The 144179-nt window shown below is 44.0% G+C and overlaps 3 protein-coding genes across 3 annotated transcripts in view; 1 reads left to right on the forward strand and 2 right to left on the reverse strand.

Moving 5' to 3' along the window:
• Positions 1-4777: 4777 nt before the first annotated feature.
• LMAN1L (lectin, mannose binding 1 like) lies at positions 4778-78434 on the reverse strand. The gene is made up of 13 exons (XM_083180187.1): positions 78389-78434; positions 58253-58407; positions 55775-55882; positions 54390-54451; positions 53073-53172; positions 47566-47689; positions 44743-44798; positions 41146-41263; positions 39888-40075; positions 36679-36746; positions 30081-30222; positions 28416-28537; positions 4778-5063 (listed from the first exon to the last, which is right to left on the reverse strand). Exons 1-13 carry the CDS (start codon positions 78432-78434, stop codon positions 5024-5026), a joined length of 1329 nt encoding a protein of 442 aa, XP_083036313.1. The 3' UTR covers positions 4778-5023.
• A 13798-nt stretch (positions 78435-92232) lies between these two features.
• The window catches only part of CSK (C-terminal Src kinase), an 81605-nt gene continuing 29658 nt past the window's right edge, over positions 92233-144179 (reverse strand). The window contains exons 2-13 of the mRNA XM_083183668.1: positions 118032-118108; positions 117380-117493; positions 116419-116531; positions 107487-107706; positions 101453-101546; positions 100925-100990; positions 100048-100147; positions 98635-98725; positions 98302-98375; positions 97610-97805; positions 96111-96197; positions 92233-94911 (exon numbers count right to left, since the gene is read on the reverse strand). Coding sequence (XP_083039794.1) covers positions 94729-94911; positions 96111-96197; positions 97610-97805; positions 98302-98375; positions 98635-98725; positions 100048-100147; positions 100925-100990; positions 101453-101546; positions 107487-107706; positions 116419-116531; positions 117380-117493; positions 118032-118046 — 1353 coding nt within the window. The 5' untranslated portion in view covers positions 118047-118108 and the 3' untranslated portion in view covers positions 92233-94728. The remainder of the gene's footprint in view (positions 94912-96110; positions 96198-97609; positions 97806-98301; positions 98376-98634; positions 98726-100047; positions 100148-100924; positions 100991-101452; positions 101547-107486; positions 107707-116418; positions 116532-117379; positions 117494-118031; positions 118109-144179) is intronic.
• Positions 133836-137560, forward strand: LOC146074935 (uncharacterized). The gene is made up of 2 exons (XM_083183666.1): positions 133836-134689; positions 135037-137560. Exons 1-2 carry the CDS (start codon positions 134137-134139, stop codon positions 135645-135647), a joined length of 1164 nt encoding a protein of 387 aa, XP_083039792.1. The 5' UTR covers positions 133836-134136; the 3' UTR covers positions 135648-137560.

Genomic DNA, 144179 nt, shown 5'->3' on the forward strand with positions numbered 1-144179 from the left:
AAATTATTGCAGCCAGATATAGTGTGACGGCCCAATCAGGATCAAGCCCAGCCCACTAATCAAAATGCACGAGGCAAAACTGGAAAATATCCGTAAATGCTCCCACTGACAAAAAACATTATAAGATAGAATATAGGGTATCTGTCAAAAAGAATACAATTGCTAAAAAAGCAGGAAATGTGACAGATATACTTGTAAGATAGACAAAGAATAACCCACTTCTAGTGTCTGCTAAAACTTCTGCAGAAGGAAACCTTTCCTATGACCTTACCAAAGATCAATAGCTAAAGGGCAGACTTAATTAACCAGAAGCTGCCACCCCACTAGATTTCGCGGACCCGCAGGATGTGTCATGTAGCAGATTGCAGCAGGTAGACTTATCAGGTACAAGCAGAAATCAGTCGCTATGGCATCTGCCTCCATGTACTGTATGTGAAATGAAACAGAAATAGCATAGAGAAAACTGCTGTGAACCACAAAAGGCTGGAGAAATACAGTATGTAAAGAACAGAACCCCTTGATGTCGCTAACCACAAGGAGAATAGGAGAAGGTGTTGGTAGGGCTCAGGTTATGATAAAGCTATTCTCTGTAAAAGTATTGCAAAAACTCTATTATATATAGCAATTTCACATCTCTTATCTATGTACCATATATGTAACATCTGTCAGATCAGCCTGTAAGTCACCAATTGCAGGTTCCCCTGGCATGTGTGCCATGTCAATGAGCTGAACATTATACCCATCGTCAGTGCATGACCTTTGTCTACAATATCATTTCTCCTGTAGGTAGTGCTTGAGTGTTATCAGCATTAATGACTGTCACTTTCTATTGTATTAACAGTATAACCCTTTTATCCTCAGGCCAAATAAATATACTCCAGAGTTTTAAAAACGATCTTTCCCAATGATGGAATATGTAATGCAACCCAAGGCTAAGATTTAATTTCATTTAAGAACTGTGTCTTATTAGCATATTCCTAATGCCAAGTCTCTCCCTATTATCACAAGGCATAACCAGTATTCCAAGAGAATATTAATGTGGTTAGCTTACAACACCCCTTTTAATGAACAATTAATAGAGCTGTGAGCCTGAAGAAACTACAACATGGAGTGAATCACTTTAGTTTGGTTTGCAGGTATTGGAAGTGTGATAATGCTACTGAGACGCTGCCAAGACGTGGAGGTCGTCCTACTGGAAAAGGTGCGACATTGCAGGCTGATGGAAATGAATGAGCTAATCTGCACTGAAGGTCTAATGGGGCAATTACAGCCCCATTTCTAATTACAATTACAGCCCATCTGACTAGATGACAAATGACAGCCTCTGCAATATACTTTGACCTGCAACAGTTTTTATTTTCACTTTGAACTGTGACAGGTTTTAGCCCACAAACTCTCCACCCCACCCCACCCCAGTCCCTATCTGCTCCTAGCTTAATGAGCCCGGGGCTGGTTATGCGGCGGGGGGTGGGTGGGACCCCCACACCATTTTGTTTAAACAATTTTAACAGAAATCCGCACACTCCCATTTGTTAAAAATCGCACATCCCCCCCCAAAAAAACGCACTTGTCTAAAAATATGCACATTTCCGTTACTAAAAATCACCAGAAATCGCAAGCAAATTCTGATTTAAAAATCGCACCCTATCACATTTGTGAATTTTGAATGAAAATTGCAAATGTGGCACTTGGTGCGATTATTTTAGACACATTAAAAAAATCACACATTACTACATTTGGCCCTTGGAGTCATTTGATCCATTGAGTGGCATCTAGTGGTCAGTAGTGGTATTTTAACTCATAGAGGTTAGAAATAGTTAGACAGGTATATAGATATACTGTATGTAAAAATGACATTTGTAGGAGGCTGGCGATCCAGAGGATTCCTAATAGTGGAGTGGTCCTCACTCATAGTCTGAATTAATTTAAAATTTTAAATCAAAGCACTCTAGGTATTGGGGAGGAACAGACTATAATAGTGATTTACTAGGTTAGTACTGGGCAGATGCTTTTTATGTACCCAATACTAAATTGAATACTACCCACCCCATAGTACAGATGTTCTGTATGTCAATAGATCAACTTTTTTTTTTTTTAAATCATCAGTAAAATGTCAATAAAATCCTACTGTTACCCTAAAGGTAAGCGACCATGAAATACAGTCACCAACCTGCTTTTGTGATAAATGGCAACACTGCACAACACAGTGTCTAGTTGGGAACCTGAAGTAAGTGCATTGGGGGCGGGGATAGGTGGAGGCCGTTATCACCTTAACTTGATCCTTACACCAACCTGAAAACATTCTGGTGCCCATGTGTTGTGTACATGGGCCCCTACATCCAGAAGGGCACCTACCACATACCCTGCAGCCCTTTCCTTAATACTCCCCATTCAGGAGTCCAATGTCAGCTCTGATATATCAGTACACATCTTCCTGGCATTTTACACATACACAGTAGGGAAATCGCTGAGAAAATGAAACTGTTCTATTTACCTGGAGACCTGCACTGCACGTGTGAAGTAGTATCTGGCACAACCAGGGCCGCTGAGAGGTATGCCAGCCGGCCATGGCAAAATTTTGGGGGTGTGGCCTAATTGCAGGAGGCCATTACCACTTCCCATGATTAAGCCACACCCCAAATTTTCTGGTCCATGATTAGGCCACTCCCCCAAAGTGGAGTGAAAAACTCCTTTAAAGTTGAGTTATTGTCCTCGTTCTCCCCCTCAGCAGAAGCACATATGTATAGCATGTACTGTGCTGACAGGAGGCTCAGCATGAGCTCTCACACTGTCAGTAAGATGCTCATGCTGAGCCTGCTGTCAGCACAGCACATGCTGTACATGTGTGTTGCTGCTGCTGCCAGGGAGGGACGGAGGGGGAGGGTGTCGGACCATGGACCAAGGCCCCCGCCGCTTCCCTCCAACAAGCCCGGGACCAGGCAATTAGTACCAGCTCCCTCTCAGTGGCCCTGGGCACAACACCAGAATCTACTAGCATTCTGTGCAGCACTGCCAACTACTGTAGTGAGGAGAGGGCAAACTGCACAAAAGGCCCCGTCTCCTCTCTTGATATGCCCTTGGGTATTAGCGTACACATCAGGCTCTGAATCCTTTTAATGGGGCAACATGAGGGAAGTAGTGGAAACAAAACTATTAAAAGCCTGTATACATTTAAAATGCTTTTTAATAAAAAATATTTTCATTTACTAACAGAAAGAGATTTGTGGCAATACAAGTATTGCTAGACTTGGCAGTTCATGTGGGAAAGCCTCCATGTCACTTCTGATTGTCAGCCAGCAGGACTCCATCCCCTCCACCAGAAGAGTAGGAAGAAGGTAAGAGGTGAATAGAGTAAAGTGAAAGAGAGGTGGCAACAAGAGGAGTTCAAGAGGAAAAGTGCTTTGTGAAGGGCACATGGGAAAGGCAGGGTGTGGTGGCACATAGAAAAAGTGGTGGTGAAAAAGTGGTGCTAGTTGTGGTGCTGCTATGGCCAATATAACTCCTAACCAGTACTGCTGGATTCACATTTTGTTTGCAGCTCCATTGTGAAGGAGGCGAGATAGGACTGGGAGGGAAGTGAGTTTTACTTTCGATGCCGTTGATGGTGTTTATATACTGTTGCAATGGCAAATCGCCCCCTCACATGTGTGGGCAAATTAATTGAATTGAGCCTATAATATTAAAGTGTATGGCCAGCTTTACATCCTTCAACTCATTTCTCTTCACATTTACAATCCTCACTCTTCCTCCATCTCAATCCACTTACTTTAAAGCCACTTTGTCACCAGATGATATTTTCTGATGTCTATTCCCATATATGCAAATCACATTCTCCCCAATCCGCTGTCAGTTCTTACTAGTAATAGAAGACAAATTGTCTGCACTCATCTGATCATCTCATGCTGTACCCTGCCCCCATCATGCCTACTCCATATCTCCCTGTAATCCTGCATCCTCATTCTAACAAATGTTTATCGCACCAATCCTAAAGAAACCGTCTCTAGATAGTTTTCTCTACAGAGTCTGTGACCGTTTGTTTCGTCCCCTTTGTCACCAGATCACATTACTGGCTTGTGTACATGCTCCTACTGTAGCTCACTTTCTTCCTCTCACTCCCATCCTGCATTCCACTGACACTGCTCACATAGGTGATACATTAAATACTCAAAGCAAAGTTACCAGACCCATGACACTACTTCTGTAACTGACCTAGACGTTTGCAGTAAAATGGCCCCAGTAATCATCAGACAGTGGTCTACTGACATGTGCCACAGTGGGAGAAATGTACCTAAGATGCCCCTGAAGTAGTGCTGTCAGCATTATAGATATGTGGGAAGGGAAGACCATATTTTTGCAGCCACATGTGCAGCCTGCGTGGGTGAGAATTCAGAACATTTGGGGTCTTGTGGATTTTATTACATACTATGCACTCTGGTGTGGTCCCTTGTACAAAGTTTCAATTGCTTTGATGGGTGGCCCATGATGCCATGATCCGTCTGATCTGGTGGGTATGCCAGCTATTGTGGTGGTTCTCACTTCTGCCAGCAGTGCTGTGTGTGTGTGAAAATGATGTGGGATGTATGAAGTAAATAGCCTGTCTTGGAGACATCCTGCCAACAAGAGCAATGGTGCAGAAGTTGAGTTAGCCTTTAAAGTGAGCTCCAAAATTATTATAAAATGTATTGGATACATAATACACATGCATAGGCATTTGTGACATAGAGAAAAGGAACACAGAAATGTTACACAATTTATTTATAGATTTTGATCAGCTTGAAATGACTTCATATACACGTATTCCTGTAAATCCACTTAACTAAGGCTAAATCTATTGTTCGATATAGTGGAACTCTTGACCATCACATGTAATCCCCTGTAACTCCATTATTCTCTTTATTGCACAACTTAAATTCTGGAAAATACTAGTTGCTCCATTTAATCTAGTCTCAGTCTCTGATTCCAGAAGATCTTCTCTTCGGGCACGGAGCACAAACCAGACTACACATATATTTCCTCTCCGTCTTCAGAAGAACTTCTTAGAGCCTGAAGGTCTTTGTGTTCTACTGGGCAGGAAAAAAAAAACTATTAAGTGATTTGTTTTTTACAGCAAACAAGCATAATAACAAATAATCAATAAATCAGGTAACATATCAATGGGAGGACCAGGCTGTACACAGCTGTGCTCAAATAAATGAAGACAAACACACCAGTCCCCAGTGTGTAATGGGCAGACATATGCATATCCATACAAACAGTTAAGACGTGGTCCCAAACTTCTACAGAACTCTGTTTAAATTAATATGTAAGAGGAATGAGATCTGATGTCTTGTGGTGCAAATACGTATATTTACTAAAGCTTCTAAAAATGTGTGTTGTTGCCATTAGCAACCGATCCGATTCTGTCTATTATATTCTAGGATGCAATACAGAAATTATAGACAGGATCTGATTGTTTGTTATGGACAACAGCACCACTTTTCTTTATTTTTTTTTCAAATGGTTCCATGTAAGTGGCAAGGATAACTTTGTTTGAAAATGCATGTAGCCATAAGCATCGTTATGCCTTATACCAATGCAGGTACAGTAAATTACACCAATGATCATGCTGGAAATATGCATATATCTCTGAATTATTTTTCTCCCTAAAGGGACATACACACGTAGAGATGTGTGCTAAGCCATTTTACTAAGCTTTTTAGATAGCTTAGGGCTGGGGTAGCCAACCCTAGTCCTCGAGAGCTACCAACAGTGCATGTTTTGCAGGTCTCCTCACAGAATCACAAGTGAGCTAATTAGCTCCATCTGTGTATCTTTTAAAATGTGACAGTGATTAATGAGTGCAGCTGTGCAGCAGCTAGGTTGTCTGGAAAATGTGAACTGTTGGTAGCTCTCGAGGGTTAGGGTTGGCTACCACTGGCTTAGGGTATTTATCTGTGTACAGATCGCCCAAGGAGAGCACATACACATGCAGTGATTTGTGCTAAGCGATTTTGCTAAGCAATTTTGCTTAAGCAAAAACAAGGCAGGGTAGTGGTTTCAAATGACAGATCTCACTATCGCTCATTGGCCCTTATTCAGATCTGATCACAGTACAAATATGTTCTCTAAATGGGCAAAACCATGCGCACTGCAGGTGGGGCAGATGTAGAGGTCTAGGTCTTCAGAACACAGCCCTGGGTACTTGTTTCCTAGCACGGCCACAATCGCGGCCATCGGGGGTAATTTTTAGTGGCCTGCGACGCGACCGACGCAATGCCCCCGATTTTTCCATTGAAATGCATTGAAAATAGTGAAAAATCGGGTCGGTCGCGTCGTGTGCACCTAAAAATGCTTAAATGGTCCAGACGCGATGCCCCCGATTTCCCCATAGGGAACAATGTTAAATGCCTCAATTTACCCGCGATGACCACGATTTCCCATAGGAAACAATGTTAAATGGATCAATTTACCCAAATCAGCATAGGGAAGAATGGTAAATGGGCCAGAAACCCCAAAAAAACCCACAAAGCAGTGGAATGTCCCCCCCAAAAGTAGTTGACGCCACCCCGCCATCAACGTGAACCCGAAGCGTGGCGAGCGCAGCGAGCCCGCGAGGGGCGGCGGTACGCGTCCTCCGACCTTTTCATGCCCTACTATCCACTAGGGCGTGGAGTGAGAATAGAATAGTGTGGCGAGCGCAGCGAGCCACCGAGCCCGAATTGTGGCGAGCGCAGCGAGCCCCCGCGAGGGGACGCGGATACCTTCACAGGTAAACGCGTCCCTTCGCGGGCTTCCCAGGTGTCCGCGTCGCCATGGACACCTGGGAAGCCCGCGAGGGGACGCGTATAACTGTGAAGGTATCCGCGTCCCCTCGCCACGCTTCGGGCTCGGTGGCTCGCTGCGCTCGCCACACTATTCTATTCTCACTCCACGCCCTAGTGGATAGTAGGGCATGAAAAGGTCGGAGGACGCGTACCGCCGCCCCTCGCGGGCTCGCTGCGCTCGCCACGCTTCGGGTTCACGTTGATGGCGGGGTGGCGTCAACTATTTTTGGGGGGACATTTCAATGTTCAGGGGTGTTTTTGGGCCATTTACTATTGTTCCTATGATAATTTGGCTAAATTGAGCCTTTTCACATTGTTTCCTATGGGAAATCGTGGTCATCGCGGGTAAATTGAGGCATTTAACATTATTCTCTATGGGGAAATCGCGGGCATCGCATCTGGCACATCGCGCCCGATTTTTTAACGGCCGCGATGCCTGCGATGGCCCCGACTTTACCCCCGATGACCGCGATTAAGATCGTTGTGGCCGTGCTAGGAAACAAGTACCCAGCCCTGTCTTGGTTCTCATCCTACCTATCTAATCGCTCTTTCAGTGTTCACTTCACTGATTCTACCTCCTCCTATTGTCAGTCGGAGTACCACAAGGCTCAGTCTTAGGTCCTCTTCTTTTCTCAATCTATACCTCCTCACTTGGGAAACTAATCTGCTCTTTTGGATTCCAGTATCATCTGTACGCTGATGATACTCAACTCTATCTTTCCTCCCCGGAATTATCACCTTCAGTATTGCTACATTGCTCTAAATGTCTTTCTGCCATTTCATCTTGGATGTCACCTCGCCAACTCAAACTCAACATTTCCAAAACAGAATTAATTATATTCCTACCAGCCAAGAGTAGCTACCAACCTGATATCTCTATCACTGTTGAGAACACTACAATTAAACCTATTCCACAAGCTCGCTGCCTAGGGGTCATCCTCTACTCTGAACTGTCCTTCATTCCTCACATTCAATCTGTCTCTAAATCATGTTGTATGTATCTAAAAAAGATATCCAAAATTCGTCCGTACTTTACACAAGACACTGCAAAAACTCTAATCCATGCACTTATTATATCATGCATCATAGGTGCCGATTCTGTGGGTGGCTCAAGGGCCCGAGCACCCACAGAAATTGATGAGCACCCACGGGCCCGAGTCTCGCTGCTGGGCCGCCATATTAACTTGCTAATTTGCGGCTGCAGCACCCACATTGCCAGACCTGCCACCTGGGAAACAGTATGCCGGGAAGAGTGTATTCTGTCCGCGGAGTACCTGCACTGTGGGGGCATTTATGTACCTGCACTGCGGGGGGCATTTATGTACCTGCACTGTGAGGGCATTTATGTATGTGGAACTCTGTTGCCGTAATTTGAATATTGGAGACAACTGTGCTCCGTAATATAAATTGGTATTATTTTGTGGCCACACCCGTTCCCCATGAAGCCACTCCTCTATATTTTTAGCTTGAGCACCCACCAGCAAAAACATAAATCAGCACCTATGTCACGCATTGATTATTGCAATGGCCTCCTTCCTAAGAAAATAATCTCACCGCTACAATCTTTTGAATGCAGCTGCGAGGCCGATCTTCCTGGCTAGACGTTCATTGTCTGCTGATCCGCTCTGTCAGTCCCTCCATTGGTTGCCTGTATATTACTGCATTCAATATAAAATACTTCTATTTTCATACAAAGCCATTACTCTGACTTATATCTCTTCACTTATCTCAAAATATATCCCAACCCAACCTCTCCGGATCTGCGTCTCTTATCCACACTCATTACTTGCTCCCACTCACTTGCAGGATTTTTGTCGGGCAGCACCCACCTTATGGAATGCCCGCACATTAAGACTCTCCTCTAGCCTCCAAACTTTCAAGCGTTCCCTGAAAACTCACCTCTTCAGGCAAGCCTATCATATTCAGGACGCCCACACATCCTCCAGTACCATTCATATCTAATTGCATCCCATCAGGACTGTCCTGTAATCTGGTGGGACTGCCAAGCTATGGAATTCTATCCTTATGTATCCTTCCTATTATACCTATAGATTGTAAGCTTGCGAGCAGGGCCCTCCTACCTCTATGTCGGTTTGTATCTACCCAGTTTGTTTAATCACTGTTGTTTCCAATTGTAAAGCGCAACGGAATATGCTGTGCTATATAAGAAACTGTAAATAAATAAATAAATAATAATAGCTGAAGCTTTGCTTTCAGCGTGTCATCAAAATTGCTATGGCTACTGCTGCTACAAAATTTCACTCTGCTGATAGAATTTGGTTTCTGATCTATTATTCTGGGCCAGGTGGTCTCCTACCTCCATTGTGGGTTGGAGGACAGTGGGTGATCAGGCTGTACAGTATGCTGTTATTGTGCCATAGCCTCTGCTCAATAATATAACTTTGTTTTCTATGGGAAGTACATGACATAAATCATTATTAGCAGCTTGCTATTAATGAGGAGAATGTGCAGCTAACAATGTCTAGGTTCTTATAACCACATTATAATGGGTCTCTTGGCTTTACACACTAACATAAGGTCATATTCACCAGATGCAACAAGACCGTGTATTCATTGCATATGTAGTAATCTGGCACATTAGTATAAATTATATGTACAGTTATTATTTTCCTGATCTTATACTGCTTGGATACATTAATGAAACCACATATAACATACTGTGTGTGCTTTAGGGCACATTTCAAGCTTGGAGATGAGGCACGCTGTGTTGCCTGGGCTGTGTATGACTATTGTTGAGCAAAAGAGAACCGAGGGCTGATTAAGCTAGAGGTGCCATAAACTGCTGAAGGAATCCCAGATGCCTGCACTTTAAGTTGTGTGTTAAGGGGGCTATGATGCTGCAGCAAATAGCCAATTAGGGAGCAGGGGAGGAGTTACTGCAGTTAGGAATAGCCAGAGGGTCAGGTGATCTGCCTCTCTGGTCCGAATTTCCTGGCTGTAAGGTGTGTTCAGAACCCCCTCCTGTACAACTACTTTGATTCTGCTTAAATTCCTTATATCCCTCATAATCCTCACATCTCCTCTTTCTTTATATATCTCTCTCCTCTCTCTCCCCTATCTCGCTCTTTTCCGGGGTTCTGACAGCCTTCTCTGTCCCTGCAGCGTGCTCCTCAGCAGTACGGCCTAGTTATGCCGCGCCCACGTAGATCGCGCAACCCACCCGCCCGTTACCTGGATCAGGGCTCCCCCTCTGATCCTGCCCCGGCTGGCGGCGAGCCGGCTGGGCGGGGAGGCAGAGCGGCGGCGAGACCGAGTGCGCGGCGGGACGCAAGGGGGGCCGCGTCGTCGGCTGATGACGCGGTCACCCGCGGCGTTAGGCCGCGACCGCGCAGGGTGGTTAGTGCGCCCGCCGGGGGTAGCGGAGGCTCCCCTGGGGGCAGCGCAGGTCCCAGGAGAGGCACCAGGTCGAGGGGGAGTTCAGCGGGGCACGCGATAGGCGCTCCCACAGTGCGGCAAGATGGCCGCCGGGCTACAGCAGCGCGCAGCGTTCCCCAGCATGCCCAGAGTGCTCGCACTCCCCCAGCATCCAGGAGACCGGCGGGGAGGGGGGCGCAGGGAGCTCCTGCCATTACCAGGGTAGCGCTTGATGGAGCTACAGCTCCACTGCCAGCAACCCCACGGCGCCTGCCGGCGGGGCCCCCCATGACTCCCCTGCAGAGAGCTAGAAGAAGGTGGCTCAGCAGGGCCCGCCTGTTGCCACAGGGCCATAGGCCATCACAGGGTGTGGAGTCTAACATCGCTGCTCCAGCCCCCCCCCCCCCCCCCTGCGCAGACGTCTTCACCGGCTGTTGACATGGCTGTGGTGCGACAGCTAGTGGCTATGCTGACACCGCAGGCGGGTCAGCAGCCTGCACCACCCACCGGGACAGGACCGGGGTCCCTTCCCCCCGCTATCCCTTCTGCTGGTATTATGGCTGACGGAGGGCCTGCTGCTCACGTGATGGCTGCCCTTGGTCTTTCACCCGCGGCAACGGGTTCCATTCCTTCCGCGGTCCCAGGCCCAGCAGTGACACCGCAACGGCTGGCGGGTGTCGAGGCGGCAGGGCCGACAGAGGTGGCTGGTCCTTCGGGGTCCACAGGAGCGTCCACAGCAGGAGCTGTTCCAGGTGGGTCCTCTAGCACACACAAAAAGCGCAGGCGTAGACGTTCCCATAACTCCTCGTCATCGGGGTCCGAATCAGTGACGTCCGGTGAGGAAGGGGGTCATAGGTCCAGACGCAGGCACCGCCGTTCTGGGAGACGCCGCAGGCGATCCCAGTCCTCTAGCGGTGACTCAGGCTCCCCGCTGTTCCCCAGGGGACAGGTAGTACATTGCGAAAACACCGCGGTGCTGAGAGGCCTGCGGCGTAGCGTCAGGGACCGCATCAGGGAGGGCAAGTACGTGAGCTTTTTCACCATGACTGCCCAAGATGAGAAAGATTATCGCGCAGCGAAGCGCAGAGGGGGCATAGGGGAGGCTGCTTATTGCACGTACCAGAGGTGGCAAGTGGGACTATTCATGTTCGCGGCTTGCTATTTGGAAACCAGGCCCCAGGAACATATGAATGTGATAAGGTACATTCACATGATGCATGCCATGTACATGGATGATGGCGAGAGCGTATGGCGGGCCTATGATGAGCAATTCCGGCGAAAGCAGTCGGGTTGCGAGATCATGGCTCTCGGGGCCAAGGATGTCGAGGTCTGGATGGGTAAGAAGCCATCGGCTTCGACCACCACGGCTGCTGCATCCGCGGCCCCGGCAGCGCCGGCGGTCCCGCGCAGGGGCCCTTCGTCCTTTCGCGGGGGCGCTGGTGGAGGGCAGGCAGCTGGGAGATGCTTTGCTTTTAATGGGGCGGGATGCGCGGCGGGTGCTCGCTGCAGATTTAAACATCAATGCTCCAAGTGCTGGGGAGGGCACTCGGTCAAAGACTGCCCGCGCTCCAAGCAAGCAGGCGGGGCTGCCAGGAATAATGCCGGAACAGCCCCGGCTCCAGCCCCTCCACAGTAAGGCTCCTTCTCCGGTGAGGGGTGACCGCCTGGCCGTTTGGCTGGAGCGGTACCCCCTCAGGGAGGAAGCACAGTTTCTGGCCACAGGTTTCTCGCAAGGATTCCGTCTCCCCATCCGTGGAGAGGTGGCATCTGGGTGTCCTAGAAACCTGAAATCTGCCATCGATATGCCCCACGTAGTCCTAGAGAAGGTGGCAAAGGAGGTAAGCCTGGGTAGGATGGTGGGCCCATTTCCTGAACCCCCGGTTCAGAATTTGGTCCTGTCCCCGGTGGGGGTGGTGCCCAAGAAAGAACAGGGCAAGTTCCGTCTGATACAACACCTATCCCACTCCCCGGGGCTATCAGTGAATGACGCAATTCCGGCGGAGTTGTGTCATGTACGATACCAATCCTTTGAAGAGGCTTTGACGATAGTGCGCAGCTTTGGGAAGCGGGCGCTGCTGGCCAAGGTGGACGTGGAGTCAGCATTTAGATTACTCCCCCTGCACCCCGACTCCTTTCGGTTCATGGGGTTCAAGCTGCCTTCCGGGTTTTACGTGGATCGTTGCTTGCCCATGGGCTGTTCAGTGTCCTGCGCCTACTTCGAATGCTTTAGCAGCTTCCTGCATTGGTGTGTCACGGAGAGCTCGGGCGAGGCAGGGGTCGCCCATTACCTGGACGACTTCCTGTGCGTTGGCCCGGCTGATTCCCCACGTTGCGGGGCTCTCCTGAACGCAATGCAACAGCTGTTTGGCTACTTCGGAGTCCCCATCGCGGCAGACAAGACAGAGGGGCCGACTACGTGCCTGTCTTTCCTGGGTATTTAGATTGACACGCAGGCCGGGTGCTGCAGGTTGCCCTCCGATAAGCTTGTACGGCTGCGGGGGGCGATCTCCCAGTCCCTGGCCTCTGGCAAGCTCAGGGTGCGCCAGCTCCAGTCCCTACTGGGACTGTTCCACTTCGCGTGCCGGGTTATCCCCATGGGCCGGGTCTTCTGCCGAAAACTAGAACTCGCCATGTCCGGCCCCAATAGGCCCCAGTTCTTTGTACGCCTGAACGCAGAGCTCAAGAGAGACCTTAGAGTGTGGGAGGTTTTCCTGCGCGAATTCAACGGGGTACTGTTGTGGCCTAGCCCTGCAAGTAACAGTAGGGATTTGCAGCTATACACCGATGCCGCGGGGGGTATTGGTTTCGGCGCGTTCCTGCATGGATCCTGGTGCGCTGCGACATGGCCGGACGAATGGGCGGAGGAAGGGCTCACCAGGAACATGCTACTGCTGGAACTGTTCCCAATAGTGGTGGCCTTAGAACTTTGGGGCGACCGCTTGCGCGATGCCTGCATCACTTTCTGGTGTGATAACCTGGGGGTGGTGCAGGCCATCAATAAGCAGAGCTCGTCTTCGCTGCCGGTAGTACGTTTGTTGGCCCGCCTTGTTTTGAAATGTTTGCAGATTAACTTGCATTTTGTTGCCAGGCACGTGCCAGGGGTGGACAACTCGATTGCCGATGCCCTGTCCAGACGTGACTGGGCTAGGTTTTGGTCCCTGGCGCCAGGGGCCGAATTGATTGGTGAGCTCTGTCCTCCTTATGTTTGGCAGGTCATCAGGCAGGCATGGAGGAACTAGCCATGCGGGCTATTGCCCCCAGGACGCTGCGTTGTTACCAAGCTGGCTGGCTGGAATGGGAACAATTCAGACTGTCCGCATCACAAGCAGGTAAGGCCCCGAGTGATGCCATGACGGCTTTTGTGTGGAGTTTGTACTCCAGGGGGCAGACTGTGTCGGCCGTGAGACGGCTGTTGGCCGGTGTGTCGTTCTTCTCATCGCTGTATGGAAGATCGGACCCCGGCCGGTCTTTCGCGGTGTCTAGAGCCTTGAGGGGCTGGCGCCGCGCTTGCCCTGTGGCTCCGGATAGCAGGCGGCCCATAGACGTGTCCCTGCTGCCTCCTTTATTGGGGGCGGTGAGGGATATCTGTCATTCCGATTATGAGGTCCAGCTGTTTCGCCTAGCATATGCTATGGCTTTCCACGGAGCTTTCAGGGTTGGCGAGCTGGTAGCCCCGTCAAGGCAGCGGCCTTCGCCTCTGTCGATAGAGGACGTGGTGATTCAGGTCGACTTGGTTTGGTGCCGGGTCCGGCGTTCCAAGACGGACCAGGCTGGGAGAGGTCAATGGCTGTCATTGCAGCCGTGCCCGGTGGAAGGGATATGCCCAGTGGCGATGGCAAGCTCCTACGCCCTGTTGCGGCCCGACTGCCCGGGGGCGTGGCTAATGCACTTGGATGGTTCCTCATTGACCAAATACCAGTTCTGCCACGTTTTGGGGCGTGCCCTGGTCTCGCTTGGCCTTGATCCGAGGGAGTTTGGAACACACTCTTTTCGGATTGGGGCGGCCACATCTGCCGCTGCTGGGGGTCAATCCGACGCAGAGATACAGTCTCTGGGTCGATGGCGTTCGGCAGCATTCCGCAGATACATTCGGCCTGGTCTATCTGTCCAACTGCCTGACTGTAGCCGACTGGACGCATAAGTACTCGTCTCACTTTAGCGGGAGTCTTGAGGTGGTCCACTTTCCCCCGGGGGCACAATTCGGCTGAATTACAATTTGACATGGCGTCCTGGATAGTTTACTCCGGGGGTTTTCTGTGCAGTGTGCCTCAAGGTCTGGTCGGCTACGGTTCCTTTCTCTTCTCTCCCTCTCCAGTGTGTTTGAATTGTTGAGAGCGGCGAGATGTGATGGCATGCGTTCTAACCTGTGTACATCTTGCAGGTCGCAGGGACGTCAAGACGGTGTGGGTGATGGGACACTCGTTTGTCCACTGGGCATCAAAAGCGTGTGAAAGTTTGAGTGGGGGTATGCGTGCAAAAGCTCGAATGGTTCGATGGTTGGGAGTGCATGGCATGCTTTGGGGAGCGTTGCAGGGCTTATTGCTACGGTCAGTGCGGGACTTTGGAGTCCCTGAGGTGCTAATTTTGCACCTGGGCGGAAACGATCTAGGCCGATGCACTGCCTTAGAGTTGCGGTCAATTATTATCAGGGACCTGCATATTATAGCCCAGACGCTCCCCTGCTGCCGCCTGGTCTGGTCCTCCATGATCCCCAGGCGGGTCTGGAGGACAGCCAGGTCAGGGCCCCGCTTGGATGGCGCACGGAGAAAGGTCAATGCTGCGGTGCAGCGATACCTGTTGGCGAATAGCGGTGGTGTCATCAGGCATGACTCCATCGTCTATAAGCGGGGTTCCCTGTATAGGCCGGACGGTGTCCATTTAAGTCCCGAAGGAATGGAGATATTCCTGGACGACCTGTTTAGAGGTTTTTAGTTGAAGTTATGGTTGTTAGGTAGAAGTGCTGAGCGTTAGGGTGGCGGTGCTGCAGCCTAAGGCTTGGCTTGTGGCGGTAAAGAACGGTCCTTGTTCAAATGCTGATATGAGGATAGTGGGGTGCGCTCTCCCCTCAATGATACGCCACGAGCCCATGCCCCTTGGACAGGGGATGGGCTGCACCATCCGCACGGGTGGGTTGCGTGGGAGAGTTGAACACCAACGCTGTGTGAATGGTGTGATGTCATCTTACCCTTCTTTTCTCTATGACCGTTCTTTAGGGCCGCCACCCTCTTTTATAAGATCAATATATATAAATAGTTGTCAATAATAAATTTGACATTCATATTGAAACGCCAGCACTTGTGTCTGTCTCTTTATTTTAGTATAAGTTAGTTAAGTTTAGATAAGTTATTAAAGTGGCGGGGCATAAGGATTACCGATGGCAAGTTTAAGAGAACCGAGGGCTGATTAAGCTAGAGGTGCCATAAACTGCTGAAGGAATCCCAGATGCCTGCACTTTAAGTTGTGTGTTAAGGGGGCTATGATGCTGCAGCAAATAGCCAATTAGGGAGCAGGGGAGGAGTTACTGCAGTTAGGAATAGCCAGAGGGTCAGGTGATCTGCCTCTCTGGTCCGAATTTCCCCACCCTCCCTCCCTATTTTTCTATCCTTCTTGGCGGCGGTAAAGAACGGTCCTTGTTCAAATGCTGATATGAGGATAGTGGGGTGCGCTCTCCCCTCAATGATACGCCACGAGCCCATGCCCCTTGGACAGGGGATGGGCTGCACCATCCGCACGGGTGGGTTGCGTGGGAGAGTTGAACACCAACGCTGTGTGAATGGTGTGATGTCATCTTACCCTTCTTTTCTCTATGACCGTTCTTTAGGGCCGCCACCCTCTTTTATAAGATCAATATATATAAATAGTTGTCAATAATAAATTTGACATTCATATTGAAACGCCAGCACTTGTGTCTGTCTCTTTATTTTAGTATAAGTTAGTTAAGTTTAGATAAGTTATTAAAGTGGCGGGGCATAAGGATTACCGATGGCAAGTTTAATCCCTAAGGAATATTTTTCAGCAACATATCTTCTAACGGGTAATCAGAGATACACGCCATACTTGCAAATAATCAGAGTAATGCATGTCATACTTGCAGGTAATCATCAGAGGTATACATATCATACTTGCAGGTAATCAGAGGTATACATATCATACTTGTAAATAATCAAAGGAAAACACGTCATACAGTACTTGCAGGTAATCATCAGAGAAATACACATCATACTTATTTATTTATTTATTAACAGTTTCTTATATAGCGCAGCATATTCCGTTGCGCTTTACAAAGGGGACAGTGATACAACATAACAGGGTATTTACAGACAGTCAAAATGTAGGAGGGCCCTGCTCGCAAGCTTACAATATACTTGCAGGCAATCAGGGGAACACATGTCATACTTGCAGGCAATCAGGGGAACTCATGTCATACGTGCAGGCAATCAGGGGAACTCATGTCATACTTGCAGGCAATCAGGGAACCCATGTCATACTTGCAGGCAATCAGGGGAATACGTGTCATACTTGCAGGTAATCATCAGAGGAATACACGTCATACTTGCAGGTAATCAAAGAAATACACATGATACTTACAGGTAATCATTAGAGAATACACAACACACTTGCAGGTAATCAGAGGAATACACGTCATACAGTACTTGCAGGTAATCATCAAAGAATACATGTCATACTTGTAAATAATCAGGGGAACATACTTGCAGGGCAGGGCCGGATTAACAATGGGCCTGATGGAGCTACAGCTCCAGGCCCACTCTCGAAATAGGCCCATCTTGTAACTGAGGGCCAGGGCTTTCCAACGAGTCTGGCCCCGCATCTCTAGCCCCCCCGGGAACCGGAGATACCGCCAGGCAAACTGGAACGTTTTCCCCATAGGATAACATGGAACCCGCCAATTCACACCCCCACTCAGTTGAACCCAAATCGATGGGCCTTCGATCTGATACCAGGCTGGTCCATATGGGTTCATTGGTTCTAGAGATATTGTAGGTAAACCGATTTTTTCATGTCTGAAATGTAATTTCATGGCTGTTCATGTTGTTTAAGGACAGATTTCTCTGGAACCAAACAGCCCAGTATCACAGGACCAAAATCATTTGAATCCCACATGTAAATGAGTCAGTTGGTTCCAAAGATATAGGTGGTTGTTTAAAGTGTGTGTGGCATAATACGTAATGAACATTACGGTGTGTGGCTTAACATGTAATGGGCATTATAGTGTAGATTTTTATTGCGTGCCAAAGGCCCCCTGTATATGAAGCATATTGTTCATTATTGCTCAATCTGTTTGGTATAGTGTGTATTTTGCTCAATCAATGTGGCAAAATGAATTTTGCCATAATCTATGGCAATTTTGACTCAATCCGTGTGCCATGGTGTGAATTTTGGCTCTGTCGGTGTGAATTTTGGCTCATTCCATGTGGCATAATGTGTAAGAGGCAAGTACAGTATAAGGGGGTTTCTATTGTGTTGCATGATTTGTATAAAGGGTATACAATGTGGTAAACTTAGGTGACCACATAAAAGGTGCTCAAATGTTGTCTACCAAGTTTCAGCTTTCAGTATTTTGTTTAATGACTGGAGTGCCGCCTCACCCCGCAAGTATCTTAGGACATTGGCATCCTGCGGGTGCACCTTTGGAGGGCACCCACCAATATATATCTCTGCATTTTTCCTATGCCAGCCCCCTACCTTTTCCAGGCATATATAATTATTTGAAAGTATTTACACAAATAGAGACACACCGATGAGCAGACCACCCAAAAAGAACACTGGTCATGCCTCCCACATTATTAGATGCTGACAGGGGCGTAACTAGAACTTTGGGGGTCCCATAGCAAAATTTTAAATGGGGCCCCCCAACCTTTATCACTACAAAAGTGAAAGAGGAGCAGGCAAGAGAGATAAAGAGTAAAATACAGAATGTTTTCGTGGAAAAAGAGGGAATGAGAGAAAGTGTTAGGGAGAGAGAAATAGAGGTACAAGAGCAAGCAGGGGGTAGAGGCATAGACGGACAGATAGACGAGGGGGGTATGGAAGGATATACAGATGGACAGAGTACCATATGGGGCATAGATGAACAGACTGGAGGGGCATATACAGACGCATGGAAGGAGCATAGACAGATGAACGGAAGGGTCATAGATGGGTGGGTGGGGACATATTTCAGGTGGAAGGGCAGGAGGGGGCACAGTCTGACAGAGCACTATAGTTTAAACAGCAACTTACCAGGCAGTTTCCGCTGAGGGTCCAGACTGTAGCAGGGCTTTGGCCATGATGTGTGGATAAAGCTGCTGGAGGAGTAGGACTCAGCAGATACATATCATTACTGCAGCCTCACCACTGCACCAGCAGCCCTCAGCACTCCTACAGGCCGGATGGCCCCCTCCCTTGCAGCAGCCTCTCTTCCGCTGCAGCAGCTTCTCCCCTTCTTCGGCTTCTCCTGCAGCAGCCTCCGCAGTCTCCACGCCTTCGGCGCTGCCTTTCTCCTGCAGCGCAGCCTCTCTCCCCCCGCAGGAGCTTCTCTCCCTGCTCCTGTGGTTTTCCCGTGCAACAGACTCTATACCTCCCGATTCAGCAGTAGCCTTGCCCGCTGTCAGGCGCCTGCTGTAGCGGCGCTGGAGGTGTGCGGCTGACAGACTGTATATTTACAATAAGTCAGCTGCGCACCTCCAGTAACGCTTCCGGATTCTGAATCCATCGGCTTTGCTTCCACCTCCACCCACTGTCATTACCCGGGCTGCAGTAGCAGGTATAAGTATATAAATGTCAAATGAATGTTTAGAGGGTGCAGGGAATTGCCCTGGGGCCCCCCGACAACTGGGCCCCATAGCAGCTGCATCCCCTGCACCTTCTATAGTTACGCCACTGGATGCTGGGAACAACCCCTACTATTGCGTATAATAGGCCCTTGATAATTTTTAGCTCCAAGCCCATTTAGACCTTAATCTGGCACTGTTGCAGGGGATGACACCTTTAATAGCTACATATGAACAGCAAGAAATAATAGTCCTGTCCTTAATTTGATGAAAAGTTTGTTAAGCCTGAATCAGTTTATGTTAATCTTTGGCCTAAAATATCAAAGCACATTTGTGATTTACATTTCCCTTGCATTCAGAAAGTCTTGTGCCTAATCGACTTGTTATTCCAAGGCCATCTGTCACATATTATCAGATGCAGCTCCATGAATGTATTACATGTGTCAAGCATTTCCTCTCAGCCTTGCTCGTCTTTTTAACAGTAACTCTGCTACTTAGTTAAAAAAAAAAAAAAGTGCTTCTGTCACTTAACCTTTATATACCATAATCTCTGTAACACATAGAAACAGAGATCCACACCTGTTTATTCATTCCAGGTCCATATTTCAGATCCCCCATCACTGGAATATGTGACACCTTTTTTTTTTTTTTTACACTTCAGCTATTACACGTACTTGTACTTCTGACACCTAGAATTCTTAGCTCCTGCTAAACTGACATTTTCTCACCAATCTATTTCCTACACTATTTATCCCCACCTTCATCATCACCTTCAGTGATTAAATATAATACGTGCCAATGAAAATTACTCAACCCACTGCAGTGATAACAAACCATTCATAGTCGGTATTGCTTATTGCACAATGTGGTTCTGTTATAGCCACCTCAGACATTCAGCCAGATTTCAGTGCACTTGTTCAAGCCCAAAACAGACTGGATTTTTCTCACTGAACATTGCTTTTTGTTTTTGTGTAAAGTTGATCAGTTGCTTTTCTTTAACATACCAAAAAAACCCTGTTAATTATTTGTGAAGATTAACAAGTTAAAAATAAAATGAAACAGTGATGTAACGTTTGTTTTTGAAGTAAACTGTTTACTTTATTACTTTTCGACTCTTTTACTTATTTTCCACTTTGACCTGTCCTACACCACAATTCATAAATTTAAAAAAATATTTACAGAATATTCTTAAACTTCTGATTACCAGAAGCATCTTATCAAAATATATAATTTTCTGTTTTTTTATAATGGTAGACATATAATATTAAGTATAATTAAGTTCAAGTTATCATTGGTTCGGCCCTCCGACACACTTCAGATTTTTCATACGGCCCCCGACAGAAATTAATTGCCCACCCCTGTGTTAGTATATCATCCATACTACCATATATTGTATATTTGTCTGTAAAAATGTGCTGGAAATACTGTATATAATAAACTCAACATGACATCGTGTATAAAGAATCACCAGGTGAAAATACAATGACCGTAATACATTTTTGTAGAACATCAGAAGAGTCCTATAGTTTCTATTCAGGGAGCGGGCCGCCATGATTAGCAGACGTGTCCACTTAGAACCTCTTCAATATCTCTAGCTAATGGCAGCATACATGCTTCAGCCAACAAGATTTACATTCTGGCCATATGATGTCAGCTTAATGTAGTCAAACTCAATCAAGTCAGCCAACATCATCTGTGTACATGGCTAGCTTAACGCACAAGTTATAGTATAAACACATCTAGGTAGTTAGGCTCCAATCATACGTGGCTCTTACAGAAACAGGGGGGTGGACTAACATCCGCCACCCCACATCACCAAGGTACTGCATTCTTAATAATCGCCTATGCACTAACATGCGATTATTTATGCAAAGGACAGCTCTTGCGATAAAAGCTGTCCTTTGCGTTGCTGCTCCGTGGCTGGACTTCTGAGTGCGAGACCCGGGAGTCCCTCTGTGAATGTGGAGAGTGACACATGTCATCGGCCATGAGGCATGCTGGAAGGAATCTGTAATGAATCCTTCAAACAGCACTGCAGAGAGAAGCCTATTGCTTTTGCTGGAGATACTCCCCAAAGCAGTACCCCGGTGTGCTGGCTGGGCAGGATTTACCAGTGCGCGATCTGGGCAGGAATTACAGCTCAGGATTGCAATATGCGATTTGTTTGGTGGGATGTCTGATCCTGTATGTGTAGGGACAAGAGTTCCGAAAGGAGCACGTCCCTGTGCTCTGCTGCGCCGGGTGCCGGGGGTGCACATGTGTGGTTAGCGCTGACCGCCCCATCGCCAACTGCACTGCCTCGCCAGCAGTGCAGTCTGTAGCCCATAGGTATCACATCCCCTTCAGTAACCTATGGGGGCAGTGGCTGCATTTTGGACAGACGGGATCACAACAGGGATCGGAGATTCCTGCTGCGGCCCCCCCTACATACATTTGGGGGATACTTAATATTTGCTGCTAACCCCTGGAAATGGGTGTATTTGGGGAATTAGCCGCAAATATTACATGGTGAATTGGCACCTTTTGAAAATGCGGTAAAACCCCCCAAAATCGTTGTTTTACCGCATTTTCAATTTTGTGCATCCCACCCACAATCTTAAATTCTGACAAATTAAGCAAATTTGCAACTGTAATTTAATGTATGTAAAATTGCTTACCCTCTGCTCCTAAATATGAACCAAGGAATTCCTTTCATTCTTGTAATACATATAGCAATGATAAATCCTCTATAACTACAGCCATTGCTGGACTATAGATTTCAGAATGTATGGAAGCGATTTGTGATCCTATTTATCAGTCCTGGTATTAGATTATTATTATTATTATAATTTTATTTATAAGGCGCCACAAGTGTTTCGCAGCGCCGTACAAAGGAACAATACAGGGAAACAAAACTTGGCATAACATTGAATAAATAACAAAAATACAGTACAAATAAAGAGCGCCACAGATCAATACACATTACAGCTTGGATATAAGTAGTGAGGACTCAATCAACATACAACTAGAGGCTTGATGCCAATGATGGAGAGGAGTATGCGGACAAAGATGGTCACTGAGTGTTGGAGTATAGGAGAGCTGTGAGTGAAATGTGAAGAGAAGAGGGCTTTGACAACAGGAGGGATGAGGGCCCTACTCGGAGGAGCTTACAATCTAGTAGGAAGGGGAGACAGACAGATTACAAGAGGGCACGTTAGGACAACTTTCATTGAGGCAAAACTTAACATGGGGACTCTGATTCTATTAGTTTCGGTGTGGACATTTCCATCAGAACACTCTTGAAACCATTCATGTTATATCACTTTAATAGACTATACAAAACTAGTAAGCCAGCTCAAAGCAAATGCTTCGAAAGCTAGTAGATGTAGTTTCACTCGCTGCCAAGAGATTGCAGTGCAGCCCTCTCAAAGTAAATGCTTCGAAAGCTTGCGATAAGAGCTGTCCTTTGCGATGCAGCATTGTCCCTGGATTTTTGGGTCTGAGACCCAGGAGACCCTCTACGCAAGTGAAGAGTGATGGCGCCTGCGGCGGGGCATGCTGGGAGGGATCATAGGCTTCTATAGGTTATCACCCATAGGCTTCTATATTGTATTGCCAGCACATTTTCACTTTAGTGCATACCGTCCTCTTTCAAATTGATGTACAAGATTTACCTCATACACTCTGCCAATGAAATGAGGTACAATTAGAAATGTCCAGGCATCCCACTATACACTTTTAAATTCGGGGCAGTATACATTACGAAGTGGTTAATCTCAAACAGAATGCAAGGGATGGGAGGGGAGGGAGAAAGCAGGAAATTTTCTTTTCTCCAGATGGAACCCCTAAATAAAGCACCATCTGCAACCAGAATATATTAATGACAGTTCTGGCAGGTGTCTATGCTAAGCAGTCATTCACTTATCACTCTGTACAGGCTGTTTTAGGGATCCGGAAAGGTGTATGTTATTAAAAGGACTCTACCAGGAACATTCTGCTTAATAACCAGGGCAATATCTTATAATATAGGGGATCACAGTATAACAAGTAAACAGCTGTGATCCTCAGAGCTTAAACAGCATGATAAATCAGAGCATTGTCCGAACTCCTTATATTAGAATGTACTGTATACTTTTGTTATTAGCAAGGGAGGTTATTGTGCCAACCTTCCAGTTCCAAGCACCCTTGGAGATCATGACCATTCAGAGATTATTTTTCTTGATTTTTTTTTTAAACTAGATCCACCCACGCCCCACTATCAGCCTGAACTGTGCCCAAATTTCTTAATTGTGTTTCTATAAGTATGCTTCTATGTGGGACAAAGGCATATGTATCTCCACTAATAAATCTCTCATTGCCAAATGTAACAAAAAATATTGTTATCAAAATTGAAATTAGACATTTTTATATTTATTATACATTTAGGTTTTTTTTATATTTCTATAATTGTTTATGATACTATGGGGGGAAATTACTAACATGGGAATTAGGGTCAGAAAGTGATAAAATGGAGAGTGATAAACAGCCAGCCAATCAGCTCCTGCCTGCCATGTCACAGGCTGTGTTTGAAAAATGTCAGGCAGGAGCTGATTGGTTGGTTGTTTATCACTCTCCATTTTATCACTTTTGAAGCTTAGTACATCTGGCCCTGAGACTTCACATGTGATGTAGCTATGGGCAAACAATCAAATCCTGTCTACTATCTTCTAGAGCAGTGGTTCCCAACCTGGGGTACTAGTACCCCTGGGGGTACTCTGCAGACCAGTTGGGGGTACTTGGAAATAATATTGGTAATGGCGGAAGAAGAAAAAGTCTCCCAATGGCAAAAGAAGTCTACCATTGACATGGAGACGAACCACCTTGTGTCATTTCCGGTTCCATCTGCAGCACATCAGCGTCTCCTCGTGCTTTTTCCCATCAGCAATCCACTGAGAGCTACCTGCAAATATCTGCCTCGCACTGACATGGGTGGAAGAAGTATTAATCCTACAGGCGTTAGCGGGAACTCTGGAGACAATACACAGCCAGCGGCCAGACAAAGACGGACCTGATTCCTGACCATATACTAGTCCACGGCTACTGCTTAATATTAGGACACGCACACTGCTCACTTCCACTCATAAGTACTGTGGAAATTTAAAATTGAGAGGAGGGGTACTTATAAATGAAAAGCCTAATCAAGGGGTACGTGAGAGAAAAGAGGTTGGGAACCACTGTTCTAGAGGGTGCTAAATAAATAAGTAGATTCTGATTGGCTGCCCATAGCAACATCACATGTGAAGTCTAATTCCCATCTTAGTAAATTCCCCCCTATGTGAACTTAGTAAAATATACTGTCAGAATGGCAACTTTTTCTGTTATTGGTATATTCACATTGCAAGACATAAGCATTTTAAGGTTTTCTGTGTTGGAGATACATACACAGAATATTTAGTGCAATATTGTAGAATTGAGTAAATTATAGCCTAAACTTTAAAAACAGCAGATGGGTCGTATGCGGAAATGCACCAATGGTCATGTGCCCAAGTACAGAGAGATAATCTGATTGAACCCTCAGGACTATATAACTAACACGCTGCATATAGGAATCTCACTTGGTAACCCAATTGGATTAGTTAAATTAGCAGCCACAAAAAAAAAACTATTCTAGCAGAATGGATTTCTCCTCATCCGGTAGCTATTACTTTATTAAACGCCCAGATTTCCTTTTTGTTTTTCATGGACTGGACAGAGGTGTCAGTAAGGAAAGAAAACAGGGCTGAACATTTGGCTCCCTTATGTTCATATGCTCTCTACCCCTATTAAATTAGCTTTAAGAAATTGTTTTCACCTCACATCCTGGCACAATTTAGAAGTGCTTAATTCAGGGGCTCCCTTCTGAGATTCTGTTTCTGTAAATATTTGCTGGTTCACTGACGATTATGTGTGCTATAGCTTTTATTTTATATACTGTATGTACTCTCTTCTTTGATCTGATATTCAAATGTTTGGCTCAAGGTTCTTTTCATATTTGACACAATGTTTTGTACTCAAGAATGTACACACTTTGTTTTCAGTGTTCTGTTTCTTTGTTTGATTGTAAATAAAGACTTTTGAGGTAAAAAAACAAACCAAAAAAAAAAACAGCACGAAAAAAAACAGCAGATGGACATTGTTATATATTATCTAACTTATTATATTGAGTAAAGATTTCACCCTTCTCTCTATTCAGGTTTGCGCAAAGCCTGCCCTAGGCATAGGCAAACACCAGGGGCATCCCAAGCCTAGGGCTGGCTGAACTTGACAGCAGGCAGTGGCGGTTTGTTGAGCAAGGTAGCAAGGGGAACGGGAGGTGCAGGCGGGCAGCCTCAGATGAAATGGTCACATAGGTCACTTATAGGTCTCTGTCTGTATATGGGCCCTCATTCAGCTTCAGCCACAGTTTTGTTTAAATGGCAAAACTGCAATATAATTGCAATCGCATTGCAGAAATTTAAATTCATCACAGAAATGTGATTGCTTTTCTATGGTAACCCCCTGCATGCACATACTAGATGCGAAGGCAGGCACAGGACTGCCATTTTCCAGCTCATGACGTCACATAGCCTCCACAAACTGACAGCAGTATGGACACACCTGCATTGTCCCTCCTTATGTCGTGTCACCACCTTCCCCTGCTGTCATTATCGTTCCAGGATACAACTGCAGTTTGAGACTTCACAAAACGTGCTCAAATCTGCAAATACCGACTTTTGCACTTCAACATGGCCTGTTGAATCAGGCCCTTGATCTGTTACCTGCACTGCAATACTCTATGGGCCTTATTTTGATTGATTCGCTCTCTTGCGCGTTCGCACAGGGAGCAATGTTTTCTGTCTACGTATGCACATTTCTGCGCATGTGCATATGCTGGGTGCGAGCAGACATGGCGAACAGCTAGTTCACTGTCCCGTTTGCACCTAGCAGCGCGGGCAGGGGGGCATGGGGCAGCGGTGAGGGGCTGTGCACATGGGAACACACAGTCCTCAGGGGCCCCGGTGCACTGCACCTGCTGCACCAATGGTAGTTCCGCCTCTGACACATACACCCTGCCAGCATTCATTAACTCCCCTGTACACACTCAGCAGTCATTTACACATATGCACACACACACACTAGCCCTCTCAGCACTCATTTGCACATACTGTACACACACAAAAAGGCATCACAGACAGAAATTACCCAACTCCATTCAGCAGCAGCTTACTACGTGAGTGACAGGCTGACAGACCAGTAAGAGTGCAGTGCCAGGGGCTGGGGGGGAGACGTCCTTCTTTATCTTTTTTCTGTCTGTGGAATCAGTGGCACCCTCCAGTGGCTGGTGCCCTTAGGGAGCTGCCTAATGCTAGGGATGGCTGTAATTTATCTTTGGAATAATTATTTTATTTTTTCCCCTCTCTAATAGACTGCAAAAAAATACAAAATTTTGGGCCCAGCATTATCAAAGCATGTATGTTTGAGGGAGATGTTAAGACTATGAACATTTGTTTGGCTGAGCTTTGAGATCACATAATTAAAATACAGATTTGTATGTTGAGATCATTCTGTTTTACCGTCTGTTGTTTCTGAAATCATTGTGGCGTTTATTTTCAGCAGATAAAAAAAAAAACAAAAAAACAGCTTCATCAGAGATCTAGAAAATGACACAACTACAAACACAGTGAATGACCCAGAAAGGGAAATGTACAAAACACACAATTGTCTGTGTATCTCCCGTGACAGATGTTATAAGGCAATCTGCACCCCTGCTTAAAAGAAGCTTTTCTATTAAAGGGCCAAGATTTCAAAATATAAAAAAAAAATTATAATTCTGCAAAATAAACTTTGTCAAGGAATCCAGAAAATTGTAGCTCTGTATCTGCTTAACCCCGAAGCATAATTGGCTATAGGTGTACTAGCAGTAGACATCTGTCCATCTGGTTTAACAACAGTTAGTCCAGGCGGTTGCTCAGGGACCTCCACACACTGTGGATCAATGGGGGGGGGGTCTAGGATGGGAATGATTCTCACCGCCCTGAATTCAGGGGGGTGGGGCACCCGGGCACGTGCCCCCCCCCCCTGTCATTTCATTTTGTAGCTGAGGACCAGGGCTTTCCAACAACCCCAGCCCTGTGTCTCTAGCCCCCCGGGAACTGGAGATATCACCTGGCAAAGCTGTAACGTTTTCCCCATAGGATAATATGGGACCCATTAATTCTGACCCCCACCCGGTTCTGACGGCTGCCAGTTCCCCCCTGGCATCACAGAAGCTTGGGGTTGATCTCATTCAATATGATACCAGGCTGGTCCATATCGGTCAATCGGTTCCAGAGATATTGCAGGTAAACCAATTTTTTTATTTTTGAAATGTAATTTCATGGCTGTTCATGTTCTTTGAGGGCAGATTACTCTGGAACCAAACGGTTTTCTCTCCCCCTCACACCAGAAAATGCAGGGACTAGGCTGGTGTTAAAGGAGCAAACTTGGGAATGCATTTTCTGGTGTGAAAGGAGTTTTATTTCAAATAGCCGGGACCTGCAGTGCTCTGAATACAGCCAGGCTCTGCCACTGTCAGTGGCTGTCACTTCTGCCTGGTGGCCGCTGTCCCCCATTTACCGCTAGCATGTATTCCCCCTTGGCAATGAGCATGGAATCCCACATGGCAACAAGCATGGAACCTCTGTCAATGAGCATGGAACCCTTGTCAATGAGCATGTAGATAAGCAGCACTTATGTAGCATCGTTTTTAGTAGGCATTATTACCTTGTAGCATAATGTGAAATGGGACCCACTGCAACATAATGTGAAGGGAGAGTGCAACTGCATAATGTGATCTGAGAGCACTGCAGAATAATGTGAACTGAAGGTACTGTGTGGCAATGTGTAGGTTCATGTGAACTGGAGGCACTGTGTGACATAAGATGAACTGTGGAACAATAGATTGCAGGGCCAGTTCTATAAAAAGGGACCCATTGGGAAATGGAAAAGGGAATTTCCATTGATGCTTCCCCAATCCTCACTCACACACACTGCGCGCATAAACTCACATGCACACTGCCCCCTCAACCTCACACACCCCCTGCCCCCCATAATAACTTCCAATTCTCTGTGAAGTAGACTGGGTGCTCACCGGTACTCAGTACATAAATTAATACCCATAAAAGTGCTCTCTCTTCCCTCTTTAGCCATATCAATAGTCATGCTCTGAAAACGCAATTCCCATGTTTGCACTGCTCCACAAAATCATGTACACTGTATCAATCTAATCACCCTTTACTTAGGGAGGAATGAGCCTAGAAATCGTCTGTTCCTCCACCAGCCTATTGCTCCACCAATCTAATGGAAATCTAGGTGACCGCCAAACTGAGGCATACAAAACCAACCAAGAGAATTCTGACTGCTCTTCTGCCCATTTGTGCTTTGAAAATGAAAACCAGTGGAACAAAGGACAAAGCAGATACATAAGGCATTTACCAGTGAAAGCACTCACCTGAACAACATGTACGCCACTGTGCACACACTCTGGACTAGCAGGAATGTCAGGAAAATTCCACTGGACAAACAGGAAGGATGATCTAGGCTTGAGGGACATGGTGGTGCTTGTGTGCTAGCCTGAAATAAATCATGATACACTGCTAAACATAGAACCAAAACAGTGGGACCTGTGTATATACTGTAAAGTTACCATATCACTCCTACAGTATGTAGGTGCAATAACAGGAAGTATTGCTCACTGCCAATCATCGCAAGATAGGCGTGCTCTATATTGCTATTGACTTAAGCTATGACTTATTCCCCCTGGCTCAATATATGCTGAACAACTACAACTCCCAGCTTGTAAAGTATGGTTTACAGGAGGGGATAGATCAGGCATGTCCAAAGTCCGGCCCGGGGGCCAATTGCGGCTAGTGCCATCATTTCAAGTGGCCCGCAGCCTCCAGCCAGAAGAGGGCGGAGCATCAGATGCAGGATGCACAGGACACTAAAGATGGGGTCCCGGCGAGCGCGCCTTTACCTAGGTGTCTGCAGCAGTGAGGAGGTGCCGGCAGCCACAATGAGATGTGTTTGGCGGCTTTCGGGTGAGTGTGCGTCAAACCCCTGGACATTCAGAGAAGGAAGGGGGGGGGGGGAGAGTGAATGGGTGCAGAGTGGGGAACATACAGTGAATGGGGGGCATACAGTGAAGGAGGGGCAGGCTGGGGGACATACAGAGAAGGATGGTCAGGCAGGGGAATATAATGTGTAGGGGGTAGAGTGGAGGACATACAGTGAATGGGGGCAGGCAGGGGAATATACAGTGAAGGGGCAGGCTGGGGGACATACAGTGAATGGGGGCACACTGGGGGGCATACAGTGAATGGGGGCACGCTGGGGGACATACAGTGAATGGGGGCATGCTGGGGGACAAAGTAAATGGGGGCAGAGTGGGGGACCATTCTGATGTGATTAATGACTCAAAGAATGTCAGGCTGACTGGTCGGCCCCCACACATTTTCACCTCACCAAATCTGTCCCTCGTCGCAAAAAGTTTGGACACCCCTGGGATAGATAGTTTAAAATAAATAGGAAAGCTTCAATGTGTCTGATCTAGAGAATACTACATCACAGGTTCTTAAAGTCTGTGGTCAGGACCCACAGTGCATGTTTTGCAGGTCTCCTCACAGAATCAAGTGAAATAATTAGCTCCACCTGTGGATCTTTTAAAATGTGTCAGTCACTAATGAGGGCACCTGTCGGGTGGCCTGAAAAATGTGAACTGTGTGGGGTCCTGAGGACCAAGTTTGAGAACCACTGCACTGCATAATTTATACAATTTCTTGTTTTTAATTTAAAGCAAGATTAACAATTGCCTCGATAAATGACAGCTCTGACTGGTGTTCATTATAGTTGGTGCAAAGTGATGGGAAGGTGCAGCTTAATGAAACAGATATTAAACATACCTCCCCAGCTTCTGTGGACAACACCCCAACGTGTCCAGCAGTTGGGAGGTATGACCCATTCACCCCTGCTCTGCATGGTATAAGTATGAGTTCTGCACGTGCCTGGCACTAGTACATACAGCTATGAGAATGTGATTGTGAGGGACAGGAGGGTGAGAAGAGGCAGGCTATTGATTTTTCTATCAGTAGTTCCTATTCTGCTTTTTCAGTCTCACCGAACTTTTGACCAGACTCTGAAGACTCCTTCTAATTTTACTGAAATCTTCTTTGACATCACTGGAGCTGCTTGGAGCAGACGATGCATTGGCTCCTCCCTTGGATGAAGACAGGTTTTTCGCTATACTTAGAATATCCTTTCTGTGAATATAACAAGAAGTCATTTATTATTATTATTGCTACTACTAATCTTTGCTTATATACTGTAGCAGCAACGTATTATGCAGCACTGTACAATTTTTCTAATTCAGTGACATAAATCCCTTCCCTGGTGGAGCTTACAAGCTAATTTCCTTTCCCCACCACAGACATGCAAACCCACTCACTAAGACCAATTTGTTTAGAAGCCAATTAACGTACACTTAACCAAGCCAATTAGCCTGGAGTAGACTGACTGCTAGAAAAATGTGCTTGAAAAAAATCCAGAAGCTTCAATTGAAAAAAAAAAAGGTGAAAGTTAATAGCTGTATTAGTCAAATAATGACTGTCACGTATACGAATACATAAATGGAAAACAAAAAAAGACAAAATACCACACTGCTGAAAAAAACACAATTTTTTATATACATCTCAATGCTACAAATAGGCAACTAACCTATACATCTCAGAATAATGTTGTGGAATGAACGGACACAATTTGTCTAGTGCAGACCCAACTGGTGACATAAAAAAGCTTTTAGGAGCATTATGTGGGTTCAAGTACAGCAAGATAAGTACATATCTCCCAACATTGGTGGCAGTGGAAGAGGGACACAGGTGCGTGTCGATAGAGTGCGCTCAAAATTAGGGGACATGGCCTCCCTGTCAGGGAACGTGGCCTATGCCAACGGCGCTCCCACAAGGCCTCGCCACACATTTTCACTGATGTTGGGGGCATGGCCAGCACTGTGGAAATCCAGTGGTACTGCCATTGCAGTCCAGTCATACTGCATTTAAAGTCCAGTCCAGTGATACTGCTGCCATTAATGTCCAGTTAAGCCCAGTGATCCTGCTGTATATAACTCCACTCCAGAGATACTGCCTTTAAAGTCCAGTGATACAGCTGCAGTTCCAGTACAGTGATACTGCTGCCATAAATGTCCAGTCCAGTGATACTGCTACATATGTCCAGTCCATTGGTACTGCCGTTAAAGTCCAGTGGTACTGCCATTAAAGTCCAGTAGTACTGCTATTAAAGTCTAGTGGTACTGCCGTTAAAGACCAGTGATACTGCTGCAGTTCCAGTCCAGTGATAGTGATCTGTCCAGTCCAGTGATAGTACTCTGTCCAGGCCAGTGATACTGCTTCAGTTCCAGTCCATTGATAGAGTCCAGTCCATTGGTCATGCATTAAAGTCCAGTCCAGTGATACTGCTGCATAAGTCCAGTCCATTGATACTGCCAATATAGTCCAATGGTGTTGCCATTAAAGTGATACTGCTGCAATTCCAGTCCAGTGATAGTGATAGTGCTATATCCAGTCCAGTGATAGTGCTAAGCAGTGGCTGTTCTTACCTCATCGGAGGAGAGGGGCTCCCGAGATGCTGCCACCCCCTCTAATGCTGCCGCTGCTGGTCTCCACAGGTCCCCGCCTCTCTGTCCATCTTCTTGTCCCTGCCGTCGTCGCCTCCATCTTCTTTACCTGGTCATTGTCGTGGGACCGGCGCATGTGCAGTAGTCTCTTCAGTACTGCGCATGCAATGGCCCCAGCCTCTGTGGGGCTGCTTCGGGAGCAAACCCGTATACAGCCACCTACAACATAGACAAATGATGGGGATGCACCTGACCCAAGCACAGTGGAGACTGATATCCATTTTGTGCAAGGTTCTCCAGCCGTTTCAACTTGCCACACGTGAAATCTGTTCTGACACTGCATTCTCCTAATCAGGCTGTTGTTGAAGCAGCTGAAGAAAGTGAAAGATGAGCTAAAGCATGGCGATTCTACAAAGCATGTGGTCTTGTGGATGAAGTTTGCCAGGATACGAGGGTGGTCAGTCTATTAAAGTCAGAGGAATACATTTTGGTCTCTGTGCTCAATCCTCGGTTTAAAGCATATGTTTTGTCTCTGTTTCCGGTGGACACAAGTCTACAGTGGTGCAAAGACCTGGTGGTCAGGAGTCATTTGAAGCGGACCGCGTGAACGGCAACAGCTAATCCTTAATTTTCTCCCACTCCTGTGGCTGTGAGGAAACAACTAAGATTTCCTACCCAACCCGCTGGCGGTGATGCAGGGCAGGCAGGAGTGAGTTTGGAAATCTGGTCTGCCCTGAAGGATGTCTAATGTCGCTGCAAACAATGCTGTCACCATTGAAAATGGCGGAGGATTACAGCATCTAAGTAGGCATGTCAGACAGACCAAACCTGTGCTGGTAGGAAAAAGAGGCAATTTGGAAGCCCCTGTACAAACTGTTCTATTTTACCTGAGTTTTCCCCCCTCCATTGTGTACTCCAAAAGTTTTTAGTGCAGCCGGGATCAGCAAGCGGCATAGGAGGTTGTTTCCACAAAATGAGGAGAAGATAATGTTTATCAAAATTAATGATCAATTCTACAACGAAGATCAGTCTCCAGAGACTACAGAGGGACCTGTGATTGTAAAGTCCAGCGGGACGAATTGATAATCTGTGAGGATGAGGATGTACACACTGAAGGCGGTGAGGAATCCTAGGATGAGGACGACATGTGGGGGCCCAACAGTTTGTGGGGGCCCAAATTATTTCAGCCACAGTCGTGTGACAGACCCTGTCGTTGAAATTATTGGTTTATTAAAGACAGTGTGTGCCCTATTTACACAACATAAGGGTGGGTGGGAGGACCCACGGACAATTCTATCTTGTACCTCTTTTTGGCATTATGTGCTCTTTGGGGCCTAGTTTTCAAACTGCCATCCTGTCACTCCTAGATGGGCCACGTGTTTTGTGCCACCCACTTGTGTCGCTTAAGATAGTCACCCAGCTACCTTGGTACAACATTTTGGCCTAAAAACAGCAGGTGTGAGGTGTTCAGGATAGACTAGAAATAAGTGGAAATTAATGTTATCGAGGTTAATAAAAGCATAGGAGCAAAAAAAATAAAAATAAAAATTCAGCGATTTTAGCGTTTTGTTTTTTAAAATACAGATCCAAAACATGAAACTCAGAAGGGTGGTGTTTTGGAACAGATCCAGACCCAAAACACGGCTAGAGATACAGACCCAAAACATGAAAAGTGCCCAGTGCACACCCCTACACCCAACTGCTCACCCACCATGGGACATTGCTGTCTGCACGTGGCAAAGCAGGATACTCCAAAAAAAATGGGACTGTCCTACATAAATTGAGACAGGTGGGAGTTATGAGACAGTAATCTTATTGTTGCGTGTTTTGAAAACTAGTTTCAGGGAGATTATAGTTGGTAATAGAATTTTGCACAGTGCCCCATTGAGGGGGCGTGTCATGCTCCTCACAAAGGTCGTGTCTAGTTCCATATATGGAGAGATTGTGAAAAGACATTGTGAACGTGGCACCTAGAATCGTGGGTGTGTACTGCTACATCTGAGAGGAATCTTTTAAAATGACTTATATACAAATACAGATGAGCTCCAAAGCAGTTAGTAAGAGGTACTATACTTGGTAAAGTGATGGGAAATGGTGCTGATGATTCAATGTAAATGTATCTATCTCTCATTCCTTTTTCCCCCAAAAAATGTAACAGTGTAATATGGGCTAGGTCATGCATGTCCAAACTGTGGCCCTCCAGCTGTTGTGAAACTACACATCCCAGCATGCCTTGCCAAAGTTTTAGCATCCCCTAGTAGCAAAGCTGTGGCAAGGCATTATGGGACTTGTAGTTTCACAGCAGCTGGAAGGCCATAGTTTGGACATGCCTGGGCTAGGTGAAATGAGGGAGATTGCTAGATTAATCAGGGAGAGAGGGAGATTGCTGCTATTTCAGGGAGTCTCCTGCAGAATGCAGGAGGGTAGGTAACTATGTTGTATGTACTCAGTATACAGAATATATGACAGGCAGATATATATATAGAATCAATATACTGTAGTTATCATCATATGGGTTATGTAGTTTTATTTATAAAATCTGCGTGTGCATTTACAGGTGGAAGGAGAAGCTGCTATTGTGCTAAGGTGTAATGATATTTCTCAGTGTCGTGCTTAGGGAAAAATCCATATTAACAAACTGTAGATAAGTAAGGTTGCTAGTAGCAATGAGAGGAAAAATGCACATAAAAGCATTTCAAAATTCTAATGTTTTACAAGGTCAACACTGAATGTCATTGGCAAATTAAACGTTGATGCTCCCCCAAGCCCTGCCATGCAGATTCATTAGCAAGAAACAGTACTGGAAAATAAGTAATAGATCTGACTGCACACAGCTAAGTGGCACTGAGGCATTTGGGTCAAATAACGCCCAGATACATGGAGAGAGAAAGCGTGTTATAATTTGCTTGTGCTTTAAAAGGACCATAACATATTACTCTATACACAACTTTAGCAGGGAACAATACTACACTTTTATACAGTATTAAATTCTACTTTTGAATAGAATTGCTTCTAACACACAGAACAGATGCAGTTGGACAGCAGTGACAAACAGAACACAGGCTTCTCCAATTCCCATGGCAGAATGGAAATTAAATAATAAGTGTATATTTTATATTTGCTGTATGTAGGATTGTCTTCCCTTCATTAACCATGCTGACCAATGGTTTTACTGTGTTCAAAGGGCAAGTGCTAACAGTGGCGTAACGAAAACTTTTGCTCCCCCCCCGCCGGGACAATTTCGCCGCCGCCCCCCCCCCCCGGGACAATTTTGACGCTGCCCCCCATTAAAAGACCCCCCCCCGGGGAGCTGGCAGGGGGGTCCGTGCGGCGCGGAGGTACCTGTATTCAGGGAGAGCCTGGAGGTCCCTGCGCCTGCGGCGCTGAGTATGATGTTGCCGGCCGGGGTCCCTGCAGTGAAATGGAAATAACGCATTATCTCCGCCGGAGATAGCGCGTTATTTCCACTGCACTGCAGGGACCCCGGCCGGCAACATCATACTCAGCGCCGCAGGCGCAGGGACATCCAGGCTCTCCCTGAATACAGGTACCTCCGCGCCGCACGGACCCCCCTGCCAGCTCCCCGCTGCACCCACAAGCAGTGGGGAGCTGGCGGAGAAAAAATAGCGCCCGCAGACCCCCGGCGCCTTCCCGCCACCGCGGGGGCTGCGGCCTTATAGTTACGCCACTGCGTGCTAAATATTCACAGGGCTAATGTATTCCTAATGCTTACAGTCGCATGAACCTATTCTTACACAATATAATGTAATGATGATGTAATATACAGTTGTGCTCATAAGTTTACATACCCTAGCATGATTTGTGATTTTCTGGCCATTTGTCAGAGAATATGAATGATAACTCACAAACTTTTCTTGCACTCATGGTTAGTGGCTGGGTGAAGCCATTTATTGTCAAACAACTGTGTTTACTCTTTTTAAATCATAAACTCACGAACCATGAGTGAAAGAAAAGTTTGTGAGTTATCATATATATTCTTTAACAAATGGCCAGAAAATCACAAATTCTGCTAGGGTAGGTAAACTTATGAGCACAACTGTATGTAAGGATAGCATTTTAAAAGTATTATTAGTAACATTTCCTTTAGCCATCTAAAATTAAACCCAAATACCCCACCATTGGAGAATAACCATATAAAGCCAGTAGGATTCTTCTTGCCTGCAATATTCCAAATGCAATAGACAAAATCCTCAAACAGAATCATAATAATGTAACTGCAGTGCTAATGAATGATGTCATTCAAGTTGGAGGAGTCAGTTTGCAAGCAGCTAATCAGAATTGACCAGACAGTGATGTAGGGGCCATCATTACCACCACCACATAATGGGGAAAAAATACTTTTTTACACACCTAAAGCCCCATACACACTGGGCCTGATTCTGGTTCACTCATAAAAGCAAACTCCTTATTTAATGGACAAAACCCTGTGCACTGCAGCTGAGACTGTGCATAGAGAGTTAGATTTGGGTGGGATTTGTACTTCAAACATAAATCTATATTACAGTGTAAAAATAAAGCAGCCAGTATTTGCCCTGCACAGAATAAAATAACTCACCTAAATCTAACTCTCTCTGCACATGTTACATCAGCCCCATCTACAGTGCACATGGTTTTGCCCATTAAAGAAGGAGTTTGCTTTTTTACGATTGAACGAGAATCAGGCCCACTAGGTGATTTCCGCCTATGAGGATATTGGCGGCAGCGGGGATCCGGCAGGGGGTGTCAGCATCGGCAAGTGCATACACACCTTCAGATGCAGGCAGGGAGAGAGCGACTGCGGGGGATTCAAAATCTATAGGTAGTGCTCATTCTAGCATCCTGGGATTTTCACAATCCATTTAGTCTCTCCTTCCTGCCTGGGGTGTCGATCTTTACTTTGGTGGCAATAGTACAGTGTGGTCTTCTGTATGTCAATGCTGGTATATAGAACAGAGCTAGAAGCACCACAACAGAGAGCAATCCCTCCTGGCAAGATAAAGGAACTGCATGGATTTTGAACGGTGCAGGGTGACCACTATATAGGGTTATATCTGCTGTCATTTAGAAAATACCTCAATGTACTCACTTGAGCTCCTTCGTCATAGCGAGAAGATCTGGCATCCCATTCATCACGGTTTCTAGGGTACTGTGTGCCTGTAAATCAGAATATAAATTATACAGCACATGACAGAGGACACCATCAAAATAAATTCCCAAATTCTTTTGTCATATACTGCATTATGAAGCATACATAGGTTTGCAAGGAAGCACTAGGTCATGTCAAACTTTTGCTTGTGTCAACCTTTTGACCATATGGTGTCGACCTATTGGCTGTCGACCTAGACATTGTTGAACTACCATCCCAGTTCCAAAATACTGTATATACTGTATGATGCTAGATACTTAATTATGCCTTGCACATTGAAATATAAGCTGCTAGATACATCTAAGAGCATCTGCTACCTCTTGCCTACATATTTTTGTGCCTTCACACGCCCACACACCCCATGACATCATATACCCCTAATAATGGCACTCCAATCGTATGCCGCTAGGTCATTCCCCTAAGCTATATTGTCAGAGGCATACCTAGATATTCATGGGCCCCATAGCAAAAGTTTGAAAGGGCCCAGTTTTAGAAACTGATGGTGATAAATGTATGTAAAACATATTACTTAGACAGCAAAGATGGGCCCCGTTCAGATCTGGGCCCCATAGCAGCTGCACCCCTTGCACCCATGGTAGTTACACCCTTGTATATTGTATTATTAGACAGGATAACTTGGAGGAGAGAAGTGGATTCTGGGCAGAGATGTCAAATACGCAATTCTGCTAAATAGTGACCTCTACAAAGCCATTTAAAAGCATCCAATAACAATGATATTTTATACATGTAACCACTGGGATACGGTCATTGGGTAACCAGCATGTTGGTTGACAGTCAATAGGTCGACATGCATGTAGGTTGACATACGAGTCTAGATCAACATGCAGGAAGGTCGACAGGGTCATTAGTTCTACATACTAAAAAACTTAGGGTACTTGTGTATTATCTGGGCTCCCGATTTTTTCATTGCATGCCACTACTTAAGGCATGCAATGCAATGCAATTCGATTTCTCATTTTAAAGACCTGATTTTTAATTGTATAGTCAACCATGGGTGATTTCATACCCCCACTATCCAACTACGCATGGAGTTGATTTTATATAGTGTGGCGAGCGTAGCGAGGCACCGTGCCCGAAGCGTGGCGAGCGCAGCGAGCCCCGCGAGGGGACATGGATAACTTTACATGTATTCTGCGTCCCCTCGCCACACTTCGGGCTCGGTGGCTCGCTGCGCTCGCCACACTATATATTGTCAACTCCATGCGTAGTTGGATAGTGGGGGTATGAAATCACCCATGGTTGACTATACAATAAAAAATTGGGTCTTTACAATGAAAAATCACATTGCATTGCATTGCATTGTATGCCACTATATTGCATGCGATGCGATGCGATGCAATAATCGGACGCCCAGATAATACATAAGTACCAAAATTAGTATCAGCTTGATATGTGGATGGTTGTGCCGCAAAGTTTGGCACATACTGCCCTATGTACTAAGCCTTGCAGAGAGAAAAAAGTGGATGGAGATAAAGTACAGTACCAGCCAATCAGACCCTAACTAGAATGTTACAGGCTGTATTTGAAAAATGTCATAAAGATAGTTGGTTGGTGCTCTATCTTCATCCAATTTATCTCTCGGCTGGGCTTAGGCGGTTATTCACACCTGATTGCTGCAGTGTTATTTAGCAGCATCCTGTGATTAGATAGCCGCTGCTCAGAGTGAGATCCCACCCCATACAAGCCTGCAAATGATCAGATGCAAATCTATTTACAAATGACTCACATCTAATGATTATCCCACTGTGTGCAGTCCATGCGCAGCCGAGGACTTACTCAGCCAGGGCAATAGTACCATGAGGCCGGTGCTGACGTCGCTCACCCTCCCTGCAAACGCCTAGGCACGCCTGCATTTTCTCTGACACTCCCAGAAAATGCCCGGGTGACAACCATAAACGCCGGCTTCCTGTCAGTCACTGTGTGAGTGACCAGCGATGAAAGTAGTATGATTTTATAGCAGGATGGCTGCACGCATGCGAGCTATGATCTGTATGCATGTGGAGTTGTTCGATAATCGCTCAAATTAACAGCCGTGCAATCAGGTCTGGATAACCTCCTTAGTACATAGACCCCATAAGCCATATGAACATCTTGAGTGGACATCATGTACTCCATGCAAAGATGTTTCTATGATCTAAAACTTAAAAACTTTCTGGAAAAATAGGGACAGTTGCCAACAATGCATGTCTGTTTATCCTGGCTCTTTGTGCTGCGCCTCTTTGTGCTAATAGCTAGATATTGAACACATTTATTCCTGTTTATGTATACATCTGACAGATAGTTATCATTTATTTTACATTTTTGTGACAGGTGCTAGGGAATTGTTACACAACAAAACATTTTTTTTATCTGTGCTGAGAAATAAAAACAGGAAACACCAGAAAAAAACTTTAATCTTTTAATCCTTGAAATCATAAGCGGTTTAAGACCACAGCAGTCTAAGTAATAAATGAATGAAGTGAGTGTAAGGGAGGGGGAGTTTATAAGCCGGAAATAGTAGCAAAGAGTTTTCCTTTCCAAACGGCTGTATACTTTATAAGCGAAACACTTTATGTATTTACAATAATCCAACATTTAGTTATGTATTTTACATAAAACTTATATCATAAATACACTGAAAACTCACCTATTCATCAAAGCATACCCGTCCACTGCATAAACCAGATGGTTCTCCAACCCCTTGCCTGTTTACATCCTGCTATCTAACCACCACCCACTTGCTTGCACCTCTTGTAATCTGTCTGTCTCCCCTTCCTACTAGATTGTAAGCTCCTCCGAGTAGGGCCCTCTTCCCTCCTGTCGTCTAAGCCCACTTCTCTTCACATGTCACTCACAGCTCTCCCATACTCCAACACTCAGTGACCATCTTCGTCTGCATACTCATCTCCATCATTGGCATCAAGCCTCTAGTTGTATGTTGATTGAGTCCTCACTACTTATATCCAAGCTGTAATGTGTATTGAACTGTGGCACTCTTTATTTGTACTGTATTTTTGTTATTTATTCAATGTTATGCCAAGCTTTGTCTCCCTGTATTGTTCCTTTGTACGGCGCTGCGAAACACTTGTGGCGCCTTATAAATAAAATTATAATAATAATAAATACAACGACCATACTCTGACACTCACATGTTCCTTGTTCACAGTGGTGGTCTCGTTGACTCCATTGCGAATTAAAATGTCTCGGTGCCTGGTCTGTTCCTCAATTGTCATGTTTATCCTGTATTTCAGCACTCTTAACTCCTCTAGTAATCGGGCCTGTCCAAACATAACCATCTCCAACTCTCGCTGATTGTCTGACTCAAACGCATCTTCATCTAACCAGGAATGATAGACATAAAACCGATGTTTGTAACAGAAATACATGTAACAGTCACATTCTATTTGATGAAATGTCTGTGTCTCTGCCTGTGTAATGCAGTGTGTAGGCGATGAGGTCTTTCTCAGGTAAATAGATGTTCTGTTTGTGTATAATCATAGTGTGCTGCGTACATTTGCTGATGCTTCCTGTTGATTGACTACAGTTTATCTCTCAGACAAGTAAAGCTGGAGGTGTGTATTTCCCTATACAAATAGCTACTACTGCACAGAATTTCATGTTGCCCAAGTAACCAGCACACATTGCAGCAGAGTTGAATGTAACATTGTTTTTGCTCGGTACATTCTCTGGAACTTTGGAGTGTCTTCTAGTTTTTCCTCTCGTCCACAGGTTCTCAAACTTGGTCCTCGGGACTCCACACAGTGCATGATTTGCAGGTCTCCTAACAGAATCGCAGGTGAAATAATCAGCTCCACCTGTGGATCTTTTAAAATGTGTCAATGAGTAATGAATTCATCTGTGCACCTGCCGGGTGACCTGTAAAATGTGAACTGTGTGGGGACCGAGTTTGAGAACCCCTGTACTAGTCCAGAACATTCACCCCATACCCCCTTCAGGACCGGAGGTGCCATGGCTAGGGTACAGGCACAGGAGTTAAATCACCCCTTGTGGCTGTGGCGGTGCAATGGGGTGTGGTATGTGACTCCGACAGTCGGGATCCCGACTGCCCGGAGTCAGACAGCATGGCGAGCGCAAAAAAGCCCCTTGCGGGCTCGCTGCGCTCGCTGCGCTCGCCACGCTGCACCTATTCTATTCTCCCTCTATGGGGGTCGTGGACCCCCACGAGGGAAAATAGCGGGTGGCCATCGGGCACCCGGCTGTCTGCGTTTTGACAGTCGGGATCCTGACGTCTGGTAAATGCCTGTCGGGATCCCGTCCGGCACCCGTGCAATGTTTATACCTCTATTTGCTGCCACTCTTAATGATACTAGCTAACTTTGCTACATCCGTGACTGGATTTAACACTTCTACAACATGTGTAAAGCAATGCAGGAGAATGAACTGAACCTTGTGCACTATTTTTCTTCTGGAAATCCTGCACGTGCTTTTCTAATTCTTTTTGAAACTCTTCATACTCTTTCTCAAACATTTCCCGCTCATCCTTTGGGATCTGTGCTGCTGGGGACTAGGAACAAAATTAAATTTAAGGCACAAAGACTAAATATGCAAAACTGCAGTAGAAATATCGGGTGACATTTAATAGAATGAGAGTTTTTCGCACTTTTTAAAATCGCACCATATCGCCGCAAATCGCATTTTTTCCCCGCATTTTTCATCTGTAAATCGCATATTTAATGAAATGCGAATATGCGGCTAAAAAGTGCGATATGGTGCGATTAGTGGCGATTTGAAGTCATGGAAATGTGCGTATTTTCAGTCATGAAAATGTGCACATTTCAAAACTTGCGATTTCTGGTAAAAAAAAAAGTGAAAAAAAAAAACGGCGTGGGGTCCCCCCTCCTGAGCATAACCAGCCACGGGCTCAAAGAGCCGGTCCTGGTTTCATAAAATCACGTGGCAAAACAAATAAGGTTCCCCTGGATTTTATAAAACCAGCACCAGGCTCAAGGGCTGGTCCTGGTTCCCAAAATACGGGGGACAAAATGAGTAGGGGTCCCCCGTATTTCAAGAACCAGCACCGGGCCCAACCAGCCAGCAGGGTAATGCCACAGCCGGGGGGAGACTTATACAAGTCCCCCCGGCCAAAGCATTCATCCCCCTGACCGGTCAGCATGGGCAGGGGTCCTGGGCGAGTGGGGCTGTCCTCGATGCCCCTGGCCGGTGGGCATGGAGCTAATATTTGGTGTAAAAAATAGATGATAAACTATTGTCTTATACCGTGTGAGTACCGTTATACTATGAGTCCCAGCAAGCCTCCCCCACATGCTGGGACTTGGAGAACCACAAGTCCCAGCATGAGGGGCATTAAAGGGCCCGCTGGCACTTGTAGTTCCACAGTAAAATAAATAGTTAAATAAACACACACTGACGCCCATTAAAAATAAAACTTTAATACATCCAATGCCCATACATACTCATACTTACCTATCTTGAGCCCGTCGGTGGGTCCCAGGGTCCGGTTCCGGTGCCTTGGTTCCGGGCTGGTCCAGGGCTCCAGGGCTGAAGAGTCAGGGGTCCTGGATCCGAAGAAATCCATGGGGGACCTGTGGAAGGAAATCCTACTCACCCAGGTCCTCTGATCCCCTCATCTTCTCCGTCTTCTCCATCTCCGCCGTCTCTGCCGTAGTCAGCCGCCGGTACCCATTGGACTTTGAGAGGCTCAGAGATGTTTCATCTTCCACGCTTCTCATCCGAATGATTCTATTGGCCGCCTAGCGGCCAATCAGGAGCCGAGAAAGTCGTCTGACTACGGCGGAGACGGCGGAGATGGAGAAGACGGAGAAGATCTTCATCAGAGGACCTGGGTGAGTAGGATTTCCTTCCACAGGTCCCCCATGGATTTCTTCGGATCCAGGACCCCGGACTCTTCAGCCCTGGAGCAGCCCCGGAACCAAGGCACCGGAACCGGACCCTGGGACCTACCGACGGGCTCAAGATAGGTAAGTATCGGTATGTATGGGCTTTGGATGTATTAAAGTTTTATTTTTAATGGGCATCGAGGACAGCCCCAGGCTTCAGCATGGGCAGGTAAGTTCTGGAGGGGGGGGGGACCCCTTCTTTACGGGGGTCCCCACTCCCCCAGGACCCCTGCCCATGCTGACCAGTCAGGGGGATGAATGCTTTGGCTGGGGGGACTTGTATAAAAAATCTCCCCCCGGCTGTGGCATTACCCTGTTGTCTGGTTGGGCCCGGTGCTGGTTCTTGAAATACGGGGGGCCCCTACTCATTTTGTCCCCTGTATTTTGGGAACCAGGACCGGCCCTATAAAATCCAAGGAACCCTATTTGTTTTGCCCCGTGATTTTATGAAACCAGGACCAGCTCTTTGAGGGGGACCTCACGCCGTTTTTTTTTTACTCTATTTTTACACCAGAAACATGCACAGATCACAATGATCTGTGCATTTCTCTGACCAATTCGCACATCAGACCCTGGTCTGAAAAAAGTGCAATTTATATCGACCAAAAAAATGCGAATTCCGTTTGCTCATGCCATTAAATAAGCGATTTGTATACTTTTCTGTGCGAAAACATCTGGATGCGAATTAAGTGCGATTTTTTTACGCACATTTAGAAAGTGCGATTTATCGCCAAAAAAATGCAAAAAACGGGCCTTTGCGCACCCTATTAAATGTGCGATTTGGCTAAAAAATGCAAAAAATGCGAAATCACCGTTTTTATGCGAAAATATTGCAAAAAAACAGAAATAGACTCCTATTAAATGTCACCCATCATGTCCATGCATGAGTAGTTTGTTCCACAGAATCAGATACATGCTTACAACCCAGAGATAGACATCAGAATTCAGTATAATATGTAAATAATTGACACATAAATAATGAGCAAGAGAAAAGTAGACACCAGGATAATGTTCTGTGACTGGAAACACAAATTGCAGAGTTTCTCAATCTCCACCACTACACACAATGGGGCAAATTCCAATAATTGCAAGTTGGAAGCCACTAGATGGCGCTCAGTGGAACTATTTAAATGTAGCTTTGCGTGTATGGCTGCCAGCACTGTAATTTCAGCTGAAATACACAAAAAGTCACCCGTTTCAGTGTGCAAACAGGACTTTTCGCTTTGTGAAGTACCCACATGTAATTTCTTTAAAACAAATATACAGACAGTAAAACAAACAAGTATATATTGTTTATAATACAGTAATAGACTTGATTTTGTTGTGTGTGATGTGTTGCATGTCTCACAGCTGCTAGTGTTCCTGGAATGGCTCCAGGATATGTGAGAAGCTCAACAGTGCTGGTGTCTGTGAGCCCACAAAGGATGGAGCCACAGCATGCATCACTTACACGGTTGGTGAACAGATATATATATATCCTATAGGCTGTAAACTTGCCTGAGCAGGGCCCTCTCCTCATGTATTTTTTACTGTACGTAATTATTAATTAAAAGCAGTATCTTTCTGCAGGTAAAAATGTTCCATTCACCCTTAATATTCCATGCTGCTGTCACTACTCAGTTCCTGAAGAACCATGACTGACAATCTAGGAGTGTAATAGCACCAATGAGGGTTTACATCATAACAAACTATACTGTAGATCTGTTTTATTATAGGTTTTTGCACTTTCTTTGGTGGCCTTGGTCAATAGGGAATAAGGTAACTTTCTTAAAGGTAAATCGAACAACATATAATTCTATATGTGGATTTGATATCATCTTCATTCATTCAAAATAGATATCTTACATTAAAAACAAATGAGTGCATAATCATTCAATGTGACATCGGGTAACTCTGCCTGGTTACTATCCTAATAACAAAAAGTGTCCTCTACTCTACTGTGCACCTTCTTATGTATGATGGCAATGTCTGCAGCTAGTATTAAGTCCAAGTTTGGTGGCACCGTGGTCTATGAATGGACCATGAATGCTGTGGTCACATTCACTGGGTGCAGGTAGAGGAAGTTAAGGGATATACAGGAACACTCCATATATGTTATTATGCATATATAAATAAACAATGTTACCTCTTGCCAGGTTGCACTTAGACTGTACACCATGAAAGAGAGGACATCATGGTCATCTGTAAAACAGAAGAATATGAATGTGCATTATGTTGGTTTCTTAAAAAAATAATAAAAAAATCAATTAGAAAAACGTGCTAAGGAATATTTTAAAACTTTTTTTGACAGTCACTAGGTCAACACCTGAAAATGGTTAACATACCAAGGCCGTTATATAGATCTGATCGCAGTAAAATTTGCTCTCAAAATAGGCAAAACCATGTGCACTGCAGGTGGGGCAGATGTAACATGTATAGAGAGAGTTACATTTGGGTGAGGTGTGTTGAAACTGAAATCTAAATTGCATTGTAAAAATAATAGAAACAAAATAACACACAAATCTAACTCTCTCTATACATGTTGCATCTGCCCCACCTGCAGTGCACATGGTTTTGCCCATTTTGAGAACAAATTTGTACTGCGATCAGATCTGAATAAGGGCCCATATGTGGACATTGACAGAAAGTACACACAAGCTTACAGTAGACATGGGCACAGTTTTTGACATATGTCAACATAGACACCAAAAAAAATCATTCTGGCGCAGTGGGTTTAAGGAGCTGTACCTGGCACAGTGTATGTAAGAGTATTTACCTGGTGCAATTTGTCTAAGGGGCTTTACTTGGCGCAGTGTGTCTAAGGGGCTCTACCTGGCACAAAATGCCAAAGGGGTTCTACCTGGCGCAATGTGTTAAGGGACTCTACTGTGTGGTGTAATATGAATAACATACATTACTGTGGGGTGTAATGTGAACAACATACATTTCTGTGGGGTGTAATGTGAATCGGTACTATTAAGAGGTCATGCCTCTTCCCCATGATGCCATGCCCCTACTTTGAGGGGGGAGGGGGGAGGGGGGGGGAATGACCAATGTCCTTTCTTGAACAGGGTACCAAAATGTCTAGTCATTGCCCTGTTTTTGAGCGCACGATTTGGGAACCACTGACTTAAAGACCCACTACTACCCAAGACCCATACAGTAGCAATCAATTAAATTGATTGCTGCTAGTCTATGCAGACCTTGAGTCTTTGAAATCAAGCCTTTTCTTGTGGACCTGTGTGTTTCATGTGGTGGATTTGTCTGGCCACTTTTAAATAAATGAAAAGGAAAAAAAAAATCACAGTTATAGCATTGAATTGATAAGGATTAAATGACGTTTATGTCTGGTAAACTAAAATTTTTTTTTACTATTAAGCCTACAACCCCTGCTACATGTCAGGTGTTTGTAAAATAAATTTTAGGTATTAAGGATTTATTTAAAATGTTATGAACTTTTTTGATATTTTTCTACTTCTACTTTTACTTCTATCTTTCTACTGTCCCAGCGGTGGTCATTATATGGCTTTCAGTTTATATATTTAGAATAAAAACCATAATTATATTTGTTCAAATGCAAGTAATAAACTAAAAAAATATTTACAGTCATTGGCAACACTATTCTGTTTAAACTACGTATTAGTTTTCAGGAGACATGGTGCCACCTAGCTACACATCAGGGTTACTGCAGGTGTGTAAGTTTCCCATGAGAACCAAGGGACGTTAAAAATGATATCACAGCAAAAAAAAGAAAAAAATGAGTATTGTATCATGGGATACACAAACATCAACTTAATATAATCCACCAGAGAACCCTTAGTTATAGAATATAAAAAAAAAAAAAAAAAAATATATGAAAAGTAGAGTTAATAATAGCACTAAAAAGCATATACTGTATGTCATGGTTAGATTGAAGCACTGTAATAGACCTTGGCTATGTAGAGTGAATATATACGGATGACCGGTGTTGGAGATGCTGGCAATCAGAATACAGACGTTGGTACTATGAGTCAGGTAATCCTGACAGGGGTCTGGCAAGTATACTTACCTTCCCCCTGCCCTCCCTAACCCCAGAATTTCCTCCCGCAGCTTAGCCCTTCCTGCTAGTGCCTAACCCTGACCTTCGTACCCCATGCTGGAATTTGTAGTTCCACACCTGATGGAGGGCCACATATTGACTTCTCATGTCTTAGAATCTAAGAAACAAGCGAAGGGATGAACGGTTGAGTAATGAACTGGTATACCTCCCAAATGCCCTGCTTCACACCAGCGGCCAGCAGTGTCCCATGGAGGGGTGCAATTGGGAGTCCCTGCTCTGCGTACAGCATCTTTATGCTTGGAGAGATAGACATGGGGCATGCCAGCAGCTCATAGAGCACTGGCCCTGCCCCCATAGTGGTGAAAATGGGGACGGATGGTGTAATGGTTAGCATTACTGCCTCACAGCACTGAGGTCATGGGTTTGATTCCCACCATGGCTCTAACTGTGCAGAGTTTGTATATTCTCCCCGTGCTTTCGTAGGTTTACTTTGGGTGCTCCGGTTTCCTCCCACAATCCAAAAATATACTGGTAGGTTAATTGTCTCCCAACAAATTGACCCTAGAATGTCTGTGTGTGTATATATGTGGTAGGGAATATAGATTGTAAGCTCTACTGCTGCAGGGACTGATGTGAATGGACAAGTATTCTCTGTAAAGCGCGGTGGAGTATGTGTGCGCTATATAAGAACCTGTTAATAAATAAATAATAAATAATGTGAAGTGCTACGATCATAGACCATGCCCCCTAATTTCAGTAATGTGCCTTTGGTAAATGCATGTATCCCTCTTTATGATGAGAGAAAGTTTGGAATTATGAACTAGGAAATATACATGGTGGGGGGTTGAAGGAGTAATTGTGTTTTTACATATAGGTACTGACTAAAACACTCTGATTAGATTAATAAAATATAGGTATTCCAAGAATTACCAGCCAGAGCCGATGTGGCTGCAGAGATTCCAAAGTATCCAGTAGACGGGATCACCATGTTGCGAACCTCTGCACAGAGGGTGAAGAAACGGTCACTGGGTGAGAACCCAGTGGACACCGAGACCTGAGAAGGGAAAACAGACATTTACTAGAAAAGCCACTTACTCAATCAGGGCAGAAATTCTGGGGCCCTTTGTCAGTATTACATCTTATACTTCCATCAATTAATTAAAAAAATATATAATAATATTTTGCATATTTTGTAGGAAAAAAAATGAAGCAAATTTAAATTGTCTTATGAATGAGCTACATTTGCCATGCAAGAGGCCTATGCGATTTGTATTTCCCTGGTCTGGCAATGAAATGACTCGGTAAATGGATGTTTCCCCTACAGGACTGTATATACTTCTGTTCAGCATGGGTTTTCTTCATGCCACTAATTATGATAAAGATTTTAGGTACTTGTGTATTTTGGCGGCGCCCATCGCATCGTATACCATAACGCATGCGATGGTATGCGATGCGACGCAATGTCGTTGGTTAGTGTACGATGGCATACAATTTTGAAATTGTATGCCATTGTACATGGCATACAATGCCATACGATGCGATGCGATTAAACATTGTATGAGCACCCTTATGGGTGCTTATACTATGTTAAGCACCCTAATGGGTGCATACAATGTTAAATGCACCCCCACGCCCCCCCCCACTATAAACATGAACCCGAAGCGTGGCGAGCGGCGGCGGTACGCGTCCTACGACCTTTTCATACCCCCACTATCCACGTCGGTGTGGAGTTGAGAATAGATTAGTGTGGCGAGCGCAGCGAGCCCGAAGCGTGGCGAGCCCCGCGAGGGGACGCGGATACCTTTGAAGCCCGCGAAGGGACGCGTTTACCTGTGCAGGTATCCGCTGCGCTCGCCACGCTTCGGGCTCGGTGGCTCGCTGCGCTCGCCACACTAATCTATTCTCAACTCCACGCCGACGTGGATAGTGGGGGTATGAAAAGGTCGTAGGACGCGTACCGCTGCGCTCGCCACGCTTCGGGTTCACGTTTATAGTGGGGGGGTGGCGTGGGGGTGCATTTAACATTGTAAGCACCCATTAGGGTGCTTATACGATTTTTAATCTCATAGGGGGTAAAAATCGCGTCGCATCGCATGCCATCGGGTACATGGCATGCGATACGATACGTTCATTGTACGATGTACATCGGGGGCGCCGCTATAATACACAAGTACCAGATTTTTGTATAGAAAAATAACTGATAGCATTTTGTTCCCAAATACATTATGTAGACAAAAGTGATTGGACACTATTATCAAAGATTTTATTGATGACACTACTTTGTAGGTCCACCACGTGCAGTAGTTACTGCATGCACCCTTCTTGGCAAGTTCCGGAACAACAGCAGGCAGTCTTACCATTCTGCCTTAAGTACAGTGACCAACTGTGACACTGAAAGGGTTGATTTAGCCAGAAAGCACCTGACATTCCAATTCGCCCAAGAAGGTTCTCAGTGGGGCTAAGATCTGGACTCTAGATAGATCTCCAATTGTTTTTGTCTACATAGTGTAAGTACATGGTGGGGGTATATTTACAAAAATGCAGATATTTAGTAGGTATGATGTTGTTTAATAAGATTCTACTTATTTATCCTGTACATTTACTGTATGTGTGGATCTAAGACCCCCAAGCACCGCAATGGACCAGAGAGTAGATGCCAGGAGGAAGGAAAAGAAGCCTTAACGTGAGGTAGGAGATTGTGAGTTTTAGTGCAGTACTGGTTCTATGTTTGTGTATTTATTCTGATATGTTTAACCATCTTCCTGACCACTTATCTTATTTAAATGTTTGAATCAGCCTATACTATAGATCATCTGTACTGTTAAATATTAATACTGTATTCATACAGTATCTAGTGTATAATAAGTCCAATATTAGGGTTGCTACTACTCTCCTAGGCTCCCGTACTTACTCCTATGCGCTGCAGAGTGTGAGATTTTGGATTGCCTTTGGAAAACCCCCTCTAAAAATCCTGCATTTGCCATTGATATGTATTGTTGTATCTACTTTTGCAGTGCTGTCCTCTGGGAGGGTATTTCCTGGTAGAAGGTGTAGGTACCGAGTTATTGTGAATTACATAATTTCTACCCAGTTTCCACCCATTATGCAGAGGAGGAGGGGCAATAATGATGTAATACACGGTGAGTTATGTCAGCACAACCCGCAACTGCCTCACTGGAGATGTGGGCAGGATCCAATAGGGTTACTAGTCTATTGTAATAAATTAAACTGGGCGATTAGGAAATTAATTTGGAGTGGGGAAGTATGATCCATTCTCTCATTGTTTTACTTGTGAAGATGCATTAAAAGATTACCCGTTTGTCTTGAAGCTTATACTGTATATAAAATAATTATGATACTTCTTGTTACAAAAAAATGAAGTGTAACTATTTTACTGATGTACCACTAGGTGGCAGAGAAAGGTCGCTCAGTGTACAGCATTCTAATTAGCCAAGTGTTGCTCCTCATCTATGATTTAGAGCCAAGATTAATTACATAATGAATAGTAATTGAGCCAAGCAGTACATTATGGTCCACACACACTGGGCGACTTTGAGTTGAAAGCAGCTCAGTTTACTCGAAAGCTACCCAGTGTGTATGGGGCAGCGATGAGCAGTGAGTGCTGATGCACGCTCCCGCATCATCGCTGACCCAGATGCTCATCTGCTGGTATTATCAGATGAGCAACGTAGTGGACGGCTTTCCATAGCATTCTGCTATGGAAACTCATCCACCCCCAGAAAAATCACTAAAACGGGCGAAACTGCATAGTGTGTATGCACTGAGCGATTTTCATCCCAGTGATTTTCCCCATCATTTCTCTCCATACAGGCTGGACCAAAATTCTCAGTTTGTTTGGAGCTTATGGTTGCTGCACAGACCAGTGTGGTTTAGTTTGCTTTTAAATAAGTCTATGTACTACAAATGATAAAGAAACGTATAAGCTTATGATTGAAGACAGGTCCACAACATCCCTTAATATAAATCTAAGGTAAACTATAGAAGATCAACCCCTGATTCTTTCCAATAATGACTGGTGCTGAAATAAATGTCAGGCTAGCATGGGTGTTATGGATAAAACTATAGAGGACAAACATCAGTCCAGTTTACAAAGAGGGTATGGTGTGGCTGGGTTGTCTATTATTTAGCACCTTTTAATTTTTTTTTTACTAATATTACACTTTGTGTCATTGTCACTTCAGTCTCTTACTAGTGTGCTGCTGTATTGTTTTTTTACCAGCTTTATTTTTATAGTGCAGAACCACTTCCCCTCCCAAAATATAAACTTTTCTATTCTCCAGTAAGACATCAGTCTTTATAATGCGTTGTGTGTACAATAAATATGTATACATATGCAGGGCCACCATCAGGTGCCAGCGATGCCGTGCATCCCAAATGCGGCAGCGGCACTAGCCACCAATAGGAACTTCCTGATTAACAGCTAATCAGAAGACAGGGGTTTGCATAGGGCAGCAAATCATCAGGAACCAGTGCCATCTTCATAAAGCTGGTTCTAGTGGGTTTGTCCGCATCTCCAGCGAGGAAGGCACACGAAGGAGCTGATAGTGGCCCCCAGGGGGGAGCTGCTAGGTAGCTGGTTGCATGAGCAGCTGGATCCTGGCAAGGTGGGGAGCCCGCAATTGCGATAGGACCCACAGCATGCTGGAGCCAGGGAGCTAGAGGAAATTTAGGTACTTGTGTATTATCAGGTCGCCTGGCTGGTTTTCAACGTAGGCTAAGCTACGTTGTCAGTGTAGTCGGCGCCGTGATAATACAGGAGGCAGTAGGGTGGTGTGGTTTATACTTACCCTCCTCCGGCCCGGGCACCGCGTCGATCCCCTCTATCCCCGGTGACTCCCCGCGATCCACGGTGACACCCCGGCAGTCACATTCAGTCCCCCCCACTATGCTAATTGCGTACAGCGTCTGTGGCAAGTGCCGGAGCAGGGGGACTGAATGCGACTGCCAGGGAGTCACTGTGGATCCCAGCACGAGTCAGCGGGGATTGACGCGGTGCCCGGGCCAGAGGAGTATAGACCAGCCATTTTACCCCCACTATCCACATCATACCCCCAGTATCCACGTCGGCGTGGAGTTGATTTTATAAAAAGTTGCGAGCACAGCAAGCCACCGAGTTTTAAGCGTGGCGAGCGGACGCTTGTCTGCTCGACACGCTTTGGCTTGGTGGCTCGCTGCGCTCACCACACTTTATTAAATCAACTGCACGCCAACGTGGATACTGGGGGTATGACGTGGATAGTGGGGGTAGGACGTGGATAGTGGGGGTAAAATGGCTGGTCTATACTCCTCCGGCCCCGAAACCTCGTCAAGGTCCCTGCAGCAGATGGCAACTAGTAGCGCTACTAGTTCCCATCTGCCGCAAGGACCCTGCCGATGATATCCCATTCGCCGAACGGACCCCACAGCACACTGCATGATCCCCGCTGCCCGGACCTCTGTGAGCTGCTGACAAGTACCAGGGGAGGGGGGAGTGGGCAGCAGGCATACAAGTACAAGGGAAGGGGCGGGCGGGCATTACACTATTTGGTTCCTAATAATTTTTTCCTATTTTCCTTCTATGGAACTAGGTGCATCTTATGGTCAGGTGCATCTTATAGAGCAAAAAATACGGTATGTGCAGGGCCGGCGCCACCAATAGGCAGGTTTAGGCATTTGCCTAGGGCGCCAGCCACTGGAGGGCGGTAGTAAGCTGCAGGCCAGCAGCAGCAGGAAGGCTACTGCAGCAGCAGAGGAGCAGGAGAGCTGGAGGAAGGAACTCACAGGTGTTTGGTGAGTGAGCATCACACTCCCCCCCCCCCCCCCCCGAGCAGCACGGCGGCCACACACCCCTACCAGTGGTGGAGCGGGTGTGAGAACCGGGGCGACCCTCCCATCTGGGGTGCTCCGGTGCCTATATATGTATGTATGTACCGGCCCTGGGTATGTATGTATGTATGTATGTTAAACATGATGGATTCATTTGAGATACTGCTATGTTGGTCGTGAACAAGGTATATTATAGATCGAAATGATGACATGACATCATGACAATACTTATGTAAACATACATTATAACCCTGTTACAATTAGAAAGTACCAAGAAGTAACCAAGACAAACATAATACATATAAAATAGAGAAGTGCATTTCCGGTGCTCACCCAGCAACGTAATTCATATTTTATAATAACAAAGGTTTTTGCTAAAGGTGTTCTACCTAAGGTTACTTTTGCACAGTGCTTCTCTGGAATATTTCAGCTGCGGTGTCGTGCCTGTAGTTTAGCAGTGGGCAAACTAGGCACTTTTATGTGCACCAAGAGAACCATCTAGGTGCCTCAAAGTACAAAAACAGGTATTATGTGGTGCACATCAGCTTGTACTAAACAAATAACAGGTGAGTGCTGGGTGCTGCAAATGCCACACTCCTTGTGCTACTTACGCGTAGAGTTCTTTTGTAAAATGAAATCTTTGCCCTGAATGGACGTATTGTGTTCCGAAAATTTTCCACACAAGTACCTAGGGCTTGACTTGAGCCATCACTAAGACACAATAATGGAAGTCAAAAGAAGGATTACAAGAAATACAAATACAAAAAAAGAATTACTCTTGCTATGGAAATAAGGAGTCATACACTAGAGGCGGTGGGGTTAATGGGTCTAATTTTTTTTTAAATATACAGTATTTGAGGTTTTTTTTGTCAATCTGAGCATGTGATTCTACAGGTGTGCAATAATAATAATAATAATAATAGTTATTTATATAGCATGTTTTAGGATAGAGGCTGGCAGGGGGGCATAGCCGGTGGACGGGGAAGTGCGAGCATCTCACACGCTCGCACGGCCCATTGCCATCATCTTGTGCGCCCCATTCTGGCGTATGGGGCAGCGCAGGCTGGCGGGGGATGGTGGATGGCGATCAGATCACCAGGAGCCACTCTAATGAGAGCTGCTCCATCTGTAGTTCTTGTTGAGGTTTGATGAATTTCCCTTAGTGTCCACTGCAATGGATGCTGGGGAAAAATAAGTTGACTGCAGAAAGCATTATGTTTTATTTACCAAAAAAAAAAAGGATAATAAATAATAAAGCTGATCACACATTAGGGCAGATATTGTAAAGCCTGGTGAAGAGATAAGTGAAGATACAATGGGAGACAATCAATTACTAAAGGAGCCCATACACGGTCTGTTGTGGACCGGCTCCGTTCTGTACTATGCGATGCACGCTCCTGCGCATCACATAGTACGGTACAAAAAGTATGTGCTGCACATACTTTTTGTACTAGGTACACATCGTATCGGATCGCAATGCACAAGGCATGCGATCCGATACGATGTGTACTTTAAAAGTACAAAACGGACCGGCAAAATGGAGCGTGTATGGGTTCCTTAACTGTCATTTAAAAAAAAAATAGCTGATTGGCTCGTGCATTACCACCTTCTACTTTATCTCCACTTTATCTCTTCACCAGGCTTAATACATCCATTCGGCCATATATTTAATCCTTATTTATGATTGTGTAAAGTGTAATGTAGATCTTTTAGCACCACTCATTTTTGTGGATTTTCAGTTTTATATTTAAATTCTGAATTCCAGCTACTGTACATATAAACTGATCAAAAAACCTTCTCAATAATGCCGTTAATCATAGCAAGGACCAAGTTTGAAGCAGAAAATGTTTATACATTTAACTACAGTATATCCTATCGAGAGCACAAAGTATACCTAAATGTAACCATTGCCTAAGAGCTGCACATACCGTAAGTGGTCATATTCAAGTTTGCCATTGTTCCCAACAATGACTATAGCTGGATTATTTCCCTGGAGGAAGGAAAATATTGAAATATTTTTATTTGTTTACTACATGTTACTGGATTGTACAGTACATTACATAGACCCATAACAGCAGGAAAGATAACACTGGCAGCAGTGTTTTGAGATAGAGTTAATTTACAGAAGTCCCTCGTAGGGGGTTGGGATCATTTGGTCTACAGTATGTTGGTTGACAAGCATTAGGTCAACATAGTTAGGTTGACATGGTTCTAAGTCGACATGGGACAAGGTCGACATGGGTTTAGGTCGACAGGTCAATAGATTGACACAAGCATTAGGTCAACAGTGTCTTGGTTGACAGTCAAAAGGTCGACATGGGGGTTTTCACTTTTTTTTTTACCCAAATGTCAACACAGTCGACATGGACATAGTTTCCAGTGCACTGCATCGCTCCCAATGCTTCGGGCATGGTGTCTAGCTGTGCTCGGCAATTTTATTTTCCCGCCACACCCTAGTGGATGGTAGGGCATGAAATACCACCTGTCAGCACATGTCGGCTCAAAAAACAGTGAAAAACCCCACGTCTACCTTTTCACTGTGGACCTAATGCTCGTGTCGACCTAGAACCATGTCAACCTAGAACCATGTCGAACTAACAGTGTCGACCCAATGCTTGTCAACCAACTGTAGACCTGTACTACTGTATATAGGGTTTTATTCTGGTTCACTCGCAAAGGCAAATTCACTCTCAGGTGGACAAAACCATATGCACTGCAGGTGGGTCAGATGTTTTCTAACTGCATTTCTGCCCATGTGCATGTGCTGTGTGCCAGCAGCCAGGGTGAACAGAGTGTTCGCCGGTTGCTCACATACAATACTGCGGGCAGGTGGCGTGGGGCGGCAGGCTGAGGGATGTGCTCATGGGAATGCCCAGCGTTTCATGGGTGTTCCCATGAAAATGCTGGGTGCTCTCATGCTAATGCCCCAGTGATGCTGGTGCCGGGAGCGGGCAGCCAACATCACCGGATGTCAGCTGCCGCCCTGTCCTTGCAAAAGACACAAGCAAGCCTAAGACACCTGAAAGTGTCTTCGTTTTGCATGCGCGCACCACATCATTCGATGGCTGGCGACCGTGGAATGATGTGGGTGTCACCCCATAGGCTGTGGATGGTTGTTTATGCAAAACATCTATTCGCAGCCGTGTGGGTGAATTCACTCTGCAAAGGGGGGTGGGGGTCTCTGCGAATGTCGGGCGGGCTAAAAAAGACATGCAGCACTGCCAACTTCGCAGCAATGCGTGTCAATCAGAATAACCTCCTGTATATATAATCTCATTAAAATAACTCTTAACATTCTGAAATGTTTTTTTACCTGAAAATCATGATCAAATGTATCAAAAATGATTGCCACTCCGTCCCAGCGATCTGCTGAGCCATACACTGGGCCCAAACCTCCTGGTTCCCTTGTGTACCACAGGGCCTGAAACATATTACAGCAATTCAATACATACTGGATAAGGGAAAATAACCGTACAACCAGTGCTTATACTATATATACATATACATACATATATACATACATACATACATATATACATACATATATATATACATACACACAGAGCCGTTCACTAGTGCACATATACAGAACGTGGGAATTGCATCCTGAGTTATTCAGACTCTGTGCAGAATATACCTGCATCTTAATCAAGCATAGACAGCATATTCCTTTAAAAACATCTATAGGGAAATCGTTTGTCTGATTCAACCTAATAAATGGAGCGGTTAGCAGACTTTTAGGGCGGGATGTATTAAAATACATCGCCACCCCTCGCGCCCCCCCCTGCCGCGATGCCGCCGCATATGTACTAACATATGCGTCTGGCATCGCGATGCGGTGACGGAGGCCCCCCCGCGATACCTGTACTGTGGTCTGCGGGGGTCTCCGTCACCTCCCAGCCGGCTTCTGCTGCTTTCACGCCGGGGACAGCTAAGCAGGCTGCCCCCGGCGCTTCCTCCTCCCCCCTGCAGCCGGAAGGACGTGCGGCTGCGTTGCTAGGGGGAGGAAGGGCTTACCTTCCGGGGTCCAGGAGGACCTGCAAGAAGGTAAGCCCAAGGGAGGGGGGAAAGGGGGGGTCGGCGAGGCGGTGGGGTTGCGGCGACGCGGCAAAAAGAAGCCCACAGGCTTCTATAGGGTATCGCCACCCAAAGGTGGCAATACCCTGCCCTGCGATATCGTTGCGAACGGGTTTTAGTACATAGGAAAATGCGGTAAAACAGGGGTTTTACCGCATTTTCCCTTTAGTACATCTCGCCCTTAACCTTTTACGGTAAGACCATTTATGAAAATTAAGAGACTCACACATGGACTCAACTATCAAATGAAAATAGTCTGAGTGACAGTGTACCCCTGAAATTGTGATATATAATCAATTGAACTACCTTATTGCGGATTTATTCCATCTATGAAAGCTGTTGAAAATAACTTCTGTGGAAGCAGTTAGAAGTAATTTATTTATACGATCTGCAAACCCCTGATGAAGTCTTGTGTGGGGACGAAACGCGTTGGGAATACTCGTTTGCTATGTTGAAATACCTGAACCTTTTAACGGTCTGACACTGAGTGGAGAAAGAGACTTTTAATAAACTTTTGAAATTTATGGACTTTACTTTATTTGTTTTAGAAATGTATGAAACATTCAAAGGCTTCATTGATCTAATCTTTAAGGTCATCACAAAGGGCGCCATCTTACAATTGCTATCCATATCCTATCCTTCCCCTCTTCCCCTATCCAACAGTGCATGTTTTGGTGCCTGTGGTGTCCTGGTATAATTATACAGGGGGAGCAGCCTGTGGTGTCTGTTCATTTTATGCAGGGGAGCAGCCTGTAGTGTCCTCTTGTTATTATGCAGGGGGGGGGGGGGGGCAGCCTGTGGTGTGCTGGTATAATTATACAGAGGAACAGCCTGTGGTGTTCTGTTCTTTTAATACAGGGGGGGGGGGGCTGCCTGTGGTGTCCTCTTGTTATTATACAGGGGGAGCAGCCTGTGGTGTTGTGGTATAATTATACAGGGGGAGCAGCCTGTGTTGTTCTGTTATTTTTATGTAGGGGGAGCAGCCTGTGGTGTCCTGTTCTTTTTATGCAGGGGGAGCAGCCTGTGGTGTCCTGTTCTTTTTATGCAGGGGGAGCAGCCTGTGGTGTCCTGTTCTTTTTATGCAGGGGGAGCAGCTTTGTGATGCAACAAAACTACTGTTCGCTGGTCAGTACCTCTGCAAAAGGAAGCAGATTTGGTGCTCCCTGTCATTGCTCAGTTCGACTCCCTATTGTATATGGTCTGATTGATAAAGTTTTGCATAAGTGTTACTTTAAGCAGAAAAACAAAAGTCTGCTGAAGCATTGCTACCTACAGGGCACGCCCATAAATTGATCAAAGACATGACTAATGATGTGGGACAGAAATTATTCTCTCAGCATAAAGCAATGAGCAATTTCTGATTTATCACAGGTCTAAATAACATTGTTCAACCCCTCTACAAAAAAAAAAAGTTGTGCCTTCTTCAAAACAGCTGTGAGGATAGAGCTAAATATAAGTTATTGAGGAACAGATTTAAGTTGTCAACCACTTGATAAAAATAAATCTTTAAAATAAAGTCAGCAAGTATTTAAAAGGCTCATGGCAAATCAACTCATCTACTTTCAGTATTGCATTGGCTAATTTTGTTTTCAAGAATCTGGCCTACTTAATTGCTATTCCTGTGTATGACAAACAGTTTTAAGGATTTCTTCTGGAAAAAAAAGGAAAAGCCTAACATCTATCAGATGCATACAATGGTCAAATCTATTCTTACCAGTCCTTCAGCTCCCTGACGGCCATGCCCTGTAATTCTAACAGTCAGCTCCACCTCCCAGTGAGGAAATGAAGCATTAGATTTGGTCCATATTGCTCCATTATGATTTTTCAAGGATGGAACCAGTCGGACCTCATCCACACTAGGAATTGCACCTGTAGGAACACAATTATCATGTGGTTCACCAAACCGATAAACTCTGCTTTAAATACAATGAAAATCACAAAAAGAGATATTAGGTGAACACATACTCTATATTTTGGATGGTCATCTCTAGTTACATGACCCTCATATTACATTTCTGATAGTGTCTTCTAATAAATCCTATCTCACCAGTTGTGGAACATAAAGGAGTGATCACCCATTTCTCACTCCCCTAGCAAAGTCCTCCTGGCATTGCCAGCCGCAGTGGCACAATCTGAATGTTTTTGATCCCCCTGTGTCCCCACACTGTATTGCGGTGTCTTAAGACCAAGAAACAATTAGTTGACCATGCACATAACTTTCTATGTTTAAAACATGTTAAAGAATTAAAATCATAATATGAAACAAAAGACTGTGTAAAATATATAATACACTGAATTAAATAATGACCCATTTGTGTATATATATATATATATATATATATATATATATATATATATAAATATATAAAAGACACAATGCAGCGGCACTCCCACAGGACTATCACCCAAAAACACTGTCAGACCACTCTGGGGTTCCATTCGACGTTTCAGTCGGGTAGACTTTTATCAAGAACAAGGCATACACTTCTTGATAAAAGTCTACCCGACTGAAACGTCGAACGGAACCCCAGAGTGGTCTGACAGTGTTTTTGGGTGATAGTCCTGTGGGAGTGCCGCTGCATTGTGTCTTCTATTTTGTTGGTTCATATGTACCCTGATGGCACCCGGGCAAATAATTTGACTTTAATTGGTGGAGTGCCAGCCTATTGGTTCCTATATATATATATTTAAAAAATGTTTTAATCAATTGCTGTATCAGATTTTAATTTAATAGATTTGAACAATATTATTATAATCCATCATATATTCCAGTTATGGATCAGCATTATTCTAATTTTAGTATAAAAAAGGAAGGAGAGTCTCTTCCCAAAATGCAGTAACATACAGTGTGTTTACACATGCCAACAATTACAAATTACCATCTTGCATGGATCATGTGACCCAAACAAATAATCCACATGACCTGTGTATTAAAATAACGAGATAACACCGGTGTTATTTGAGGTGCAAGGTGACCTATAAGGTCAAAGGGAAGCATTATGTGGTAGCAATACACAACAAATACAGGGCTCATTAGAAATACACACAAAATAAAAATATAGATTTGAAGGAGAATTAGTTACTCATAAGACATTTAAGACACAAACACTAGTCAAGAGTGATTAACCTTTTTATTATACACCAGGTATCTCATTAATAGAGAAATTAAATTGCCATCATTATCCAGATACAGGGCCATCTTAATGCATGGGCTTAATAGGAAGATGACCAAGGGCCTCCTAAATCTAAGGCCCTTCAAGATGGGGCGGATTGGGTTGTGGGCATCTGAGCTTCTTGGGAGGCAGTAAAAAAAAATGCTGCGTGATTGCTCTGATTGTGGAGGGGAGAGAGGAGGATAAGAGGATGGAGAGGACTACTTTGTCCATTCTCTACATGCTGCCTCATGTCCTGACCATCCCTGCCATGCTCAGAATCAGAATCAGAATCAGAATCAACTTTATTGGCCAGGTGTGCTTGCGCACACTCGGAATTTGTTGTGGATATACAGTGCAGCATCAAGCAGGGATGAAGGGGGGGGGGGAAGAGGCATTACATAGGTTACAGACACATTTCATGCTGGCAACACATGCTCATCGAGTAGCACAGCTGTACAGCAGGGACAGTACAGTATACACAGAGAATATGTACCCGCCAAGCTGCACAGCGCCTAGGCAGCCAATCAGCGGCGCCACTGGTCGCTGCAGCAGCCAGGTAGGTGACAATATAAGCAGGGACAGTACAGTGTCACACAGAGAACATATACCCACCAGGCTGCACAGCGCCTAGGCAGCCATCAGCGGCGCCACTGGTCGCTGCAGCAGCCAGGTAGGTGACAATATAGGCAGGGACAGTACAGTATCACACAGAGAACATATACCCGCCAAGCTGCACAGCGCCTAGGCACCGCACAGCCAGGTAGGTGACAATATGAGCAGGGACATTACAGTATCACACAGAACATATACCCGCCAAGCTGCACAGCGCCTAGGCAGCCATCAGCGGCGCCACTGGTCGCTGCAGCAGCCAGGTAGGTGACAATATAAGCAGGGACAGTACAGTGTCACACAGAGAACATATACCCCCAGGCTGCACAGCGCCTAGGCAGCCATCAGCGGCGCCACTGGTCGCTGCGGCAGCCAGATAGGTGACAATATAAGCAGGGACAGTACAGTACCACACAGAGAACATATACCTGCCAAGCTGCACAGCGCCTAGGCACCGCGCAGCCAGGTAGGTGACAATATAAGCAGGGACATTACAGTATCACACAGAACATATACCCACCAAGCTGCACAGCGCCTAGGCAGCCATCAGCGGCGCCACTGGTCGCTGCAGCAGCTGGGTGGTAACAGTATGAGCAAAGATACCGCAGTTATAGCAGGGACAGTACAGTTTTCACACAGGGGAACCACAGGGTACACAGGGGGTTACATATGCTGATTGCACAGATCCTAGGCAGCCATTTGCGGCGCCAGCTTCCTGTAGGGGAACAGCGTGGAGAGCCAGCAGGGGGGAGGGGGAGGGGGGGAGAAAGAGTCACTGGGGCCTGATGGAGTCAGTGGGGCCTAGGGCTGGAGTTGGGCCCTCCCTGGCTTGAGTTCCAATGGACCAGACGTCCAGACGTACCTCCTCCCTGGAGGGCGACGCCAGAGGCATAAAATGTCTTCTACAGCCTCTGGTGCAGGGGATCAGCAGCCGGGGCCTGCGGCCTGATCGCTTCTCATGTGAGGGTCAGCCGGGCGCCGGGGGGGGGGGGGCCGCAGCCGTCTTTGTGATCATGCCGCCAGGTCCTCCCTCCTGGGCCCTGAGTCACCAGCGTCTTCCCGGGGGCCAGCTCCGTGCCGCGGGTGTCTTCGGCGGCGGCGGTGGTATTTGATCCGTCTGTGATCGGAAGCTTCCCTTAGCTTCCCTGGCGCTGACCTCGCAGTAGAGGTCACGCTGCTGTGTATCGTACGTCGTGCCGGGCCTTGGCGGTGCGGCCGGGAGGGTGGACACCGTGCCGTCGGAAGCCGGGTAGCTGCCGCCAGGTCACCTTCCCTCTTCCCCTCCGTCCTCCCTCGTCTGCGTCTCCCCGCTGCTCTGGGGGCCGGGGATGTAAGCTCCGGTGGATGGGAGCTCGCGTGTGTGCGACCATCCCCGGCCCCGACCGGAAGTGCCTCACTTCTTGCCTTCAGGTCTCCTTACCTGCACCTCATGTCACCTGTCTGTGTCCCCCTCCCTTTAGACTGTAAGCTCATTAGAGCAGGGCCCTCTTCCCTCCTGTTCTCACAGCACCCTTCTTGCATTTCAATTACAGCTCTCTTACAATCTATACCCGCATCTGTGGCACCCCCACCTGTGTTGCCCCAGTGCAGGGACACTGTACGCTGGGTTGCTAGGCAACCGCAGCGCTGAGGAGACCCCTGACACAGCACCTAAGGGGTTAAACTATTAGAGGCAGCGGAGGGCGCGAAACTGAACCCCTGATGGACAGGCAGGAAGCGGGGGACCAATGAGAAGAGCTGAGGAGGCGGGGCGAGAGGTCCGAGGCGCGAAAAGAAGGGGGCTGGCGCGCGGAGAGGGAGCTGACCTGCAAGACTCTCGTGGCGTCCGGGGGAAGGGAAGAAGCCCAGCGGAGAGTGACAGCGGCAGCGGCAGCCTCACAGCGGGACCCAGAGCGGAGAAGGAGCTCCCCATCGACGACCGCGAGCAGTGAGGGGTGATTGACAGCGCAGCCAGGCGCCCCGCTGCTACTGACCCGATACCGCCGAAGGGAGAGAGGAGGCGGAGAGACGTCCTACAGCATCGCGCCCAGCCACAGAGACTCGACGGCGGCAGAGAGGGAGATTGTCAGACCCCCTCCCAGCGTGACCCAGGACACGGCAGCCAGAGAGCCCAGCAGAGCGGGAGCGCGCAGCTGAGTGTGGCAACGCTGCAGTAGCAGCGCCCACACTAGCAGCCCTCCTGCAGGCAGTGAGACCAGCGCCAGTTCATCCAGACCCCAAGGGACCAGATCGCGACGGGCAGGAGCCCGCACCCTGATCCAGACTACAGGTACCTCACATGCTGGCTGTCCCAGTGCCCACTTCCTGCCACCAGCACAGCACAATCTACCTGGGTACCCGCCCTACTGCCTAACACCAGACACCTGGGGAGCACCTGGTTAGTGGGGAAAACTCACCCTCTTGTTTTGGCCCACGTTACCAGGGGACTGCCTACTGCCCCCAGTTCAACCGAGGAACCATTCTTACCCTGAGGGTACTGTGATTTAGCCGTCCTGCAAGTTTCAGGCACCACTAACACGTCACCCTAACTTGGAGAACACTGCCCCCGTGTGGCCTAAGTGCTTGTTGCCGGGAAATAGACCCTTTCCGGATCTAACCTTACTGGGGTTGTCTTGCGGCACCAGGAACACTTCACCCGGGTGTATACCTAGGCCGGTATTCACCCAACCTTTGTATTCATTGTATTGATTCTGACGTTTGTAAGATATGTTATGGTTTACTGTTGAGATGTATGGTATTTCAGGTACTCTATAGATAGAGGTAGTAGGTGGCTAGAGCCACTCGTCCCCCATTGCATAGCCGAGTGGGAATATTGTTGCTTGCAAGGACCCAGTTGGCGGTCTGCAGGACCAGTATACCCACTCCCCAGTATACTGGATAAACGTCCGGGGATAGGTTACGGAGTGTATTGACATTATTGAAGCGTTAATCCGCGGGACGGGTGTAAATTGTTAATAGGTCAGTAAGTGGTTGAAGCACTGTGTCAGGTTGGTGTATTCTAACCCTTGATGTCATATCTGCACTAAATAAAACGTAAACTGTTGTACCTGCTGAGCGCCTTGCTTGAGTTCTTAGGGTGGTGCGTCCCTCACAGCCGACGTGAAGAAGGATCGGTGCAGGACCAAGAGGATCCAGCGACTCAAGGTAAAACATACAGCCCCCGCTGTTGGCGTGTTACACATCTCTTCTCAGTCACTTTCCTATATATTTGCTGTATTGTGTACTAAGATTTGTGCTGTAAACTGTGCTCTGTTTTTGTTCTTCTGTTGCTGTTATGTCTAGTTCTGTGCACCCTGTACTGTTCTAATGTGTTCAATATGTATGGCACTACGTACCACTTGTGGCGCCTTATAAATAAAAATATAATATTAACAATAATAAAAGCAGCCTTCTCTTCCTGGTTCCCAACCTGCAGCCAGACAGTAAGTTGCTGTCAGCATGCTGATTGGTGGAGCTATCCACCAATTAGAGTGCTAACAACCAGGGGCGTAACTACACTAAGGCAGCCACCGCCAATTCTTGGGGGAGCGAGTGGCAGCGCTGTCTGTGTGGGCGCCGGCATTCAGCACTTTATACTGCCGCTGCCCACCCCGCATCCCCGGCATAGATTCCGGTCCAGTCCCACCGACCGTCAACTGGTGGCTGGCTCAGCCCACCCATATCAATGCTCGTCTGGCCGGCTCACGATGTGACGTGCTGGCGTCACACCATGCTCTCCCCCGCCCTGCGCTGTACTCCTCCTGAGTCAGTACAGCGCAGGGCGGGGGAGAGCGCGGTGTGATGCCAGCACGTCACATCCCGAGCCGGCAGAGTACAGGAGGAGGCAGGAGAAGATGCAGCTGCTGGACTGGAGATACCTGCGTCCCGCTACTGTCTGCATCCCCACTTCCGCACTGACGCCCACCCCCGCACGCTGATCGGGAGCAGGAGACCTCCACATGGGAACGGACCCATCTCCTCAAGCAGCCTCTCCATTCAATACTGGCTGCTTGGGGCTCGCAACATCTGCTTCTTCTCCCCCTCGATCTGTACCACCGCAGAGGGCAGGAGAGTAAGCAGTGACAGATGACGGACACGGCAGTCTCCAAGCAGCAGCATGTGCATGGGCCAGGTCAGTGCTGCCATCCCCCGTCACCCCAACCTCAGTGTCCCATTATCTAACTAACAATGCCCTTTATTTAGCACAGCACCCCCCCCCCCCCCAATCCCCCCATCCCAGTGTCTGTCACCCGGCCCCCTCCTTCTTTTCCCGGTGGGATAACTGAACCCATCCCACTGCCCTGTTCTAGCCCACAGTTACAGTGCCCCACGCACAGTGTTCCCAGACTAGTGATTGCCCCTTCCATCCCCATTTTACTGCCCCTCTTCCCATCCAGGCCAGTGCCCTGCAAATATATTGCCCCCTTCCCCATCCAGTATATATATATATATATATATATATATATATATATATATATTTTTTTTTTTTTTTGTGTGTGGGGGGGGAAGGGGCACAATTTTTTTAGCAGGGGGGAGCAAAATTTATAGTTACGCCACTGCTAACAACCATTCACTGTATGGAAGCACAGGAGAGGAATAGGATGAATTTTTTTTTGTCTTTTTTCACGAGAATGGGTTTGGAGGGGCCTCAAATGTATTGCTTTTCCTAACAATATGGTTCATTCAGACCTGTCAGGACCTACAGTATTTAACCTGCTTCTGTAACGTACATGAGCAAACCATTGAGGTAAGGAACACTTCACCCTTGTCCCTGGCTTAGGGACAGGTTTTTGGTATCATATATATGTATCTGCAATAATATGGAAAACTGCTACTGTCATGCCAAGTAATTAAAAACAGACTTGCACATAATATGCTGTAGCAAACAAAGAAAAATACAGCTCCAAACTCAACAAGATTTTCCCCAAACAATGGTCCAACATTCTGAAGCAGTATGTGCATAGCCAAGGTGGTAATTTACAGAACAAAAGGGCATCCTAGAAATCATGACAACCACCAAGGTATGGTCACAGAATAAAAGGTCACAAAACAGTACATTATTATAGTTAACTGGTTTGTTCAGATGAAAAAATTATCTATGTCACTTTTGCCATAGTTGCGTTTATGACTTATGCTACTACGACTTTATGCTACTGGCGAACAAGTGTGCGGATGAGTGTGCAAGTACTGAGACACCCACATTGTCGTATCTCAGGACGGATGCTACAATATTGCTTGGTGCTTCTTCGGATACTACCATCCCATGCTCCATGGAAACCTTCACCTGTCCAATTCTAGGCTCTGTCAGAGTATGGCTTCCAATGCAAGTGATTACTTCTGTGACACTGATAACATGACCATAAGAGGTTAAATTTACAGCTGTCTGAATACCTGTCCAATACTTTGTTTTAATCTCAACTGCACCTCTATGTGCACACTTGAACATTTGCATAGCGTCTTACTCAAAATTATGTTTTTTTTCTAGAATAAGTCATTGCACTCAATTGATTAATTCTTGGTTGGATTTTAAGGATTAGACATCTCAAAATATGTTTAAATTATAATTTTGCCAACCTTTAAGACCCCAAGATATACTATCCTGCACTGTTGGTGGCCAAAGTTAAAATAATGTGTGTCGAGTCCCGCACCTACGGAAAACTGGGGTAATATAGCATCGGGCCCCTCCTAGTATTCTTGGATGATGTACATATAATATTAATTTGTATGCATTATAAATTATATTAGAACTAAATATTCATTAATAACCCATGCAAACAACAATACCTCCATATATCTCCCAGAAGGGTAAAGTTCCATCAGGAAGGGTGACATGTGGCGCCTTAAAGCTGTGCTTGTACTCGAACCTACGATGAGCTGGCAGATCCTGAGTAAGAACACAGGTAATAACGAGTGATAGAAGCAGCGCCCAGCTTGGGAATGACATCTGCATGTCTGTGAAGGTGATCAGTGGATTATTAAGAATGAACAATTACTCTAGACAGAGTGGAGCACGAGGAGGAGTGTAAAATTTGGAGTAGACACGGCACCTGCTGATTGGTGAACTACCAAATTGATAAGTAACCTGAAGTGCAACAGCTGAATGTTCTCACACATTCCCACATGTTCAAAGACTGACTATATAACTGAAAAAGTCTCTGCAAACCTGATAATACACAATGCAAACTTTGTCAAACATGTTAGAAAATAGTCTACAATGACCACAAATCAGTAAGAACATAGTTCTAAATAAATAAGCACAACGCATAGTTTAGATTAATTTTTGTTCTTCATTAACCCCTTCACGACATTTGACGTATATATACGTCATGGCCGGGAAGTACTTCCCGACCGTTGACGTATATATACGTCATGGCTTAAAACTGTCACTGCGTCTAGAGACGCAGTGACAGAGGGACGATGTCTGCTGTCCCTGACAGCAGACATGTCCGTGCATGCCCAGGGGGGGCTGCGATGCCGCCCCCCCGTCGGCGATCGCTGTGATTGGCTGTTCAGTGTGAACAGCCATTCACAGCGTTTTCTGTGTCACCGGCGAATAACGTTCGCCGGTGACACGGGATCGGAGGTGATTGGTGCTGTAAAGTACAGCACCAATCACCGCGGGGTGTAAGGGTGACACTGGTGTCACCCCACCTCACCCCGCCCGCCCCCAAAGGCCGTGATTGGTTCGTCGGACCGACGGACCAATCACAGCCAAGGAGGGGGGTTTAAACTAACGGTGACTGCACTGCAGACGCCATTCCGGTCTGGAATAGCGTGCAGTGCGGTCACCGTGCCCAGCTGCCGCCAATACTGACCAGAACCCATCCAAATACTTACCTGATCACTGCCTAGATATTGCTTATTCTTGTGACATCTTGTGACATCCTGTGACATCTTGTGCTGCTGCGAGTTATTAGATAGAGAGAGAGATAGAGAGAGATAGAGAGAGATAGAGAGGCCTAGTGCTATATTTTGTGCTGCTGCAGTGTGATAGAGCTATAGATAGAGAGATAGAGAGAGATAGAGAGAGAGAGATAGAGAGAGAGAGAGATAGTGACAGATAGTGACAGATTGTGCTATATATTTTTTATATAACTGAAAGAGATATAGAGAGATAGAGAGAGATAGAGAGGCCTAGTGCTATATTTTGTGCTGCTGCAGTGTGATAGAGCTATAGAGAGATAGAGAGAGATAGAGAGAGATAGAGAGAGAGAGATAGTGACAGATTGTGCTATATATTTTTTATATAACTGAAAGAGATAGAGAGAGATAGAGAGAGATAGAGAGGCCTAGTGCTATATTTTGTGCTGCTGCAGTGTGATAGAGCTATAGATAGATAGAGAGAGATAGAGAGAGAGAGATAGAGAGAGATAGTGACAGATTGTGCTATATATTTTTTATATAACTGACTGCTGCCCCCCCTTTTGTGCTGATCAGTATAAATTAACTGATCAGCAACTTTTTGGGGGCGCAGGTTTTTTTTTATATATAGATATACCTGTCAGTGCTGCTGCTGCAGTGTCATAGAGTGATAGATAGTGAGAGATAGAGAGATAGAGAGAGATAGTGACAGAGAGTGATAGAGAGTGCTAAATTTTGTGTCTGCTGCCCCCGCCTTTTGTGCTGATCACTATATCTGAGGTGATCAGCAACTTTTTGGGGGTACAGAGGTTTTTTTTTTTATATATACCTGTCAGTTGCTGCCAGTTGCACTGTCAGTTGCACCAAAGGTTGTGCACCTGCTGCCCCTCACTGGTAATCAGTGTCGCATCACTGATCACCTTTTTTTATTTTTTGTGAGTGCTGTGGGGTCTTTTTTAAAAAAAAATTTCACACACACTGTGATTTTGTGTGTGTCCTGTGGCCACTGTGCGCTGATCAGTGACGTACATCACTGATCAGCTTTTTCGGCACAGGGTTGATCTATTTTTTTTTTTTTTTGATCAAATTCCTGTTGCCTTTGAGCGCTGTTCAGTGACGGACGTTACTGACCAACATCTGTGCTCAATTTTTGGCGCAGGACCTTTTTTTTTTTTTTAATCCCTTCCATTTTTTTTTTTTTTTAACCCCTTCCATTTTTTTTTTTTTTAACCCTTCAATTTTTTTTTTTTTGTATTTTTTTTTTCTGCACTACATACACACTACACACTACATACCCCCCGGGTTGAAATAAAGTTTGTACCCCCCCCTACACTATACACGTGTTGAAACATTTCACTACCAGTAACACAAAAATATAAATGGCATCCCAAATGTCATCCCAAATGTCGTCCCAGTCATCCAGGAGAATGTATTCAGTGGAGGAGGCATATGCCATGCTTGCCTCTGACTCTGACACAGCCAGTGAGGCAAGCGGGGAATTTGAAGGATTCGTCTTAAGCTCTTCTTCCTCCTCTGGTGATGAGGGACCCCCTCAAAGACGCCCCCGTAGAGCAGCTGAGACCCCCCCCCCCAATAATTGATCTCGTATGGACCCCACCACCAGACAATTTTGAGCCCCAGGTTCCTGAGTTTTTGGCCATCCCAGGAATCCAATTTGATTCAACAGGTCTCAGAGAAATTGACTTTTTCAAATTATTTTTCTCTGATGATTTTATAAATTTAATGGTGGACCAAACTAATTTATATGCCCAGCAGTTTATTGCTCAAAACCCCACGTCATCATTTGCTAGGTGGACCCCTGTAGATGCAGTAGAGATGATGACGTTTTGGGGTCTGGTGTTACACATGGGCATAGTAAAAAAGCCACAAATTAGGCAATATTGGAGTACAGATGTTCTGTACAGCACCCCATTTCACCGTATGGCCATGCCCCGGGCTCGTTTTGAGGCAATCCATAAATTTATACATTACACCGATAATGCACAGTGCCCACCCAGAGATGATCCCACCTTTGACAGGCTATTCAAAGTCAGGCCGGTCATTGATCATTTCAGTGCCAAATTTGCAGAGCTATACATCCCTGATAAATGTATTAGTATCGACGAGTCCCTTATACATTTTAAAGGAAGGGTTAAATTCCGCCAGTACCTTCCCAGTAAGAGGGCAAGGTATGGCATAAAAATGTATAAGCTGTGTGAAAGCACCACAGGGTACACCCACAAGTTTAGGGTATATGAAGGGAAGGATTCAAGAATTGAACCACCAGAATGCCCCCCCTCCCTCGTAGGTGTTAGTGGAAAAATTGTCTGGGATTTAATGCACCCCTTCCTGGATAAGGGTTATCACCTCTATGTGGATAACTTTTACACCAGCATCCCCCTGTTTAAGGCCCTTGGTTCAAGAGGTACAGCAGCTTGCGGTACTGTGCGCAAGAACCAAAGAGGCCTCCCCAAAACGCACATTGCCCAAGTAATGAGAAGGGGTGAAAGCAGGGGAATATGCACCGAAAATATGTTGTTGGTCAAATATAAGGACAAGAGGGATGTCCTTATACTGACAACAATTCATGGAGACAGTACCACCTCCATCCCTGTACGAGGTACCAGTACCCACACCTCAAAACCAAATTGTATCCTAGATTACAATAAGTACATGGGCGGAGTGGATCTTTCAGATCAGGTACTGAAGCCGTACAGTGCCCTGCGGAAAACAAATATCTGGTACAAGAAGCTGGCCGTGTATATCATCCAGATGGCACTGTATAACGCTTACGTGCTATTCCGTTCTACCGGCCAGAGGGGGACATTTATGCACTTTCAAGAGGAAGTCATAAAGAGCCTAATATTTGGGAATCAGCAGGCAGAGGGCCCCAGTACTTCTAGTACTGGCCCCCGTATTGTACCAGGGCAGCATTTTCCCAACGAAATCCCCTCCACTGCAAGAAAGGGCAGGACACAAAAAAGGTGCAAAGTTTGCTATAAAAAGGGAATAAGAAAGGATACTATTTTCCACTGTGAAACTTGCCCCGACAAACCCGGCCTATGTATAAAGGAGTGTTTCAAAATATACCACACATCTATGGATTATTAGGTTCATCATTTCACCGTGCTTCGGGGGTCTTGCTAATGCCACATAGCACCCACCATTCATTCCACCAGAATCTGAGCTGCAAAATCCAAAAATCACTCATTCCCTTCTGAGTCCTGCCATGCACCCAACTGGTATTTTTTGGTCACATGTGAGGCATTGCCGTACTCTGGAGAAATGGGGGCACAGATTTTGGGGTGCTTTGTCTCCTTCATTCCTTGTGAAAATGAAAAATTTTGAGCCAGAAGTAAATTTTTGTGTAAAAAAATGTATTTTTTTCATTTTCACTGCCCAGTTGTACCAAAATTGATGAAACCCCTGGGGGTTTGAAATGTACACTATACCCCTAGATGAATTCCCTGAGGGGTGTAGTTTGCAAAATGGGGTCACTTGTGGGGGGGTTCCACTGTATTGGTAATGCAACATAGCACCCACCATTCATTCCACCAAAATCTGTGCTCCAAAATCCAAAAATCACTCCTTCCCTTCTGAGTCCTGCCATGCACCCAACTGGTATTTTTTGGTCACATGTGAGGCATTGCCGTACTCTGGAGAAATGGGGGCACAGATTTTGGGGTGCTTTGTCTCCTTCATTCCTTGTGAAAATGAAAAATTTTGAGCCAGAAGTACATTTTTGTGTAAAAAAATGTATTTTTTTCATTTTCACTGCCCAGTTGTACCAAAATTGATGAAACCCCTGGGGGTTTGAAATGTACACTATACCCCTAGATGAATTCCCTGAGGGGTGTAGTTTGCAAAATGGGGTCACTTGTGGGGGGGTTCCACTGTATTGGTAATGCAACATAGCACCCACCATTCATTCCACCAAAATCTGTGCTCCAAAATCCAAAAATCACTCCTTCCCTTCTGAGTCCTGCCATGCACCCAACTGGTATTTTTTGGTCACATGTGAGGCATTGCCGTACTCTGGAGAAATGGGGGCACAGATTTTGGGGTGCTTTGTCTCCTTCATTCCTTGTGAAAATGAAAAATTTTGAGCCAGAAGTACATTTTTGTGTAAAAAAATGTATTTTTTTCATTTTCACTGCCCAGTTGTACCAAAATTGATGAAACCCCTGGGGGTTTGAAATGTACACTATACCCCTAGATGAATTCCCTGAGGGGTGTAGTTTGCAAAATGGGGTCACTTGTGGGGGGGTTCCACTGTATTGGTGCTTGGGGGGTCTTGCTAATGCGACATAGCACCCACCAAAATTCCACCAGAATCTGAGCTGCAAAATCCAAAAATCACTCCTTCCCTTCTAAGTCCTGCCATGCACCCAACTGGTATTTTTTGGTCACATGTGAGGCATTGCCGTACTCGGGAGAAATTGGGGCACAGATTTTGGGGTGCTTTGTCTCCTTCATTCCTTGTGAAAATGAAAAATTTTGAGCCAGAACTGCATGTTTGTGTAAAAAAATGTAATTTTCCATTTTCACATCCCAGTTGTACCAAAATTGGTGAAACCCCTGGGGGTTTGAAATGTACACTATACCCCTAGATGAATTCCCTGAGGGGTGTAGTTTGCAAAATGGGGTCACTTGTGGGGGGGTTCCACTGTATTGGTGCTTGGGGGGTCTTGCTAATGCGACATAGCACCCACCAAAATTCCACCAGAATCTGAGCTGCAAAATCCAAAAATCACTCCTTCCCTTCTAAGTCCTGCCATGCACCCAACTGGTATTTTTTGGTCACATGTGAGGCATTGCCGTACTCGGGAGAAATTTGGGCACAGATTTTGGGGTGCTTTGTCTCCTTCATTCCTTGTGAAAATGAAAAATTTTGAGCCAGAACTGCATGTTTGTGTAAAAAAATGTAATTTTCCATTTTCACATCCCAGTTGTACCAAAATTGGTGAAACCCCTGGGGGTTTGAAATGTACACTATACCCCTAGATGAATTCCCTGAGGGGTGTAGTTTGCAAAATGGGGTCACTTGTGGGGGGGTTCCACTGTATTGGTGCTTGGGGGGTCTTGCTAATGCGACATAGCACCCACCAAAATTCCACCAGAATCTGAGCTGCAAAATCCAAAAATCACTCCTTCCCTTCTGAGTCCTGCCATGCACCCAACTGGTATTTTTTGGTCACATGTGAGGCATTGCCGTACTCGGGAGAAATTGGGGCACAGATTTTGGGGTGCTTTGTCTCCTTCATTCCTTGTGAAAATGAAAAATTTTGAGCCAGAACTGCATGTTTGTGTAAAAAAATGTAATTTTCCATTTTCACATCCCAGTTGTACCAAAATTGGTGAAACCCCTGGGGGTTTGAAATGTACACTATACCCCTAGATGAATTCCCTGAGGGGTGTAGTTTGCAAAATGGGGTCACTTGTGGGGGGGTTCCACTGTATTGGTGCTTGGGGGGTCTTGCTAATGCGACATAGCACCCACCAAAATTCCACCAGAATCTGAGCTGCAAAATACAAAAATCACTCCTTCCCTTCTGAGTCCTGCCATGCACCCAACTGGTATTTTTTGGTCACATGTGAGGCATTGCCGTACTCGGGAGAAATTGGGGCACAGATTTTGGGGTGCTTTGTCTCCTTCATTCCTTGTGAAAATGAAAAATTTTGAGCCAGAACTGCATGTTTGTGTAAAAAAATGTAATTTTCCATTTTCACATCCCAGTTGTACCAAAATTGGTGAAACCCCTGGGGGTTTGAAATGTACACTATACCCCTAGATGAATTCCCTGAGGGGTGTAGTTTGCAAAATGGGGTCACTTGTGGGGGGGTTCCACTGTATTGGTGCTTGGGGGGTCTTGCTAATGCGACATAGCACCCACCAAAATTCCACCAGAATCTGAGCTGCAAAATCCAAAAATCACTCCTTCCCTTCTAAGTCCTGCCATGCACCCAACTGGTATTTTTTGGTCACATGTGAGGCATTGCCGTACTCGGGAGAAATTGGGGCACAGATTTTGGGGTGCTTTGTCTCCTTCATTCCTTGTGAAAATGAAAAATTTTGAGCCAGAACTGCATGTTTGTGTAAAAAAATGTAATTTTCCATTTTCACATCCCAGTTGTATCAAAATTGATGAAACCCCTGGGGGTTTGAAATGTACACTATACCCCTAGATGAATTCCCTGAGGGGTGTACTTTGCAAAATGGGGTGACTTGTGGGGGGGTTCCACTGTATTGGTGCTTTGGGAGTCTTGCTAATGCAACATAGTACCCACCATTCATTCCACCAAAATCTTTGCTGCAAAATCCAAAAATCACTCCTTCCCTTCTGAGTCCTGCCATGCACCCAACTGGTATTTTTTGGTCACATGTGAGGCATTGCCGTACTCGGGAGAAATTGGGGCACAGATTTTGGGGTGCTTTGTCTCCTTCATTCCTTGTGAAAATGAAAAATTTTGAGCCAGAACTGCATGTTTGTGTAAAAAAATGTAATTTTTCATTTTCACATCCCAGTTGTACCAAAATTGGTGAAACCCCTGGGGGTTTGAAATGTACACTATACCCCTAGATGAATTCCCTGAGGGGTGTAGATTGCAAAATGGGGTGACTTGTGGGGAAGGTTCCTAACTTTTAGCACTTATGGTGCCTAGAAACCTACATGGTGCCTAAAAAAAAATCTCATAAAAAGGAGGCTCCAAAATCAAGTAGGTGCTCCTTCTATTATGAAGCCTGTGGTTTGGTCAACGTGCACACTAGGGCCACATATAGGATATTTTTGAAAACAAAAGAATTGGGGGAATCAATTTTTAGTCACATTTCTCTAGTAAAATCTACTGTATTCGTTAGAAAAATGTATTAAAATTGAAACTCTGCAAAAAAAAAGAAATTTTGAAATTTCACCTACACTTTGTTTTAATTCCTGTGAAACACCTAAAGGGTTAACAAACTTCCAAAATGCTGTTTTGAATACTGTGAGGGGTGCAGTTTTTGAAATGGCATCATTTATGGGGGTGTCTCACATACAAGTCCCTCAAAGTCACATTAGAACTGAACTGGTCCCTAAAAAAATCAGTGTTTGAAATTTTCATGAAAATTTGAGAATTTGCTATTCATATTGTAAGCCTCCTAGTGTCCAAAAAAATTAAAAGGAAGTTGAAATAATGATGGAAACATAAAGTAGACATATGGTCTATGTTAGTTATTAACTATTTTGAGTGGTATGATTATTTGTCTCACAAGCAGAAAATTTAACATTTTGCAAATTGCTAAATTTTCCATTTTTTCACGATATTTTGGTATTTTTCACAAAAAAACACAGACTGTATCGACCCAAATTTACCACTAATTTGAAGTACAATGTGTCACGAGAAAACAATCTCAAAATCACTGGGATAAGTAAAAGCAAAAAAAAGTTATCCCCACTTAAGTGAGACATGTCAGATTTGAAAAAAAGGGCTCTGTCATGAAGGCACAAACTGGCTCTGTCATGAAGGGGTTAAACCACTACACATTGGGGTGTATTCAATGCCGCAGCAAGCGGCTATCGAAGAGGTTAAACAGCGAGGATTGCAGAAAACCAGCGATCCTCGCTGTTGAACCCCCACGCCAGCCGCTCGCCCTATTCAATGTTCTGGGGAAATCCTCGCCGTCACAGGACGGCGAGAATTCCCCAAAACAGCGAGACCCGCGGCTAATGCAGGAAACTCGCTGTATTTAGCCGCGAGTCTCGCTGGTTCAGGAGCCGCATACGCCAATTCCCCCTCGCTCAAAAAATGGAGCGAGGGGGAATTGGCGTATTAGGCGGTTGCGTTGAATACTGTCAGGGTGAGTGGTGACAGAGAGCAGGAAGCTCTGCTCGCTGTCACCGCTCGCCCACAGCATTTAATACCTGCCATTATATTATGGCAACTCATTGACAGAATTAAAGTTATTTAACTGAATATATAGTTCATAAATGTACATGTAGATTTGCAGTTCATTTTGCATATGACACATATTTACATCAGCTGGCACAAACGCTTTTTAAACACAAGCATGGCAGGCTGAGCAACTGACCCCAGCATGAGTGAGGCTTAAAGCCTTCTAAGTGCAAGAAGATGGTAACGGCTATAAACACAGCGAGCACATTTCTAAGATAATGGCTGTGACAAATTATTCATTACAACACTGCCTCCGCATGCCAAAGAACCCCCTAACCTATTGGCCCACCTAAGTCCCCTACATTATGCATCACACCCCCTATATAAAGGGGCACTGGCGCCATTTTAATCTTTGATAGGGAGTAAGGAGAGGAGCTATTGCAGTGAAGTGTGGAAGGGGAGTTGGAAGAGGCAGCAGGGGGCCAGTCACACCCAGCACTACCAGAGGAGCCAGGGGGAGAGGCAGCAGAGCTATGCTGAGAGGCAGCAGTGCCAGAGGGAGAGGCAGCAGTGTGGCAGGCAGCATGGCCACAGCAAGGCCAGCACAGGCCCCAGAGGAGCAGGCCCAGCAGGAGGACCCTCTAGTTTCCCCATCACATTCTCTCACCCAGGATGTGTTCATCACCCAGACAGAGGAGGGCCACATCTAAGAGGTCGACTGGGGTAAAGTGGAGGAAGATGGAGGTGAGGAGGGGGAGACTGGCCTGGAGGAGGCGGACATGGCCATAGAGGAGCTGGAGGAGGAGGGAGATACTGGGTGCACCCAAAGTGGCCGGAAGGTCAGATTTGCCTATTTCCTCACCTGGAAATCTCTTTTTCATTCTTTTCTTATGGGATTCTCGTGACACCCTTATCACTCTCAATCACCATTCGATGTCTAATGATAGATGGTGAGTAGTAGAGCGGGGTGTTCAACGACACCCATCCTTGTATCTATTTTTCTATCTACGCTGCTCTCTCATTTGTTGCAGTATTCTCTGCAATGCCAATGGCAACAGAGGAGTAGGTGCTATTTTGCAGCAAAAAGCAGAAGCACACATAAGTCTTCTCACCACTGAGGTGCGCTCTCATCCAATGGTGAAATTACTGCCATACATCACTGGTACGCCTGATGCTCATTTCGAACTCAGAAGCTAAGCAGTGATTGGCCGGGCAAGTACTCGTAGGGGTGACCGACGGGAAATACCTGGAGCTGTAATACACCGGACAGCAGAAACACCATTATTTGGCCAAAGGAGCAATCTACTTCTCTCCATTTTCCTTGCCTCCTTGTTTCATTTAAAATCGTGAACTGGGACCACACCACATTATTTATGTAGGGGATTCAATGTCATGCGTCAAGTACACCTTTGTGGGCAAAAATAATATCTGTAAATTTGTCCAAACTATTCAATTGATTGAAGGATATCATCAGATTGTCTCACAATAGTGTACTTATTTTAACTATTTTCGCTACCAAAAAAACAATTTGTGACCACGAAATTGTACTTATTATGTTCATTATGTATGATGGAATTATTATTTGTTGCCACGCGTACTGATATTTTAGCATAACGACTGGAGAGAAAAAGATATGTCCTAAATAAGGTGCACCTAAGAATTGACAATAAAATTTAACCTTTATTAATGATTCATTTAAAAGGCTGCGAAAATTTTAAAAAACATAAACATACAACATAAATGGGGTAAACACAATTTAAAACTAAGGTGGCAGGCAGAAACTGCTGTTTAGATTATTGAATCTTAAATTTTATTGCATGTATGTCCTTAACAACGCGGTGTGAGACCACCTTATTCTGGTAGGTCCACACTCAGGTTGTGTAGTGTGTAGACACCCAGGAACGGTGCAATCAGCGCAGGTCCACTGGACTTTCTGCGGTGTTGCTACACGCTCTGGTGGGGTCTTGCGTGCTAGGAGTGGGTACAAACCTCTTACAACTCCTAGTTAGTTAATAATACGTCCTATAACTGATGTCGACACTCGGCCCGTCGACTGTTAGTTGACAAAGTATTGCAGATGCTAGTTATTCAATTTCTGGTATATAGGTGCTAGAGATAACACATCTAAAGTTCTGGTAACTAAAATGGCGCTCACTCTATCCTCCTAAGTTATACCTGGATGTCCTCTTGGTACCTTCGGACCGTGAGGAGATGAATTACCAGGGAGGAAAAGCGTTACAATAATGCCACAACTTTACTCCTGCGCTTTGTAAATAAATAGCGCAGGTTAGGTGCTCATTTTTATAACCTGGATACCCCTAGCTGAATGTACAATGCGGGGGAATGAATAACCAGGGAGCATCAATACTGAGGTGTATAATGTATATGTCACTCTCAGAATGGCATCAAGATGTCTGGACCAAGATGTATCAGGGTGTCCTGCATAGGTACCACGACTATATTATGCGCTTTATATATAAATTGCGCTGGTCTGGTCTTTACATATATAAACTGGAGATCCCTGAATATAAGTGTGGGGAAATAAATAACCAGGAAGGACCAGTCCTGAGGTGTCTGATGTAAATGACACTCTCAGGTTAGCGTGGTGACACCCGATCAGATTGGACCAGATTAAATGCAGAAATAAAGGAGATGGTTGACAATCCCCGGATATGAATGGCGCGCAAGGCACACGGGCACAAGTCTCTTTTTCAGTTTAGGACTGAAAACATATAGGACATACACATAAATCAAAATGCATTGATAAGAAAAATAATAAACAGCTGTCCGCCTGCGCACCGCTAGCCGGCACGCGCTTCGCAGTACAGCTTCCTCAGGGCCAACCAGACTCTGCCAAGGTGTGGGTATATATGGCATATGGGTATTAAGAGTGTCCAATCAGAGTGCAATATCGGACGCGCCCCCGGTGACCCACCTGGGGTCATTCCTTCAATGGGATGCTGCGTTGTAAAGGGCCTATCAGGAAGTACCTATTAGGTCCTGTGTGTATGTATCAGCCAATCCAGTGGCCGGCTGTGCTGTTGTGGATGCGTGTCATAATTAGTGTCATCTGACACCAGGCATCCAATCACGCTGTTTCTATTGCTCTCTGTCTGTTTTCTATTAGTTACCATGGATACCGACGCTTCTGTATTAGGTTATATATTCACAGCGTGGATCCTGTGTGCGTGCGCCGGTCAGTGCAGAAGCCGGCTGTGCTGCTGTAAATAAACATCGCGATTTAGTACCATCTGACGCTCTGCGTCCGATCGCGTGTTTATTCTCCGTTTAACCTGGGCTTGTAGTTGGTTGCCACGGATACCGGCGTTGAGCTCTAAGATTTTCTATTGACACAGTGGGTCCTATGTACGTACATCGGCCAATCCGATAGCTGGTTGTGCCGTTGTAGGTGTACGTCATGATGCAGAGTCATCTGACGCCTCGCGTCCAATCATGTTGTTCCCTTTCCTGTCTGGCCCAAAACCTGCTATTGGTTACCAGGGAAACTGATGCTCGTGTGTCGGGTTTGTATACTCATTCGGCATCTGTTGTCATGGTGATACATGGCGACGTATGCGTTATGTGCGATCAATGTCATACTTGTGCTAAATGGCTTATGTTTATCCTGCCATGAATTACAGGTAAAGAGCCCGGATTGGCAGGTAATCAGTATGGTTAGGGTAACCGTGCTATTTACAATTGATCTTTCATTATCAAGAGGTGTATCTCTCAAAATGCTGTTTGTATCTCATATCGATTGAGAGAGACACTTTTCGTGGGGTCATAATGGATGGATGCCTTGATATTGAGGAGTCCCAGTGAATACATGTCTGAATATTGAGGAGCTTGGTTATCCTTGAGAGGATGAGTGGGGATACATGGTGGATAAAGGAAGAGGATAAAGAGGATGAAAAAGATGTACAGAGGCTACTTCAAATGGGGATATAATGTTTTCTGCCCTAACGGTGAATATTGGCATGTCATAGACAGATATTAAACGTGAGCAGTGAAAATTTTTTGTGTGTACTGAAAATTCTTTTGGACCATAAGGTGAGGTAAGTGTAGATATTCAATCGTGAAGTGACCTGGTGGCTGTCACAAAATAATAGATGACCACATCCACGTCTTCTGACATGGATGATGTTCTTATGGTGAAAGGAATATAGAAAAGTGTCTTAAAAGTGAGATTCCCCTTATGAGATGGGAGTACACTAAGTGTGTAAGGATGCATATTAAGGTTAGTGATGACAAAACACACGAACCGACTGGTGAATGTGAGAAAAAAGGGGGTCACTCGAGGTGAAAAAAGACCTTAACGTGATTGATGACATAGTGTGACTCCCTATATTTAATTGGGAGTATTAAAACATGAAAAGGAGATAAAAAATGTGTGTATCGTGTATAGATAGATTCTGTCACAGATGCCGAACTTGATAATTTTTTATAAAAAAGTTGGAAAGGACAGGCAGGGCTCCCATTTATTGTAATAAGGTATTTCCTTATAAGAATGCGGAATAGCTGTTGTCCTCGTTGAGGCCAGTGGGGGACATTGTGTCCATCATGAAAATCAGTCGCGTTTCTTGTTTGAGGAGCTCAGTGTCTAAGTCTCCTCTCCTTATCCCCATGTTGATTTGAAGCATACCGTATGCCATTATGCCTGTGGTTTTACTCTGATGATACCTGTAAAAGTGCCTGGCAACTGGGGTAAGCACCTTCATTGCCCGTTTGTCCTTTTCGGCATTTTTGATGCTGTTCAGGTGTTCAAGCAGCCTCTTTTTGAGTGGTCGTATTGTCTTCCCAATGTAGGTCTTTTTACATGGGCACTCCAGATTATAAACTACTCCGGCTGTATTGCAGTTTATATGATCTCTGATCTTGTGCTTGTGACCAAATTTGTCAGTGTATTCTTGCTTCTGTACCATTATGGAGCACGCCTTGCATGAGCCACATTTGAATGAGCCCAGTCTTTGCTGTAATGGTTTTTTGACTTTTTCAAGGTGGCTGTGAACCAGTGTGTCTCGGAGATTCTTACTTCTCCGCCAGCTCAACTGGATCCGATCATCCAAGAGTTCTGCCAGATCTTTGTCCGTTTTTAAAATATGAATGTGTCGATTGAGAATTGACTGGATTGTTTGCCACTCCTGGCAATAGGTTCCGATAAAGCGTATGGTATCTTCCTCTTTATCTTTTCTTTTGTTAGTTCTGGGTACCAGCAGGTGTTCTCTTCTGTATGTGCTGGTCTCATTATAGGCTTTCTTTATGCTCCTCTTACTGTAGCCTCGTTCTTTCAGACGGTTACTGAGTTCATCTGCCCTCATTTTATAAGTAGATTCACTGGAGCAATTCCTCTTTGTGCGGAGGAACTCTCCCTTGGGAAGCCCTCTAATGACTGGGGGATAGTGCGAGCTGGAACTGTGTAACAGTGAGTTGGTAGCAGTATGTTTCCTAAACATGTCAGTTCTAACTGAACCATCTTCTTCAATGGAAATACACAAATCCAAGTAATTGACTGCTGTTTTGCTCATCTCATAGGTGAGATGCAGGTTAAGATGGTTAGTGTTGAGGATGTTAATCAACTCAATGAAGAGGTCTTGTTCCCCCTCCCATAGGATGAGGAGATCATCTATATATCTGATCCACAGTAAAATGTGGTCAGTATATTTCTCATGAGCTTCACTGAAAACCACCTCCCGTTCCCACCACCCCAGGTACAGGTTAGCATACGTGGGGGCACAAGTGCTCCCCATCGCAGTCCCCCGTACCTGGAGGTAGTAGGCTTCATTGCACACAAAATAATTTTTTGTGAGTACGAATTGTAACAGTTGTAAGAGCAATTCGTGCATGTCATTTTCTTTATCCATCTTTAAAAAATACTCAACCGCCTCAAGACCGTAGCGATGGTGGATGCTCGTATAGAGACTTTCGACGTCACATGTAATAAGCCACGTGTCCTTGCTTAATGTGACGTCTTGTAGTTTGTTTAACACTTCCATTGTGTCTCTCACATATGAAGGTAGTGTGAGGACATAGTCTCTTAAGTGTGCATCCACAAATTGGCTGGCTTTTTCTGTAAGGCTGCCTATGCCAGAAACTATCGGTCTTCCGGGGGGAGTTTTATCATTTTTGTGGATCTTGGGGAGGAGGTATAATGTGGGTATTCGCACATCCTTGACCATTAAGAAGTCTGACTGGGATTTGGTAAGTGTTCCTGATCTTGTTGCTGCTTCAATGATCCTGGAGTATAGTGCCACATAGTTTTCCGTTGGATTAAATGTTAGTTTTTTGTAGCATGTCGTGTCATTAAGTTGTTTCTCCAGCTCCTTGACATATAGCTGTCTGGACCACAGGACCACATTGCCGCCTTTGTCAGACGGCTTGATCACTGTGTCCTCCCAGTTAGTCATTTCTTTGAGGGCTTCTCTTTCTAGTGGGCATAGATTGTTCTCAAACTTGTAGATGTGTTTGTTGGCCTCCAATTGATCGAGATCTTTACTGACCAAATCGGTGTAGGTCTTCACTACCGGGCATATCTGTGTGTTCGGATAGAACTTAGACTTCTTTTTAAGTTTCTTAATTTGAGGATTTTTAGTGGTGGGGATGGAGGTGTCAGGAGATGACTCTTCTTGAAGTTCTTCCAACAGAGTAATAATCTGTTCTTCTTCTGTACTGAAGAGTGGGTCGGGACAAAAAGGGGGGTCTGAGGGGAGTCTTGCATAGGATTCCATGTTATTCTCTCTCGCTTGGAAGAATTTCTTCAAGAGTAACTTCCTAGAAAATAGGTGAAGATCTTTTTCTATCTCAAAGCGATTAAAAGAGCTGGTAGGGGAGAAGGACAGACCCCTTTGTAGCACTTGTGTTTGTGCATTGGTTAGAACGTGGTTAGACAGATTGATTATTTTGAGAGTATCCGGTTCAGGTTTTATTTGCGGTATCTCTGGAAATCCCTCGGATCTTCCCTCCACTCTCGCGTAGTTCTTTTTCTTCTTCTTCCCCCTCCTTGTCCGGCGGTATCCCATCCCAGGCGATCTCTCGTATCCCTGGGACTTACCCCTAAAAAATTCCTCTGTGTGGTTCTAAGGGAGGTATCACCATTGGTCTCACTCCCTGAGGAATCTATATCAGAGGTACTATAGTTAAGGGGATTAGATGGTGTGGTTTTCCTATTGCTGGGTACATTCCATCTGTACACCCTGTTGGTTCTAAAATCCTCCACATCCCTTTGCAGTTTATTCTTTTTCCTGCTTATCATCTCTTTTTCCATTCCCTCTATCTCTTGCTTAAATTTGTGATATGTTCTCTGAAACTTTTCGAGGCCTTCGAATTCTTTGAGTTTGGTACTCAGTCTTGCAATCTCTGAGGAATATTTATCAAGCATGATATTATCGTGTTTAACCAAAATGCCAATAAGTTCAGTAGAGCACTGTGTTAAGGTCCTTTCCCATTCGTTTCTGAGACTTTCGTCTGCCAACTCAAACGAAGGGAAGACCCGGGGTCTTAAACCACGTGGTGTAATTTTCTGTTTTAAATAGCTCTCGAACGTCATTTTGTTCCAAAATGTTTTGGACTGCTTTATTAGGGCAAATTTCAATTAGTGAAGATCGTTAAGCCAATCCTCTTTTGAGGTATTGATCTGTGTAATGTCTATTTCTAGAAGCGATTCCATACATTTTTGTAAATTCATTTGCCTATTAGTGAGTTCTTGGCTCAAACTAAAGGCTGCATTCTGATCTCTCGTAATTTCGGGATTAGACATCCTGTATAGGCACTCTGATCGTCCTTAATGTGGTTACACAAAAATAATATTTACCAGAGCCCACTAGGCAGAGTAGGGTTGAGAAAAAAAGTGCACTTATGGGTATTAGTACACTAAAGGATATAATATCCTGCAAATCTTATCATAAATGGTCTGTGCTGAAAGACGAGAAGGTGAATTTTAGGTCTTCACCATAGTACATGGAAAGAAGGGGGTTTTGGTTGTCAATCGCACAAGACAAAATTAGAGAACAATTGGACCCCTCAAATGTATGATCTACAGTAATTTACAGGTCGGGGGTGTGCTACCTAGGGACATAGATATGAGAACAACGACTGGAGAGAAAAAGATATGTCCTAAATAAGGTGCACCTAAGAATTGACAATAAAATTTAACCTTTATTAATGATTCATTTAAAAGGCTGCGAAAATTTTAAAAAACATAAACATACAACATAAATGGGGTAAACACAATTTAAAACTAAGGTGGCAGGCAGAAACTGCTGTTTAGATTATTGAATCTTAAATTTTATTGCATGTATGTCCTTAACAACGCGGTGTGAGACCACCTTATTCTGGTAGGTCCACACTCAGGAACGGTGCAATCAGCGCAGGTCCACTGGACTTTCTGCGGTGTTGCTACACGCTCTGGTGGGGTCTTGCGTGCTAGGAGTGGGTACAAACCTCTTACAACTCCTAGTTAGTTAATAATACGTCCTATAACTGATGTCGACACTCGGCCCGTCGACTGTTAGTTGACAAAGTATTGCAGATGCTAGTTATTCAATTTCTGGTATATAGGTGCTAGAGATAACACATCTAAAGTTCTGGTAACTAAAATGGCGCTCACTCTATCCTCCTAAGTTATACCTGGATGTCCTCTTGGTACCTTCGGACCGTGAGGAGATGAATTACCAGGGAGGAAAAGCGTTACAATAATGCCACAACTTTACTCCTGCGCTTTGTAAATAAATAGCGCAGGTTAGGTGCTCATTTTTATAACCTGGATACCCCTAGCTGAATGTACAATGCGGGGGAATGAATAACCAGGGAGCATCAATACTGAGGTGTATAATGTATATGTCACTCTCAGAATGGCATCAAGATGTCTGGACCAAGATGTATCAGGGTGTCCTGCATAGGTACCACGACTATATTATGCGCTTTATATATAAATTGCGCTGGTCTGGTCTTTACATATATAAACTGGAGATCCCTGAATATAAGTGTGGGGAAATAAATAACCAGGAAGGACCAGTCCTGAGGTGTCTGATGTAAATGACACTCTCAGGTTAGCGTGGTGACACCCGATCAGATTGGACCAGATTAAATGCAGAAATAAAGGAGATGGTTGACAATCCCCGGATATGAATGGCGCGCAAGGCACACGGGCACAAGTCTCTTTTTCAGTTTAGGACTGAAAACATATAGGACATACACATAAATCAAAATGCATTGATAAGAAAAATAATAAACAGCTGTCCGCCTGCGCACCGCTAGCCGGCACGCGCTTCGCAGTACAGCTTCCTCAGGGCCAACCAGACTCTGCCAAGGTGTGGGTATATATGGCATATGGGTATTAAGAGTGTCCAATCAGAGTGCAATATCGGACGCGCCCCCGGTGACCCACCTGGGGTCATTCCTTCAATGGGATGCTGCGTTGTAAAGGGCCTATCAGGAAGTACCTATTAGGTCCTGTGTGTATGTATCAGCCAATCCAGTGGCCGGCTGTGCTGTTGTGGATGCGTGTCATAATTAGTGTCATCTGACACCAGGCATCCAATCACGCTGTTTCTATTGCTCTCTGTCTGTTTTCTATTAGTTACCATGGATACCGACGCTTCTGTATTAGGTTATATATTCACAGCGTGGATCCTGTGTGCGTGCGCCGGTCAGTGCAGAAGCCGGCTGTGCTGCTGTAAATAAACATCGCGATTTAGTACCATCTGACGCTCTGCGTCCGATCGCGTGTTTATTCTCCGTTTAACCTGGGCTTGTAGTTGGTTGCCACGGATACCGGCGTTGAGCTCTAAGATTTTCTATTGACACAGTGGGTCCTATGTACGTACATCGGCCAATCCGATAGCTGGTTGTGCCGTTGTAGGTGTACGTCATGATGCAGAGTCATCTGACGCCTCGCGTCCAATCATGTTGTTCCCTTTCCTGTCTGGCCCAAAACCTGCTATTGGTTACCAGGGAAACTGATGCTCGTGTGTCGGGTTTGTATACTCATTCGGCATCTGTTGTCATGGTGATACATGGCGACGTATGCGTTATGTGCGATCAATGTCATACTTGTGCTAAATGGCTTATGTTTATCCTGCCATGAATTACAGGTAAAGAGCCCGGATTGGCAGGTAATCAGTATGGTTAGGGTAACCGTGCTATTTACAATTGATCTTTCATTATCAAGAGGTGTATCTCTCAAAATGCTGTTTGTATCTCATATCGATTGAGAGAGACACTTTTCGTGGGGTCATAATGGATGGATGCCTTGATATTGAGGAGTCCCAGTGAATACATGTCTGAATATTGAGGAGCTTGGTTATCCTTGAGAGGATGAGTGGGGATACATGGTGGATAAAGGAAGAGGATAAAGAGGATGAAAAAGATGTACAGAGGCTACTTCAAATGGGGATATAATGTTTTCTGCCCTAACGGTGAATATTGGCATGTCATAGACAGATATTAAACGTGAGCAGTGAAAATTTTTTGTGTGTACTAAAAATTCTTTTGGACCATAAGGTGAGGTAAGTGTAGATATTCAATCGTGAAGTGACCTGGTGGCTGTCACAAAATAATAGATGACCACATCCACGTCTTCTGACATGGATGATGTTAGCATGATGATGTTATTTTAGCATAGTTACTCAATAAAAATTACATTTTAATATATTCAATCTATTTCATTATACAAGTGTGCCCCAAAAACCTTTTTATTCTCACTTCATCACCCTCGTAGCAAAATATTTTTTTCAGTCCTTTTGCTGAACTCTTTTGGGAGCACCACCAACCAGACACCGCCGACCATCTTTAGTCTTGTGCGGTAAATAAGTTGGTACAATATATATGTACGTATGTAATTGTCAATGAGAAATTGTTAAATTTGCCAGTGCCGACCCACACCCATAATGTAAATACCATAGAGCATTTCCCAACAATAGAAGAGCTGTAGATTTTTCTAAGCCATTGTACGTTGGTCATCCAGGTCAGTGGTGATGCGGTGCTGACTGGATTTTATTGCCTGTTCATTCCAGACACAGAAAATGTTCATTATCACTTCATATTTACTTTAAGACAACGGTACTTATGTAATATCTGGGCTCCCGTTTTTCTTATGAGACCGCGTCCCCTTGCGGGGCTCGCTGCGCTCGCCACGCTTCGGGCACGGTGGCTCGCTGCGCTCGCCACACTATATAAAATCAACTCCATGCGTAGTTGGATAGTAGGGGTATGAAAAAATGGGGTGCATTTAACATGGAAGCCCAGATAATACATAAGTACCAAGACAACATTAGCAATATGAACGGGACACACTGGGGTAAATTTGGGAGTTCTATTGAAGATGGGATGTTGTCCAAAGCAACCAAAGATATTCTACTTATTTATTTAGCATAATAGATATAATCTGATACAATCTTCAGTAGAACTCCCATTTTAGTAAATTTACCTCAATGTGTATGCATTTTACTCTGCAAGTAAAGTGCAATGATCTAATCAGAGGCGGAACTACCATTGGTGCAGTAGGTGCATTGCACTGGGGCCCCTAAGGATTAAAGGGCCCACTGCTGTGTGGCATGTTGTGAACTTGGGTTTGGGAGGGGGGTAAATTATATTTTTGCACCTGGACCAACCACACAAGTTCCCCAACTGGATTTAATCATTACCTCACATACATTTATTATTATTATCCTTTATTTATATGGCGCCACAAGAGTTCCACAGCGCCCAGTTACAGAGTGCACATTATCAAACAGGAAAAAAAACCAACAGTAACTTATAGTTGAAGACAATACAGGACGAATACAGGGTAAATGATTATAGGCATATCAGCCGATTGCTGCAACATAAGTATCCAGGAGGCAGCAAACAGCCGTCGAAGACTGCTGAAGTAAGAAAGGATAAGCACATGAGGTAAGAGGTCCCTGCTCGTGAGAGCTTACATTCTAAAGAGGAGGGGCAGACAGACAGGGGTGACACCGGAGGGGTAGACAGGGTGAGGAACACTACTAGGGTGGCCAATCCTGGGATCGGCGGGATGCCGGGATTTGAATTCCGGGATTGGACCTTCCAATCCTGCTTAGACGCTGCCCTGGTGTTCCCGATCCCAGGAATGCAGCCTGGAGCTTGTATGGGCAGTGCTGCCTGCGCAGCATGACCTCTGACCCTCACGTTGCGCAGGTCGCACCACCCATATCCGCTCCAGAGTCAATGACCACACACCTGAGTCCTGTAGCTTCGGCCGCCCACCCTTGGGCTCTGCTACCCGTCCGCTGCTGAAGCGGCACTGCTGTCTGTCTGCCCGCTCATGTAAGTAAATGAGCAGGGTGCCCGGAGTGGGGGGTGTCCTTGCTCACCATGTGTGTACCGCGTAGAGATGTCAATCCCGGGATTGAGCATTATTGAATCCCGATTCCCAGGATTGAAAAAATGCCGCGGGATTGGCATCCCTAAAAACTACTGCACCTTTCTTATGCAGTAGTGTGGCTAAGCCAGGGGTTCCCAATCTTTTTAGAATCATGCACCCTAAGAGTATAATTTTTTTCACGGCACCCCTCGGCCAAAAAAATATATAAATGTAGAAAACAAATACAAAATTAAGTGGATTGTGTTTATATGTGATCCCTAGGGTCAGTTGTGTGCTTAAGGGTTCTGTTTGTACACATATTTTATGATTGGCAGACACCAGACGTTGTTTTGTCCATAAATAATTGGCCATAAATAATTTGAATTGATCTTGAACCAATAACCCATGGCACCCCTGCAAGTGTCCTGAGGCACCTCAGGGAGCTACAGCACACAGTTTGGGAACCACTGGGCTAAGCAATAAAACATGCTCCAGTTATTCAGGGGATAAAATACAAACTAGACAAAAGTATATGATCTATTCCAGTGGTCTCCAACCTTTTTTGGGGCATGAGCTACTTGAGACCAAATAAACTGCCTGAAAAAAATAAAAAATAAAGAAGTCTTCCTAAAAACTGAAAAATGCCCTTCACACATTATGCCACACAGTGTAATGCCCCATACCGCAATATGCCGCATACATACCTCCCAATAGGTAAGAGGGACATCTGCGCGCCCGAAATTAGGGGGCATGACCTACTATTGTGAAAGGCCACGTCCCCCATTTTCTGCTATGGGGAATGGACAGTGCTCTGAGAGCTACTGGCCATGCCCCCAGCCTCTCTGAATAGATGCTGTGCGCATGTGCACACAGTCTATTCACCGCTGCTCCACTGCAGAGTTGGAGTGCTAGAGTTGGATCCTGGCATAGACACAAAGTTTAGAAGTCTTTACACATCCTAGGACTTCTGCCAGAGGCAGCCTCCTCCACAGCCCTGCGAGCACAGGCATTCTCCAGGTGCACAGCGGACTCTTCTCAGAGATTCCTGCCTCTCCCCAATGCTCATAGCAGCACTTGCAGCGGTCTCTCCAGTCTGCAGGTAACAACTCTTCTTCCTTCCTGCTTGCAGTCACCCATGTAGGCCGCATCCAACTCCATGCCAGCCTTTCCCTCCACACACCCACCAACTCCGTGATAGCCTTCCCCCCCCACACACATCCCCAACTCCATGCCAGCCTTCCGCCCCCCCCCACACATCCCCAACTCCATGCCAGCCTGTCCATCCCCTTCCTACCTGCACGCCAGCCTTCTTTCTCCCACAAATCCCCAACTCCATGCCCCCCCCCCCCCCCCACACATCCCAAATTCCATGCCAGCCTTTCCCCCACAGCCCCTCTTCACTCCTTATTGTGGATTTAACATTTACATGTTAATGTTATTATATTTGGTCATATTTACTGTATGACAAAATTATAGAATAATGACCGCGCTCCAGACACTGCAGCCATAGATACACCCCAAGACTCCTAAAATCCTGAACAAATATAGCAAACACAATGGGTGATCTTAGGCGCTGTATCTTCCTTTTCTTTTCGCAGTATATTCAATCCCTGCGTCTTGATGTTCAAAATAGGACACAGGGCACTGATTACAGGTCAGTTGACAATGTGCACATCAAGGTTTCTTTTGCTTTCGCACGGTATCAGCTGGGCATCAATTCACACTCCCACACTTCTGATTACTAATAGGATAGAACTCACCAAGGGTCAGAGCCCTATGTTCATCAAAAGGTTTCTTTAGGGATAGGGTCCATATACCGCAGGAATCACCGATGTCCACTCCAGTTGGTAAGGTAATGCACTTTATTCCATACACCAACACTCCAAATAAAATACGATTAAAAAGTCCAAACAGAGGGATACACCTGGCTCTTTGCAAGTTTGGATGGATAGCTCTCCAATCCGGATAGAAAGTTTTCCCACAGCCGAAGATGACAAACAGCAAAACTATGCAAGAGTGCTCCAGGTGATCCACCTCCTCCCACCAACGCGTTTCAGGCTATTACTAGCCCTTTTTCAAGGTGTGGAGGTAGCTGGTCAGTGACAGGTTTTTATACCTGTCCACCACCAGGCTATACGTAAAACATGGCAAATTAATCCAATGATTCCAAATACAATTAAAATTAATCTACATAGTGTCAAGCATAGAACATTCACATTTCATATATGTACACCTCTAATTCTAATACATACTGTTTCAGCCTATCTACATGTATGCTGTACGTTTATAATCAATGCGGGTAGGCAGTTTCGTTTTCCTTATTTTTATTCTAGCCGTCCGTCCACAGGTGAGACTCAATTAAATCAGCGTCGCTTACGTTTCTCTGGCTGCGTCCCGGATGTACTTAAATATACTTCCGGTCTGGTACTTGACGCCAGGCGGAAGTGCGTCGTTCAACCCGCTGGAACGCACACTTCCTGATATTTGACCCGCAACTTGTGTTCCGCTTTATTTCGGAACACAAATAAAGCGGAACACAAGTTGCGGGTCAAATATCAGGAAGTGTGAATTCCAGCGGGTTGAACGACGCACTTCCGCCTGGCGTCAAGTACCAGACCGGAAGTATATTCAAGTACATCCGGGACGCAGCCAGAGAAACGTAAGCGATGCTGATTTAATTGAGTCTCACCTGTGGACGGACGGCTAGAATAAAAATAAGGAAAACGGAACTGCCTACCCGCATTGATTATAAACGTACAGCATACATGTAGATAGGCTGAAACAGTATGTATTAGAATTAGCGGTGTACATATATGAAATGTGAATGTTCTATGCTTGACACTATGTAGATTAATTTTAATTGTATTTGGAATCATTGGATTAATTTGCCATGTTTTACGTATAGCCTGGTGGTGGACAGGTATAAAAACCTGTCACTGACCAGCTACCTCCACACCTTGAAAAAGGGATTGTAATAGCCTGAAACGCGTTGGTGGGAGGAGGTGGATCACCTGGAGCACTCTTGCATAGTTTTGCTGTTTGTCATCTTCGGCTGTGGGAAAACTTTCTATCCGGATTGGAGAGCTACCCATCCAAACTTGCAAAGAGCCAGGTGTATCCCTCTGTTTGGACTTTTTAATCGTATTTTATTTGGAGTGTTGGTGTATGGAATAAAGTGCATTACCTTACCAACTGGAGTGGACATCGGTGATTCCTCCGGTATATGGACCCTATCCCTAAAGAAACCTTTTGATGAACATAGGGCTCTGACCCTTGGTGAGTTCTATCCTATTAGTAATCAGAAGTGTGGGAGTGTGAATTGATGCCCAGCTGATACCACGCAAAAGCAAAAGAAACCTTGATGTGCACATAGGGCACTGATTACAGGTCAGTTGACAGTGTCCTATTTTGAACATCAAGACGCAGGGATTGAATATACTGCGAAAAGAAAAGGAAGATACAGCGCCTAAGATCACCCATTGTGTTTGCTATATTTACTGTATGTATCTTCTTTACTCTGTCAAGTTTGCACCATTACAACATCCTGTTGACAAATGTCCCATTTTTAGTACAATTCTGATATTTGTTACCATAAAAATGTAATAAAAACACTTCTGAAAAAAATAAATACCTGAAATAACTTGCATCTGACGGTCAGGTCATAACAGGTTAGGTGAATACGTGTGCAGTGCAAACACAATCCAATAAACCCTTTGTATAATTAAAAGTGCAGTTTTTCAATAGAGCAACAAGTAAACTTCACATACAGAATACACCTGAAAATAGCGTCGATTGGAGGCAATTAGGTCACAAAAAAAGAAGATAGGGCTGTGTCAGAAGCAGACACACACAGACAGTGTGTCAAATATTAGTTATTTTCCAAGTATACATAATAAAAGCATGTATTCTGTATGCATAAAGCATTATAGTACAGTGGCTGAAAAACGAAAGGGCAGTACACATTAGATGATACAAACAATTTTGCTGGTTCCGATGGGTTAGAACAATATCTTAATGTCGTCCCATGCGTACACTCGATGTCGCTGACTGCGTGCACCGCTGCGGCAGGAGACATCGCTCCACCATTGGCAAGCATGTATGCCTTTGATATTGCTGGAGCCCGCCAGTTGCCCATAGCTCCCGATCTCTCTGGGTACAAAGATCATTTAGTGTGTACCCAGCTTAAGATGATGGATATGTGCATTAAAATCCACCAGTCTTTGTTTTTTCGGTACTTGTTTCCTAGAACGGCCACAATCGCGGGCATCGTGTACCTTAAAGTTAAGGTACACGATGCCCACGATGGACCCGATTTCCTTTGAAATCAGGTCCATTTTGCGGTGCGCGTCCTCCGACCTTTTCATACCCCTACTATCCACGTCGGTGTGGAGTTGAGAACAGAAAGTGTGGCGAGCGCAGCGAGCCACCGAGCCCGAAGCGTGGCGAGCGCAGCGTGCCCCGCGAGGGGACGCGTATACCTGTGAAGTTATACACGTCCGCTCGCCACGCTTCGGGCTCGCCACACTTTATATTCTCAACTCCACGCCGACGTGGATAGTAGGGGTATGAAAAGGTCGGAGGACGCGCACCGCCGCCGGCCACGCTTCGGGTTGGCGTCAATCGTGGGGTGGCGTTGAGGGGGTAAAATTGGGGGTCTGGGGAATACTTTTCATTGAATCCAATGTAAAATAGGGTCCCAGGGACCCTATTCACATTTGATTCAATGTAAAAATCGGGTCGATCGCGATTCTTAACAAGTGAAATGTTGCAGAAATATAAGGAAGATTTATGAAGGCACTCCAACACAGGCAAATCCAACCAAACATTAAAAGGATTGCACAAGTTACATTATGGTGTGCTTATAAGCAAGTAATCAGACAATAAAAGACTCCCATATGGAATGGTTTATTACATTTTAATCCCACCAAATGCAGCATATACAAGTGTTTAAAGCACTGGACAGGATAAAAGAAAGGAAAGGCCTTTGGAAATTAAGACAAGACGGCATGCACACAATTTCCACAAGATTAAATCTTAGACAGTCCTCCTTTCCAGTGTGATTGTATATTTATTCCACACATCCTCCCTGAAACCATTTTTGTTTTCATATACAATAAAAATAAGATTCGTACTTCAGTAAAACACCTCCTTTAACTTTAAAGGCAGACAGATAATCTTTGTGATTTGTAACAAAAAAAAGTAAATAATTTTTTAATATATATTTAACAAAATGGACCCTCCTACACTCCCCCCCACAAAACATATGGCAAATTATAAACAAAACACAAGCACACAAATCAGACAGATGTTGACAGCTGTCAAGTTAAGAGGACCCTGACCCCTCCCCATACCAAAATGATACTCAAAACTTCCACTTTCCTGCCAAGCTCTAGAATTATTATAATACCATTTTCTGGACCTGAAAATCAAGAGCACTTCCATTATAACAAAATAAAGCACTGGTTAAGAGACATACTATTACAAGCCTGGGATGTGTTCTCTGCTTTTGGGGGCACCCAGAGAGGCAGCCTAAGATACTGAAAATACCGCAATCCTGATATTATTCATAAGGGGTGAGAACGAGTTTTCGGTAATTCTGTATTTGTACATTTAAACCTGGGACTTACATTTCAATTAAATAGAATATCTCAGTTTTTGTCAAAACGAAAGCTCATATATTGGTAGAACTGGTGCCATGAACAAAACTGACAATGTAACATGAGAATATGGGGAGGGGGAGACAATGAGAACTGAATGAAGTCTACTTTGTTGCCATAACCTCCGAAAAGTGATTGCAGCTTTTGGATTAGATAGATATCTTCCCTGAGCAAGCCTAAAAATGCCAAGTGACCATATAGATTATTTTTAACTGGACATAGTGTAGCTTAATAACCAGCATGGGCATTGGTTATTGCAAGCCCTACACAGGAGTTTGCATGGTTCCACTAGAAAGCTGCAGCAGAAGCCAAGCTGCTGTGGAGTTGTGACTTGCTTAATGTTTCATTGTGAAACACACCATTAGCTAAATATTGCATCTGAGTTCAGATAGGCACAGCCAATTCTCCCATTACAATCAAATCAGTTAAAAAAAAAAAAATGAATTTAGATGTTTAGATTTGTGTACATTATGTGAGCAATTTTGGAGAATTGGGATTACTGATGAATCAAACAAATGAAACACTTTTTAGTGTGTGTGTGTTTTTTTTTTTTTTTAAAGGCTAGGCACATGTCCAAAGTGACAACAATAGGATTGCAACTTTAGTCATGTTCTATAGTGATACTGGACCATGCCCCCCCCCCCCCCCGCCAAAAAAAATAATAAATTATTGGAGCCTGCCAATAATTTTGCTGCAAATTTCCCTAATATGACAATGACCCCACCTTAATAAGAGGATGAGACAGGAAAAAGACCCAGCTAGCTGAGGGCTAAGGAAAATAAAACAGACCATGTTAGGTGCAGAGAAATGTGTTGCTTCCTGTTCCGGCAGTGAATAGGTTACCTGAACCCTAGAACTGTAGCAGATGACTTGTTGAGCAAGTGCTAGCACCTGTCAAATCTGAAATGTTACTTTTCCTAGTGAAATGTCAGCACGTAATACACATTGCACAGATGTATCATAGTTTGTATGTTGATGTGGTGTTCCAATGGACTACAATACAGCATACTTAACAGGGTTGGTACATTCTGAATTTGGGAGAGTGTACATGTAGCTAGGAGGCAGAGAAGGTATCATGAACGGAGACACCACATGTAGTTTCTTCCTCGCAAAGGTCTCTTCTTAGCACAGTATGTCAGTTTATTCAATTTATATTTACCTATTAAGTAAGGCAAAAGGAATCAGAAGAGAAGTCCCTGGTCGGAAGCATGCATTATTATTTGCATTATTTATTACAATTATTTCTAAAAGTACCCATTGCTGATTGTATAGAGCAATGAATTCCCTGTTCTCTGATCATTTCTCTGTGTGACCTCTCCAATATAAAAAAAAAAAAAAAAAAGCTTTAGAATGATTTATGATTTGGTCTCCATTTCCTCTGGAGGTTGGTAATGTAATCCTCTCTTCCAAGTCACCAAGGCCCTGAAGTTTGCCCAAGTGCCTCACGATGCCCACTCATGGCTCACGTTCACAAGGTGCAGGAGGAGGCAGGAGTCTATATGAGATGTGGAAACAAAACTATGTAAGAGAACATCAGCATCCATCTGCAGACCAACAGGGCTCTGCCGCCTGTTTCTGGGCACAAGGTTGGTAGGTAGTGCAAGGCAGGGGAGGCTGGAGAGCCCAACATGTATTTACCGAGTACACAAAAGTTATTTGTGCCCATATCTGATATGGTTATAAGTCACTCTCCCTCTGGCTCTGTTAAGACAGGTGGCCTCCTCGCATTGTCCATGCTTCACTGGAACAGCTCGTTGGCTTTGATATGCTCTAGCTGTTCTCGTAGTTTCCTAAATGATGGTCGTTGGTTGGGGTCCAGATTCCAACACTGCTTCATCACCTCATACACTACAGGTGAGCAACCATCCGGGGAATCCATCTTGTATCCTTTCTCCACGCGAGGTACAACATCTTTTAGGGCCTAGGAAACAAATGACTGCAAATAAGAAGTCGTATAAAAAGGTAACTTTACAGGAACTATTGAGATGTAATTGCCTTTAAATCCAAATTACTAATTATAAAAAGACAGGTATACCCTTTTTTCTAACAGTATAAATGTATGTGTGGAAAGTTTTTTTGTTCATACATCTAAGGCCCTTGTATGCAGGATGACCATGATTCCAAGTAAAGACAAAAGCACCAGAGACCATTTTTTTTCTTACCATTGTAAAATATATACTAATCATTCTTAACCAAAGTACCTTACCTGTTATGAGTCCCATATGTATTTATAGCTGATGGAACCCTATTACAACCAGCATCAATATCATGCACGTCTGTTCCCACTTGACATAAGATATGAACTGCTGTATTAGTCTACAAAGTGCCCACTGTCCTGACTAGCAGCAGTACAGTTCCTGTGCTCTCTTTTACTAAAGACCACTGGTTCCATCATTGTGCAGGATTTATTTTTACACTTGGACAAGAGGACCTGCATGACAATAGTGCCACCATGTTTAGCAAGTGCATACAGAACACCATTCTAACTGCATTCTGAATGCAAAACTTCAAAATCCCGACGCCGGTATCCCGACCGTCAAAATCCGGACACTTTCTCCCTCCGTGGGTGTCCATGGCACCCATAGAGGGAGAATAAATTAGTGGCGAGCGCAGCGAGGCTGCAGGGGGGGGGGGGGGGGGGGGCAATCCACGTCCCCCCCTTGTCGGGATTCTGGCTACGGGATTTTGAACACCGGGATTCCATACCAAATCCCTTCTCAATGCATCTCAGTCAGCAAAGATTGAAATGACAGAAGACCGTACATGCAACACAATTAGTACTTTCATGGTGGCATCAACGTGAAATGACTCACATTTAATAAAAGTCCATTTACATTCAGCAGATGAACATTGTCACTCAGCATGTGCACAGCTAACAATAGGAGTGACTGCTATAAGCTATGTGTACCTATAGCTGGATGACAGTGCAGAGCATTCCTTAATTCTGCTAAAAACGGGATCCTAAGTATACAGAGATCACCAATAGCACAACAGGAATCCAGCAGCAGCTAATATCGACTATAAATATTTTTATTTCCCATTCTGGAGCAATTGCGTTTCTGGACAGAATTACCATGTTAGTCCTGTCTAAACGTATATTCCTGTGACCAATATACTTACAATGCGTGGATAAGGCACTCGCCCAAAAGAGTATATTTCCCATAGCAGAATTCCAAAACTCCACACATCAGACTTTGTTGAAAAAAGCTGGAAGATAAACATTGTAAGAGCAATTAATGCATTCATCGTTAAGTACTAGGTACTCAGCAGTTTATAAAACCTGACCTACTGCTGCGGTTGCCCATAGCAGCCACAGATATTTCTAGAAACATAACATTTTTTGAAGGAAAGGTCTGAAAACTGAAGTACAAGTAATTAAGTTTTGTCCCGGCCATCTTTGCGGATAGGCTGGTCTGTAAGAATGAATGGCTAACACAACACAATCCTCTCTTTGTTGTGCGCCTTTTCCTCTTCCAACGGTTTCTTCTTGCAGGATGCTCTTTTTAGTAGTCATTTGTGAATGCACAATGTTAAACCACATTTTTTTTTGCCGGCTATGACGACATTTTTCCATTTCCAAATATTCAGACATGTTTATCAGAGCTTCTTAAAACAGTTTTTTTTTTTTGCAAGGTTTCAAGAGTTTTAAGTTGAATGTTCTAATAAATTCAGGGCCATATCCTTAAGAAAAGCCCAACAAGAGAGCAATGGTTTATTTTAATGTATGAAGCGAATTCTGGAACTGCAAGCCTACATAACGGTCTAAAATACTCGGAAATGTTATTGTACATTATCACAGAAAGTATTACAGTGGCTCTGCAGGAGTATCTATAAAACACATCACATGGCAATGTATTGTTATAACAGTTATTTAAAGCCCTTTAAATCCATCTCTGACTTGTTCTGTCTTAAATCATGGAGTGCCAGCATTTATATAACAGCACCCCTAGACCAAATGTTTCTTATAAAAAAAATATATATAAACTCAAAAACCTTGTAATTATAAGCTATTCTTAAGTTTAGTTTTGTGGTAGTGGACATGGTTTGGTCACATTTTATTATTTGCAGCCACCAGCATTAGTTTTACCTACAGTATGACACTGATGATCAGAAATGATTCAACGTGTTCCTGGACACCAACCCGTGGCACTCCTGCAAGGAACTACTGCTTTGTGAAATTTCTTAGTGGAATGTGGATGGACTGCACGGTCTACTTGCAATGTATTACATAACATCTTATTCTTGACATATTTTTTGGAATGAAATGTTTTACAATGGGTGTGCTTTCCTGTACTTTAAAAGAAAATCTACCTTTGTATTCAATTTTGTAAAACATTTAAATATCATAGCTTACAGGTCCACACCGACTCCGCTTTTCTCTACAGCAGAACATTACAGAGTTACATATAAAAATCTATATAAATGTCTCATTTATTCAGCAAGTTACTTTGAAACAGATTCCTGTCATATAGACTTTGATACCTACATAATACTGAACTACATTTAAACAATATCCCAGTTTCCCCACGTAAAACTCCTCTTTATTCAATGGCTTAGCAGAGATAGGCAAAGCAACTGTAAGATACACGTGACATTCATGCGCAACTTTTTATACTTGCCTTCTCCCGTAATGCCTCAGGCGCTGTCCACTTGACAGGCAGTTTGCTGGTGTCTTGTGTTGCAGTGGCCTCCTTGGTGAGTCCAAAGTCACTGACCTTGGCAATGTTATCCTCAGAGACTAACACATTGCGTGCAGCTAAATCTCGGTGTACAAAATTATTGTCTTCTAAATACTCCATACCTTCTGAAACATCTCTGGGAAAGAGAAGATGGTCTTTTATGAATATGGTAATAGGTAACCTAGCCCAACATCCATTGTGTTAAGGTGCCCCACCTCCTCCTCTCATATTAGTGCACCGTATATGGTAAAGTGTGTCTCTTGTCATTTTCATACTAATGATATACATGGTGTATTCTAGGACACGAAGGCAGCTACACATACGCATGATTGCTTCTTTAAAATTGGTGCTACACTTGTACGACCATGACACTTTACATGTGTGAAACAGACGTACAGCTTTGTGTCACTGAACAAACACTGTAAAGCATCAAAACAAAGACAATTCTCAGGATAAACCTATTTTCTACAACTGCTTCATAATTCTAATAGAACTGTAAAACAAGTGGTAAGTGATGTTGTGACAAGATTCACACACCGTTTATAGTTACAATAAGACTGAACAATATATTCCTGATCATATGAACTTTACAAGTGAATAGTAGCTCATTCTATTAGTTTTGGGATACTTACAAAGAAAATTTCAATAGACATTCACCTCCCAGCACCGATCTTCCTCTAGACCGTAGATAGTCCACTAAGCTGCCCTGGGAAGCAAAGAATGACAAACCCCTGTCAGACTGGTATTGCTGGAGTATAGTCAACTCTTCATTCATCGGGAAGGACCAGATTACTATTATGAACTTGAAGTATGCAAGACAATTTTCCCCAAAATTAAGATTTTAAATCTACCATACAGTGCTTCCATCCATGCAGATATAATAGGAGAATAAAAATAAATGGCCTTATTAAGTTGCATTTAATCTCCAGCTACTGCATTTAGAGCAGGGTGTTCGAAATAGTCACCTTCGCCATGAACTCTGTGACAATAAAGAGGCTGCTTTTGTCTTCAACAATCACTCCTAGTAACTGAACCAAATTCTTGTGTCGCAATTGCCTGAAAATACAACAAGTATGGAGGTTTCAAACTTCATTAAGATAACAGAGTATAAAGGGCACAGCCTATTTATACCTCATTTTTACTTTTTTTCACAGTATGAGTGCCTTAATTTTTTTTTGTATTTTTCTTACATTGTGGAAGCATAGCCATATATTTATTATTTTACATACTACTACGACATAAAAAATAAAAATAGAATTACAAAAATACCTTAATTTGCTGTAAAACTTGGTGGAAGCACCTTTAGGTCTTGTGATTCTATTTGGGTCTACTTTGCTTTAGTGTTTTAAAAATATAAGGTGCATGGAAACCAACATTTTGCTGGCAGTTTTGATGCGTTCTCCTGTCCTTGACACAGAGAACCTTCCACATAGAATTATATTCCCACAGAAAACATGTGGATGACCGGCAGTGGGGATGCTGGTGGTTGAAATAGATGCCTGCATCCTGATGCTGGAAATCAAGACAGGTGCCCAGTAAGGGATGCAGTTAATATCCCGGCGGTCGGGATCCCGGCGTTCAGAATCCCGACGCCGGAATCCCGACCGCCGAAATACCGACACATTCTCCCTCCGTGGGTGTCCACGACACCCCTGGAGGGAGAATAAATTAGTGTGCCGAGCGTAGCAAGGCACCGGGCCCGCTGCGTGGCGAGCGCAGCGAGCCCGCAAGGGGGGGGCGATCCACGTCCCCCCCTTGTTGGCATTTCGGCTGTCGGGATTCCGGCGTCGGGATTCTGAACGCCGGGATCCTGACCGCCGGGATTCAGTACTGAATCCCCCAGTAAGTATACTTCCCTTCCCATAACCCTCCCACACTGTAGCCTAAGTCCCCTGCTGTTGCCAGAACCAATAACCCCCCCCCCCCCATCTTACAAACTTATGATTTGGATGTCAGGATTCTGGTGTTCGTATCCTCACCGATGACAAGTCTCCAGTTATGGTCTTCTGGCCACTAGTCTGGATGAGGGCATCTGCATTCTGACAGACGGCATCCCATCTGCCAGGATGCTGATTGCATCCCATTGCAACTACCCTAGTTCACTGTCGGGACAATGTTCTTGGGATAATATCCAGTGTAGATTTGATCCAAACATACCACTTATCCTTAACACCAGGCAGTTCACCATGGAAGACTAACTTAGCCATTTACTCAGTAAAGCATTGGTAAAATCTAAAGTCTGTGTGTATTAGGAGAAAGCATAAGGGATAAGTCCAGGTATCTTGTGAGTGTGAATGAGTATGTCCCAAAAATGTCAGCTACAAATATTCTATAAAACAGCAAAAAAATAGCCCCATAAATAAGACCCCTATACTCACGTCATTACTAAGGCCTCCGCAACAAAGGCTTGTGCGGTCGCGTCATTCTTAATACATTTCACTGCTACCTTTGATCCCCTATACTCTCCCAACATGACATCTGCAAGAACATATAATATAAATAAAAACATGAGAAACACAAATTTAGAATCAAATTAATGAAATATGGATGCTCATAGGGAAATTATGGGCTAATATGCAAAATCTACAAACAAGCATTTCCATAATTGTAATCTACAGATGTACACATCATTGCTGCCGTAGTATTAAGCAGACTGGGTCATTTTAAGAAACCTGAGATCTCGGACCCTATTACATATGCCCCCACATGCCTGTTTAGATATACAAGTGTCTCCCTTTTAGCATGGTAGTCTTGTGAAGAAAAGTGAACGAGAATATCAATAAAGCACTGTATTTAACTTGGCTCAGAAATATACCAACATGGAATACAGGCTGTTATGTTATTTAAGAGAAAGTAACCACTTAAAGTAGGATATTAAGTTCTGAATTATAATTATCTAAAGTACCCCCATGTAAGAGTGAATTTATATGAAGTCATTTATTCTTTTACCTGTTCGAAAATACACATTTTGAATATATATATATAGTTTTGTTTGTTTAGATTTTATGATCTTTTGGGGTTGTATTTACCGGGCTGAAGTACCTCTTGTATCCGGTCCCATGTTTTAAAGGCCCCCCAACAATTCCATATTTATGTTTTAGGCTGATTACAATTAGAGATAAAGAGTACAGCTAAGGGAAAATTCCTGTTTTTCCAGCAGGACGCAGATAGAAGTTACTGAAGCTGGCTTAAAATCGTGACTCCATATGCCTAATTTTTAATAAAAGTAGAAGTTATTGTATCACTTTTAAGTACCTCCAAATTCTCCTTTGCCTATGATCTGCAACAGTTTCAGGTCCTTCATCTTCAGTGCCCAGCCACCTGAAAGTAAAACAGTATAATTGAAACATTGTTCTAAAGAGAGAAAGAAGGTTGATAAGTCAACGTTTTGGGAAACTTCCCATCAGGAAACTGATGACGGGAAGATTCCCGAAACATTTACACCAAACATGTCCAACGTTGGCCCTCCAGATGTTTTGAAACTACACATACCAGCATGCTTTGCAATAGTTTTAGCATTCTCTAATAGCAAAACTGTGGCAAAGCATGCTGGGATGTGTAGTTTCAAAACATCTGGAGGGCCAACGTTGGACATGCCTGATTTACACCTTGATTTACATGTTTTATTGGAAGTCGTGGAGAGCTGCCTGTTCATTCTTTTTTGTGGGTACCTTCTACAAATGTGAGCAGATTCTTATATGCTGTTGGAACTGAAGACTAGGGAATCATTAAAGTAAAATAATGACACAAAAAAATAAAATAAGGAAGGACAAAAACACTTACTCCGAGAAAATTCATCTTGAGCAGCCACTGTTCCTTCCATCAGCTTGGGCTTCATAAGACTAGTGCAGAGACCATCAGCATCATTCGTATAATGCTGGAAAAGGGAATGCACAATGTGTAACTCTCCTGTAATTAACTAGGGGCAGAACAACATACACTTAACATACTACAGTGACCCTGATAATCTCATTCACATCTCTCCCATTAAGAGGGGGGGGGGGTCAAGATAAAGGGATTAATTTAATATTTTGCTTAAACAATCAACTATAATAGGTATTTTATGTACTAAATGTTTAATTTTTACTCCTGTTTAAGTTGCTGCAATTTTTTTTTGTATTATGAATGCTTCTTTCAGAAAGTTGTAGTAAGACACATTTTACTCTGCTGCAAGAGACTGGTAACTGATACTGCCATCAAATTATAAAGCAAGTATCCAAAGCCTGGCTCCACAAGGAATATTACTTTAGAGCATATATATTATTTTATTTTTCAGAATCGTGTTGTTTTAATCCATTTTATTCATTAGGGGTACTCTGTAAGAGGAAGTGGATTTTTTATTAAGAGGTTGTGCCATTTTCTAAAAAAAGTCTTCAAAGTTAAAAAAGGAAGAATTTTAGGACATCAATATATCTAACAGAATAGTATTCCAAACAATCTCTAATCCTATTTTGTGCTGTTGGCTGCTTGCTCTGCGCTTTCCAAACCATGTTGGAAAAAAAAAAAAAAAAGGAATTTGGTACTCACCGATAATTAATTTCTCAGATACCACACGGGACACTGTCCCTAGGGAAACCGGAATTATTACACCTGCCAATAACAGTCTATGTATAGCAGTTATAATAACCTGTTTCTTTTACACCAAAACCCATTGAGTCCTGTTGTAAAGAACCGGTTTGGAGTTTGAAACGCAAACTATCTTGTATCTCTGGTAAACAATCTGCTGAACCCAGTTGTCCTTGCAATTTGAAACCACATGGCTTTGAAATCCATCAGACGGGCCCCCACTTTGGGGACCCCCCCCCCCCCTGTCAAGCCACTGATTTGTCTGTGGACTTAACATCTGGGATGGGATGTTGCAGTGGAGGATGATGAGGAAGAAGAACCTCTATCTCTCTGACCTCTAACTGAAGTAAAGGATCCATCAAGGTCTGCTCCTAAACTTAAAAAAAACTCAAAAGGACAGACCAGTTAACGTTCTAGTGGCAGCGGTAGCAGCTGAACGTAAAAAGGTGGACTTACCGCCATTCGCCTGGGAGATGAGCTTGTCAAGCTCAGCCCAAAAAGAGCATCCCCTGTGAAAGGAATGGAATCTACTGCCTTTTAATCTGTTTCCACTTGCCAAGAATGAAGCCAAAGAGTGTGTCTGGCTGTAGTAGTAGACGCTGATATCTTCGAACCTAGGATTGCAATATCTTGAGAGGCCTCTCCCAGAAACATTGCCTAATATGTTCTGCCAAAATAATCAATTCTGACCTAGAGCGGTTTCCTTTGAGACTGCTAGAGATTTTCTCCGCCATTTATCTATTGCCTTGTTGACCCATGAGCCAACCAGGGCAGGTCTAAGGAGCACTTCTGCAGTGGAATAGCAGACTTTAAATTACTCTCTATTCTGCGGGCAGGTGCCTTCTCTAAAGAGACAGCACCTGGGACAGGTGTGGTAGTTTTCCTAGATCATGGGTCCTCAAACTGCGGCCCTCCAGATGTGGTGAAACTACAAATCCTAGCATGCCTTGCCACAGTTTTCCTATAAGGGAGTGTTAAAACTGTGGCAAGGCATGCTGGGAATTTTAGTTTCACCACATCTGGAGGGCCGCAGTTTGAGGACTCATGTCCTAGATCAGGGCTGGGCAACACCGGCCCTCCAGATGTTGATGAACTACACATACCAGCATGCCTTGCATCAGTTTCAGCATGGCCACATAGCAAAACGATTGCAAAGCATCCTGGGATGTGTAGTTATTACATTATCCATTAACATCTGGAGGGCCGGTGTTGCCCAGCCCTGTCCTAGATAATCTAGAAATTGAGTGTCAGCTGGGGGCAGAGTAACTCAATTGAGGCGGGACTCTGGGGGAAATATGTAATTTATTGTAAAATATTTTGATAGCTGAATTCTTTTGATCAGGAGTCTTCCATGCAGTCAGTAAGGGATACTCCAGTTCATGTGTAGCTGGGAAGGGGACTGTGGTTTTATTGGATGCACCACTTTTAAAGTAAATAGACACCGGAGCTGGAGGCTCAGGGTCAGTAACATTAAAGGTCACTTTTATCTGTCCAAATGAGTACATCTATGGCCTGAGCATATATCATCTAGATCCTCCTCTAGATGATTTTCTGAGTCAGACTCATGTAGGAATTCCCTTTCCATTGGAACAGATTCTTCATATTCCTCAGATACATCAGGTTGTAATAATGAAGGAATACCCCTTTTCTTTATAGGAGGGAGGCCGAAGGCAAGGGAACCTGGGAGGAAGAATAACCATTCTAACCTAGGTGTCAACTTACTTTACTAGAGCTCTAGCCCATGTAGGGTCAACTGAGCTTATACAATATAAATTAATATAAAGAAAAGTAATAAAAACTTAGTCCACTAAGGAGACCAAGCCCAAGTATCTGACTTGGCACTTTTCTAAGACTGAGGTTTGGGAAGGGGATAGATGGGGAGGAGCCTGCCACCACTTTATCTCCTAATGAACGGATGGGGAACCTTTGGCCCTCCAGCTAAAAAAAACCCTAAAAACATTTTCTATCCGCTATAAATTAAATTTGATAATTTTTCCAATTCATTTAATGAAATTGGTGCTTTCTATGTATACGAAGTGACAAAATCATTCCTCGCAGAAATAATGCATAGAGACGTAACAGATGCTATGTAGGGTGGATGGCAGCTCAGCTAGGAAGAGAACGTACATTTGCAGTGAGTCATCTACAGAACAGCAACTGTCACTGCACTTGGTTTTAGGGATATAACTGGAAGGATAATGAGCTAATAAAGAGTATGCCAATTATTAGCTTTTATGTACTATATGTACAAATACAGTAGCACGCTTATTGCTTCTTGTACACATCCATGGTTCTCTTAGACTGTAAGCTGTAGTAAGAATGGCCCTCTATCACCTTTCACGCTTCCATACTCTATTAGCTTTATTCTCCCACTGGACTGCACTAATTATGAATACATGATTACAGTGTATACAGCTCTCACAGCACGACAGCCACAATGAATGGAGGAACTAGTTGTGAGCTGTCATCTCAGCCTCAGTTCCTGGCACAGGAAGCTGGCTGAGGGTTTACTCATCTTATTACATGGTTATATGAGCAGTGATGCTAGCGTTTGCAGAACAATTGCAAAAAATAGTAGGTTGTGCATTTCTACAGAGACACGGAGCCTCACATTACTGCCAGAGACATCATTCAATATCTGTTCATACCACATTCTGGATGCTTTGTTTACCTTCCATGAACAACTATTGCATAAAACCTTAGTAATTATTACCTCATTACCTCTTCTATAATGAAGTGTACCTTTTACAGAACCATGCACACCTAGGGAACATACATTTGTGTTTCTCTAGTAACAGTAAGTAACATTTCACCAAAACTTATTGGGGCCGATCAATTAGCCAAAGGTTCTGTTGCAGAATCCGCTTTCCCATCAATATAATGCATAACAATACATTTTCAATATCGGAAAAAGTGTATAAACTGTAGTCCACACCTGATGATAGAAGAAGTTGGGGCATCTGGCGGCCAGACACCCCAACTTCTCCTATCATCAGGTGTGGACTACCAATTGCCCTTGGATACAAAAACTAGGAACATTTATCCTTTGAGAACTCATTGTCATCACTAAGGTCCTGCAGCTGTCACCACTCCATCGCACATCAGGAATCTGCCAACATATGATGCAAGTTCCATCCTAGGAATCGTGAGTGGTTGTGCACCCATTATTTATTCACAGCAGTTGGTCCAAGGACATACGTGACTTCCCAGGTCTGAAGGTTCCAGGACATATTCCTACACTTGGTCCACAACAAAAGTGAGATATATCAGCTATAAGACCTGGAAAAATATCTACAGGTCCATATTAATCCATAAGGAGAAATTAGGTGTGTCTATTCCCTCGCAATCCATTATCAAAGTTAGATCTCCAAAAAGTTGTTTTCTCATTCATATTTTATGTATGTCAAATATAATGGTAAAGTACCAGTATTAAATGTTTATATATTTTAATTAATTGTTGAGTGAAATTTGATCCTTCCTCAAAAAGTGCAGTTTTTACACATTTTTTCCTTGTAGCTCCGGGACTGACTATCCCGATAAACCTAACTGCTGCATTTTGAAGAGTAGCCCTTGACAGCAGCTGGAATCTCTATCCCTAGGGATAGAATATTCTCTCATTTTACATTTCCAATATCATTCTGCTTTTTCAGAGAAGATCTCCTGAAAATGTACATTTCTTTATTGGTCATATTTTCCTATTTATAAAAACCTCTAAATGCATTAGTATTCAATGTAAAATGTATCCCATAGGTGCTGCATTGTATTCAAATATGTTTGCCTTAACATAAGTATTCTACCCTATATTTCACCTAGTCTAGAGCAAAGATCTAAAACACACATTGACTCCCATTGAGGCTTCTAGTCTAGTGAGATTTCTAGCGGAACAAGGTTTTCCACCCATATCAAACAATTTACAGCCAAGTGATGGCTAATGAACTGGCCCCTATATGCCAGACCAATGATCTGGAAAGATCAAGTTTCTGTGCAGAGTCTTATACTGTGTACACCCGGTGAGATTACCTTGATATTCGACTTAAGCTTCGAGTGCTATGCAATCTTTGCAAACTCTGTACTATCTACATACAATTCATACAATCAGTATTCAGATTTGCACTAGTCATTGCTGCCCTGTCTATCTGGATTTGTGCTGTCACGGGAACACGCATCAGGATCGCAAGGTAAAAACCTGTGCGATCTGTATACGATTTTGACTATATAGTCAAAATCTCATGATGATTGTATCCGTGTGTACACAGCATTTCAACCAACTCTTCTGTCTTATCCAGAATAGAATGTGGTCTAGGTCCAATTTAGACTACTACATACGGCATAAGGCAGTGTTTTTCAACCACTGCGCCGTGGCACACTAGTGTGCCTTGAGCTGTTCTCAAGTGTGCCTCCAGATCTAGAGATGCCCAAACTAGTTAACAACCACCACCAGTTCAAGTGTTATTTACTGGTCTCTTCTTTTCATTTCAAGGGCCAATGTATTTTATTTGTGTTACCTGTGGGGACCAGTGTGATTGTTTTTTATATGGGGGGCAATAGGTTAGGTTTTTTCCTGTGGGGGCCAATGTGTTTTGCCCTGTGGGATCTCATGGTGTGCCTTGGCAATTTTAAAATCTTATTTAGTGTGCCGCAAGGTAAAAAGGCTGAAAATCACTGGCATAAGGAATACATACTTAAACGTGTAAAAAAATGTATTTAATGTCTTACATATGAGCATACAGTGAATTATTGCATAGAGTTACTTAAACATTGTACAGCAATTATCCACACTCTGTTCACTGTCCTACTTAATGTTAATTAGGTTATCAACCATTGATGCCAGATACATACACAAAAGGTCCACCTCTAAAACTAGCAGCTTTATTTACCAAGAGGGAGATTCACTGAATGAGCATTATAGCAGGCCAATATTATATAACGTCCAGCATAAAAACAAGTTATGTCCAGAATAAATTAGACAACTAAGCAATAACATAGTCACATAGACTTCATTATAAAAAGCTCCTCAGAAATTGTTTTGAACTTTTCTATTCTTGCAGGCCGTTTCTCTATTACATTATGGCATTAGTCATGACAATCATTAGTAATGTAATTAAGAACTGCCCATCATATGAATCATATCATGTTAATTTGTACATTTTCTTCCATAATAGCTAAAGCAGTGAGTGCTAACCTATACTGGATAAACAGTGTATACTGCTTATACTCTGCCAGACCACAGCTTCTGAATGATGCCTCTTACCTCCACCAGCTGCATAAGGTTTTCGAAATATGCCTCTTCATCGATGGTCAGCTTGCCCGACTTGTAGATAATTCGGTAATGCTCCACTTTCCCTTCGCAGCTCACACACAGTGTGTAGTCCCCTGGGTAGTTTGTACTCTCCCGAACAAGGAACAGGCCCGTCTCTGGAGGGTATAGGAGTCTCTCCGCCTGCTCTCTTGTAATCTTGCCATGAAACCAGCTGCAAAAGGATGACAAGAGATCTATAGCTAAAACCTAAATGGAGTACTGTATAATACCATGTACACAATTCATTAAACTCTACAGATTGTGGCATCATGTTATTGCCCCAAATGTTAAATAATCACTGTCTATGTAGACTGATAAGACAACACTAGTTTGCTACATCTATCTACATATTTAAAAAAAAAGTAGAAGTAGCTTATCCGACTGCATATATAATATTTCTGTTCTTGCTTGTCATAGGAAAAAGAGTGCAAGCTATAGTAAGACACTTGGCAACTATGGCAAGCAGTACTGTACATTCAGCAATAAAGATAATAGAAGTTATTAGTTCAGTCTACTATAGTATGACCTATGCTGGGCAGTTGGATGTTAGATTTTGTAAATTTTGGGTTGTGTACACTTGGGGTACTATCTGTTATTTAGGTTAATTTGTAACTTTAAAAACAATCTCACAACACTATTACACACACATATTTCCCTCCTAAATTGACAATTCTTATTGGGATCTCTACAGACTCCAACTGCTTTAAATGCATGCAAACTGACACCGACTTAATGCAATGTATATGGGCCTGTGTGCAGGTGAGGAAGCTCTTGGATCTAATATACACACAAATAACCACAACTTTAGAAATTGAGTTTGAACACTAGAGTGGGCCATTTGGCGATAAGCCACACCCCTGGCTTATCACCTGGGTGGCTATTCCACCATCAGGAACATTGACCTCCTGCCCTGAAAAGCCACAGGTGCTGCTAATCAGCCCAACCCTGATAACATCAGTTAGGAAACCTGGACTAGATCTAATTTTTTCACATTCTTCCTCTTATGTGGAAATATGCTGCATCTGCCACGAGTAAGAAGTCTGTAATCAATTCTGCAAACTTAAAATAAATAAATGGTACTTATGTATTATCTGGGCTCCCATGTTAAATGCACCCCATTTTTTCATACCCCTACTATCCAACTACGCATGGAGTTGATTTTATATAGTGTGGCGAGTGCAGCCAACGTGCCCGAAGCGAGCGCAGCCACCGTGCCCGAAGCGTGGCGAGCCCCGCGAGGGGACGCGGTCTCATAAGAAAAACGGGAGCCCAGATATTACATACTGTAAGTACCAAATAAATCTAGAAGGCCAAACAGCTTACACCCTAGGGTTCTAATGGAGCTCAAAAATTGCAAGGCCATTATACTTCATTTTCAAGACTCATATCAGGCTTGGTACAAAGGTACTGGTGAATAGCAGAAGTAGTGCCATTATTTAAAAAAAGGAGGAAAACACATCTAGGAAATTATAGACCCATATTTCTCTCATCAATACTGGGGAAGTTATTAGTGGGTATATTAAGATATAGCATTCAGGAGTACTTGGTGTGCAATAAGATTATTAGTGGGAGCCAGCATGGATTGGTGAGGGATAGGTTATGCCAAACTAAATATATTTAGTTTCTATGAGGAAGTGAGTGGGAACTTTTAGACCAGGTTATTGCAGTAGATGTGGTCTACTTAGATTTTTCTAAGGCCTTTGATACAGGAGGTTGATCTACAAAATATAGGAGCTGGATCTATGCAGCAACATTTGTACTTGGGCCAAAAATCGCCTAGAGAATAGGGAACAGAGAGTAGTTGTAAATTGAACATTTTCAAATTGGGCTAAAGTTTTAAATGGTGTACATCAAGGTTCTGTGCTGGGGCCACTTCTCCTTAATTTATTTATTAATGACCTAGACCAGGGGTGGGGAACCTCCGGCCCGCGGGCCGGATACGGCCCCCGCACCCAGTATGTCCGGCCCGCCCGCCCGTCTATATTACTGTAAAGTACAGCCACCCGCACTAATTTATCAGCCGCCCGCCTATATCACATACCAGCCGCCCGCACGGATAATCTGGACGGCTGCTGCCGGGTAGACGTGAGGAGGACGCGCCCCCAATCACAGTGGCTGTGGAAGTGATGCGCTGGCAGTGATTGGCGGGCGTGATGCAGGCTGTAGGGAGGGGGACTCATGAGGCTTGGGATGCGCCCGCCATGCACTGCATGGGCGGGAGCATCGGAGTTCAAAGTCTGTCAGAGACTGTACAGCGGCCACAGCAGCAGCAGCAGCCATCACGCTGTGCTGCCACAGCTAAATCAGTATAAACTTGAAAAGGTAAATACCGCTCCTCTCACCCTCCCTTCCCCAGTGACTGACAGATCCAGGGGTTGTCATTTACCCCTGGATTCACCCCCAAACAGGTTTATGTGATTATGTCTGATTATCATAATCAGACATAATCACATTAACCTGTTTGGGGGTGACCCCCCCCTTCCTCCACACTGTCACTTTTTATGAATAAATGACAACTCTGGATCTGTAAGTCATCCATTTCACCCTCACAATGCTGGACATTAATTAGCCAGCCCTGGTGTCTCTGCCCACATGTATATGTCATATACACATTTATATACCGCTGCCCGTGTGTATAATGCCCACATGTATATGTCGCTGCCCGTGTGTATAATGCCCACAGGTATATGTCGCTGCCCGTGTGTATAATGCCCACATTTATAGGTCGCTGCCCGTGTGTATAATGCCCACAATTATATACCGCTGCCCGTGTGTATAATGCCCACATGTATATGTCGCTGCCCGTGTGTATAATGCCCACATGTATATGTCGCTGCCCGTGTGTATAATGTCCACATTTATATGCTGCTGCCCGTGTGTATAATGCCCACATGTATATGCTGCTGCCCGTGTGTATAATGGCCCACATATATATGCTGCTGCCCGTGTGTATAATGCCCACATGTATATGTCGCTGCCCATGTGTATAATGCCCTTATGTATATGCTGCTGCCCGTGTGTATAATGCCCACGTGTATTTTTAAGTTGATAATTTTTATATGGCCCCCGACGGGTTTTCAAATTTTCCAAATGGCCCTCGGTAGAAAAAAGGTTCCCCACCCCTGACCTAGACGATGGTCTAGTGAGCAAAGTGTCCATTTTAACACTGTGTAAGGTAATAAAATCAGATTGGGATGTAGCCGCTACAGATCGACTTAAATAAACTGGAGGATTGGGCAGCAAAATGGAAGAGAAGGTTTAATATTGATTAATACAAGGTTATGCATTTTGGGGCCAGAAAGAAGCGAGCAATTTAAAATGTAAATGTGGAATATACAGATGGAGCCGCTCTCATCCGCTGTGCGACAGGAAGGGGGTGTGCACACAAGAGACACGCGCGCCCCATTACACCAAAAGCGCTGCAGCTCTGTCCCCACTCCCCGCCGTCTCCTCGCTCTGCCCGCTCCCTGCAACAGAGACGGGCAGGGAAGCACCCTTTCCCCGCTGCCCAACTGAGTGGGACGCACGAGCGAGGCGCTCGCACGTCCCCGCCACAAACATTGGCATGGCTGCAGTGCTCAATGTGAAGGAGCAGAAGCAAAGATCAATAAGTTATTAGCATGCATAAAAATGGGCATAGAGGCAAGTGATGACTGTGTGATTATGTCACTGTATAAATCGTTGGTATAGCTTCATCTGGAATACAATGTACAGTTCTGGGCACCATTCCATAAAAAAAAAAAACATCTTGGAACTTGAAAAGGTTCAAAGAAGAGCAACAAAATTAAGGGTTTAGACTAGTCACTGGGTTATGAGGAAAGGCTAGACAGGGTTAGGTATGTTTACATTAGAAAAGAGGCATTTAAGAGGGGATATCATTAATATATAAAAATACATAAAGGGTCAATACAGTGAACTATCAAGTTATCTGTTTACCAAGAGGACTGTACAAAGGACATGCAGTCACCCTCTATGGTTAGAGGAGAGGCAGTTTCTCATATAACGAAGCAAGGGTTCCTTAGAGAAAGGGAAGTTAAGATATGGAATACTCTGCCAGAGAAGGGTGTGATGGCAGACTCAAATCGAAATCGAATGCCTAAGTGCAGATCGAATGGAAAGCAAAGGCCAAATCAAAAGGATGTGGAATTGGGGAAATCGAAAGCAAATCGAATCGAAAGAAAAATTCGATGCGTGTGTACACACCTTTAACTATCTATAATGTATATCTGGACGTATACGTATTATGTCATGACGCTCATTTTTCATGTATAACAAACATTACAAAAAACAAACATCGAATATCTATTTGGGAGTAGGAGAGCTTTTCTGCCATCAGTGATCGGGAACTTAAAAAAGGTCCAATCAATAAGGTTCTTCACCAACGTCATTTATTTAGTTTACATTAAGCTCTGAAAATCCCAATAAGCTCTGAAAACGTTAACATACATTACCGCAATGTTTTTGGAAACATATATAATGCAATTTGCATTTTATCTTTTAATCATTTAAAACGACCTCAGAAATGACAAACAACCTGCATAACCATCATGAATTCAATTATCATGCAAGACTTTGGACTTCACAACATTGAGCCGAAAGACAGTATTTCACACCCTACCATCCACTACTGCGTTGAGGGAGAATATAAAAGATGGTGTCTTCGTGTCAATGTTGATAGACACAAAAAACATGAAAAACTCATGTTGGCCTTTGGACCCTGTCGACCATTAGTGGTTGACCATATGACTATAGACCTAGACATTGTAGATCTAAAACACCATAACCACTGTATCACAGAGAGCAGCAGGGGGGGGGACCGGGCTCTGCTGCCCTCGCTGATATCAAGCAGCAGGGAAGAGGGGGGGGGGTGTCCGGGCTCTGCTGCCCGCAAGCTGATATCCAGCAGCAGCAGGGGGTGTCCGGGCTCTGCTGCCCGCGCTGATATAAGCAGCAGCAGGGGGGGGGGGTCCGGGCTCTGCTGCCCGCACGCTGATGTCCAGCAGCAGCAGGGGAGAGGGGGGGATGTCTGGGCTCTGCTGCCTGCGCTGATATCCAGCAACAGCAGCAGCTGCCCGCGTTGACGCTGACATGACATTCAACAGCAGGGGAGAGTCTCACTGCCTCTGCTCAGTCTGCTGTCCTCGCTCTTCTCTCCCATCGCGCCTGCCCCTTCCTGTGACGTGTGTTCCGGGTTGGAGGATAGGCCAGAGCAGTAGAACCAGGAGGAGGAACCCGGAGTTGACTTGTACATATAGATATATATCGGATCTGAAACATCGTGGGTGCTAAAAAGCACCCACGATGTGCCCATGATGGCTCAGATTCCGATATATCTTATGTTCTGCAGGTCCGACCACCTGATCCAATCTGATGAGCACGGGAACGCGCATCAGATTGGATCAGATGTCACAAACATGCGATTTTGGGCCGATTTCACCCGATTTATCGGCCCAAAGTGCCGAAATCGGGTGAAATCGGCCCAAAATCGCATAGTGTATGGGGGCCTTTAGCCCAGATAAACCGACGCAAGCTCCGGCTTATAAGGGATTTTGCTTCATGCAAGTGATACAAAATCTCAGAAAACAGACGTAAGAAAGCAGGACTGCAGCTGCAAAAACACCCGGTTTTCACTGAACCTGTGCATTTTCATGGAAATATGTATTTTATATGTGATCTAATTGGACAGCCCCCACCCAATGTGCTATTTGTAGTATCTGCGGTACAATAGCTGTGTAAGTGGCCAGGAATGCAGCACTGTGTTATAAAGGAGAACTACAGGGACACAAGGAGGACATTTGTAAAGGAATTCTTTACTTTTAGGTAAGTGCATAAAGTTCTTCAGATGTTTATACATAGGTAATTACCAGTAAACTATGTTAGCACAGTAGGATCTCTGTGGCCTCACAGATTACCCACTTGTTATAACAATTATAGAGCAAATTGTCACCTGCTGCTGTGTTAAAGACAGAGCTGTCACTGTGCTCACAGGAGCTAATCGAGGAAAGTGTAGCCAAGAAACAGGATTCTACACAAGGAAGTAATATGAGGAAAATACTACTGAAATATTTATGTAAATCAAGGGCAAAGAACAGGAGAAATTACTGAAATAAAGATAAAGAGTTTAGAAATGCTTATCACAATAACGAAAAAGTAGAGATTGGGTGTGCGGGAAAGAGGAAAACACAACAGAGAAGGTTGAGACAAACTAAAAACAATAGAATTGTGAGATGTTCACAGTCAGTGACTATCATGCATTATACACTGATTTGATACACTACAACGGATTATAACCAAAAGTGCATACACCTGCACAGCACAGAAATATACAACTGGAGCTTGCTGCTAATCTGAATAAGGGTGCCCACACACTAGAAAGATCTGCGATCATAAGATGTGCGCATAAATTAGCCTTGAAATCTTTTGTCCATCCTGGACAAAAGATTTCAGACAAGCGCACACCTTTACCAAAGATTTTTCTTAAGATCCCGTGTGCGTTCCTATGGATCTTTTGTTAAATCTTCTGATCTTTCGTGCAGTATGTAAGATCAGAAGATTCAGCATAAGATCCACGGGAGCGCGCATCGGACCGATATCGGCCGATTGTCGGTAAACATTGGATGATATATCGGCCGATTCATCGGAAATCGGCTAATCGGGCAAAAAATTGTTCTAGTGTGTGGGCACCTTAAGAGACAATTATCACTGGTTTGTTGTCTGCAAAATAAGGGGGCTACAACCTAACTGGTTAAAAATCTGCCACATTGTGCCTGTACACTTGAGAATCAGAGATCTTTCAATTGAATGTCACCTTAATCAAGTTAAAGTTCCCATACAAAACCCCCCGGTTTCACAATCAAATCTCCCCAGAATATCACTCTTGTCCTACCGGAGAAATGCACTATTATATTTACTGGGGATAACCACCCAAAAGCAGATTCAGCAAGCATCAGTACTTCGTACTACTGTAGCTTTAGCTTATATACCCATACAAGTTGATGTGACGGGCATGGATTGTATGGTCGACCTAAAGATGGTCGACAGTCATTAGGTCGACACCCCTAGGTCGACATACAGGGGACAAGGTTGACAGGGACAAGGTCGACAGGTCATTAGGTCGACACAAACATTAGGTGGACAGTCAAAAGGTTGACATGGGGTTTTTCAGTTTTTTTACCCGAAAGTTGACATAGCCGACATTGACCCAGTTTTAAGTGCACTGCGCTTGCCATGCTTTGGGTATGGTACCTCACTACGCTCGGCACACTATTTTATACCGCCTGCTGGCACATGTCGGCTCAAAAAAAGGTGAAAAACCCCATGTCGAACTTTTGACTGTCGACCTAATGCTTGTGTCAACCTAATGACCTGTCAACCTTGTCCCATGTCGACCATCTTTAGGTCAACCAACAAACTGAATCCCAGTGTGAGATAGGATGATAGGACAGAACCCCCATTCAGATGCAGGTTAAACAGATAGTAATATACGCACTTCATAACCTTGTGTGTGAGATCAAAAGCCAAAAGCACAGCAATGCCATACTATGGTCTTTTTAAAATGTATAGGGTCATTATAGGGCCTGTTGGAATACGTAAAAGAAAGATAATGATCTTTGACATAAGTTGCAGTTATCTCCTGAATACACTGACAGTTCCTAACATGTTCTGGGATAGAGACAGCCACTTGGTAATGGTGAAACCAAGTCAGACTGTAATCAGTCTCAGATGAGCAAAGAAGCTGTATTAAGCCTTTTATGGGGGGATAGTAAAAATTAGAAGATATAGAAAAGGAAGATCAGCCAACAAATATTGCTTTATAGTTGATGGCACATACATTAATAGATATACACTGCAAAAATTCAGAGTCTTTGTAGTCTTAAAACAAATATAAAGCAATTTGCAAACACAAGTTATCACACAAAATAAAAAAAAGATTCACTCTGCTCCCCACCTGTTACTAGATGGCAACTGAAAACTCACCTCTTCAGGCAAGCCTATCATATTTAAGTTCTACATGCATAACCCTCCGAGGCACTTATGTATTATATAGCTTCCTTTCTGGACTTGTAACTGCTATGCTATTACTGGTGCCTGTCCTTATGTTTCCCTCCTATGTCCCTATAGATTGTAAGCTTGCAGCAGGGCCCTCCTACCTCCAAGTCTGTCTGTTGTTACCCAGTTTGTCTTATCACTGTCTACTATTGTAAAGCGCAGCGGAATCTGCTGCGCTATATAAGAAACTGTAAATAAATAAATAAATAAACTGATAAAACTATGCATCACTATCACCGCTGCTTCAACCACACCTGAATGAGCCTCAAAGCGTTAATGTGAAATACACGGTCTTATCCAGAGTATTTACTGCATCCAAGCTCAAATGTAGTTTAATGAGGTGCTATTCCACCTTATACAGTGTGAAGATTAGATCTGACACTCAAGAAGTTGCTCAAACATACAGCATGTCTGCGCCTGAGGGATGTGTGTCTGTGAGTAACTAAATCCATTTGCAGGATTAGGAATGCAGTCTTCATTGCCATTCCTCAACTTCCAAACTCTATAAGGCAGGACAGGCCAACCTGTGGCTCTCCAGATGTTGTGAAACTACAAATCCCAGCATGCCTTACCACAGTTTTAGCACTCCCTTATAGCAAAACTGTGGCAAGGCATTATGGGATTTGTAGTTTGACAACATCTGGAGAGCCACAGGTTGGCCAGGCCTGCATAAGGGTTCAAGTGGGAAGTACAGTACCATATACATGATGTAAATAAAAATCTATAAATAAATTGAAAACATGAAGCTACCTACACAGGTATGTAGTGAGAACTTTACATGCAGTGTACGATAGGCTCTTATTTAAATAGGGACACAGAAATGCGATGTACTCACGGCATCAGGCTCAGCTTGGTCCCAGATTTTACCCCTTCTCTCTTCTGCACATAGTTGGCTGGTATAAACCCAACTTGCCCAGCCTTATTCTTTGCTTTATACCAGTTAGGATCCTGCATTAGAAATGGACACCATTATGCACACACAACCATACCATGGGCAATGCAGTCCCATTGAATGTGGCGTCACATGTCGGCTTTCACCCCAACCTCAATTTTCACTGAACGGTCACAAGCCCACAAAGGACTGAATGACCATATCTCCTCTATCCTTGTGATGCCAAAAGCTGATCTATAGCCAATGGGTGGGACACAATGCCTTCCGGGTCCGGCAGCTGTTCAAGATGTCAGCCGAACTCTGAGGCTTTTTTATACTGGCAGTCATTTACAAGACAACCTTGTAAACGACTGCTTCTTTAAAAAAAAAAACTCCAATGTTTGTCTGGCATCCAGCATGGCTGCAAGACTCAGAACACATTACAGGGAGAATCTCTTCTATGAAATATTCCAAAAAAACGTGTTTTTTTAGAATATTAAACAAAAATAATAATCCGTAAAAATCCCATATACGAAATGGTTGTGGTCCTGAGCATTTTGGATAAGGGATACTCAACCTGTACATCCTGAACAATATCTTTGTACATTTTCAGTTTGTTCTTACCCCCCACAGAGATAACTGTATACCAAAACCAAGTTTCAATTTTATGAAATTAACAATAATGGTTCTGATATTGTAACTTCCATTTCAGACATTAAGAACTGTTAATGTGAAGGCATTTAGTTTATAGAAAGATAATAAAGTAAACTATATAACTCATGAAAAATTGTGGTAATTATAAAGGTGCCCCATCTCATTATGACAGAGCAGGGGATTACATTTTACTTGTCATATTTTATATCTACTCACGTTGAATAAATATTAGTGGCCACAAAATGTTTTTTGTTTTACTATGCTCACTTACCCTGGTAACGGCAACAATGGTCAGGACTTCTCCTTTACTAAATGGAAGGTCTTGGTCTGCTCTGACCTGGAAGTCGTAGTTAGCTACACATTCCGTACCAGCTGGCCAGGGTGTCTATGACATTGCAGTAGAGATTAGGAGAAGGAAATAAGGGTTTAAATCTATGTGTAATACAAACTTCCCAATAAATGAGCACAGATAAGAACACACCTCATATTTACAGGCACGCACTTTGGCAGATTTGTATATACCAACGATCATTAAAAACTGCTTTCTACTAAAAAAAAAAAAAGCCCAAAGCACAAATATATTGTAACATTTTCAGAGTGAATTGTATCATGAATGCAACCAGTGCAACTAAAAAAAAAAAATCTACTGGAATTCTGGCGATAAGGCCCACGTTCCCCGAAAGGTCCTGCAGACTCCTTAATGTGCCCGATTGACATATAGAAAGTACAATACTTTTTCTATTCCACCAAACCTAAGAGAACATCTTGGAAAAAATGTACACATTCAAACCCACAATCAAAAATTATTAAAATAGAAGGAAAATGGATAAGGGAATTTATACATAGATGTAATAGGTCCAAGGAAGATATTTTTTAGTGTGAATAACAGTGCAAATATTAGCATATTAAATACAGAAACATACCTGCACCACAGACATTTTGCGAGTCAGTTCTGGAAAACGGACTCAGAGAGATGCTAATCTGCAGGGTATCATTAGATCTATGAGAGAACACAACAGTTTTTTAAGTGTCATTTATGGAAAATTGGAATCATCTAACATTTGGAAAATTGTTTAATATTAGGGAGTAATTATACAAACACAATACTACAGAAAAATACAAGTTACTATATATAGTACAACCCACGACATACATTATATTTTGCATCTTAAAAGAAACATAAGAACCAGGAGAGAGACCCAAGTAATTATAAGTCAAAACAGAAGGTGAATTCCATGTAAGATCATTCTGTATCCAGACACAACTGTGCTTAAATAAAACCGGTTACCTACTGGAGCGACTAGGTTTCGTTCAGACATCGAAACGATTACCCATCAGCCCAGATCACCTGTACACACTGGAGCTTTGGTAATGAAGGATGGAATGATTATTTTTCTGTCCTTCATTAACATGCACTGACCTCCTATAGTGAATCGATCTATATTATATCTCAGCCACCTGGCAAACACACTGCAAAAGGTCAGATCCGTTAGATTTGTCCAGACATGTGGCCAAAATTACCATAGAATATTGAACGCAAAGACAAGTACAATGCATAATACAATACATTGTCTCAGGACAATGGTGGTGTGCTAGTCAATGTCCCTAATTTCAAGGAAAAATTTTGGGTTCAAATATTGGTTTAAAAGATGGGGTGGTGTGCAGATGCACTAATAGGATGGTTGCGGGTAACCACCCGCCCAGTTGAAATAGAGTAAAAAAAGTAAGTTACCCTAACACTAACCTGGGTGTAGTTCTAATAGGTCAGTGATATTGTGTAGTGGAATAATTAATATTGGTACAAAGTAGAAGATAATACCCAGGAGTGGGTTCGATACTGCACTACACACGATCACTGACTAATAACCACCTGCACACAAACGCCCAGGTTAACACTAGGGTGATTGACTTTTTTGCTTCACATATTTGTTCCTGTAAGCATCCCTTACTTTTAATAGCATGAAAGGGAATACTGTAGCAAGACAGAAAAAATAAAAAACAGGAAAAATAGGAATATTAAGGTGTAATAGCACGGGGGCGGTCTGATTACTGATGTTCATGCTTTTTGTGATACTTGTTCCAAGTGGACCAATATAACAGCGTAAAGAGTAGGACATTTCTCGATTTTGAATTGTGTTAATATAGTAAAAACATAACTACTTATAACATTATTTCATTCTAGAACATAAAAATGCTGAAGCATAGTAATACTTTGCAAATTCGGACAGCTCTTTCAGGATATAAATATTTAACGGTTTCATCATGAAAACTCGACCCTGAATGAATAAGAGAAAAAGTCAGCATAGGGTTTCTTATATATGCAACTACTATCAACAAAGAAGTTTTTTTTAGACTTCGTAGCTATAAATTACAGCCACAGAACAGGAAGTGGTTTTGTGATGCACAGTGGAAAGTTTGTAGACACCCAGTAACATTGCCGTATGATGTAGTGGTATTACTAGCAGGCTAAGCCTAAATATAAACAGACTCACTAGTCTAAAACACACTGTGGGGACATTTGTAAAAACGAATGCACTGTGAAGACAAGGTGCTGCAAACCATGCAGGGTGCTTTTTATCCCCCCCCCCCCCCCCCCCCTCAAAAAAATAAATAAATATATAAATACATAAACCCGCCAGAGTCCATTTTGGGGGCTTTCATCACTATGGGCAATTGAAACCACCTAGCCAATCTGTAATGCTGTATCTGACTGAACAGGAACCACCACTCACCTATCAGCTGCTACCTTAGCCAGGAGAGAGGTTATTTTGTATAAAATCTACCCAGCAATTCCCTGATAATGAGCTGAGTCACTGACTGGAATTCCAGTAAATAGACTCTAAAATACTGTACTTTGCCAGTGCCCTTAAAAACTGGCAATCTCAGGAGTCTGCTGATTGACAGATCGGACTGTTTTAGGGGAATCGGGGCAATGGTGTATGACCTGCATTATTCTGGAGAATTCTCATTGATTCGATCTGCTGAACTGATGATCAGACATTTGTCAGACGATCAGCATAATATAGCATATTAATAATTCCAGACTGACAAATCTTAATCATTTTTGGGTCGGAACTAATAAATAGCCCAAGCCAGTCATCTGCAAAATAGGGAAGTCCCCAATTAATTATCAATGTATGAGCACCATTATTTAAAAGTTAACAACCTCTTTAAAGATTATTTTGCTGAGCAGTGGTGCACGTCAACCGTAACTACACTCAATTGTGTGCACAGAACTAAATGTGAATATTAACTTGTATGTCACATTGTAATCATCTCTGAGCCCATACAACTCCTATTCATATAGCTATTACCAGCTGTGCAACTTCAGTCTGCCAGCAGATAGACTTCTGCAGTGACACAACTCCTCAAATGCACCCAATTACCACCCACACCTGCAAGCTGAGTTACATCAGATGCATGCGAGCCATCTGTAGAGGTGTGCACTTGCATGAGGAGCAGTGATAAATTGTGCAAGTTGTACCAGCTCCTATGTGTATACCCTAAGGCAGTGGTTCCCAAACTGTGCGCCTAGGCTCCCTGGGGTGCCTCGGGTTGGTCGTCCAGGACCAATTCAAATTATTTATGATCAATTATTTCTGGACAAAACCAGTGCTGGTGGCTGCCAATCATAAAATGTGTACAATCAGAACCAAATCCTGCCCTTTACCACATAACTGACCTAAGAAGCACATATAAACACAATCTACTTAATTTGATATATATTTTTGGGGCCTAGGGGTGCCTTGGAAAAATTCTGATACTCTAGGGTGCCGTGATTAGAAAAAGATTGGGAACCCCTGCCCTAAGGGTATCCAAGACAGCTTTAGTCCTTCACCCTGTTAAATCATATCAGAAAATAAACTGTATTTATAGACTACAATAAAAGAACATATAACACATACAAAGATGTACTATGGATAGGCCAGGGGTGGATAACTGGTAAACATTTAAAGTGCCATGGACGTCAGCTTTTAAACAAATAAAAATGCTCAGGTACAGGTTGTTCCTTGCACCTTCAGCTCGTCAACAGGAAACACTTGGGGCATGCAGACCTGGACATAAAACAGGCATATGCATTTCTGCACTGCCTCCACAGAAATAAATGCATAGATCATTATGCATGCAGTTATGCACTTCTTGTAGAGCGCCCGGCCCTAGGAGAATGCTTGATTTGCTACTAGTCATCAGTAAACTATACTAGGTGGGGTTCTCAACCTGTACAACTGAAATGCCGCCATAACATTTCACAACATAGTTGTGTATCTTCAGTAATAAGTGCAAAGAAATACTCCACAAAAAGTGTATGTTCAACTGCATCTGCCATGTATACAGGCTGCACTGGTTAGGGTGCGTCTGTGTGTCATCGCTCCCTCTTTCACTTCCTCCACAAGAATCCCAGGTTCCCTTCAGAACTTCAATGTAACTGTCATCCCCCACTCTTCTGTAGGCGTCTCTAGGTTTCTTTTACTATATTTGTATCAGTCTCTCCATCTTCAACCATATGTGTACCTGTCTGTATGTCTCCCATTGCCCCCATTCCATCAGTTTCCACTTCTTTTCTCCCACAACTCACTGTCTGCAATAACTATTCTTTCGGCATTTTATCTCCAGAACTACTCAATATTATAAGAAAGCCAATACTGGTGGCTGTCAAAAAGTAACAAGAGGGACAAACAGTCCACCACCTAACCAAAACTGAGAACGGCAAGTAAATAGGATATTTTAATACTTCTTTTCCTTTGTATCATGTTTAGTAGAATCATTTCTGCCCCGGGACTATGTTATTGTTTGTCCTGATCGGTGAGGAACTTGAAATGCAATCTGCTGCACATAGCTGCAGAAGGTGCCTCTGGTAAGTAACGCTCTGAAGGGTGTTGCTAGACTCACTATGGTGCAGTCACACACCCACATTTTGCAGCCATATTATCCATGATGGCACCTATTTGTCATAGCTCATCTACAACTCAAAACCTGGCTATGTTACTGCTCACACTCCCAAAAATTGTCTTCAATAAAAATTGTATTAATAGCAACTGCCCCCCTTCCCCCCCCCAGGTAAAATCCGCCACTGTCTCTTGCCTAAAGTGAAGTCAGATGCAGCCTGTGAGATGCCCCAAAACAGGTTCTGCACATGCGCAGTACCACGGAAGATACTGCACATGCGCCAGACCTGGGAACCTGATTAAGCCTCCGGGCATACGTCCCAACTGTCCCACATACCGCGGGAACGTCCCTTCCGCGTCCGGCAGTGTCCCGTGGTGGGGGGGGGGGCAGTTGGGAGTCCCCCCCGTCACCCAGTGAATAGACGCTGTGCGCATTTCCCACTATTCCCACAGGCAGAGGGGCTGGGGGCTTGCCAGCAGCTTACAGAGCTGCTAGCCATGCCCCCACAGCATTGGAAAATGGCCCCTTGTCGCGAGGCCACGCCCCTAATTTCAGCAGCGCGCAAGGATGTCACTACTTGCCTCCAGCAAGAGTTGGGAGGTATCCCCGGGGGCTGCTGCAAAGGCAACCCATGGAGGCTTGGGCCAGCGCATGTGCAGTATTTATGAAGTTACTGTGCATGCGCTGGCCCCGTGCAGGGGACCGGAAGGTGTGGGGAGTGCGGCAGCAGAGGGGCAGGCCCGCATTGCGGCAGCCCCCCTCCTCCAATAGGGTAAGAGCCGCCACTGATTAATAGTGTGAAAATGCTATATTCCATATACAGGAGGGCTACACTGTTGTGACCGCTACACTAATGTAAAATAAAATGTGTTTGCACAGATTAGATTATAGTTGCTTTCGAAATAAAAATAGATATATCCTGGTATTGTGGTTCTAGATAATCATACATGTAGCAGCAGCTACAAAACATTTTTTTTGTGTTACATTTTTCACAGGGAACAATTGTTAGCTTATGTTATCAATGTGTGATCATTTCTGATCACACAACTTTGTGGACTGTGAACGCTTATCCCTTATTTTCACCATGTTGACTTCATTATAGGATACATTTCCATTCATTTTTGTATTTGCAATTTACAACATGCTCTACTTTTGATTTACATAAAACTGCAAGAAAACATCACAACATCTAAATCCACTGCTAAATAATGTAAGATGTGCCAATGCGTGTGATGTAGAACAGTAATGTGTGTTGGGGCACATTTAATTAAACATTTATAGCACAAACTGAGCTTTGCAAAATATGAAAGAGAGGGCTATAAGCAGCCCTTAAACACCAGTTTGACATGTCTGACTAGCATTTCAAAAAAAATAAAAAAAAGGTTGTGATCCTTCAGGAGCATTGCTTGTCTTCAAACAAAACCCCAAAAATATGCGGTCGAGCATAGCACTATTAGCACACACAATAAAATCCAATAAAAAATATTTATTTATTAACAGTTTCTTATATAGCGCAGCATATTCCATTGCACTTTACAAAGGAGACAGTGATACAACAAACAGGGTATTTACAGACAGTCAAAAGGTAGGAGGGCCCTGCTCGCAAGCTTACAATCTATAGGGAAATAGGCATTGATACATAAGGATAGATACTGTATTCTTTATTGCATCGATTCCACCAGAATGGAAGGTTCTGTGTCTGGTTCTGGAATTTGATAAGCTTTCCTGAAGAGATGAGTTTTTAGGGAACGCTTATAGGTTTGGAGACTGGAGGAGAGTCTTATTGTGCTTGGGAGGGCATTCCACAGAGTGGGTGCAGCCCGAAGAAAGTCCTGCAGTCGGGAATCGGAGCGAGTAATGAGTGTGGATGAGAGATGCATATCTTGGAAGGAGCGTAGAGGCCATGTTGGATATTTTGAGATAAGAGAAGATATGTAGGTTGGTGTAGTTCGGTTTATGGCTTTGTGTGTAAGAAAAATAATTTTGTATTGAGTACGGTAGAATACAGGTAACCAATGAAGTGACTGACAGAGTAGCGTTGCAGACTATGAAAGCCTGGCTAGGAAGATTAGCCTTGCAGCTGCATTCATGATAAACTGTATATATATATATATATATATATACATACATATACATACACATATATACATATATATATATATATATACACATATATATATATATATATATATATATACACATACATACATATATATATATATATATATATATATATATATATATATATATATATATATATATATATATATATATATATATATATATATATATATATATATATATATATACACACATATACATATATATACATATATACACACACACGCTGTGAGTCTGAAGCATCACCAGCATCCCAGGACACATACCAAAAAAAGACAGACAGAGTTTCCTCATGTACCACTGGGCCCAGGGAATAATATGGATACACGACGCCATCATACCTAGAAGCTGCAGCCCCGTCTTCAGAGAGCATTTTCCCTCCGTTAGCAACAACTGCGCCAGATTTTGTATCTTCAGACAGCGGTCTACTGACAAACTCACTGAGAACCTTACTGTGTCTATAAGAACACCCAGGAACTTGATCGTCTGGGTTGGCAGCAGCTGACTCTTCTCTTGGTTGATCACCCAACCATGTTTTTGCAGAAATTCTATAGAGGTCTTGACACTTAGTTGAACCTCCTTCACCGATCTTCCTGCCAGCAACAAATCGTCTAGGTATGGCCAGACTTGAATCCCTTGCTTCCTTAGCTCTGCAATAAGTGTCACCAAGACTTTTGTGAACACCCTTGGCGATGTCTTGAGCCCTGAAGGAAGGCAGGTGAACTGATAATGTTGGTCCAGAAGTGAGAATCTGAGAAACTTCTTGTCCTCTTGTGACACCGGAACGTGATAATAGGCGTCCCTTAGGTCTATAGACACCAGCCAATCTCCTTGTCTGAGACCCATAAGGATAGAACTTATAGTTTCCATCTTGAACCTTATTTTCTTGATAAAGACATTTAATTCTCTCAGGTCCAGGATGGTCCTGAAACCACCTGTACTCTTCTCCACTAAAAAAAGTTTGAATAATACCCCAGATGTACTTGGTCTTCTGGGACATGTTCTTTTGCTCCGATTTGCAGAAGCTGGTGAATCTTCATGGTGAGAGTCTGCTTTTCCAGTTTCTTCACTGGAATTCTTGACTTGACAAATTTGTTTTTCCAAGGTCTTCTCAAAAACTCTATTCGGTCTACAATATTGATGACCCATCTGTCCGTAATCAATGTTTTCCATGTTTCTGAAAACTGGAGTATCCGGGCTCCTACTCTCACCACCGACGCACCGTCATAATTTGGAACCTCTCCGATATTGCTGTCGAAAGGACTGGCGAGTCATATTCGGGTTCCCCCTACGGGAATACTGACGTCCAGGCCGATAGTTCTTTGCATCTCTGTATGCTTGTCTGCTGGATGTAGGAATGGGGAACCTATTTCTCCTATCCTGGGGTAGCCTCACGGATTTACCACCCGAAATTCTCTGGATCATCGAATCCAGTTTCGAGCCAAACAAGAACCCGCCTTCGAAGGGTAGTGCAGTCAGACGATTTTTGGAGTTGGCATCCGCACTCCAGGGTTTGAGCCACAGTGCCCTCCTAGCCGTCACCCCCTGTGCCATAGCTTTAGCTGAGAACGATACCGCATCCAGAGAGGCCTCACATAAGTATTCAATAGCCTTTTGTATGATCTGTAAATTTCTCAATAGGTATTGCTTGGAAATCTTTTCACTTATGTCCGTATGCAATTCAGACGACCATAGTCTCATTGCTCTTGCTACTGATGCGATAGCCACGCTAGATTTAAGCGATAGTGCCGAGGTTTGGTGCAATTTTCTAAGAGAATTCTCAATCTTCCTCTCCATAGCGTCTTTAAACGCCGCCCCATCTTCCAACGGTATGGTCGTTCTTGACGTCAGCTCTGCCACTGCTGCATCAACTTTGGGTACAAGACACCACTTTAGGAAATCTTCGTCCTTGAATGGGTACATCTTATCCACTCTCGCCCATCCGCCCATCCTTTTATCCGTGTTAACCCACTCCTTATTGATCATCTCACGGACTACCTTGTGAACAGGGAATGTTCTTCCTTTCTTAGATCTGTCTTCGAAAAGTGGATCTACTGTAGTATCTGAAACTTCTGGATAATTCATTGACTTGTAAATGTTTTTGAAAGACCTCACATCTTCCTCTATTTCTCCTTCCTCAATGTAATCTGCTTCTAATGGTTCTATCTCCTCCGAAGAACCATTCTCTTCTGCTAACATCCCAGCTTGTTCCCGAGATCTTTTGGGTTTCTGAGATTGCAAGAACTCCTCTTTAGACACAAAAGACTTCTGCATCCAATCCATTAGCTTCTTAAGCATGTCTGATTGGTCTAACTTGTCCACTTTAGGCTGTGGAGTTTTGTCACAATCTTCACATAAAGTCCTTTTATCAGCACTGGCAAATGCTTTATCACAACTCATGCAGGTGCAAGTAAGAAACTTCTTCTTAGCCGTCCTTTTTTTATGAACAGGTGATTTAGGCACACTGAAATAAAATAAGAAACCTAACTAGTATCATAAAAAAAAAAAAAAAAAATTCTAATGCCCAAAACCAAAGGGCTTACCTCAAAGGGGCAATATCTGGCTGATGGGAAGAAGGTGTTTGCTCCTGGCTTTCCTCCATGGTTCTGCTGCTGTAACAACACCCTGCAGCCTGTAACCAATATCCGTTTATATAAGGTTAATGATTTAACCTTCCATGCGCCGCCAGAGCTCTTTACCAACCTTCCATACCGAAATTCCGGCGAGCGGAACCAAAATATTGGGTCCCTGTTTCCGGGGACACCTCTTCGCGGCACACTCTGTGTGCAACGCCGGCGGAAGTGACGTCTACGCGCACTTCCGCCCCTCGCGTCTCAGCACCCGGCAGCTTGCGGCGCCGGCTCTCAGCAGGACACCTCCGTCCGTGAGACCTGATGGAAACGTACCGCTCTTACCTGCCGGCCTCCAGCTCTGACCAGGTAACACCGCCATTATACCCACGCTGTCCGTAGGCTAGCATGTAACACCTGCTGCCGGGTCTCAGTAAATAACTGGCGCTAAGCACAGAATTTTACCTTAGTATAATTGCTGGAGGCAGGTATCTGAAAGGCCCCACTCCTCCGCAATTCTCCTTCTTCCCGGGAAGCCATCCCAATCAGTCATACTGACCAGAGGTAGCCCTGTTTAAAAGCAAAATAACGCCCTGCCTGTCCTATCTAGATGGAGACAGGAGAAAAAGACACAGAGGGAAGGGAGGTGTGAGCTATTATACCCAAGGTGGGCGGTCCCTGAAAAAAGTCCTGTCTAATCTGGTAGGAGGAGGGGAATATACCACTGTCATGGCTGCCATGGGGATCGTAGAAGAAAAAACGTTTTCATTGCAGTGGATGTACCACCTGCAGCTTCATGACCACAGACAACTCTTTTTGTCACCCATATTCCAGTAAATCAGGCATGTCCAAACTGTGGCCCTCCAGCTGTTGTGAAACTACAAGTCCCATCATGCCTTGCCACAGTTTTGCTATTAGGGAATGCTAAAACTGTGGCAAGGCATGATGGGACTTGTAGTTTCACAACAGCTGGAGGGCCATAGTTTGGACATGCCTGTAGTAAGTGCTTTAAAATCCAACAATGGGTCACTTGTAGCATCAAGTATGTAGTGTACTTAATAAGTTGCCCATGGCCGACATCATGTCGGCAAACGGAAAGGGAGTTCAAGGAGCAGGCTGTGGGACATCACTCCTATTAAGTTAGATCTTTCATCAGGACATAGTGACCAACCAGTGGCCCATTGTTATCAGGAGGCCAAACACAACCTAAGCTCTCTCAGTTACCAGATTATAGAGCACATTGCACCTTTAAAACGGTGTGCCGATAGAGCCCTGTGTTTGTTACAGATGGAAAGCTGCTTGATTGACAGGCTAGACTAGGCATGGTCAAACTATGGCCCTCCCACTGTTGTGAAACTACAAGTCCCATCATGCCTTGTCACAGTTTTGCCAAAAGGGAATGCTAAAACTATGGCAAGGCATGCTGGGGTGTGTAGTTTCACAACAGCTGGAGGGCCACAGTTTGGCCGTGCCTGGGCTAGACACTCTCTCCTAGAGGGATAAATGAAAACTTGGGTCTTACCTGTATTCTATTCAATGCGTTGCATCTTACTTGTTCTAGATTTGATATTAATAGGTTTGTAATTTCGACATAATATTATTGCTATAGCTCAGAGACATTTTGCGCTAGAGAATTAATTTACTCTAGCCTTTACAGTATGGTCATCATTCAAATTAAGCTATCCATTGTGTATGTATTGCTCTTCCAGCTGTTTTGTTGTCGTGTTTTAAATGTATTACAATTTTTTATGTTTATGGTACTAGCGTTGCGGTTTCTTAAAAATGCTCACACCTTTCTTCATTGGGTTCTACCGTGTCATGTCTGTGCAGGATCCCTTCACCCTCCTCCTGACGTTCTGGACAAGGTGACATCACATTTATAAGCCGGTGTGGGCGCCTGGTGGAGCGACGAACGGCTCCTACAGGTATTTATGTAGGTGTTTTTTTGTATTTGTCTCCTGTGCCCTGACAAAGCAAATGAAAGCTTTGAAACATTGGCAAACGATTTCCTGGTGTTTTTATTTGCGAATGCCACCATTCCTGTTGTACTATTGAGAGCTGACCACTTTGTCGCCATTCCACTGACGTAAAAGCTTTCTTGACTGCGGGCCTATATAGTTTATTACCTTTGATGATTGAAGTGCTGCCCCACACAAATTATATATATATATATAGATCAATCAATCTTTCTCTGGGCCAGATTGCCACCTTGTAAAAACAGGTCACTTATCCGCAGCATTTAAATAATTTATATCACACAATACAACTGTGCTGCATTTTCCCATTATATCTAGTGCATCGGTATATATGCAAAGAGCAATATGTTATTACATTCTCAATCCTTCTTAGCCTAGTTACAGATGAAGTGGAGAGGAGGTAAAGTTATTGCAAGATGTGTTTACTTTCAAATGACAGCATAAGTATTATTGTTATTCATGTCAAATGGGTACTTCAACTGCTTTTTTTAAGCACAAGATCAACCCTAGAAAAAATATATTGTATCTGAAGCTCTACACAGGAGTGGATTAGGAACATTACATGTCATGATTTTATTAAGAAAAGAGACTGATACAGAACAGAGCGGGTCCCCAGAGAATACTATATATGAAGGACAAATACACACCACAAGCTCAGCTTGCAAAAGGGAGATAATTACCCAGACTCCTCAAACATTTAAAAGGGGCAAAGTGGAATATTTAAGTGTCCCAGCTGTTTGCTGCTATTTTTGGTACATATTTTTGTTCTGTAGAAGCAGGAATGAGATAGGAAAAAAAAACCTGGGGTACAGATTAACAGGAAAAATTAGATGGAGGGTGGGAGATTCAAGAGAAAAAAAAAAAAAGACAGACTTGGGGGGGTATTCATTGTGCTGCCGCTATTCCAGATGGGGAAATAGTGGTGGCTCCCTATTCAATGTGGTCTTTAGCGACACAATTGAAGCTGGATCACGGCAGAACGAGCCCAAATTTAGAAGCTGTCGGGCCCGTTCTGTCGATAACGGCCGTGGAATGTCGACAATCCACGGCTGTTTTTTTGCGACCACGCCCCCTTTGCGCCGATCGGCAGGTGGGGCATTGAATGTCGCCTGTTGTTCACCTGTCGATCAAACCGCAAACGGGCCAGGATCACGGCTGTTAGGGATCGACAGCCATGATCCTGGATTGAATACTCTCCTAAAAGGGAAATGTGAAAATACCCAATAACCTTGCAGTGCATCATGGTTTGTTCCATATCCAAAGTTTTTTGCTTATTTTGGTTTACTTCTAAATCAAAAGCATGCCCAGTTTCAAATCATGTTGAAAAACCCAGGTTGTGTGTCAGTGGATTTTTGGAGGGTCTAGGCCCAATATGCTGCTGTTTGAAGGGGTATTCCCAAGTTATGTTAATAGGAGCTCATTGAGATTTTTTATTTTTTACATAAACCAGAAGAGTAACTCAGGAACACCCTGTTAAACAACAGAATATTTGTCTCAGGGACTGGAAAAACCCTGGTCATGACAAGGGTTGTGAATCCAGGACAACTCATTCAGCAGACAGAACACCTGTGTTTTCCCGAGTGTCATAGACACGAAAAATATACTTATACTTTAAAATATGGGCGAAGGTTTATAACTCATTTTATTGATTATCTATAGCTTAAAGCAGGCATGTCCAACCTGCGGCCCCTCCAGCTGTTGTGAAACGACACATCCCAGCATGCCTTGCAATAGTTTTAGCATTCCCTAATAGCAATACTATGGCAAGGCATGCTGGGATGTGTAGTTTCACAACATCTGGAGGACCGCAGGTTGGACATGCCTGGCTTAAAGGATTTAATCAAATAAAAACAATGATCTATTATCAGCTAGTTTGTGCCAGCAAAGTCACCAACACTGAGCCATTCCATTAATAGTGCGCTCCAAAAGTAAAGTACTAAATTAATCAAATGTCAACCAACATGCTCTACTGTCATATTAAAGTAAATGTTATGACATCTCATTGTCCAGGTTTTAAGACAAATTGTGTAGAGATCACTAGATCATTGGACCTTCGCATTCACCGAGCCACCGGCCATATATAAAGTGGATTCTGAAACCAAAAACACCCTTCAACAAACAGGAAATAATGTGCAAAAGCCTACAATATTCTATACCCAAAACTTAATGGAAAATGGACTTCACAACTATAACCACAAACAAAAAAACCCATATGGGAGTATATTCAATGCCGCCGGCGAGAGGGTTTGTGCGTGAGGATGGCTTGAAAAAAAGCCATCCTCGCTGTCAAACTCCCTGGCTGGCTGCTCGCTGTATTCAATGTCCCCAGAGTTTCCATTAAACAAACAGCGAAGTTCACCACAAATACAGTGAGCCCGCTGGCATTTTGTGGCCAACCCCACAGTTTTAATGGCCGCACTCACTATTTCCACCTCGCTGAAAAGAACCAGCGAGGTGGAAATGGTGAGTGAAATGGGTTGAATACTGATGGCGAGCTAGGACAGTGAGCAATTGACACTGCTTGCCGTCATAGCTTGCCTTAAGGGCATTGAATATACCCCATAGATGTTAAATATTTGTTATTAATGCAACTCGTTGCTTTTTCATTCTCAAGCATACACTACAAAACATTGAAAGGGTCAGTTGGTAGGAGCGGATGTTCCCCATTCTTTAAATTCCTACAGCTGTCTAAGCAGAAGCAGCTTCATGGCTTCTGAGTTCACAGAAACGTCTTAGCTAAATGAACATGCTGTGATGATGCTCAGCCATTTCATGGTGAGAATGGAAATCACAGCACTAAGAAATCAACACTAGAAATGCAACAGGAACTCTATACATTCTAATAATATCAGAAGGTTTTATGGGAAGTTATATATATATATATATATATATATATATATATATATATATATATATATATATATATATATATATATATATATATATATGGACAACAGAAAGTATAGAGTGCGCTTGTACCACCAAATGGAATTACCACCAGTTTGTAATCATATACAATTCAATAACCCGATACAATGTGTAATCATAAAACCAAGATGCTTTATTTTTGTTTCAAAGACATCTGGACATTGTATCCTTTTCGGAATAGCGAAATCAGTAACTATATATATATATATATATATATATATATATATATATATATATATATATATATATATATATATATATATATATATATATATATATATATATAAACTCTTGCTAGAATTAAGTACTTTGTACAATAATAGGAGGCTGCAATTAATAATCATAAAACCACGGGGGTGATTTAAGCCTATATTTTGCTAGGGGTATGGTCGCTTATTTCCTATATCCAGGGTAGGATTTTAATTATCTTCGATGTTTAGTATTGCATATTCTGTGTTATTTCAGAAAGATCCAATTTTGAATTTTGAAAAACACAAATAGAATAAACAGACATGTAATAATGACACCGGCATCCCGATGAAGAAAATGCCAACAAGGTTTCGGTAAGTATGCTTACCTTCTCCCTGCTCACCCCCACCCCTCTAGCCTATCCCTCACCCAGCGCAGCCTAACCCTAACCTCGGGGGACACATTGTAACTGGAATGGGATATCGATATTGAATGGTGTGGCTAAACCCATTACCTCTGCATGCGCACAAGGGGAGATGTAGCGCTAAAAAACGACTACAATTGAATTGCTCTGATGAGATGCCAATTACAATTGGGAGCCCACAAAACAATTGAAAACCTACCCGTAAAATGCTAGTTATATTAACAGTTTACAGAAGGTATTTTACGGTTTTCAATGTGTTTTTCCCAAAGACAAAATATGCATTGTTGCAAGCCACCTACTACTTTTTTGTTTGGTTACATTGATTCAAATAACTTACTAGAATCTAGGACACCCTAGAGACCTCATTTACTATGAAGCTACTGTATTAACACAAGTGTATCAGAAGGTCAATTAGGTCATTCTTCTACCATGTGTTGCTTGGTAAATGATCACTTAACATAATGATTCCAATTCATACGGGATTCAGAAAAAGTGGTTGAAAGCAGAACCTTGTTGCAGTGCAAGGTCTTCTTTCCACCAAGAACTGTAAGCACAAGTAGAAGAACTGTAATCCAGTTTGGATTCAGTGCCTGGGCAGATAGCTTCCTATTAGCTAATCTGCTCAGTGAGACAGCCATTCAACATGGCCCTGCAACATCGAAACTACAGTGAGTATGGGCAAACACCGCTTTATGGTCCTCTGCAGTAAAAGGCATAGGTCACCTTCTTAAGTAGCACATGGGGTGCATAAACCTAAGCAAGGGCTGTACAGCAATACACTAAGTGGTCCTAAACTTCATTTTATTTGAAATATTCTATGTCGTTTTCTTGCAAAGACACTATCCAGCAGCTGGTTCACAATGCCCAGTTACATAAGCAGATGTTATATACCGCTAATTATTTTTAGCAGCAATCTATTAAACAGACAGGGAAGCATGGGAAACATATCATTTTTTCTATGGTCCTGAACCTTGCAGCGAGACAGTATACATTTCCAAAGGAGAAGACTATTAACTTTAAAGCACAAACTAAATAGATAGCAGCATCTTATTAAAAGGGAGCTAACTGAATGCAGCATGGAGATATTCTGTAGACCAGCTGAACTACAGAACTGATAGAGTAAATACAGTAACAGCAAAATCCACCATACTGTAGTTTGGCTGCTGTTACACAATTCTTGAAGCACAAAGCAGTTCATTTATTTTTAAATTATATGTAGAAAAATAAAAAGAATGTTGGCCTAGGTTGCAAGTACAACACATTCCAACATGCTATTCATATATTCAAGCATGATCAGACAAGCAATTATCTAGCACACATGCACTAACGGTCTCTGTGTTTGTGCTGAGAACTTTCTGCATCAGAACTTTCTGCATCAGAACTTTCATTTTACCAAATGGCTATGCGAGTTCTGGCAATGGGACACCACATACCTCAGTGAAGTATACCTCCCTTGCCAGAAGTCAGGTTTACATCAAAATAGTAACTAGCTTAACGCATGTAAGATAACAGTGAATTGTGTTACTTGATAATTCCTTTCCTTCTATATATAGCACCCATTTAAATTAGGTGTATATACTGTAGCTCCTCAAGTTTATATTGCAGCTCCTCCGCAGTCTGATACCCCTTTCAGACAGAAAAAAAGACCCGGTAATTTCCCTGCTCTTGCCGTGTCGACACGGGTTTTTCTTCTGTCTGAAAGGGTCAACACGGGTCTAAAGTTCCGGGACTTCGACCCAGGTATTTACCTGGGTTTTTCCCGTGTCAGACACGTGTTTGCGGCTGTGTGAAAGGGTCCGACCCGTGTTTTTCTCCCGACTATTGAAAAATCATGCTGATTGGCTGTGCAGCATGGCGCTGCGTGATTGGCTGATCTTTACAGGTTCCCTGATTGGCTGAGCGCACGTGGCAGAGGCGTGCAGCGCAGCAGTAAATGGCCATGGCACACTGGAAAGATGAGGAGATCCGTGAGCTGCTCAGTGTCAGAGGGGAGGAAGAAATCCGAAAACAGATTACTGGCACAGTGAAGGACGCTGTAGTCTACACCAATATTGCCAAGGTCCTCACTTCAAGGGGCATTGTGCGTACCCAGCAGCAGGTGGTCAACAAACTAAAAGCTCTGCGCAGGTACTACAACAAAGTTTGTGACAACAACAGGAGGAAAAGTGGTGCTGGGAGGATGGAATGGGTTTACTTCGACCAATGTAACGAGGTCTTTGGCAATTCTGCCCTGGTGAACCCTGTTGCCATATCATCATCCAGTGCAGCTTCATCACGGAGCATAACTCCAGAATGCAGCCCATCTTGCCCACCTATAATGGAGTTGGAAGACAGCATAGACAACAGCATCCCTGATCCTATTGCTGCCATGGAGGACACAATTGATCCATTAGAGGCTGAGGTTGAGGACAGTGGAGCCAGCACCATTACTCCATCTGGGACACCCACTCCTGCACAGACTGAGACCCCAACGTTGCGTCGTAACAGTAAGTTTTTCAAGTATTGTTTGTGTATCTATTTTAATAGATGTACAAGGGGCTATAGGTATCAGCAGGCCTTTAATGCCCCACATGCTGGTACCTGTGGTTCTCCCAAGTATCAGCATGTGTTGCAGGCTTGCTGGGACCTGTAGTCCCACTGTAACACAGGTAACAACCCCGCACCCACTACTACAGCACACGTGGGAACCAGTAGTAGTAGTAGTCTCTATCTATCTATCTATCTATATATATATATATATATATATATATATATATATATATATATATATATATATATATATACACACTGGCATGCCGCTATTGGATTGTAATGATTTTTCCTTTATTTTTAGTATTTGATGTACCTGCAAGGAAGAAAAAAACGTCAAAGATGGAGCTTGCTACGCGCTCAATGTCAAGAATCCTGGTAGATCATCTCCGAGAGTCCGATCTTGAATTTCAAACTCAAGAGGATGCCCGACTGCAGCGCTTCTTTGACAACGAGAGACAGTTGCAAGATTCCTTTCTCACACAGTTGGTGGGTCTGCACGAACGCATAGCGCGTGAAAATCGAGATGCACAGATGACCTTCCTTACCAATATGGTGTCTACATTACAGAATCCGCACCCTTACAAGCTGTGTAGTCCGTACGCTGAGGGTGATTATTGTAATCCTCCACACAGAGGCCATACATTTATGCCTTCAAATTCAAGCCAAACTACTGTGCAGGGCCAAGGGCGTAGTTATACTGAAAACATGGGCAATAATTTTTCACATGCCACACAGCCGAGTAGGCCACATGCCAATACCAGTCCACAGGAGACAGTGCATGATACTGTCAATGGCACAGGATATAGTAGGCAATATGGCAATGTGAAAAATTATGCTGATGATTCAGTGAATGCCAGTAATCATAACACTCCTGTTAGCACTGTAATCAGCACTGCCTACAGGCATTTGTAGTAATGTTGCTATATGGTTGTTCTTTTTCTCTTTTTTCTGGGCTCGTTCAATTTTTCTTGCTTAAAAAGTGGCACTTACAAGGCCCGTTAAATGCTGTGTTCCATTTTGATGTACACAGTAGAGTATTATGGTTCTTTAGTTTATGAGCCTCAAAAAAGCTCATTTGGTTCTTCGGTTTGGAGCTGAATCAAAGTTCTCAAACTTTTTTTTTATTTTAATGTGTACAAATAGAGTATACTCTAGATATGTGGCTGAACATAATCTATAATGTGTACACAGTATGCCTTCTTCTTTATCTTTAAGGCAATAAAAAAATTCCCTGTTTGGGGCTTATATTTATATATTTATATTGTTTTTGGGGTGTAATAAGGGCTATTTCACACACTCCGACTCCTGTCGGCTGGCGAAACCCCGCACGGCCAGGAAGCCGTGCCACACACCGTAGTTAATAATGGGCACAGATGTGACCATTCACCCAGGCCGCCTGGTTTCAGGCGGATCCCATCATTGTAAACTGCTGTGTGCGGCACAGATTCCTGGCCGTGCGGGTTTTCACTGCCCGGCAGGAGCCAGAGTGTTTCGAATTGCCCTACAGCACAGGTCTTCAACCTGTGGCCCTCCAGATGTTGTGAAACTACATGTCCCACCATACATTGCCACATTTTTTCCTATAGTAGGATGGCAAAAAAACTCAGGGCATGCGGGGACATGTAGTTCCACAACATCTGAAGGGCCACAGGTGGAAGACCTGTGCCTTACAGGTACCAAAAATTGCAAATACAAGTGTTTATCTATATATACAGTGCCGGATGAAAATGTGTGGCTGCTGGACAGTCAAACTGGTGTGTGTCTCCCCTATACAATACCGGCTTGGATGGCAGCACAACCTATTCACCCACCACTGATAGAAGACCTATGCTAAATACTTATTCTACCTCGTGTTGCAATAGTTCAATGTTTTTTCACTGTTGAAAGGGTATTTATGACCACTAAAGATATATTTGAAAACATTTTATATTTAAAAGTGAACTAACAAGCATAAAACATATTTTGTGAAAAATAAAACAAGTTCTTTCAAACATCCAACCAATGTGTCCTTCTATCTACTGTGTCATACTCTGTAAGTTAATAGTGAGGGTGTTACGGATAACCTCAGCAGTGGAACAACTTGTCTCACCCTCGTACCCTGCTGATTCGACAGGGGTATCAGCCAGGTCATAGTCCTCCACATTCCACTCAGGTAAAAAGTTCTCTTTCTGTAGCTCACACACATTGTGCAGAATGCAGCAAGCTGCCACCACATCTGGAACCAGGGTAATGGCAATGTCATTCCTCTTCAGTAGACACCGCCATCGCCCCTTTAGTCTTCCAAAGGCGTTTTCCACCACCATTCGAGCCGAGCTCAGAGTGTGGGTGTAGTGGACTTGGTCAGGAGACAGTGGGGTATGTTGCGTGAAGCCCTTCATAAGCCAACGCCTCAAAGGGTATGCCGCATCTCCAATAATATGGACTGGGATCTCCACCCCGGATACAAACTTTGACCACTGTAACGGTATAAAAAAAAACATTAGAATTGTATAGGTGGCAAGTGTAGTGGTTAAAGAGCACATTTTTAAAAATAGACAAAGTTACCTCTCTAGGGAACAACCAGCCACCTCTCTTCTCCTCCGCGATCTGGAACAAGTCCGAATTGGCAAGTACCCGTGAGTCATGAGCACGACCAGGCCAGCCAATGTAGACATCTGTGAAACTGAACAGAAAATGTATTTGTGTTTAACAATATACAGTGCGGCCCAATCATATCACTAATGTAAATACTGCATACTGTACTACTTACCAATACTTATGGTCCACCACAGCCTGCAATATGATGGAGTGCCAACCTTTACGGTTATGGTAATCTGCTGGGTTATCTGGGGGTGCAATAATTGGTATGTGTGTCCCATCAATGGCTCCAGCACACTGCGGATAGCCTCTTCGCAGAAAACCTGTTATGGTCTCATCCAGTCGGTCGCCTTGTGGTAAGCAGATGAAACGCTTGTAAAGGCTCTCCAACAATGCCTGTGTCACTTCCCGCACTAGAACACACACCGTAGAAATGCCCACACCAAACAGACATGAGATGGTACGGTATTCCCCTGGTGTTGCGTACCACCACAACACAATCCCCAGTCTCCTGCATGGCTCAATGGTTTTCCGATAATTGGTGCATCCCCTTGTAAGTGCCGGGGTGACCAGTTCCAGCAGGTAGTAGAAGGTGGCTCGTGACATCCGGAAATGTGCCAGCCACTGCTCAGGTGCAAAAGCTTCCACAGTCTCCCAGAAAGCTTCTCCATGCCTGCGGTCTCTGGCCCACAACGACCGGTTTGAGGCACTTGTAGACTTCAGGATAGAGGTAACACTGGACAAAATCAGGGCTCTCCTCCGGTGCAAATACCTGCGTCGAGTGGAAGCCCTCTCCACCAAAAATTGTGCCTTCCTCCTCCTGGCATAACACTGTGCCAGGTAGCACAGTGTAAGCATCTGCATAATGCTCTGATTTGCTGTAAGCAGCAAAACACACAGAGCACTCATGACCTCCAGGTTCAGCAACTTGTCAGCCATGTTTAATGCAATGCAGTGACCAGACACCTCCCACTTTTCATGATCTCATCTCTGTGTGCCTTTAAAACTGTCCTTTTCTTATGACACACAGAGTTTTGCAGGAAAAATCCGGCTTCTGTGTGAAAGGGGTCGACACGGGAAATACCCGGGTTTTTGCTCCTAGTTCTACCCGGGTTTTTGTATCCGGGAAATACCTGGGTTTTTGGGATTTTTCTGTCTGAAAGGGGTATGAGTGTCTTCCCAAGCTCGCTCTGAAGATGCAGTATAACAACCTTCTAAACAACATGTCAGTGATTGCTTGAAACAGGCTTTCCCAAGCTTATGATTAACATTAACAGTCTAGGTGTGGGGTAGACAACTCCAGTCCTTGAGAGCTACCAACAGTGCATGTTTCCAGATCTCCTCACAGAATCACAAGTGAAGTAATTAGCTCCACCCGTGGGTCTTTTAAAATGTGTCAGTGAGTAATGAGGGCACCTGCTAGGTGGTCTGGAAAATGTAGTATCTCTCGAGGACTGGAGTTGGCAACCGCTGGTCATAAGGTGCGTACACACGGACATAAAATACGACAAAATTGGCAGCGATTGGAGTGCGCACCGGCGATAAATCGCCAGGTGCACGCTCCCGTTTTCAGTCCCCTAATGGTCGCTGGTCGGAGGAACATGCTCTTCCAACCAACGACTTCCACTGCCTCTTCTCCCGGCAGTGTGTCATTTTCATATGCGACCATCTCTGGTCGCTGATGAAAACGGGACACTGAACAATGATTGCTGAGCAATATATTGCCAGCGATCATATTGCCCCATGTGTACACAGCTTAAGTTTTAGAGACAGCCATGCTTGAGCACAGGTGACTTTAGAATTCAGCTATTAGGATTAAGGCATCTGTATCACAGAAACCTGCACTGTTAAGTGGGCCTTGAGGACCAGGGTTGGAAACGCCTGGCTTAGAATAAAAAGAATTAACAGATAACATAATTCCCCACCAAGCAGGCCTGCATAAATAAATCTTTAATCCATCTAGAGATTTATTTTGTTTGGTAGGATCATAACCTTTAATTTCCTGCTGGAATCATAAACAACTGTTCTGTATTCAAAAACAAGCACAAAGCAATTGTAGTCAGTGAATTCAGTCTATTCTATTTGAGAACCAATAGTTGTAGGTAAAAAGAGGGTAAAATAAGCATCCATCAGAGCACAAAGTACTATATGAAGGTCCCATTGGCAGAACAGAATTCTCTTCACTGCTTAGAAAAAGGAATGATCAATTCTTCTAAGTTATTATGGTCTGCAAGAACAATACACTTGTCATCAAACAAACTTTCCATGCATTTGTAAGAGAATTTTCAAATCTCCTGCCTGCCACTGCAGCATGGGATGCAGAATAGGAGAGCGCCTCTCCTGCCAATGCGCTTTCCCGTTCTGCAGATAAGTGTGTGTCATCGGTGTGGCACCTGATTGGATGCGATACATCGTGGGTGCACATACGATTTATTTTATGTGCAGTCTGTCAGACCTCCGACTGTGTTCCGATGCGCACATGACCGTGGATCGGATATCTCAGCCCGATCAGCCAGATTTAGATGAAATCGGGCCCAAATCCCATATTGTATGGAGGCCTAGCTCCAATGGATGTCTTTTGGCTGTTTGTCTCCATCCTGTCCTGCTTCTGTAAGTGGTTGTAGAGGAACTACAGTAATGCAGTTTCAGATGCCTGTTGCTTCCTGTGTAATGCAGTGAACACCTAGGCACAACATAATAATTGATCAAATACTATAGGTTCCATAAACAGGTAACATACTGGTGTATCTGAGTTAGACAGCCTGTCCACGGCTTACAGCATCAGTAAGCATCAGAAAAAGATGCAGCGGAAGAAGAGGGAAAGAAAATCATTTTACATTTAAACATTATCAATATAGATGTTGCCAACTGGATTACTGAATCTTCACCCACTAATGGCATTAAAAAAAAAAAAAAAAGGGTAGGAAGCCACAACAGTGAAACGCTTTGTGTGCCAACACAGTAACAGAGGGAAGGTCAGTCACGTGCATGAAGCAAGCTTAGCCTCTCACTGAAGCACTGCATGGACAACACTCAGACTTGAAATTAATGCCGAACTATTGAAAATCACTGTGGGATTTTGCAGTTTATCTAAGCCATAGATGGATAATGGGGTATGGGTCGACACATATTAGACAAGGAGCCCTTACACTGGGTACACACTGGCAATATTTGGCTGTACAACCCAACAGCTAATATATCACGAGCCCACCAGCAGGTGCGTACCCCTTATACGTGTGAGCAACACTGTTCAGACATACTGCCTCCGTTGTCATGTTCAGCCAATTGCCCATATATCTTCAGGTATATTGGTGTATCTGGCTGTGTGTACAATTGGTGCATGGCCCGCCAGTACACTTGCTGCTGGGGACAGACGTTGCAACTGGGCAGGGCAAATTCAAATGCTTACGCAGCTGGGTGTCCTAACCGACACACCGAGCATTCCAACATTATGTGTGCATACTCACATGGATCGGCCACTTGGATGGCAGCTCCGCCAAAATGAGGGGTGTACGCAGCTGAACTTGATTAAACCTACAGTATGCTCGCTGTCATGGACATAAAAAGCTATTTCCTCCATGTCCACTATTGCCAAATATGTTTGAGTGCAGAGAAAGAAGGTGGAGGCACGTCCGTCCAATTTAAAAATAGATTGTTACAGACTCTTTGGAAGTCTGGATATTCTTAAATTGCTCAGGAGACTTCACATTAGACCCTATAGGCTTCTTTATAAACATTAATACATTTGTAAAAATGGCTGTTACTGGCTTCAAAAGTAGATCTATAAAACAAGTGAATAAAATGTAATATACGCTTGTAAAAAGTTACAAATACAGCAGAAGTCCTGTCCATACAGCATTGCCATCTGCTGCAAATAGTGAAATGCCTCCAGTTTGCACCAGGAAAACAGACGTGGAAAGGATGTGGTACGATGAAATATATTTTTAATTACACTTCAATGGCATGGTGAGGATGTTGAGACAACAGCAAGAAAGAACCAGGTGATAGATCAACAGCAGCAGCCAACCTAGCAGTGGAGGGAAGAATGACTAGACACATATATACATGCTTTCATGTATGTAAAGTATGTGCTGGATCGATCTCCCAGAGATCACCAGCACTGAGTCTACCAGCATAAACCATTATGCACGGTTTAGTCTGCCCTTTGGACTCCTGCGTGCCCCTTGATTTACTCAGCGATAGTGATCCCCGGGCAATCAATCCAGCACATCTATTACATACATGATAACATGTATGTGCATATGTGCCTAGTGATCTTCCCTTCCACTGCTTGGTCATCACTGCAGTCGCTGCTGGTTAACAGTCAATCTGTCAACTTCACATGGTTAAAAAAAAATTGACATGTAAAAGACTTAAAGTAGTCAGGAACAAAAAGGTTGACAGTTTTTTTTTTCCATCCATGTGATCTATTATTAGGAATATGATCCTATACTAAGGGCAAAGGAACCAAAACAAGGCACCTTGCACAAAGCCTGGCGAGCAAAACGAGCCACGCGAGGAGAACAGTTACATTAATTGGGGTCACACATGGTTTAACATGGTAAATGGCACCCAATACTTGTGTCAACCATTTCCATGTTGATCATTTGCACCTCTCAAGCTTTAAGGTGTCGACTTTTTACATGCAGACCTTTTCAGGTCTCTACTTTTTACATGTTGACTGTCAACCCAATGCTCCAAACCTAGCACAAATTGTTCTTGCATTGTCATAATGCTTTCTTTCTGCCAGGAAAACGTTACCGAGATTTATATAATTGCATTGGAATAATATTCCCAACAAAAGTAAATAAACAATGCCTATTAATAATTAAAGCCATATTAAAGGCACAAGGTGGCCAAACAAATTACTAACCTGGTGGTTACTACTTCATATTTTTATGTAAAAGCAGCGACAAACCCAACACTGCAGCTTGAAAGCCTTGTCCAATGTGTATTTTGGAGCAGTTATAAGTAGAGATGTGCAGGTTCTGATTTACTCTGATTTCAAAGCAGGATCTTATTGGCTATCTCAAATCACATGACAGTTGTTGATAGTTGATAGCCATTAAGATCCTACTTTGATATCAGAGTAAATCAGAGCCTGCACATCTCTAGTTATAAGATACATAATTGTGTTGTGGTGATGTCCTAGAATTATTGGACCCTATGCTCCATTTGTTTTAAAACACAGCATAAAAGGTAGAGAACAACAAATAAATGACTAAAAACACATAAGTAAAAATGTAATTTACTTGTTACACTCTTCAAGGGGAAAAGTTTGTGGTCAGGCCATCCCTAGGCACAATATTATTTGGCTACCGTTCCCCACAGCTTCTGGAGAGTTTCCACCCTCTCCTACCCCTTTCACATTGCAGCTGTAACACGGTATATTGCCGTTTTTTTAGTGCTTTAAAACGGTTCCAGCTGCAATGTGAAAGCTACATTGTCAATTTACCGGTTACAGAAAACCGGTATTTTGACACGTGTTAAAAGCAGGATCCTACACGTTTCTGAGCCATTTTCCCTGCAGTCTGAACAGCTCAGAAACGGTATTTGCTACAAATGATAACCACACTTGATCCCCGCCCACAAGCAGGAAAAAAACATTTAAAATGACATTGTATGGCTTTCTATGGGTGAAACGGGTTGAATCTGAAAGGTACAAAACGGTATTTAAACTGCAATATACCTTTACATCATGCAATATGAAAGGGGTTTAACTGGCTTTTGACCAATTTTAAGACACGTTTAGAAAAACGGGTTGAAAGCAGGTTTTTGCAATGTGAAAGGGGTATCCAGCTATCTGATTTTTTTTATAGACTTAAACAGGTTTTTATAGATAAATATATTGTGAAGAAAACAAATCTTATTGTGTGTACCCAGCTTTAATGTGCTGGTTAGATATAAAACACTCTCTCCTTGGTAATGTCATTTATGCTAAAAAATCAGTAACACTGAACAGGAGTGAAATAATACTTCCCCTTAAACCATGTTGCTTCCCCTTAACCCATGTTGCTAAGCCAAGTACCAGAAGATGACTTTTCCTTATTCACTTGGAACTGTAGCTACAAAACACCACTACTGCCACCCTGATACAATAGAAAACGGTCTGCTCTATATAGTCATATGAATTAATATAACCCTTATGTCCAGTAAATACAGGTCACACACAAAGTCCTGACACAAGCTAAATGGAAGTATTAAAAGGCCACTGGGCAAATGATTCAGTGCAGTTATGAAGTAGTGAAAAATAAAGTTTAGAAGCCCAGAGGAAGTGAAGTGTGAGGTAGTCTGGTATAACTGCATTCCCATGAGACTGCTCCCAAGCCTTACCCATTCTATACAAAGTAACAAAAGACGAATAGATTTATGTAGACAAAATACAAGACCCAAATTCTCTACGTTCTTTGCTCTTTAATACAAGACAGCGTAGTGCATATGTAATGAGCCGCTCATTACATATGCGCACATGTAATGAGTGGCTCATTACATATGCACTGCGCTCTCATAGCCTGAGTCCTATATACCGGTTCAGAGCCGTTCACACTGCTTAAAAAACGGCTCTGAACCGTGTAGGACTCTGCTTTTTACCCATTTGCAAATACTGGTTATTTGTAACCGGTAAATGCAGACTGGTGCTTTAACACTGCAGCTCTAACCGTTTTAAAAGGCAAAAAAATCTGCGATATACCGGATAAGAGCTGCAGAGTGAAAGGGGTATAACTGAATTTAAGGCATTCCATCAGAACCACTAATACTGCTTTTACACCAAAAATCCCTGATCCGACCCGGTATTTGGAAGAAGGATCCAAGCCGGTCGGATCCAGGATTTACACTGCGGTGCCCACCCGCAGTGTAGACGGAGGC

Source organism: Crinia signifera, chromosome 4 (genome assembly GCF_055691185.1).
Source record: "Crinia signifera chromosome 4, ASM5569118v1, whole genome shotgun sequence".
NCBI classification, from domain to species: domain Eukaryota; kingdom Metazoa; phylum Chordata; class Amphibia; order Anura; family Myobatrachidae; genus Crinia; species Crinia signifera.

Excerpts from the sequence above, each read along its gene's own strand:
- LMAN1L (XM_083180187.1), bottom strand. The coding sequence starts at position 78,434 with ATGACGTACACCTACAACGGCACAACCAGCTATCGGATTGGCCGAT. Across the intron at positions 55,883-58,252 it reads GTCAGGGAGCTGAAGGACTG|GCCCTGTGGTACACAAGGGA; the intron begins GTAAGAATAGAT and ends AATATGTTTCAG. Across the intron at positions 28,538-30,080 it reads AGAGTCTGGTCAAAAGTTCG|GCTAGCACACAAGCACCACC; the intron begins GTGAGACTGAAA and ends GATTTATTTCAG.
- LOC146074935 (XM_083183666.1), top strand. The coding sequence starts at position 134,137 with ATGGCCATGGCACACTGGAAAGATGAGGAGATCCGTGAGCTGCTCAGT. Across the intron at positions 134,690-135,036 it reads CCCAACGTTGCGTCGTAACA|TATTTGATGTACCTGCAAGG; the intron begins GTAAGTTTTTCA and ends CTTTATTTTTAG.